At 42.1% G+C, this 144,179-nt stretch overlaps 5 protein-coding genes and 2 pseudogenes across 10 annotated transcripts in view; 2 read left to right on the plus strand and 5 right to left on the minus strand.

The window, feature by feature from the left end:
- LOC106603248 (protocadherin-10) overlaps positions 1 to 12,826 on the minus strand; it is a 16,653-nt gene extending 3,827 nt beyond the window's left edge. Inside the window, exons 1-5 of one of the 5 annotated variants that reach the window (XM_014196625.2) lie at positions 9,969 to 12,826; positions 8,771 to 8,832; positions 8,144 to 8,250; positions 6,758 to 7,949; positions 689 to 725 (exon numbers count right to left, since the gene is read on the minus strand). In XM_014196625.2, coding sequence (XP_014052100.2) covers positions 7,630 to 7,949; positions 8,144 to 8,250; positions 8,771 to 8,832; positions 9,969 to 12,497 — 3,018 coding nt within the window. In that variant the 5' untranslated portion in view covers positions 12,498 to 12,826 and the 3' untranslated portion in view covers positions 689 to 725; positions 6,758 to 7,629. Of the gene's footprint in view, positions 1 to 688; positions 726 to 2,612; positions 5,795 to 6,757; positions 7,950 to 8,143; positions 8,251 to 8,770; positions 8,833 to 9,968 lie in introns of those variants that run through there. The other 4 variants (XM_045717012.1, XM_014196626.2, XM_014196628.2 and 1 more) reach the window with 4 other exon arrangements.
- Positions 12,827 to 24,012: 11,186 nt separating this feature from the next.
- On the plus strand, positions 24,013 to 30,150 carry LOC106603257 (fibroblast growth factor 18). Its single transcript, XM_014196654.2, has 5 exons — positions 24,013 to 24,921; positions 26,325 to 26,364; positions 26,467 to 26,644; positions 28,704 to 28,810; positions 29,134 to 30,150. The coding sequence occupies exons 1-5, from the start codon at positions 24,890 to 24,892 to the stop codon at positions 29,419 to 29,421; spliced, it is 645 nt and encodes a 214-aa protein (XP_014052129.1). The 5' UTR covers positions 24,013 to 24,889; the 3' UTR covers positions 29,422 to 30,150.
- A 1,041-nt stretch (positions 30,151 to 31,191) lies between these two features.
- Positions 31,192 to 42,546, minus strand: LOC106603254 (F-box and WD repeat domain-containing 11-B). 2 transcript variants are annotated; one of them, XM_014196650.2, is made up of 13 exons: positions 42,283 to 42,546; positions 40,419 to 40,481; positions 37,992 to 38,214; positions 36,540 to 36,726; positions 36,239 to 36,329; positions 35,990 to 36,127; positions 35,670 to 35,788; positions 35,299 to 35,548; positions 33,616 to 33,734; positions 33,362 to 33,472; positions 32,965 to 33,043; positions 32,716 to 32,880; positions 31,192 to 32,119 (listed from the first exon to the last, which is right to left on the minus strand). In XM_014196650.2, the coding sequence occupies exons 1-12, from the start codon at positions 42,319 to 42,321 to the stop codon at positions 32,719 to 32,721; spliced, it is 1,581 nt and encodes a 526-aa protein (XP_014052125.1). In that variant the 5' UTR covers positions 42,322 to 42,546; the 3' UTR covers positions 31,192 to 32,119; positions 32,716 to 32,718. The 2 variants fall into 2 exon arrangements, with proteins under 2 accessions (XP_014052125.1, XP_014052126.1); XM_014196651.2 differs by having other exon boundaries at positions 31,192 to 32,122.
- Positions 42,547 to 45,266: 2,720 nt separating this feature from the next.
- On the minus strand, positions 45,267 to 50,188 carry LOC106603260 (eukaryotic peptide chain release factor subunit 1). Its single transcript, XM_014196656.2, has 11 exons — positions 49,926 to 50,188; positions 49,442 to 49,552; positions 48,087 to 48,262; positions 47,807 to 47,946; positions 47,396 to 47,534; positions 47,106 to 47,296; positions 46,852 to 46,981; positions 46,532 to 46,714; positions 46,349 to 46,413; positions 45,978 to 46,125; positions 45,267 to 45,833 (listed from the first exon to the last, which is right to left on the minus strand). The coding sequence occupies exons 2-11, from the start codon at positions 49,525 to 49,527 to the stop codon at positions 45,751 to 45,753; spliced, it is 1,341 nt and encodes a 446-aa protein (XP_014052131.1). The 5' UTR covers positions 49,528 to 49,552; positions 49,926 to 50,188; the 3' UTR covers positions 45,267 to 45,750.
- A 12,128-nt stretch (positions 50,189 to 62,316) lies between these two features.
- Positions 62,317 to 74,619, minus strand: LOC106603261 (short transient receptor potential channel 7). Its single transcript, XM_014196661.2, has 12 exons — positions 73,984 to 74,619; positions 67,664 to 68,426; positions 66,219 to 66,401; positions 65,669 to 65,833; positions 65,322 to 65,538; positions 64,898 to 65,140; positions 64,153 to 64,417; positions 63,799 to 63,994; positions 63,290 to 63,511; positions 63,104 to 63,190; positions 62,899 to 62,974; positions 62,317 to 62,764 (listed from the first exon to the last, which is right to left on the minus strand). Exons 1-12 carry the CDS (start codon positions 74,373 to 74,375, stop codon positions 62,625 to 62,627), a joined length of 2,949 nt encoding a protein of 982 aa, XP_014052136.1. The 5' UTR covers positions 74,376 to 74,619; the 3' UTR covers positions 62,317 to 62,624.
- A 7,480-nt stretch (positions 74,620 to 82,099) lies between these two features.
- On the plus strand, positions 82,100 to 83,617 carry LOC123742468 (olfactory receptor 5AN1-like; annotated as a pseudogene).
- Positions 83,618 to 85,152: 1,535 nt separating this feature from the next.
- On the minus strand, positions 85,153 to 106,742 carry LOC106603234 (olfactory receptor-like protein COR4; annotated as a pseudogene).
- Positions 106,743 to 144,179: the final 37,437 nt, after the last annotated feature.

Consider the following 144,179-nt stretch of genomic DNA (forward strand, 5'->3'; position numbering starts at 1 on the left):
TTAGAGCTTTGCCGTGAGTCTCTGCCAAACAAACCACATATTGTCATTATTATTCTGACCTGGCAGCCACTTTGGGCCTAATCTCATCTGTCAGTGAGTGATTGGTTTCCCGCTTTAGAGAGATTTCCAAATCTAATATTCATAGCTCACAGATGCATCACAATGAAGGTCAATGGGAAGGAGGGTGTGCAGTGAATGTCAGGGGAATGGGACAGATGAAAAGTAGAGAAAGGGAGAGACCAAGGTGCTGTCTAGAACCTTAAAGGGTTCTTAAACTGTCCCCAACTGTCCCCTTTGAAGAACCCGTTTTGGTTCCATGTAGAATCCTCTTGGGTTCCATGTAGAATCCGTTGCGGAAAGGGTTCTACTTGACACCGAAAAGGGTTCTCCTATGGGGACAGCCAAAGAACCCTTTAGGAACACTTTTTTTCTAAGAGTGCAGGAATTCATCGTCCTTTCTCTGCCTCCTCTCTGAGAATCAATGTTTGTCTGCTCTTTGCTGACATTATATAATCCATGCCCCCTTTTAAAAAGGACACTGAACTCTGCCTACACAGATCAACCCCACATCTGGGGTGATAAAAGTGACAATTAGAAAATTGATCCAAAAAAACAGGCCTAGAAACATAATCCTAGTTTGAGATACACCAATCACGGTGCTCCTACATGTTACCAGCAACCAGCATACCTCCAGCTGTAGAATGGGCTTCCTTTCATTTTGAGTACTTTAGAATAGAAAAAAGAAAAGGTTCAATTGTCAGAGTCCAAAACAGACACACATACACACACACTTTTCAAAAACACATGCTCCACTCATCCATCTCGTTAGTTTTCATGTCATGTCAGTACAATGGAGAGGACTCTGCCTTGTCCCTAAATCAAATCTGAAATGAAAATGCAAGTTCAGTTCAATCAGACAAGGGCTGCATCTTATTGGGCCTGCAACCTGAACAAAAAAAATGCACAAAGACAAACACACATCTACACAAATGTCATTAGAATAAACACAATGTCATACAATGTTTATCCTGCACTGACTTTCCCATGAATATTATACTGTACGAAATTTAACTGTGAAAGTGTTCACTTGAGTCCATTCTTCTCCCCCGGGTTAGTTTTATTATTACACAAACCCTAGGCCTGGTTTTCAATTCCCTGACCTCAAAGAGTTGTAGTGTCTGAGACAACAGCACACAGACAATCTTGGAAAGCCATTTTTTTATATATATATATATATATATATATATATTAAAATTGCATGAACTGCAAGCAAAGAATGAAAGGAAGTGACAGTAACATGACTTGGGAATTAGCATGGCTCAATGACTTATGTAAGCAATCGGAGCCAAACCCCAGTAGAGTGAAAGGCAGCAGGGCAAATTAAAAGCAAATAAGTATTTCTGTTAATGTCTACAAAACTGATAAGGTAATTATATGTTTAAGGTAATGACTAAAAGTATTCCACCCTGTTACTGTATAATGGAGTGAAATGTATTTGAATCGTAAGACTAGAATTCTCTAAATGTATGTGCGTAGGACAAGTTTAGACTTGACTATTTAGCAATATAGGCGAGACAGTGTGTGCATAGGAAAAAAGGAACTTGTGACCACTGTGAAACTGACAACAGGAAGGAGGTCTCCCTACCCAGCGAGGGGAGAAAGCATTAGGCTTGCAGTAGATTATGTAACATGTTGCAGGATATGATAAAGAACATATGTGTTGGAGAAGACTTGTAATTAAGCATTGACAGTGTTAAAGAAGAGGAGGGGCATTTATAAGGGGTATGACATATGGTATGACCAAATGTAAGGTATAAAAGCCTATGTGCTTGTATGATTGGGAAAGCTCTCTGAATAAAGAACTAACCTTTTGCAGAATTCTGGGACTTTGTCTAATTCTTCTATTAACCGGGGCCTTACAACCTCTGGAGAATTGGTCAAAGCTATAGTGATTGTTATTATCACCATTGGGATTGAAAGTTCTCGTGACAAAAACACACAGCAATAGACTGCCTGTGTTCAAACACCACAGGACTAGAGCAGAGCATAACACGATCAAACCTGCAGACATCCCATAGATCCTTAGAAATAAAAGGGGTTAATTTAACAAACCAACCTCAAGCATCCTCTAATTGGTAAACCCTGGTCAGAGAAGTAGTTCTAAATAGTACACTACCGCAGTCTCTGTTCATTAACTGGAGTGTGTTAGTAGAAGGCTGAGAGCTGCACTGAGGCGACACAGGGTCTGTAGGCTCCTCCTCTAAGAGGAATGAATAGGACATTGTGAAGTGGGTCAAACAGTCACTCAGTCTGCAGGGTGCGCAGTGCCAGAACATAGAAACATGTAGAGGTAGCTCTGGTCTAGACTAGTTTTTCAAAGAAGGAAATAATATTCTTTGCAAAACGAGGCCCTGTCTGAATATTTTTTGAATGCATCCTTCATTCATGTAATCAGTGAATCCATTATAGGCTCAATGAGAGCAAGGCTACCGCTTTCATTAATCCACCCTTGTCTGATTTGTGATTACATGAAGGAAGGAGGAGTGTGCATTTCATATGAGGAAATGCAAGAGGAAAACTGCTCCAGGCCTCCATCTCAGAGGAGCACATACCTGTAGTGTGGATGCTCTTGAGTCGCTGGTCTCTGTAGGACCTGTGCATCTGGGTATACTGGACACAAAGTAGCCTGCTCCCTTGGGTACTATAGGCTGTCTGACAACCACCTTGCCTTTCCTGGTCTCTGCTAGAAACAGGCTGTACCAGTAGGCATCACTGGAGATGAGGGTGGAATCGGCTATGGTGGAGCTCCTCTGGCTGATGATACTGCTTCTGCTGATCACACTGTTCCTGTTCAGACTGTTCAGATTCATATTTATAGCAGGAGGCATCTTCATGGGCTTCGGTTTCTGACACTTCAGCACAATGATCACCAATATGGTGATCAACAGCAGGAAGGACACTGAACCCAAACCGACGACCAAATAGAGATTTAAGTCTGTGAACAAGTCAAATTCTAAAGGCACCTCGGTCGTTTCTGAGAATGGCGTCACCATGTGTTCTACTGTCGATATCTTGATGGTAATTGTGGCCGAAAGAGCGGGGTCTCCATTGTCTTTGGCGACAACAACCAGCCTCTGATGACGGGGGTCCCTGTAGCTGAACATTCTCGTGGTCCGGATCTCCCCGTTGTACTGATCTAGACTGAACAGAGTAGAGTCACTGGTCTGTAGAAGCTGATATGTGACCCGTGAGTTCTGTAATGAGTCTGTGTCAATGGCGATCACTTTGACAACCAGGAATCCTTTATCAGCGGACCTCGGGATCACCTCTTCAAATACCGAGCCTTGTGCTCGCCAAGGCGACACTATGAGCGGGGTGTTGTCATTCTGGTCCAGAATGATGATGTGAACTGTCACATTGCTGCTGAGTGGAGGTAACCCAGAGTCTCTGGCCTCTATGTGGAAAAGAAACTCCCTCTCCCGTTCAAAGTCAAAGGTCTTTAGAGCATAAAGGTTGCCATTCTCTGGATTAATGGAGAACAGCATGGACATAGACGTGTTGATGATCTCCTTCTCCATGATAAAATACACCAGGTACTGGTTCTCGTGGAGGTCAGGGTCAAAAGCACTGAGTGACATCAACAGTGCCCCGGGGATGTTGTTCTCCACAACATGGATTGTGTAGAATGACTGGGGGAATATTGGTGCGTTATCGTTGACGTCCAGTATTTCCAGGGTGATTGTCTCATTGTCAAATAAGCGAGGTGTTCCTTTGTCTGTGACTATGAAAGTGATGTCATATCTTGGAATTGTCTCACGGTCCAGTGGTTCTGAAATAAGCAGAGCAAAGTAATCCCCCGAAGACTTATCGAGAACGAATGGTAGGGATGCTTGTTGGTTCAAAGTGAGTTCAACTTCACCGTTGTCCCCAGAGTCCCGATCGCTTATACTGATCACTGCTATTAATGTTCCTATGGCAACATCTTCCTTGACCGTGCTTTTAAAAGATGTAATGGTAACCTCAGGATAGTTGTCATTCAGATCGGTAATAAACGCCATTATTTTACAATCTCCGGATAACGAATTCGATCCTTGGTCTCTTGCTTGAATATATATATCGAAACTGTGACTCTCCTCAAAATCAATCACATCCTTCACCTTTATTTCCCCTGTATTTGAATTTAGAGAGAACTTTTCTTGTGTCTTCTCGGATGTATATAACGTGTATGAATATGTCATCTCTGCGTTGGTGCCCTCGTCCAAGTCTGTTGCGTTCAACTTCATTACTAGAGTTCCAATTGGGGAGTTTTCGGTTACATTAATAGCATATATCGGCTGGTTAAAAAAGGGGGCATTGTCATTGATATCCAGAACCCTAAGGATGATACTGGCTGTGGATGAGCGCGCAGGAACCCCGCCATCTGCAGCGGTTAATATTAAATGATGAACCGCCTGTTCCTCCCGGTCTAAATTACTGTTGATAACCAAATCTACATATTTAGAGCCATCGCTTCCGGTCTGTATTTCAATTGTAAAATACTTGCTTTCGCTCAAATAGTAAGTCTTAATAGAATTCGCTCCGACATCTGCATCCACAGCGTTTGTCAAAGAGAATCTCTCTCCTGGAGCGGTAGATTCTGAAATATCCAAGTGCATTGTCTCCCTTCGAAAGACAGGTGCGTTGTCATTTATGTCCATGATTTCAAGCTCAATGTAAAACATACGAATGGGATTTTCAAGTATGACATCCGTTTTAAGAAAACAAGACGTTGTCTTACTCGAGCATATGTATTCCCTGTCTATCTTTTCAAGTATGAACAGCTCTCCCGTTTCTTTGTTAATGTCCAAATATTTCTTAGTGTGGATGATGTCAAGCTTTGCCTTGCGTGTTACCAAAGCGCGAACGTCAAGTCCCAAATCTGTAGCCAGGTTTGCAACAACGGAACCCTCTTGCATTTCCTCGGGAATAGAGTAGCGAGTAATGGGCAAAGCAATTCCCCACATCCCGCTGAATACAAAGAGAACCGTGGCGCACCTTGTCCAGACAGTTTCAATGGATAAAGCCATTATTGCAAACCAAATATGGTAAAATATGACAGTACTTGTAGCAATACGTTGAAGCCGAATACATTTACATCTAAAAGCTATTGTTTATGTGAGAAACAATCGGTAGCCTTCTCTTATGCACCGGGGAATTCATACCAAGCCTCCACGCGGTACAACTGCGGTGCGTTGCCCTCCCAATCGTGATGACGTCTGCTGAGTAGTCGTAAAGGAGCAGCGACATTGTGTGAGCTATGTTGAATTCTTTAGAATGGAACATTAATGCAGGTTTGCAGACGAAAAGTAATCTTTCGAAAGCCCTCTACACGTTCCTACTTGTTAAAAAGCTTCCGGCAAGTTGTGATAATCAGCACCTCAAAGCTATGAATTGGCCTCTCCCTCACTTTATCGTCCTCCTGCGACAGCGACAAGCACGAGAACAGCGACAGGGCCTCTCTGAGCAACACTGATCTCGTGAAATAAAACCAGTGCAAAAGATAAATAGAATAATAGTAATCGTAATGTGATGTCAACGTCACAAGGATAGTCTGCATAAATTCCGAGCCAACCTAAATTCAGCACCAAACCACATGAACAGCGTCACACAGTATCTGGATCTCCAAACAAGATTGGGTGAATGAGCAGCGCTGTAATTGCCAGAAATTGGATAATAAATAAACATGTTTCCATCTACACTTTTTATGTGAGTAAAGTCATACCATATCAACAACAACAAAAAATCACATCTGTGATGGAAACAGGAAGTTTCGGTACTATTGTATAAATGCCAACAGATCATTTGTTTGTTCGACATGGTGGGATCTTTTTGTGTCGGTTAAATTAATTAGGCGAGAAATGGTGGTGGAAACGTTGGTCAACTTGGAGTCACGCGATAAATGTTGCGTGGTCCTCTCACTACGACTCCGGAAAGCATGCAGTTTACTAGGCTATAGATGAAATAAATGATGATCAACTTCACATGGTGGTGAAAGTCCACGGTGATATTGATGTTACTTTCTAATAAATATCGACGGTTTTATTCTGGTGACATGATGATAGATGCTTGACTGCCGTTTGACAAATGATTTATATTCTCGCTCTTATCCATACTGATCTCATCATGTAGACTAGCCTATCCGCACAGCCTACCCGCACTGTATCTGAGAGCTTTTGGCTACAGCGCGTGATAAAACTATCTGTAGAGTTGAAAATTCGATGGAAACACATTGAACTTTAGATTTTTATACTGTAGGCCTACACCAAAATGTCAATGAAAAGGTACATTTTGTGTAGACTACATCATCATGCACAGATTTTTTTCTGCAACAAGTAAATTTGCTGGAAACACCACTGGTTGAAAAATGCGTATATTTTCTTCATGCGGATTATTGAATATTCATGAAAATCTGTCGCTTTTTGGATGTAAACCGAGCTAGTGTCGAAATCAAGCCACATCCTCTGACTGTGTGTGATGGTGAAGTATATTCTTAGGGAACAGCGGCGCAGTGTCCAATATCAAAGCACATTTGATCTACGTGTGGATTCGAAACGCCGAAATATACAAATAAATAAAAAATAATAGTCTTCCTCACATATTGCCATTTCTCTTAATCTGCTTCTTTTGATTTCATGTTGACGGAGCTAGGCTCATATACGGGCCCCACTAAATGGTCTGTAAAACGTGCAAGACGGTATTTCAATTATGCTATACATACCTGTGATAAAACTCCCCTGCAAGTTGTCATAATCAGCAGCACCTCAAAAACAGAACTTGAGATGGCCTCGATCTCACTGTAGAAGTCGCACTGCAAAAGCAACAACAGAGCAACAGACAGACAAGAATTCAACTTTTGACGCAATAATCATAATGTGACGTCAACGTCACAGCGATTGTCTACGTCAAGTCAGCACCACCTTCCACAGACATGGCTCCAACCATAGAAATAGAATCTACATTCTTGAATCTAGATTGTATTTATATGGCCACAACTACATTGTATGTCCCGTAGCCAAACGTGAGCTCTGAGCTCTGCGTGTCCTCCAGTCCACCCGTCCTAACCCACATTGATTAAAATAAATCAGCAGTAAGATCAGATTTTATACATATAAACATGTTTAAGAAGCCAAACGGGTCAAACATGAAGGTATAAAGTACAACAATATAATATACATGCTTGTAAATTACTGCCTAACAGAATGCCGTGCAGAATCTTCACAACGCAACCCTCAAGGCATTTGGAGACTTTGCCATAACTGCTGGGAACAGATATCCTCAGATCATTTTCCCCATTATCCCCACAAGTGGCTATAATTGCCCTCGTATCTGCACAATCTCATCATCATTATCAACTAGGACGGTACATGATATGAATGAAAAGAGATAGAATTATGACACTGCTGTATTGAGAGAAAAGACTATGCTGTAAAGTATTACGTTATGTGTTCGAAGCATGGCTTCAAACATACTAAACTATTTACATGTTCCTTGTGCACAGAGGTTTATACTATATGGGTTGATTATATTAATAGTTAATGAACATCCACGGAAATGTGTATTCAATTGTATGCACAGTCTCTTCTAATATATTCATTTAAAAAGGTCATTGTTTATCAGGTTGTCCTCTCTCTGGTCAAAGCTCGGGTCATAGCTAGAGATGAACCTCTTCTTCTTTCCAAACGTGGAGAATGAGTTGTAGACATCCAGTTCCCCCCGGGGTGCAGGCTTCAGAGTGCAGTACCCAGACGGAGTGCCAGGGATGTAGACGTTGTGCTGGTAGTCAGGTGGTGGCTGTGCAGATGGAGGCTGGGTGGAGCTCGGAGTCCACAAACGGTTTGGAACCCTTCCAACACTTCCAACACTTCCTACCCCTCCAATCCCTTCGACCTGAGAGGACATCTTGTATTCTGCTAACAAAACAAGTCACATAATAAAGTGTTCGTTAGTTAGTGTGATTTCTGCAATAGCAACATGTTATAAAGTGGGGAATAATGTCATGGCGTCAGTTTTATAATTATTTCTCTAGACAGCCGGTCTGTATTTTGTTGTCTTTTAGTATTGGTATAGAATATTTTCTGACACTGTAGGTTCCTGGTCCACGTACCACGCATATGACTACCCCAGGTATAGTACTGTGGTGCCACCGGGCAGGAGAAACCATCAGGGTCCGGCCTGGGTCTACGTGGGAAGGTCCTCTCCATGGAGCTAAAGCTGTAGAAAGAACATAAAAATAAGGAACTAGAATGACTCCTTGTTGTGTGTGTGTGTGTGTGTGTGTGTGTATGTTCATGCCCCTTCCTACCTTCAGGCTATGCTCAAACCCTACACCCGAGCACTCCGTTCTGCCACCTCTGGTCTCTTGGCCCTCCCACCCCTACCGGAGTGCAGCTCCCGCTCAGCCCAGTCCAAGCTCTTCTCTGTCCTGGCACCCCAATGGTGGAACCAGCTTCCCCCTGAAGCTAGGACAGCAGAGTCCCTGTCCATCTTCCGAACACATCTGAAACCCTACCTCTTCAAACAGTATCTTAAATAATCCTCATCACCCCCACCCCCATTCTACTGACAGCTACGTTATAGAAGAAAAATGTACTTTCTATGCCTGTGATATGTGGTTGTCCACCTACCTAGCTATCTTAAGATGAATGCACTAACTGAGCGTCTCTAATTGACTAAAATGTAAAATGTGTGTGTGTGTGTGTGTGTGTGTTTTTCCACCAGCATTTTTGTTGACCTTTTGTGTGCTGAATTTCGTTGATTTTTCGTCAATGTCCAGTCCATCTTCGCTTGCTTGAGCTGCACAATTGAGGACGTGGAGAGGTTAGTAATACAGCTGAAATGATACCCCACATCAATTACATCCAATTGCCACAAATAAAGATGAGTCTGTGAGAAATATTACATGATGTACTATGCAGTGGATAGTTTCAATTGCCACTTGAAATAAATCAATAAGGAATGAATAAATGAACTACCGAATAGGAACATGGGCAGTACCGTTGTATCACGTCTTGCATTAATGTTCGACACTAGACCTACTACAGTCCATTAACGCACCCATGCATGCAAATATCACCCCCTTGTGGCACGATGGAGCATCCCAAGGGAGAAGCAGGTTATGTGAAGTTGCAAGTGAGCCACCATCCCCAGTCATCAGAGTGATCGTACATATGTATATGTATATGCGTTCAGCATGTTTTATTTATTTATTTCATGACTTTTAAGCAGTTATATTCGGATACATTCATGATTTGATATATGACTGTGTGTACTGTATGAGTCCCATCACACTATGGACGTCTTGCTCTATTCTATTCACGTCCAAGGCCTTGCAGCGTCAGTTTATCCTTGAACGGACAAATGGAAATTGTTGGATTGCCGAGGCAATCAGAATAACAATACAATAAGTTGTTTTGCTTATAACACGGAATACTTCACATGACCTCTCCGTTTCTATAAGCCTTTACACTTTTACAGTATCACCTGGGCTACAATTGATTTATGTTACATTATATATTACACTATATTACATATAAACCATGGCGGATAGACTAACCACAGACCGTTTTAAGGATTATTAAACCAGTGACGTTTGCCCCTGACCTTAGCTCACTCGCTCCTAATAGTATAATTATGCCTCAGTCCACTTCAATACATATAGTCTTCATGCATCATTTTAATAGTATGACTTTGGAAGTCATATTTTTTTACTTGAAACGTTAGCGGTACCTTTGATTTCAATGTAATCAGATTTCCTGACTTGTGCGTAATTACTTTCAGTTCATTGACATATTTATCATTTGCAATGTTTCTTAGTTGTTTAACAAGCATGAGTGACAATCATCAAAATTATACAAATAAAATGATAAATTCTAATTATTTGGAGGTCTGATGTGATTACATTTGGAGCAGTACAGGCCTAGCCCATTTACCTCGTTCGGAATAGTTGGTCCGTTGTTCACTATCAGGCTGCGGGAGTCCTGTGCGCTCCAACCCGATTTGGGGTAGTCTGCGCCCTTGGCATTATTCTTCTGTGGAGTCGCATTCATCGGACTGCATGACTTTAGGAACATGAAATCGCTCTTGGATGATTCCGGGGTCAGACACATCTTGTAGCAGTATGGCTGAGAAAGGGGGCCGTTGCCATTTGCCTCAACGCAGTTCGTGGATCCTTTGGTACCTGTGGTTATATGCACGTTCAAGTTGGACTTCTTGAACACATCAGTGGTCGACTCCTCTGATCGGAACCTGCAGCATGCACTCAGAGAGAAGTTATACCTCCGAATGGAATGTCTGTCCCTGTATCCCTTTATCGCTGCCAGGACGATAATAGCCACCAGAAACGTGAACGAGATAACGCCCAGAGACACTATTAAGTACAGCGTGAGGTTCGAGCGGTACTGGGGGCTCAGTGTGAGGTCGCCGAAATCAGGCAGCGATTCTGGCACGTTGTCAACAACTGACAGGATGATGGAAACTGTGGCCGAAAGGGGTGGCTGACCGTTGTCCTTGACCAGAATGACCAGCATTTGCCTTATGGGGTCTTTTTCCACAAATCGGCGAATCGTCCTAATTTCGCCCGTGTACAATGCGACGCTAAACAGGCTCGGGTCGTTTGCCTGGAGCACCTGGTAGAACAGACGCGAGTTTTGACCTGCGTCTGCGTCCGTCGCAGTAATTTTTGCCACAAGATAGCCAGCATCAACTGACCTGGGCACCACTTCCGTCGCCGCGGTGCCGTTTTGGGGTAGAGGTGCTACTATGACTGGTGCATTGTCATTTTGGTCCAAAATAAAGACATTTACGGTAACATTGGTTCTCAGGGGTGGAAACCCGGCATCTTGTGCTTGGACCAAAATCTGAAAGTTTCTTAGCTGCTCATGGTCAAAAGAACGCAATGCGTAAATATTCCCGTTGTCTGAGTTTATGGAGACGTAGGTGGACACGGGCATCCCCTGTATATCACCTTCCAGAATAGAGTAAGAGAGATAGGCATTTTGGTCTGAATCTGGATCCAGGGCAGTAACCGAGCAAATTGAGGCTCCTGGTGCGTTATTCTCTGTCAAATAGACGGTGTATGATGGCTGCTTGAATCGAGGTGTGTTGTCGTTCATGTCTGACACTTGAACTAAAATAGTTTTCCTTGTGAACAAGGGAGGTGCACCCATATCTCTTGCTGTGAGAGTGATGTTGTACTCTGGCACCGTCTCTCTGTCCAAAAAATCACAAGTAACCAAAGTGTAATAGTTCTTAAAAGAGGAGTGGAGCTGGAAGGGGACATGATGTGGAATTTCACAGTCAACATTCCCATTTTCACCTGAGTCTTTGTCCATGACGCTGATGACAGCTATCACAGTCCCCGGTGGTGCGTCCTCTTGGACAGGTGTGGACACTGATGTCAAGATTACCTCCGGGAGGTTGTCGTTCACATCTAAGATATTGACCAGAACTTTACAGTGCACGGCCACTGCCGATGGGCCCTTGTCCTTGGCTTGCACATATATCTCATGCATCCTGGCCTTTTCATAATCTACGACCCCTTTCACTCTGATCTCTCCAGTGCGCGAATCCACACTGAAAAGCTCGCGCACTTTTATGGGAGCATGCCCGCTGAAAGAGTATGTGATATCCGCATTAGGACCCTCATCCAAATCCGATGCGTTTAGTTTTATCACAACGGTGCCCTTCGGTGCGTTTTCCACAAGCCTCACTCTGTAGAAAGACTGGTCGAACACGGGCGCATTGTCATTTGCATCCAGAACTGTTATATTGATCTGCGCTGTCCCGGATCTCTCTGGCGAGCCTCCATCCACAGCCGTCAGCACCATTTGGTGCGTATTCTGCTGCTCTCTGTCCAAGGGGCTCTCCAGGACCAACTCCGCAAACTTACTGCCATCACTACGCGTCTGGATATCCAGGACAAAATGTTCATTCACACTCAGCAGATAAGAGCGGAGCGAGTTGCTGCCAACGTCCAAGTCCTGCGCGCTCTCTAGTGGGAAGCGGGACCCGGGTACCGCCGACTCGGATATATCCAAATTAAACTCACTCCACGGAAAACTGGGTGAGTTATCGTTCACATCTAAAATCTCCACCTCAACCCTGTACAGTTCCAATGGGTTTTCGATTACCACTTGCAAATGGAAAGAGCAAGACAGACTCTGTTCACATAGTTCCTCTCGATCAATTATTTCGTTTACAAATAAAATACCATTTTCTAAATTCACCTCCAAGTATTGCTTTTTTGCGCCTGAAACTATCCTGAACCTGCGCGCAGAGAGTCTCTCGACGTCTAAACCCAAATCCTCGGCTATATTTCCAACAAAAGCGCCATGTTCCAGTTCCTCAGGGATTGAATAACGAATCTGAGCCCAAACTAAATCCAGGACACATACGACGAGAGCTAGGCATGTCACCTGCCATATCCCCCCAAGCCGTCTCTTCGAGCCTCGGAGGTCCATCTGAGCGACGGATTATACTACAAAAATGCGCACTCCATGGGTTTCAGTTAGAAAATCATTACGTTTAAATATATATTATTCTGTAAATAATCATTTTCGAATTTTACTCTTTTACTCTAAATGAAAAAAAAGTGAATATAAAGATATAGGCTAATAGCATCCACAACTTGAAGTGGAGCCTTGGCGTTCGCCCCAGCCGAGTGTCTTTGAATGTGTGTGTGAGTGAGAAAAGAAGAGGAGAGAGGGAGGGGTGCGCGGAGGAGGTTGCTGTCTCTGATTAGCATTGTGATGCTCTGGTGTGTGTGTGTGTGTGTGTCTTTGTGTGCGTGCGTGCGTGTGTCAGTGGCGGTTCTAGACCATTTCAACTGGGGGGGCCAAGCTGGGGCCAGTTGTACTGTTAGAGGGGCCAGTTACATTAGACGTTATTGTTGTCATATCGTTTTCTTCACTGCATTGCAGGCATTAGCTGCCAAAATACCATGTTCATAATCATCATCGTTGCCACTGTCTAATAATGGATGTAAAAAAAAGAACGATAGCAAAAATTTGTTATGTAAAATTATTTCATACTCCACATTTAGGGGGGCCACAAGGGGGTCCAAAATTGTTGTCACAGGGGCACTGCCCCCCCCCCCCCAGTGGCGTGTGTTTATTGGCTCAATCCCAGTATTCCGATAGGGAAAAGCGACATCTGCTCTGATTCCAGTTTGAGCACAACACCATAGGCTAATCTTTCGCACTAATCAAATGCAGCGACCGTGTTATTTAGCCCAATTTCTACGGGACGGGGGGCTAAAATGATAGGCTATCATAGTTTAGTTGAATTAAACTAATTTCTCTCTCTTGAAGGTTACAAAATAGCATTAATGCCTGGTTCATGCGACATATCGCATGCTTTAATATTTCAAAAAGTGTCTTACCCATTTTGGGGTTACAAATGGTTGTTTATTTGATCCTCCGTTTGTCAAATAGATCTACTGCAGTAGTTTCATTCAAAATAACCAATTTCAGAAGAAGAAAGTAATAGGCGAGGCTACAATCAAATCTATAGCCTTACAACGCATAGGCAAATATTTGAATAAAACCTAAACAATTTCTATTTTTAAGAGCAAATAAGTAACATCTCACTAAAATAAACGACCAAAATGTATAGTTTAAATCATAAAATAAACCGTTTTCAGTAGGCTATAGGCTAGGCTATTCCAGCTGTGCGTGTGAGTAGAGGACGTGATGGAGCTCAGTGTCTCCTCACCAGTGAGAGGCCATCCTCTCTCTCATCACTCCATCACACGCCTGCTCTAAAAACTCTCCAATCCCCTTGTTTTAAATAAGATGAAAACACAATCTGTCTACCGGAATGAAGCCACAGCAGATGGCGAGGTTTTCCGTGGGCTCGTGCTCTTTTTAATTAATGGAGTGGGGATTAGAGGGAAGTGTTCCGGGATCATTAGCGAACAGAGGAATTAAAATGTTTTGTGAGAAATAAACCCGGGGCTATCCGTGGGACGCACAGCGGTTTTCTCTGGTGCAGTTGCATTGACCTGTTTTCCACATGCCTTAAGTGCATGTTTAACGTCATTTACCCACAGCGGAAACAGAATTTAACTGCTACGCGGCGGTTGGTATCGTGACAAACACATTTACGGATAAAAAGACAAAGGGATTACCACACGCACGCACGAACACGCACACACCATTATAAAACAAATACTAAAAGTAAAGTAGGGTATCTAGCAATACATCTGGTCTTGGTCTTAATTACAGCAAATCTGTAAAGCTGCAGATGTGGTAAATACAGTAAACGGTATTTTAGATGCGTTTACCATCAGTGTTCGAACTAATCCTTTATTTTCTAAATCCTCCAGTATAACTCCGAGGATGTATGTTAGATTAAGATATAGGCCTACCTACACTAATGGCCCACCAATATCATGAAACGCACCCGATTTCTATGAATCTAATCTTTTTTATTTATAGAATTTTTCAAAAACGCTTCCAACGTTTTGCTGTCTGGTAGCGTGTTACGTGCTAGGAGATGACAAGGGATCATGATAAATGCGTGGAGGTAAAGATCGTCTCGGCGACATCTGGCGTATCAGTCAAAAAGCAGTATACCTTTGATGAAGGCGGTGGCGCTCAGAGGAATTTACAGGAGAAGATGCAAGCGGGGGATATTTCGTTAGGGTGCCTGTGAACGCCAGTAGAGGGAGACATATACTTTAGATTAGCGCCATTAGTCTGAGTCAATGGGAGGCTCTCTCTCTCTCTCTCTCTCTCTCTCTCTCTCTCTCTCTATCTCTCTCTCTCAGGGTGCAGAGATGGAGCATGGTGCCACAGACAGGGAATGTCAGGAATCCCAAAGGAATGTGGGCACTACCCTCACCCTCTCTCTCTCTCTCTCTCTCTCTCTCTCTCACGAACAACACACGTCCAAACATTTATGGGATCAGGCATACAGGTAGGTCTACACCAACTGTCAATCAAATGTATACCTATACAAATGTCTCTTATTGAGACGTGCCTGACATAATGACAGTGGGTAAAGAGAGCGATCGACTGCAGGTCCTTATCTTTTTACATTCATCCTGTGCTGTCATGCCAAGAGACTGTGGCTGATGAGAATAACTCTGAAAAGTGAATAACTTAAAGGAGAGCCCTTGTTTAGGAGAGAGGGAGAGGCAGAGGGGAAGAGAAGGACAGTGGGTGATGGCAACAGGAGTGGGGAAGATAAAGACCAAAGGGAAAGATTATAGGAAGGAGAGAGAGAATGAAAGGAGGGGAAAGAGGGTAGCGGACGATGGGGGCAGCCACAGCACCTGTTACTCAGCTGTGTAAACTGTAGGATTCCCACAGAAAAAGGAAAGATACTGTATGGGTTTAAGCACAAACAAGGAGTGTTTGAAACTAGGCAGATAATACAGAGACGTGTATCGCACCAGATTAATTTGTGTGTGTGACATACTTCTAAAGGACCGGCATATCCTGTACAGACTGGTGTGACTTGCAGCACTACAGTCATTGTGGATGGTAGGCTACATAATGTGCAGTTCCACTGCGTCCCTCAAAGCGGCAGCACTGATGCCTACATCAGACTTTCCTGGCTGTCAGCATTGACTGTTTATTAGCTCATGTTAATACAACGTCCTGGCACTCCAACGCAAGTACAGTGTAATGACAATGTACTCTTTGACACTATTATATTCACATGAACACTGTTCAAGGCCACAGATTATTATCCAAGGACACATTCTCACCTGTCACCTGGTGTCCTCTCCCCTATTGCTATGTGCATGTTTCCTCCTCACTTTCTACCCCCCAGCTGGGAATTGTGAAATGTTGATTGAATAATACCCCCAGAAGCCTATGTTTGTGTGAAAAATGGGAATTGTGAAATATTACTTGAATAACACCCATGGTGCATAGGAGGACAATGCTCTATCTATGTACATGGAAGAAGTCTGTAAGTCCTGTGTTCAAACAAGGGCTACGTGCAATTGCCCATCCAATGTCTGAGTGTGTTTCCAGTCTCAACTCTGTTTTTGTTATTTTTTTTTACCCGAAAAGCTCAACTACCATCCTTCACAACTAGGCTGATATATCAACTGTGTTTACACAGCTATAACATAGTTATTAGGCCTACACATGCTGTAGTTGGACACAACAGTGAATAAATTACCGGATACATTAAAGACGTTGTATTTTCTTTTATATGCCCATATTGTATTCTGTCTATCCTTCTTCTCTCCACTCCTTTAATCTCCTCCATCCTGTCAACCCATCTTCCCTTTTCCTTGTTCTATTTTGAGCTCATTTCTGGTAAGAATATCTGCTGTGAGAACCTAGACATTACCTTTGACACAAATTCAATTCAAGTTTTGTGAATATATCCTGAAAAACTATGGTAAGTGTGTGTGTGTTGGGGACAGGAGGTTACAGAGCCTTCCTGGAGAGAGGGATGAGTGCTTACCCAGGTTGAGGGATCATAAACAATATACTGCTCAGAGCCAATGAAAGAAGAGGGGAGGGAGAGCAAGATGAAATGTGACCTTGGCATGCTGAGTGCGTGTGTGTGTGTTTGGGTGTGTGTTCCTCTAAAGTACTGACTGTTATGTATCTGTGAAATCGATTTAACCTGGTCGACCTTAGATACAGAAAATATACACACAGTCATTCTTACTTTCGTACAGTGTATTTTGTTGCACATTACCTCAGGTGGTTATGTTGAACATCTATGTAGCACTCAGTCATTCTTCTAATACATCATGCTGTGTATATAAGAGGTGAGTGTTATTTACATGTACCAATCACTCACTCATTCAACTTTTTTTCAATATTATATACCGCTAAACCGCTCCAAGTGGGATCATTTTCAATGTTAGGCTTGTTTCTGGGGAAATCTGAAACTTTTTGCATCGACTATACACAACAATTTCTTTCTCATTCATCCCTTTAACGACACAGTATCTCTGTGTGTCAGTCTGTGTTGCTATGTTCATTGCGTGGGTTGGCCTATAAAAGCGTCTCTTCTACCAAAGATCACAGCCCTGGCAGCAAAACATCCCAACACAGTCCAGCAACACAACTCCCAGAGCACAGTACAACACTAGAGGCCAACCCCACAGCAGAAGAGTACGGTACTATTTCCCAGTAGACCAAACCCACACCACCTCCTGAACACACAGGGCAACCTTCTGCAACAACACAGGCCTTCAACACAATCCCAGAGCACGGTGCAGTTTCCACTGCTCCACAGCCCAGCAGCACTGCACTACTTCCTCTACTGGGCGGGTGCCAGCGGCCCTTAGCCAATCACGTTGTGGCTCTAATAAGATATGACTGACAGGAGGCCTCTTTATGCCAAGACCCAACAGGGTCAGGGAATTCAAGCTGGATAGACGTCCCTGTCTGAATGTTAAACACATTTTCCACAAAGCTAAAAGAAACTCTACCATTTATTAGCAATTCATGCATCTTTTCCGTCTCCTTTTCGTTTGAAGTCACTCCAACAGATAAATAGCAAAAAGCAAGTCAAATCTTTCCATTACATTGAGTTGTGAACCTGTAATAGGTTGGTTTAGATCAGTCCGGTTTATTTCTCTTGTCATGGTCATGCAGAGGCAAACGCACGATTCCGCACTTTGATTTCATAACATATCTCCTACCACAGGGGTTTAAATTCTCTCGCAATAACCAATTTATCCTTCATCTACTGCTGCTCCTCTAGTCCAGGAGTGCCAGAGTGTGAGTGAGTGAGTGAGTGAGTGTGTGTGTGCGTGTGTGTGCGTGTGTGATTCAACCAGTTAGACTGATTCAATCAGTCAGAATGAAAAAGTTGGTCAAGCCAATAAATAGATGTATTTAAGCACAAGCAAGGAGTGTTTGAAACTAGGCAGGTAATACAGACGTGTATCGCACCAGATTAATCAGGCAAATTAAGTCCATCTCTTTCAGCCCAATGTCTCCCCTGTCTCCTTATACCTCATTATCTCTATCTCACTTGTTCAGCTCACCCTTTCACTCGCTGCTGCTAATCTATTCCAGAGGAAAGGCTACCATGGAAAACGCATAACAAGTGCACATACTTCTCCTCTTGCCAAGAGCGAAATAACACCAAGAAGGGAAAATGAGAGTGGGGGACAGACAGAAAGGGTGGGAGAGAGAGATATTGTTTATCCTAACTCAAAGTGAGATCTTTTGTTGTGGTGGGACCTGTCTTATATTAGACGTCTGAACTCCCTTCAAAGTCTGGAAAGACAGAGGGTGAGCCAAGACCAACTGCTTGTGCGCATGTCTGAGAGAGAGAGAGAACGAGCGGAGGGGAAGAGGGCACCCTGATATACTGAGCATGCTGATATACACTGAGTGTAGAAAACATTAGGAACACCTTCCTAATATTGAGTTGCACCCCCTTTTGCTCTCAGAACAGCCTCAATTCGTCGGGGCATAGATTCTACAAGGTGTTGAAAGCGTTCCACAGGAATGCTGGCCCATGTTGACTCCAATTCTTCCCACAGTTGTGTCAAGCTGGCTGGATGTCCTTTGGTTGTTGGACCATTCTTGATACACACAGGAAACTGTTGACTGTGAAAAACCCAGCAGCGTTGCAGTTCTTGACACACTCGATCTGGGGTGCCTGGCACCTACTACCATACCCCGTTCAAAGGCACTAAAATATTTTGTTTTGCCCATTCCCCTTCTGAATGGCACATATATACAATCCATGTCTCAATTGTCTCAATATTTTAAAATCCTTCTTTAACCTGTCTCCTCCCCTTAATCTACACTGGTTGAAGTGGATTTAACAGGTGACATCAATAAGGGATCATAGCTTTCACCTGGATTCACCTGGTCAGTGTATGTCATGGAAATGTTTTGTACACTCAGTGTAGATTGATATTGAACATATGCAGCTACTGATATGGACATCTTACAAGACACCTACAGACACAAGCAAAACATAAAACTACTACAAGAAAGATACTACTCAGTCTGACATATATGCATCATGTACATTAGTCTGAGGTAACACAGTGGAAAACAATGGCTTACACTCTGTAACAGAGATGAAGCCTGTTTAAAATGGGTCCAGTTTTCCATTGTTTTTTTTTTCTTCCGTATTTCAACATTTCAGAAATAACAGTGTCTGGGGTGTGGCACCTCTACTGAATAGACAAAGAGACAGACATAGAGAGGGCGAGACAAGAGAAAAAAGTATCATTTGTTTGTCGAGACAAAAGGTTATCCAATCACAGTACAGGTGTCAGGTAAAGCATGACAGCCCAAATGAGAGAAGACAGAAAGTGTGTTGGTGGTGCCAGGCCCAAAACTGTGAATAGGTTCAGCCCGACCCAGGCCCAGCTAGGCCAAGCAGCCTCATATGGAACCTGTTAACGAGACCATGAGTCTCTCACAGCACTCTTACATTGCTGCACTTAGTTCATTGGCACATTTTGGCTAGTGGTGATGGTGACTAGTGGAGATGGAGGCTAGTGGTGATGGAGGCTAGTGGAGATGGAGGCTAGTGGAGATGGAGGCTAGTGGTGATGGAGGCTAGTGGAGATGGAGGCTAGTGGTCATGGAGGCTAGTGGAGATGGAGGCTAGTGGTGATGGTGACTAGTGGAGATGGAGGCTAGTGGAGATGGAGGCTAGTGGTGATGGAGGCTAGTGGTGATGGTGACTAGTGGAGATGGAGGCTAGTGGAGATGTAGGCTAGTGGTGATGGAGGCAAGTGGAGATGGAGGCTAGTGGTGATGGAGGCTAGTGGTGATGGTGGCTAGTGGTGATGGAGGTTGGTGGTGATGGTGGCTAGTGGTGATGGAGGTTGGTGGTGATGGTGGCTAGTGGTGATGGAGGCTAGTGGTGATAGAGGCTAGTGGTGAAGGAGGCTAGTGGTGATCCACAGATGACGCAATCTCAATCGCACTCCACACTGCCCTTTCCCACCTCGACAAAAGGAACACCTATGTGAGAATGCTGTTCATTGACTACAGCTCAGCGTTCAACACCATAGTGCCTACGAAGCTCATCACTAAGCTAAGGACTCAGGGACTAAACACCTCCCTCTACAACTGGATCCTGTACTTCCTGATGGGCCGCCCCCAGGTGGTAAGGCTAGGCAACAACACGTCTGCCACGCTGATCCTCAACACTGGGGCCACTCAGGGGTGTGTACTTAGTCCCCTCCTGTACTCCCTGTTCACCCACGACTGCGTGGCCAAGCACGACTCCAACACCATCATCAAGTTTGCTAACGACACAGCAGTGGTAGGACTGATCACCGACAACAATGAGACAGCCTATAGGAAGGAGGTCAGAGAACTGGCAGTGTGGTGCCAGAACCACAACCTCTCCCTCAATGTGAGCAAGACAAAGGAGCGGATCGTGGACTACAGGAAAAGGCAGGCCGAACAAGTCTCCATTAACATCAATGGGGCTGTAGTGGAGCAGGTGCAGAGTTTCAAGTTCCTTGGTGTCCACATCACCAACGAACTATCATGGTCCAAACACACCAAGACAGTCGTGAAGCGGGAACGACAAAACCTTTTCCCCTCAGGAGACTGAAAAGATTTGGCATTGGTCCCCAGATCCTCAAAAAGTTCTACAGCTGCACCATCGAGAGCATCCTGACTGGTTGCATCACCCCCTGGTATGGAAACTGCTCGGCATCTGACCGTAAGGCGCTACAGAGGGTAGTGCCTACGGCCCAGTACATCACTGGGGCCAAGCTTCCAGCAATCCAGGACCTATATAATAGGCAGTGTCAGAGGAAAGCCCATAAAATTGTCAGAGACTCCAGTCACCCAAGTCATAGACTGTTTTCTCTGCTACCGCACAGCAAGCGGTACCGGAGTGCCAAGTCTAGGACCAAAAGGCTTCTCAACAGCTTCTACCCCCAAACCACAAGACTGCTGAACAATTAATCAAATGGCCACCGGACTATTACATTGACACCCCCCCCCCTATTTGTTTTGTACACTGCTGCTACCTGCTGTTTATTATCTATGCAGTCACTTCACCCCTACCTACATGTACAAATTACCTCTAACCTGTACCCCCGCACACTGACTCGGTTTTGGTACCCCCTGTATATAGCCTCATTATTGTTATGTTATTGTGTTACTTCTTACTATTTTTTACTTTAGTTTAGTTGGTAAATATTTTTCTTAACTCCTCTTGAACTGCACTATTGGTTAAGGGCTTGTAAGTAAGCATTTCACGGTAAGGTCTACACTTGTATTCGGAGCATGTGACAAATACAGTTTGATTTGATGGTGGCTAGCGGTGCTGGTGGCTAGTGGTGATGGAGTCTAGTGGTGATGAAGGCTAGTGGTGGTGGTGGCTAGTGGTGATGAAGGCTAGTGGTGGTGGTGGCTAGTGGTGGTGGTGGCTAGTGGTGATGGAGGCTAGTGATGATGGAGGCTAGTGGTGATGGTGGCTAGTGGTGATGAAGGCTAGTGGTGGTGGTGGCTAGTGGTGGTGGTGGCTAGTGGTGGCTAGTGGTGATGGAGGCTACTGATGATGGAGGCTAGTGGTGATTGAGGCTAGTGGTGATGGAGGCTAGTGGTGGTGGTGGCTAGTGGTGATGGAGGCTAGTGGTGATGGAAGCTAGTGGTGGTGGTGGCTAGTGGTGATGGTGGCTAGTGGTGATGGTGGCTAGTGGTGATGGAGGCTAGTGGTAATGGAGGATGGTGGTGGCTAGTGGTGATGGTGGCTAGTGGTGATGAAGGCTAGTGGTGGTGGTGGTGGCTAGTGGTGATGGAGGCTAGTGATGATGGAGGCTAGTGGTGATGGAGGCTAGTGGTGATGGAGGCTAGTGGTGGTGGTGGCTAGTGGTGATGGAGGCTAGTGGTGATGGAGGCTAGTGGTGGTGGTGGCTAGTGGTGGTGGTGGCTAGTGGTGATGGAGGCTAGTGGTGGTGGTGGCTAGTGGTGATGGAGGCTAGTGGTGGCTAGTAGTGGTGGTGGCTAGTGGTGGCTAGTGGTGATGGAGGCTAGTGATGATGGAGGCTAGTGGTGATGGAGGCTAGTGGTGATGGAGGCTAGTGGTGATGGAGGCTAGTGGTGGCTAGTAGGCTCAATGCCACCAAACCCTGTTAATCATAAAACGATGTGTTTCATCTGGGGGTGTCAGAAGAACATCTGATCCACATGAATCATCCCTACTGCATCCAAACTAACTAGCAAACAAATGCCTGAGGCCTAACATCTCAACAAAGTAAATGTTATCTGACAGCTAGGCCTACCCCAACGAACAGTAATTTGATGCCATATTGTAGCCTAGTTTTTTCAAGGGCAGACTCTAGGCCTATACGGTAGGTAGCCTAGCCCTATGGGGCAAATGCTCATGTCTGACAACTTGAATGTGAGGTACTGCTTACCTAAAGTTCTCTGCATAGGCTGCACTATTGCAGCAGAGCAAGATGGTTTCTCCCATGGACCCAATAATCCTAAGATTCGTACCAAATGAGACCATGGCACTGGGTATTACAAGGATAATTGAAATGACACCTACAGACAATATGCAGTAGGCATAGGCCTATTTTAGTCTGTGTAATTACACTAATGGGACCACTTTGAACATTCTGGATCTGGCAGTGCATGACGCACTCACTCATTTCACACTCAAACGCCCTGGAAAGAATGAAATGTGTAACATCAACTCTACTGACCCTGATTTGACCTCTACCTCAGGTGCCAGCTAAGGTAGTTCATCATCCTTAAAGTGAGAAAAGAAAACAGTGGATATCTGTCTGTGTGTGTGAGAGAGTGAGAGAGTGAGAGAGAGAGAGGAAGGGAGAGAGAGGGAGGGAGAGAGGGGGGTAGTAGGGGTTAGTATGGTTGGCTGACCATATGTCTGCGGTTCTGTGGTGGAGGGGAGTGAGGATCTCCCGGTGTTGTTAAACCCCTAAGAAATGTTCATTTTGGATTCTACTCTTTGCTTACATACCTTATGCACACCCACCCTCCCCCTCATTTCCAACTTTCTCATTCCCTTTCCTTTTCCATTATGTATTTCATAACCTTAACGGAACTTAAAACAAAATAACATGGCAGGACTATAGGCTACTACTATGTGTCCTCCTCTCAAACCATGAGCAGTTCTTCAATGTACCCATCATGTTTGTGTAGTGCAAATGCAATGGTAGCCTACTCACTTGACACACAGACTAGACGTAACATAGTAAACGAAAATCCAGGATGATCAAATTTGTCAGAGTGGATGGGTGGATATACAATGCGAATGTCTAGCAACCCAAAGGTTGCATGTTCAAATCTCATCACAGACAACTTTAGCATTTTAGCTAATTAACAACTTTGTAACTACTTACTACTTTTTTTAAAGCTATTTTGGAACTACTTGGCATGTTAGCTAACCCTTCCCCTAACCTTAACCCTTTAACCTAATCCTTCCCCTAATCCTAACCTTAACCATTTAACCTAACTGCTAACCCTAACCCAGTGGTGGTTCTAGACCATTTCAACTGGGGGGGCCAAGCTGGGGCCAGTTGTACTGTTAGAGGGGCCAGTTACATTACGTTATTGTTGTCATATCGTTTTCTTCACTGCATTGCAGGCATTTGCAGGCAAAAGACCATGTTCATAATCATTAGTGTTCTGCGTTGCCACTGTCTAATAACGGATGTAATCGCAAAAATTAGTTATGTAATTTTTTTTTCATACTCCACATTTAGGGGGGCCACAAGGGGGTCCTAGCTATGGTTAGGGGTTAGGGTTAAGGTTAGGAGTTAGGTGAAAGGGTTAAGGTTAGGGAAAGGGTTAGTCACAAGGGTTAAGGTTAGGGTTAGCTAACATGCTAAGTAGTTGCAAAGTAGCTACAAATGTGTAGGTAATTGCAAAGTGGCTAGCTAAAATTGTAAAGTTGTCTGTGATGAGATTCGAAAACGCAGCCTTTGGGTTACTAGACCTTCGCGTTAAAAACGCTCCTTTTGATTTTGCCTTAAGTAACCTTCTCTTTTATATAACCATACCAAATTTAACATATTATACTATTTCCAGTGTCCCAGATTTACGTTCACTATGTTATGTCTAGTCTATGTGACCAGTCTGGATGTCTAAACCACTTTTCATTTCCTCGGTGTCTGCTAACTCACTGAGTTCTCTTAAAGTCGCATTGCCATTGCTCGATTTACTAGGTATTGCTCTGACTGACGCTTTCTGTAATCTGTTCCCCTTTCTACTCCGCCTTCGCCTCTGTCCTGCCAAATGGTCTCGTCTCCCGCGGGACACACCTATATCATCACTGGGATTACACCGGCCGCGTGCCGCCTCCCCTTCCCCGCCACTACTCCTCTCATGCCCCGATCTCACTCCCCGAATAGACTTTCCGTGATACTAGGAATTGCTGTTTTTCTGAACTACTATACGTGACAAATTAACATAGATTCTCGGACAAAGAAAAGTGATATACAGAAGAAAGGAACGAAGACAATGGGAACTAATGGACAATGGCAATACAAGTTCAACTGAGTTCTGCGTGTAAAATAAGCCTATTTTACAATTTTCTCATAGAAGCATTGTAGGCATAGCTGTAGAAACATACTAAGTAATAAAAAAAAGAGGCAAACCTGCAAAAATCCTATTTTGCCAAACACCTGTCATGATTTCAGAGAATTGAACAAACTGGACATACCCAGCGCGCATTCGCTCGTTTTGGCTACATGATACAATTTTTGCAGAGCAAACCATTCCCCTCCGCCAGCATTCTAACCGATGTGCTCGGCATGCTCTGCTGATGCCCGCAGGAATTATCGCAGGAGTTGTTGCCGTTCCCCAAACCCTTCTCAAACGAACGGATTACAGACAGTACCAGCTAGAGATCCTCGGTAACGGTGCCTGACTTTTGCTGGCCGGGTAGCTGCGCGGGACGAGAGATGAGTTCCCTCCTCTCTACACTAGTCATGTTGTAAGTTAAATGTGCAGTAACCCTTGATGCGCAACCTAAGGTTTTCTGGAGAGAAATGAATGGAGGTATTGTGTGTGTGTGTGTGTGTGTGTGTGTGTGTGTGTGTCAGCGCACATGTTTCTCTTCATGCATGCTCTGACCATCAGTCCAGCGCAGCAGGTGTGGTGTTTCGTACACCGTCATATAGGGTGCATGTTCTCCTTTACCCATTGTAATAATGAAAAACTATTTTCTGAACAGCTAACTGTGAAATAGAAAAGCCATCTGTTTTTCCAATACCAAGTGGTGGTGGAATCTTGTATTTTTTTTTGATCTGTACAATTCCTCTGAGGCTGTTCCACATGGTAGCATATTGCTGTAGCATATTGCTCCTCTGGCCACTCAACCATGTCCCATGACCCAGACACCTCTTTTCACTCTCCCCAGACTGAAAGACCAGAAATTTGTCACTGACAGAATGTCTGCTAATGGGTTATGAATGAATGAGTGGATGTACAGTATGACTGTGCCTTATTAGTGTCTTTGATGGGTGTCTGTGTTTAACAGGATCATGTGATTCGTGAAGGGGATTATCAGCAATTAGCTCTTCCCCAAATTAGGGCATCCATCCACTTTAACCAAACCTAAAGCAATTCTGTCAGACACGTTAACGAATCTTACATTTACAATGACGAATTGACCTGTTTCCCACTTTAAAGTGTCCCTGTCACCCCCATTATGACCTTGTATCTCTCAAACTTACTCTCCACTTGGTCAGATTTTTACAGAGGTTTCATCTGAGGTAACACAGAAGTAGAACAAAAGTAGTCCTCAGAGTAGAATTGGAGCCCAGACATCTGTGTGTGCTTTGGGCCAGCTGTAGGCAGCGTTCCAGGCATCCCTACATCTGGACAGCACAGGGGGTATTGGGTCCCCTAATGAGCACAAGGCCAGGGGGTACGGGAAGATATGAAAGAACACTCCCTACTGCTAACGTGTCTGCTAACGTTTCTCCTGCTCTTCCCCCTCTTTATTTAAGATGGAGTTCAGCCTTATTTGTGTGCCGTAATCCATGTATCTATGCATGTGCTGTGTGTGCTGTATTTATACAGGGAGGGATAAGAGATTGAAGTGCTTAGATAGATGGCTGGATGGATTAGTGAATATTGATATCCTGTTAGCTCATCATAGATATGAGCTGAGCTCAGCAGCTGTCCCTAGAGAGAGACAGCATGGCCACTGTCTGTTGCCGTGATGGTTTTATCTAGAAATGACCATTTTTGGAGGCATAGAGACTGGTTTAAAATTGGTGGTGGAGACAGAAAAGAGGCAGGAGTGTGGCAGACAGACTGCTTTTGTATTATTTTGGGATGCAAACATACCATATGTAATCTCAAAGCAGATCCATTCTCCCCTTCTCTCAGATCTGTCCAGGCTTTACTGGTGGTCTGCAGCCCCCTGCAGGTAAATGTGTGTATACAATTGTATCCATTATGTTTCTAACATGCCATTCTGAATAAAGGCTCTCGTTCTAACCACATGGCTGTCTGTTTTGTGGTGGTATAGGTCTTAGCTGATGACCATGTTAATTTCAGCGTATACGTGGAGAATCAGACACGGGGTCGAGACGCCATGAGTCGCCGGCAGCACAGAGTGTACCAGCTGTACAGCAGGACAAGTGGCAAACACGTGCAGGTGATGGGGAGGAGAATCAGTGCCAAGGGAGACGATGGGGATAAATATGGTAAGATATAGTACTACTACTTCCTACAATATACAGAACACTCCAATACAAAATCAGAATCAACAAGAACCAAGCAATCATTTCCTCTATGTTATCACGCCTACAGTACATGGCCCTCAAAATCATGAAGTAGCAACCGGACAGACGAGCCTATGACACACAGAGAGAAATAGAAAGATGGAGCAGCGGTTTCTGTGTGGTAGACTCAGTCCCGATATCGATAAGGTCATCGATTTCCCATTTACCCCGCTATGTTGCTTTGTTGTAGGGGGATGGAGGGAGACTAATGTTATTGATTTGGTTTGACCTCTGTATTGTGGCTACATCTATGAACTAATTGCATTTAACAATCCCCCCATCCCATCCTATGTGCTCAATTTCTATGCCCTTTCCCACATGACAAAATACTACAGTTTACTATATAATACTACAGTACTTTATGTATAATTCTGTAGTAAGCTGTACTATACTGTAGAATCCTATACTCCACACTGTAGTATCCCTTGATCATGTGTAGTACTTACTATGTAATTTTGTAGTATACTGTAGAATACTATATTTCACACTGTAATATCCCTCAATCACATATAGTACTTACTATATAATGTTGTAGTATACTGTAGAATGCTATACTACACACTGTAGTAGCCCTCGATTATGTAGTGCTTACTATATAATTCTGTAGTATAATGTAAAATACTATACTACACACTGAAGTATCCCTCAATCATGTGTGGGTCATTCCACGAAAAGGGTGCCTTTTCGTGGAAGTAGAAATTATGCACCCATATTGAATTTTGAAAAGCCTGTTATATTAAATAAAGTGCACTTTAATATAGACCAAATAGAGAATCAAGTACATCTTAAATATGAATAAAGGCTTTCTAAAGTGCCAAAATTCAGTATTTTGACACGTCCCTTCGTCAACCCTGTGCCACTTCGAGGACGATTTCAACCGACTTAATCCCCAAAATGTATCCACGTTTCACCATCATTGTAAAGGCCTAGTTATTTTTCTGCTTTGACAAAGTCATTTCTGAAGATTATTATTTATATTCATGATATTAGTGATGCATTTACATCTGTCCCTCATGTTAAGGCCAACCCTGTTATGCAAACAATTTACCCCTTTAAAATAATGGACCATTCCACCAAGTTAAATTATTCACAGCAGGTGACATCATTTGGGTCTTCTGAACAGCATGGTGGAAAAGTAAGGAAGTCTTCTCTCACTTTTTGGTCTATTTATAATTGTTTTATCATCTTTGACTGAGGTGTTCGAGCTTAACACATCAACACTGTAAGCTCAATTCATGTTAGGAAAACTAGAATTTGATTTAACTTTGATTAACTAGGATTTTAATGCCTGAGATGGGAAAAAGTGTTTTTCCGTAAGCTAAACATAAAATATATTTTAAAGTTCATTTCTTAAAAGTTTGCATGTATCCAAAAGGCACCCATTTCGTGGAATGACCCGTGTAATACTAGTATAGAATTGTGTAGTATACTGTAGAATACTATAGTAAATACTGCAGTATTATCCACAAAAAAAACATTGTAGTAAATACTACAGTAATGTCCGCAAAAACACTAGTGTCTGCAAAAATACTACAGTTTTTTTAACTATAGTAATACTACAGTTTTTAATTTGCATATACCCCACCCATTCCCCTCCCCCATATCCCAATTTGTGCCACTCATGAGTGAGACACCTACATGCCAAGTATATACCATATATTGTGTTCCCTACAGGTTATAGAAAAGAGCAGAAGCTTTGAACCATCCATTCATACTCCAGTCTTACCTACAGTGTATTACTATTTTAGTATTTATCTAGCAAGTTTCCTCAAGAAAGCCCCCACTTCTGTGTTAAAGACGATATAACAAGCACACTCTAATGTGCATACTACAGTAAATACTACAGTAGTTCAGTGAATACTACAGTACATAAATATAGTAATACTTATACTTATAATACTTAGTATTTATACCATACTATAGCATTTTTTTCATGTGGGCTCTTACAATCTGTATTTTTGTGCATCTGTCTCTTTCCAAGCCCAGCTTGTTGTGGAGGCTGATACTTTTGGAAGTCAGGTGAGAATCCGTGGTAAAGAGACCAACTTCTACCTGTGCATGAACCGTCGAGGCAAGCTTGTGGGGAAGGTGAGACAAACACGATTCTTATTCTGACTCTCGCTACACGTTCCTGTTAATGTATACATTTAAACAACCTGGAGTTATTCACTTTGCATCTCATATTGACACTACCAGTGCTTGACTTGGGCAGGAGCTCGCTGGAGCGGAGTACCGGCACATCAACATGTCTACTGCTTGAGCTCCTGTTCCTTTTATAGAATATTATCTCAAAAGTATTGCTGAACCTCTGCACCTAAATAGAAACAGTATTGGCAGCCAAAATGAGTACCGGCACCTATTTCAGTCCAAGTCAGACACTGGAAATTATCATATATGTGTGTGTATTCCAGAAGGCTAGTAATCGCAGTGCAGACTGTGTCTTCGTTGAGATGGTGTTGGAGAACCACTACACAGCTCTGATGTCAGCACGCTATACGGGCTGGTACGTGGGCTTCACCAAGAGGGGGCGCCCCAGGAGAGGCCCTCAGACACTGCCCAACCAGCAGGACGTTCACTTCATGAAGCGCCTGCCCCCCGGGGAGCAACCCGACCTGCAGCCCTTCCGCTTCACCACGGTCAGCAAGAGAAGCAAGAAAGTGAGAGGGACCCGACCCACAGCCACTACAGCACCTACATAGTCAATGCCACACAACATACCCAAATGACTCGACAACTGTCCTTCCCTGGGTGAATTGAATGTAAGGAGTTTGCTGGGCTGAACCCAGGTAAAGACCTAACTAAGTGGTGCATAGTAGAGTATGTGCATCAAAAGACTTGGAGCTAAACAATCTGACCACATCAGGGAAGATGTTTTCCTTGCCCTTTTCTTCCCCATTCCAGAGACAGTGTTGTCTCAAAGACTGTCGAATTACAATGTACAGTGCCAACCATTCTAGTTAGGCCACAAAGACAGCTAAACTCAGTGTTTGTTTCCAGAGGCACTAAAGTTGCGCTACCAAAGACAACTGAACCATAGCGTTCAATACCAAATATTCGTGTTTTCAACATCCCAAAGACAACTGGTCAACTGTTCAGTACCAAACACCTGAACCACCAAAGGCGACTGTAACGTGTACCCAAGAGGGACAGTCAAGATTTCTTAATGCATTATTTGTATGTTTGTCTTCATATGACTTAGGAGCTACTGTTCCTGCCTATTCACTCAATACAGAAAGCTGCTGTAACATAGTAAGTACACTATCTTCAGTCTGTCTCATATGGAAATATTTAAGGAGAATTGTTGAAACTATATGCATTTTATTACCATTGTTATTATTACAATTATTTATTTAACTTGATGGGATGATAGCTGTTTTAGACCAATGGCATTGCCAAATAGAATACAAAACATATGGTCCTAAATGTTACTGGTTTGCTATATTGTGTGATACTCATTATCAATATGCTAATCCACAAATGTTTTTCTCTAAAAAGAAATGTAAATACTCCGTGATTGTGGACCATACAGGAAAAGACTCATAACCTAACCGTGACATTGTAGGCACTGGGTCATTGATGTGCCATCTAGTGGTCACTGGAAATGGGAGCATCTGCACAGACCACAGAATATGTGCCAAACCACAGTCCACTGATTTATCCCTTGGAAAACGAGCTGAGCCTAGTGACCTTCTCAATGGAATGCAGCAGCCAATACATAGAATCAAATTCTGATCAGGCTAATACACATCTCCAGTTGAAAACTGAATGGAAAATGAGCTAAAAAAACAAGCATAATCCTACACGAATAGATCTGAATGTGTTAGAGATGTATCTAGTTGTGAGCAGTGCAGCCCTTTCACAACTGGATGAAGGCCTCAACAGCCACACTCATGACCATGTCATTTCCTGCAGCTGGGATGTCTTTCCCAGGCAGGCAGCCTGTACAGCTCAGACATGTGGGCACTGTAGTACTGAGGAGGGTGGGGCAGGAGGTAGTTTCTCACTGCCCAACACCATGAAACATTTTCTTTAGAGAATGTGTGAGGAAGAGAATGGGCTGGACGTGTGTGTGGAGAGGAATGTGGGTTCCAGTGCATTACTGCATTCCTGATCACCCTTTCTGGGTACCAGCATTCCGTCTGCAGACTAACTTTGATCCTCCCCTCGATACACTACACACACACACACACACTCTTTCCAAACACCAATTCAGAGTTAATAATATATCCGAAATTCTCTAGTTTCTTGCCAATTTCCAGAGCCACACTCATTAAACCAAAAAATGTAAAACACACAACACGTCCTGCTTGTCATTTTCAGATCAGGCCTCCCTCTCTATATCAGGATTATATTTAATAGACGAGCAATGGGAGGTTGACTTCAACTGAGTGGTGGTTTGGTCTGTACATGCAGTACCGATGGCATAGATGCATGATACTGAACAAGTACATTACTCATACACACTGGTGTACACTCCTTCACATTCAAGTACTTTATTCTTATTAATGTTTTTTTTTTCCCTTTAAAAAAATCTTTTCAATATACAACACCATTTTAGACAAGACAATTCTGTTTACAACTAATTTCAGCTCAGTAAGGGGTCATTCAGAACCTAGACAGGCAGCAAGAGGGGGACAGAACAGGACAGAGGGAGAGTAAGTGAAAGACGAACGCAGGGTAGGGAACTATGGATGAGAGGGGGTGAATTTGAGAGTGGTTTGGAGAGAGAAAAAAAAAAAATCTTAGTACACTAAAACTAAATTAATTAGGTCAAAAATAAAAAATATAGAAAAACTTAAATAGGTCACTAGCACACTGTTGTCCCATCACTTATCCATGCAGTACAGTCTTCAGGGGAAAAAAACATCAGCTCTCTTCCAATTTTTTTTTTACCAAACAAAATGAGAAAATAACAAGATTGATATGTCCTTGGTGCCCAAATGGGCGGGCCTGAGGCATCTGTCACTCAGTCTGGATGCGAAGAGTTGAGCCCCGGCCCTGCCTCCTTCCTTTCTTCCCCAGGGTATCTTTAACAGGCCGTCTCCAGCCCTCTTTCTCCATTCCTCCAGCCATTCAGTTCAGATTCCTTCATGTCCATGTCTGTTACTCGGTCTTGGGTGACCAGAGTAAGGGGAGTTGGGCCTTAGAGTGTTACCTAGTAGACTCCGCTTGGTGTGTATGTTTGTGTGCGTTTTGGTTGGGGGGGGGTGTAAGGGGCAATGTGTTTGAGCACTGAAGGCCCGATGAGGGTGGGACAACCCCTCCACATGAACACCAGGAGGAGGACAGAGATGATGCAAAGAGGATGATGGAGTGGGAAGTGACCTCTGACCCTGGCACATTGACTTGGCCATTAGGACTGTCCCCGCACACACATCACATTCCACCGGGCCTGCCCTGCTGAGAGAGAGAGAGAGAGAGAGAGAGAGACACTCAGCACACTATGCAAGTAATCCTGTAGGTGTGTCCAATTTAGGTCAGGAGTCCCACCTCCAAGTAAAGAATGAAGTTAGTGGTTTATGAGCTGCAGTGCTTACCACCCCCCAACAAAACATTTTTTTTGGTAGAGTTAATAGAAGAAAAAGGGTGGGAGGCTTAAAGATTGAGACAGCAATGCAGAAAGTAAACAGCAATATCAGGTCAACTGAAGCCCACCCATATGCACAGAGCGCAGAGTCTTGCATCGCAATCACAAACCTACTTCCACTAGTGATCCTGTAGGAAAACGTGTTTGTGTGTGGGTTAGGGAACAAATCAATTGATGGCTGCTAGGGCTGATGAATCAAATATTTGTATGAATCTGGCCTGCAAAATATAGAAAGATGTGTGCTTGCTTACTTATCTTAACTATCGAAAAGCCACACAATTTGAATGAGAGCATCTTTTTCATTAAAAATATCACTTTAGTTTGTTGTATTCATTCCTCGTGTGTGTAAGTTGTGGTGAGTGTATGCAGGCGCATACTCCTGACAGTGTGCGAGAGTCGTGTGTACCTGCTATCTGGAGATGTATGTATACGTGCGAGAGGGCGACCTGCCCTCAGTCTGTCCATTGGTCGACACGTTCAGGAAGTCCCAGATGAGGATAGTGTCGTCATGGGAACTGCTGATGATCTGGAATTCATCAAACTGTAGCCTGAATACACGCCCAGAGTGCTCCTGAAAGACATCATCATATTCATCAGTATCCTCTACAATAACCATCATCTCCACCATCATGCTCTAGATCCAAGCTAAACTCACCACCAGTGTGCGCAGACAGAGGGTGCTGGCAGGGGCGCGAGGATCCAGAGCAGCTTGTAGGTCCCATACTTTGATTTTACTACAAAGGAACAGCACAGGCACGCACACCCTCTTAACATCAAAATGTAAACAAAATAGTATTCAAGTCTTGTCAGTGGATAAGCTGGAGGACCTCATACTCCGGCCTATAAAAGTTTGACTGACAGCCCAACAAATTCACTCTGATTAACAGGCCGAGACCGGGATTGGGGGAAATCAGGAGTCTGAGATCAGCAGTGAGAGAATAACAAGGATTAACAGAGGCCAAGTGCAGGATCAGAGTGAGGGAATAAAGCCATTCGTAGTGAGACATCAGCTCAGGCTAACGCCTGCCACAAAGGGATAAAGCCTCCCTTACCCATCGTAGGCTCCGCTAACGATCCTTTTGTTGTCGAATCGAATACAGCGGACCAACTCTTCATGGCCTTCCAATACCCGCAAACATGCCCCGCACTCAATATCCCACAACCTGAGGAGAGAATCCCTGTTACTTTAGCAACATTTGACAGAACAGTCATGACAAAGCATGTTCATCTCCAGGTTACAGATTCTATAAATATAGACCAGTGAGAAACACCCAGGAGAATATTCCACCCTCAAACACACACTCACCGGATAGTGTTGTCCGAGGAGCCGCTGACCACTAGTCTGTCTCTGTACTGCAGACAGGCGATGCCTCGCTTATGGCCGTTCAGCGTACGTACAAACTCGCACGTGCTGGTGCTCCACACCTGCAGGAGCGTCAAGGCAAAAACACACACCACCCAGAGGTCAACACAAAAAAAGGCAGAGACATTTCTCCTACATAATCCTTCATGTCAACAATAACAGTTTTCACTTTTGAAATCTCATCCTTCCTGTTTTCCTTCATTAGAATGCATCTGTACTAATCACTGTCTGGACCGGATGATGAAGCTGCTGAGAACAGTCTGCAGCCAGAGCTATAATCCAGCTGTACACCTCTCTGTCTTCACACACACACACACATACACACACACACGTGTCAGAGAGCGACACTGTGCAGCTGCATGAAAACATGAATGTAAACACAAAGGTATAACAGTAATACACATTTAGGGGTGTCGAGTAACACTCCCTCTCCCAAATACACATATTGCAGTCTGCCGTCCCTCCCTTATTACTTGGGGAATGTTTTCAGAGAGCTGGGGCGTAGTGTGCGGGAGACGGCTCGGTACGGAATGCCTTGGCCCGTCTCCCAGGGCGATGGGTGGGCTAGCCAGGGTCTCTTTGTTCCTGGAATCCTGGCTGCCCACAAATCCACCGTCTGGAATACGGGGAGGTACTGGGGAGCTGGGGATGAGACTGGGGTTAGGGCTGAGACGAGACAGACAGGCAGGTCCACAGTTTAGCCCCAGGAAGAGACAGACATCAGCTCTGGACTCTGGGTTCAGTCAGTGCTTGCCACAGCAGCCCTCACACTCTGGGCTAACTCAAGCTCTATGCTGCCCTCTACTGGACACATTGCACAACTGAACTCAACCAGAATGAGAGGATTTGGAAGGTTTTGGTAGGGGACACTTGATAGGTGTGGCTGGCTTGTATTTTGCATTTCAAGTATCTTCTGTGAATGAACAATGACAAGCAGTGATGGGGAAGATAACTAGCTTTTGATTAAAACCACTATGGTCATACAGAGCAGGGGGAGAGAACTGAAGCCACTCATTTATCATTCTAACTCACAGGAAGTTAAAAACCACACACACTAGCCAAGAAATCAAAGCCTGGCTGAATAACACTGGTTGTGCATTCAGTACTCTGCTAAAGCAATGTAAAGTCACTCCTTTTGTATGGTTCAGAGTGCTGGAGGATCACGCAGACAGACATGAACCGAGTTGATGCCAAATGGTTGATGTTGCAGATCTTGCAAAGACAACAGGCAGAATAAGATCTCTACAGCAAATAAGGCAACCATTTTTTTTATAATAAAGACTTAAGATCAAGATGCACAGGATCCAATGGGTTGGACACATGCTAAGAATGTCTCAAGAAAGGATCCCTAAAAAGTTGCTCTCTGGAAAATACAAGGAAGGCAGGCCAAAGATAACATGGCGACAGACTGGTGGCTGAGCTGGATCTCTCATGGGACAGGACCCAAGCTACAGCAAAAAGACTGCAGTGGCAGAGATTGTTGCGGGCTTAGATCCCACTAGGGCCGAAGAAGACTACGTTAGTAAGTCTTGTGCCACTGCAAAAGTACTAGAACATATGCTTGTTGAGATGTTGCCATGCTTGAGGCTCTAGTGAGTTGACCTTAGGTCATCGGGGCAAACTTGCCTTGATGGTACGGTCACCGGACGCTGACACGATGTACTTGTCGTCAAAGTCCACCACGTTGACCGCTGCTCTGTGGCCGACCAGCACGCGGCGCAGACTGATGTCTGTGGGCGAGGCCATGTCCCACACGGCGATGGAACGGTCCTTCGAGCACGTCACCATCAGACCGTTACAGAACCGCAAGTGGAGAACCGCCTCGTTGTGGTGGATCAGAGTGTTCAGCACCTCCCCAGTGTTCACATCCCACACCCTGAGACACCGAGAGAGATCAATATCCGTCAAACACAATATACCACATGCAGATGCCTCTTGAATGAAATAAGCTTTGGAGCTTCCTGGAGCATGGGTAAGAGCGCAGAGGAGTTGCTGACCTGACGGTGGAGTCTGAGGACCCGGTGACAATGACCCTCTCATCATACTGCAGACACAACACTGAGCCTGTATGACCCGTCAGGATCTTCAGACACTCCAGAGACTGCTTGTCCCAGATCTACACAGAAACAGAGGGTGAGAAATTCATACAAAATATTATTTATCAAAAAAAATGTACTAGACGTTGCATTGACACATTGTAAGAAGCTTTCTTGTTATACAATATCTATATTTAGAAATCTTGTATTGAAAATACCCAGTAGACATTAGATTACACCCCCCCCCCCCCCTTCAATCAACATCAAACAAGAACACCGACCTTGATGGAGTTGTCTCTGAGGCCGCTGATGATCTTGTCGTCGTCATACTGCAGACAGTAAACCCCCTTACTGTTCTCCGAGCGACACTGGATCCGCTGCAGATTGTGCCGACCACACCTCCAGTTAGCCTCGATCGTCTAAAGAGAGCGGGGGAAGGGGGGGGGGGGTTAGTGAATGGGAAACATAGGAAAGATCAGTGAGAAGAGAGTGAGGTTGAAGGGGACAAGGGGAGCAGCAGAAACACTCACCTCTATGTCCTGGATGATTTTGGGGTACAGGGAGCGGTAGTAGGAGTTTGGTGGGACTTCTGTGGTTCGATTCTTAAACAGGTACTTTTCCCTAGAAGAGAGAACACATTCACTATTTAAACAAAATGCCCAAACATATTCATCTCCACAACACCAATTGTCTTCTCCTAAGGTGAAGTTGCTTGGATACATTCTATTACGTTGATTCTTGAGAACAGATATTGATCCATTCTACTGGTGATCTGAATGAAACTCATTGTGATTCAGGGTGTTCCAGCCAGCGATCCCAGTCCGTACTCACCACTGGTGCCTCTCTGACAGGCCTTTCCAGAGGGGGTCTGTACGGACCATGCGTTCTATGAGTTTCTTCCACAGCATTCCCTCCGAGATGACCCTCTGCCACTCCTTACAGACCAGCTCTGCCGAGCACAGCGAGCGCGAGTCCAGGAAGGACAGGATGTTCTCCGCTATGTGGTCGAGACCCTGAGCTATAACCACAAGGAGTAGAAGTACTCATGTAATTGTGAATGTGTGGATGAACTGAGCCTGGGGTGTATTCATTAGTCAGATACCGCAGCAAACAATTGCAAAATGTTTAGTCTAATGAAAAGGTTTTGCCCACGTAAATGAGTTTTGGACAAATCCAGGTAGGTCCCTACCGGTTTCAATAGCTTCAGTTTGGTTCCTAGTCAATATACACCCCTCTAAAGTGGTTTCTTTTGGAGCATTTAGTGGTGGCGAGGTAGGAGTTATATTGGTTGTGGTATATTCTGTATAAGCGCACTCATTTTAGGGATGTGACAAATGGACAGTTTTGTGTTTAAAACAGACATTTTTGTATCAGTTTACCTTAAAACGATAAGAGAAAATGCCCAAATTCCACTTAAATTCACAATGCAGAATAATGGTCTTATTACATATGGCCGGGCAATGAAGTTATATCTACCGCGGTCATATCGTTGAAAGCGCCTCGGCTACGACATATTTGGTTATCTAAGGGTACACTATGGCTCTTTAAATGCCGACATGAAACCTTCTCTAAAGATAGTTTCGAAGTGCCCCTGAACAGGTATTTCTCTGTAAAGGAATGACGCTTCTGAAGCAGGACTCACGTCCATCACTAGGCGACCATAACTGTCAATCAAATAACCTCGAGCTGTCTGCGCGCAGACCACTGACTCCTAAAAAAAGTACTCTAAAGTTTGTTAAAATACCGTGAGTTACCAAGGCGTTTAGTAGAAAGAAAACATCTTCCGCTAAACTGAGACTGATATAGTTGCCGTTCTTCCGAGAACAAAAACACTCGCATCTTTCATAGCGAGGTAGCAAGGGACGGAGAGAGGGGAGGGGCACAGTATAGGCAGGTCGGCCACTTGGCAGGCAGAGTCAGAACAGAGCACTAGGCCTATCTATCAGGAATCAAAAGCTGTATCTCGCAATGGAATGCTCTATTTTGTCGTTTCTTGGCTTGCAGGGCATATGATCAATGAATAGACAAGGATATTATACACGCAACAGACTGAAGCCTTAACACACAACCGCATCATTAGCAAAGAGAAAGAGCAGGTGAGCCAGCTGCACTGTGATTTAAAATGTCTGAAAAGAATATTAAAATACATAATTTTTCCATTTGGGATTTTTCTTAATATTAAGGATTCCAATTTTGTTTAAACATTTTCGCATTCACCCCCCTAATATAATACATGACGTGGCCATGCTAACAAGTAATATCAAACTGCAGTGTGTACCATACCTGGCAGTGCAGTGATGAAGTCCCTTTGGAGCATTGGTTTGAGGTAGGAGTTGATGTGGCCGTGTTGGTAGTGGCACATGCGTGAAATCAGGTGTTCCACAAACTCCACTTGGTCAGCCTCAGACCACTGGTCAAACAGCTGGACGCACACGTCCTTCTCCTTCTCATAGTTCCCTTCCGATGGCCGCTTCCTTGAGCCCGTCGTCGGACCGTTAGTGATCGTCTAAACACAGAAATGGAACGGTTATAAACCATCAGTCAGTCTACAGTGGTGTGTACTGTAAAATGTATGGACTCGTCAGAGCTTCAGTCGACATGGCTCTCTTGTCAAATGAGGGACGGGCTTTGGGCCTTGATAAAGCTAGTCAGTGTACAGAACTCTACGGGCCGGTATCCCGGACAATCTCTATTGAGCATTCTTTTAAGTCCAGTACTAGAATGAATGTACAGTTGAAGTCAGACGTTTACATACACCGTAGCCAAATACATTTAAACTCAGTTTCACAATTCCTGATATTTAATCCTAGTAGAAATTCCCTGTCTTAGGTCAGTTAGGATCACCACTTTATTTTAAGAACGTGAAATGTCAGAATAATAGTAGAGAGAATTATTTATTTCAGCTTTTATTTCTTACATCACATTCCCAGTGGGTCAGAAGTTTACATACACTAAAGTAGTATTTGGTAGCATTGCCTTTAAATTGTTTAACTTGGGCCAAATGTTTTGGGTAGCCTTCCACAAGCTTCCCACAATAAGTTGGGTGATTTTTGGCCCATTCCTCCTGACAGAGCTGGTGGAACTGAGTCAGGTTTGTCGGCCTCCTTGCTCGCACACGCTTTTTCTGTTCTACCCACAAATTTTCTAATGGGATTGAGGTCAGGGCGTTGTGATTGCCACTCCAATACCTTGACTTTGTTGTCCTTAAGCCATTTTGCCACAACTTTGGAAGTCTGCTTGGGGTCATTGCCCATTTGGAAGACCCATTTGCGACCAAGCTTTAACTTCCTGATGTCTTGAGATGTTGCTTCAATATATCCACAAAATTTTCCTGCCTCATGATGCCATCTATTTTGTGAGGTGCACCAGTCCCTCCTGCAGCAAAGCACCCCCACAACATGATGCTGCCACCCCCGTGCTTCACGGTTGGGATGGTGTTCTTTGGCATGCAATCCTCCCCCTTTTTCCTCTAAATATAATGATGGTCATTATGGCCAAACAGTTCTATTTTTGTTTCATCAGACCAGAGGACATCTCTCCAAAAAGTACAATATTTTCTGTACAGCACTTTGATATATCAGCTGATGTAAGAAGGGCTATATAAATACATTTGATTTGTCCCCATGTGCAGTTGCAAACCGTAGTCTGCCTATATGACGGTATTGGAGCGGTGGCTTCTTCCTTGCTGAGCAGGTTATGTCGATGTAGGACTCGTTGTACTGTGGATATAGATACTCTTGTACCCGTTTCCTCCAGCATCTTCACAAGGTCCTTTGCTGTTGTTCTGGGATTAATTTGCACTTTTCGTACAAAAGTACGTTCATCTCTAGGAGACAGAACAAGTCTCCTTCCTGAGCGGTATGATGGCTGCGTGGTCCCATGGTGTTTATACTTGCGTACTATCGTTTGTACAGATGAACGTGGTACGTTCAGGCGTTTGGAAATTGCTCCCAAGGATGAACCAGACTTGGAGGTCTTAGCTGATTTCTTTTGATTTTCCCATGATGTCAAGCAAAGAGGCACTGAGTTTGAAGGTAGGCTTTGAAATACATCCACAGGTACACCTCCAATTGACTCAAATAATGTCAATTAGCCTGTCAGACCAGGCCATGACATCATTTTCTGGAATTTTCTAAGCTGTTTAAAGACACAGTCAACTTAGTGTATGTAAACATTTGACCCACTGGAATTGTGATACAGTGAATTTATAAGTGAAATAATCTGTCTGTAAACAATTGCTGGAAAAATTACTTGTGTCATGCACAAAGTAGATGTCCTAACCGACTTGCCAAAAATATAGTTTGTTAACAAGAAATTTGTGGAGTGGTTGAAAAATGAGTTTTAAATGACTCCAACCTAAGTGTATGTAAACTTCTGACTTCAACTGTATGTCTGGGAAACTGGCTTTATATATTGAATCTGGTTTTGGTGTGTGTGGATTGCCTCTTCATATTGCCATGACGACGTTGTGCACAGAGAAAGGTTTTTGATGACACTGTAGTCTGGCATTAGTACACACACTGTTCACTGACCACTGGAAACCACAACTAGATTGTCAATATTGATGGCACAAGGCACACTTTAAAGATAATTAAGAAGACATAAAAATGGGAGATACGCTAACGGGTTATAAATGTGTTCTTTGGAGGTGGACTAGGCTAATATGTGTCGGTGACCGGCTGGCCGTGGACCCATGGTCTGTTGCCTCACCTTGAACACTGTGATCTTCTTTGACGAGAGGTCATCTGTCTGGGAGTCCATGAAAGTGGTGTTCTGAGGGGGAGAGGCCATTAGTAAATCAAGAGACATTATTCATTAACATAACACACAGACAGCCCAAACCTTCCGGTCCAAACTGTACAACATCCAATGTACCATGGGGGACCAATTACAATACCAGAATAGCAGGCTTGTCATCATTTCTCATCTGAAGAAACAGTCAGTCAAAGTAAGCTAATTGTTTAAGCATGGGGGACTGGGTTCAACGTTGATGTGCATTAGGTATCAGCAGAGGGTTGTTGGATTTGAAGAGGGAGGGAGGAATCCATGGCTTGTCAACAGCTGCCCCTTATTCAGACCTGCAAAGCCATGTCAATCTGACATGTATTCAGAAGATTGACATGAAATCTGATAAAGAAAATCAGACCTTATAGGGTTGGCTGCGAGAGGCAACACCAGATGGTATGATAATTCCATTTAAAAACAGTCCTGGCTGTGTCTAAATGTTTTCAGCCTTTGTGTCCTCCTAGGAGCATGTGGGTATGTTTGTTTGGGGCAACAGATTATCTACAACTGAACCTAAACGCATGCAGTCATTTTTATTTAGCTGACATTACTCCTGCCTGTATCGACATTAAGTGATCGTGTCATATGCCACAAGCCTAGACTGGCACGCTTTGTCCAATACAGAAGCACAGGACTAGGCTGCTAACGTTACTTTGCAAGATAGCCAGTGACATACTGTGTGATAGCAAATCTTTGCCCATATGTCACTGGCTAAGGTGACAACACAGAAGAGAACACTGTCTGGAACAAAATGCACCCATGTAGGAGCTACGTTAACAAGATAATCGGGTGACAATCTACGGATGGCTAAATCAAAAATAGCGTCACGATAATAGTTAGCCATCATAATTGTATCTAACATTACCGACGATTACGTTAATTTCTGAATAGCTAACCTAACTACCTGGCCTTTTTGCCTGACGAGATTGTCATACTGACTTGTTAGCTAACGTGACCTACTCAGAAAATGTAGACAAAACTCCGGCTGTTAGCTTCGAACATATCAAACATAATTACTTGTTTATTACGCAAGCTAATGTCAGCTAACCACTTCCTTCTACGCATCTTGAAAAGCCACTGATTCACAATGACACAAACGAAACTCTAGTGTTCGGTATTGAACAGGGTGGGGAGTGCCTCTTTTAGCTAACGTTAGTTATAAATATATATATATGTGCGAGGTTGACAATCAGGGTAGTTATGTACCTAGTCGGCTAACAAGAAATCGTTAGCCAATGGTTGGCGCTCAAGAAACAGTACACATTTATCGGAAACCTAACTTTATGTTTAACCTGGAAAGCTTGTGGCTAACTTGGAGTCGGACAAATGGCGCAGCGGCGACGCAGTGAGATCCAATCGCCTAGCTAGTTTTCTTTGCTAGTTAACTGGTTAGCATGTAAGTATTTAACGACGGGGCCACTTCCCGGCCCTTTCTCATACTAGCAGACTCACTCCTCGTCCAGTCGACCTCTACCATTCGGATGACAATCATTCACTTCCCAATCATTTCCAAAATCATTATGGTGTTACCTAGAATAATTACAAACATGAACCACGGGTTAAATGTTAGATCAGACATTGGGCCCTCCCTCTACTCGCTAGGTAGCTAACAGTACTACTAGCTAATGTTAGCTAGGCATATTCTATTTTCTATGTCATCTCGGCTTTCCCGTGTGTTCAAAATCGTTTCGATCGGTTCTACTCGAGTGTTAATAACATATTACGCACTCCGACACACACTGACATCGATATTATGGTGCAGAAAGTAATCATCTAATCCAAAACTCACCATCAGCTCCAACGTTTTGTCCTCCATCTCCGGCTCCATATTGTTGCTCCCCGAAACTCGCTCGCTGCGAAAATGGAAACCCAGCCCTGAGTCCGCGACGGGCCGCAGATGATATGACGTCACAGAACCCAACTGGGAGGGAGGGTTCACTGAAGCATAGACTTACTTGGTTGGTCGAGAAATTATAAAGAAGGAATCGTCATTCTGTGGTTGGCTCTTTTCTGCTGCTAAGGGAAAGAGGCTGTGCTTGTTCCGAGGGTCAACTTCCGCCAGGTGCTGCTCAGACGACCTGATCTACAAATCCCATCCACTTGCAAAAGACTGATTACAACAGTTCATGATGTAAAGATTAGCGATTCTACACCGTGTCTAGAATTGGGAAGATGATCATTAAAATTATATTGAAAGTTATATTATAAATGGTCTTCCCTTTATGCATCCGACTCGCTAATCACTGTTATATTGGCAAGGGCTGGATATAAATATGACACGTAACTTTCCCTTTTAACAGCGAAGAGAATAGTGTACTTTTCACTGGATGTACCAAGACATTCAATACACTAAAATTCCTGTTGAAAAAAATGCAAAGGGTAATATTTACTTTGTGTATACTAAATAAGCCCTGAATCAAACTGCACACGCCTGCAGTCACACGAAAGTCATATGCAGGAGTGTATATATATCCCATAATCTTAATTTTATGAACCTTTTCTAATAGGAAATCCACTGGGCCAACCAAGTCTTGACACCTGATTTGCAAACAATGAGGTCATTTAATACATCTCATACAAAATGGTGACATGAGTAGATCAAATCCAGCAAGTATCATAACATGGGCTTTTGATGTTGAAAAGTCAGCACACATCACATTCATAACTTGATAAAATAGCTCACTGTGCCCCAAAAGGGGCTACATAGAACCATCCCACCATACCATTCTTACGTGCCAGATCCAGACAATAGTCCCCCATAGCTCACATTCAGGCTGACAAAATATATTTTTTTAGACACTGCAGGCCACAAAAGCCCCCAAACCAACATCCAGTGCCTCTGACCAAAATGTTCCGTGACTAAATCCTTTCGGCAGGGAGAAACAAAGCTAGGCAGGGCTGTGTCAAACCTACAGGTAACTGCCAAAATAAAGGGAACACTAACCTAAAGCATCTTAATAGGTCGTCGGGCCACAACATCTTCAATGCGCATTGGCATAGATTCTACATGGGTCTGGAAGTCTACTGGAGGGATGTGACACCATTATTACACGAGAAATGCAATCATTTTGCTTTGTTGGACATGGTGGTGGAAAACGCCATCTCGGGCGCCGCTCCAGAATCTCCCACAAGTGTTCAATTGGGTTGAGATCTGGTGACTGAGACGGCCACGGCCTATGGTTTACATTGTTTTCATGCTCATCGAACCATTTAGTGACCACTCATGCCTTGTGGATGGGGCCATAGCCATCATAATGGGCAACTGGGCCTGCCCAGCATTTTCATACATGACCATAAGCATAAGAATTCTTAGGAGCCACACCTGCGTGGAACCACCTGCTTTCAATATATTTTGTATCCCTCATTTACTTGCGTTTGCTATATTTTGGCAGTTACCTGTATATAATGGTAGGGGAAAGACTGGAGACAGTCAGAGCCATTAATCACATCCAGTACCATCATACTCAAAAATAATAACTATACAGATTTCTATTGATATAGATCAGGATGGGCAACTCCAGTCCTCAGGGGCCTGATTGTTGTCACACATTTCCCCCAACCCCAGCTGAAACACCTGACTGGAAACAACACAACCCCGAACAACTTCTACCCCCAAGCCACGACTGCTAAATAGCTAATTACATAGTCCGGGTAGCTATTGCTTAACTATCTGCATTGACCCTTTTTGCACTAAGTCGGACTCATCACATACACTGCTGTTAATCTATCCTGTTGTCTGGTGACTTTATCCCTACCTATATGTACATATCTACCTCAATTATCTCGTACCCCTGCACAGACTCAGTGCTACTGTAGTACCCTGTGTGTATATAGCCAAGTTATCATTAACCATTGTGTATTTATTCCATGTTATTTTTCTATTATTTGTCTTTAAAAAAAAGAAAATCTGCATTGTTGGGAAGACCAGTAAGTAAGCATTTCACTGTTAGTCTACACCTGTTGTTAACAAAGCATGTGATGCCAATAATCAAGCTCTACAGTTTAGAATGCAATTAGTTTAAAATCAGCTGTTTGCTATGGATGGGGACAAAGTGTGACACCAATCCCCCCCCCCCCCCAATCCCTGACGGCAAACCTTCATGCGTATAGAGTGCTCATACCAGGGGTGCATTCAGTACACTTCAACATTTGCAACATTGCGCAACGGTTTGTATTGAACGACACGTTTCCCCAAAAACACTACACACCGCTTTGGTGGTGGCCTGATCAACATGGGTGTGACCATCTAAAAATCACAGAACTCATACTGCACACCATATGGTAACTGCCCCCTGGGACATCATAATCACGCTCTTCAACTGGTCATTCAGTATTGAACACGACCCAGTAACATGCCTGGAAGAGAAGACATACAAAACTGCCTGGCAACAAGCACACTGACTCTCATTGTCTGAATTGCACAGTGACAAACTGACCAATCAATCACAGTAAACATTGAACACAGATGTCTCTGTGGAACGGGGGGAATGAAAGTATGAATGGTCACAGCACTGAGGGCATGGTTCATTATGCTTAATAGAGTGGTGTGTACACAAGGCAATATAAAAGAAGACGACATACAAACCTAAATCTCAGCTCTGGGAACTCTGTATGAGTCATAAAGGGCAAGGGTCCTCGAAATGAAAAAACATACAAGAAAACAGTACGGGCTCAAAGTACAGCACCTGTGACAGTGAATAAATGACCAGGGGGGAGCTGGGACAAAATAAAGCAGGTGCTGAAATAAAGATTGGATGAGACGGGAGGCAGGGACAGGGTATGGGATAGTAAAGCAGCTCCAATTTAATCATTATTTCCTTGCTCTCTACATAAATTTGATTTAAAAAAGGAAAACAAAATCAGAATCTCAAAACACAGAAGCAGGTACCAGTAAAAATGTTAAAAAATAAAGGGAAATTGAGTTGGAAGAAGAAAGTGGGGAGTGATGACAAAAATAGATTTGTATAACCTATCAGTGTGGCCTAGAGAAGGCCAAGCAGGCAGGCAGGAGTGTGGCCTTGCTGTCAGTCACTTTGAATCAGTCATTAACGCGGAACAAACCAAGACGAGCTCCATCCAACCAGGTGATGAGTCACTGCTTCAAGTCAGGGAAACGTTGATATACGGCATCACGTCCATGTCTTTTATTTGAAGGTCTGGGTCTCCCTCCTGACTACTTGCTTTCCTTCCACCAGTATTTCGGTCAAATCAGGGAAAGCCTTTCAATTGATTAATTTCTTGTTTCAGTCTCAACTACCTAGTAGTCATCCAAATCAAATAACTCATCGTCTTCTCCTTGGTACTCTATGGCCTGGAAATCCACCCTGTACCGCAAGATCCCTGTGGAGGTGAAGTAGAGGAAGAATCATAGTCTTAGGTAACTCTGCAGAGGTGCATTACAGTGACAATATTTGTTTATGTATTCACATGACCCCAGAATAATAGTAAAAGCCTTTAGTTATGAATGTATAATCAAACTCTTACCACCAATTCCACCAAAGCCTTTGACAAACTGGGATCCTTCTTGGCTCTTGTCAGTGACAATCTCCAGACAGGCTCCAAACTTCTTATAGCTATTGGCGAACCATTCAAGTAACGGCATGCTCTCGATCAGCTCATGCTCCTGCCCAGTCTGTTGAAATACACCCACACCCCAAAAAAGTGGATCAGGGAAAACTGTGAGATCCTTTTATGAGAATTCGCCTTATAAAAGTGGTGGATTCAAACACAGGAAGTAGACATTAGGTGAAATTTAAGAGACAAAATGACGTCACATTTTAAAAAAGAGCCTCTAGAACCACAACAGAACTTCCTTCATACACTTGTGTAGGTTATGGAAAGAACTTCTCACTGACCTCTTTGTCTGTGAAGTGAGACTTGTCTTTCTCCTGCTCTGGTGTCAAATACAACGTTTTCTCATCTGGATCAGTGGAAGAAGAGGTTGAACAGAACAGACATGGGGCAAGAAAGAGAGACATGTTAAGACCAGAATCCCTCAACTGAATGCATTTTGTATATGGCGCACATCATTTACATACCTGTACCCTTCTCCACCATAGCAAGTCCCTCTGCTCCGTGGCATCGTAGGATGTATCTCATGGTATCCAGGTTCTCGTAGACAATCAGAATCTCAACAGCACCCATTTCCAGGGCTTTCAGTGTGTCTTCCACCCCAAAGCAGTACTTCCCTGTATCCTGGCTGATCTCATCAAAGTATCGTCCTGGGAGAAGAGGTCCTCTATATTATCAATATGACAACAGGATGGATCATGTCCGTGCCAGAGAGACACTCAAGCACTCATGATAGATATCATAGTAGACATTCACACAAATGAACAAATCAGCTGTATCCAAGTACCTATAAGTTTCTTCTCCTGAATGAATTTAACATTGGAAAGCACTTCTGCGGACAGCTCAATGGCCTGGTTGAACCCATTCTCCCCACCATATGATATGTCAACCAGCTTCAGGATCTTTGCTTGTAGCCTCTGCATGGACATGAGTCAGGAATTCATCAGTCAAACAGATCACATATCAGACATATAATGCTACAATGGCAATGCTGACAATGGCACCAGAAAACCCTGGAATCGTGGGTCTGGAGATACTGACCGGGTCAAACATATCTGACTGGCTGAGCTCCGTCTTGAAGTCAGCTGAACCAGCCAAGACCATGCCTGCTACGTTGACCTTGTCGTTGGAAACAAAAAGCGTGACTGCCGTCTCCGCCACCTTTCGGACGTAGTTGTGTCTCTTCTCCATCCTCAAACGAGCAAAACGCAAGGCAGACTGCCCTCCTCTGCCTGAAAGAGGACCGTTTGTTATACATGGTTGTGTGTGGACAGGCTGGCTGTAATTCTGTTCATGAGTGTATGTTGCACGTGAATGTAGGGGTTTTTAACCATGCTTCTTGGGTAGGTCCACTGTGAACTTGTGCAGCACCTCCCTGGTGTTGCCCTGCAGGGTTCCGAAGAGGGCGCCACTTCCATCAATCACAATGAAACCAAACTTGCTGTCATCTGAGAGCAAGGCTGTAAGAGCCTAAGAGACAGAAAATACATTAGGTAAGATGTCATTTCTCATTTCAATAGAAAGGTGGTCAATATTGACTGTCAGCTGTGCATAACTTCAGGCTACACACAACACCAACTTGTTTCACCAAAACAGGCAACACAGATTTTTTTATATCAGAAGATGCCATTTTGTGCAATCCAAAACTCCTTATTTCCCAGTTAGTCACAATAAGCCAATAGGCCCATAGGAAAGATGGTAAGGTGGGAAAATAATGAACCCGGAGTGTTGAACAACCTTACCTCTGTGTGGAACTTGTTGTCACAGAGATACAGAGAAGTGTTGATGGGTTTAAAAGGCTCAAAGTCAATATTGACTTTTTTCTCTTTGCCCTCGTCAGTCACAATGGTGCCACAGTATACAACCAAGCCATTGGGAGGCACTGCAGGGTAAAAAATAAAATAAGTTAGCTCTCAGAGATCAATTGATTGAAATAAGAAATGCCCGTAACCAAGCCAGGACCACCTCAAATTACTTCATACAGAGAGAGAGGGTTTCACTACTGACATCACACATACACACCTTTATTGTAGAGTTTGAGTCTCTGCTGTACAGAGGTGATGGCTCCGAGCACAGAGAGCCTGTTAACTCTGCTTTTAATATTGGATGCAGTGCCAAACTCATCAGCCAACATCTTGGCCACTCTGGAGATCTGATCCTTTGGAGGGATGATCAAGGAGATCATACTCGTACCATTCCTGAGAGGATTGCATTGAACCCACGTTAAAACACATCCTTTGAGTAGAAAGTAAGTTGCACAGTAACTCAAGCGAAATTATGTCCGCAAGCTATTTATTGAAACAACTTTGTAAAAACAAGAACCATAAATTATGGATCGCTAAACCTGTCCTACAGATCCTGTTTACCTAAGCAAGCCAGGCCTTTTCATACACATATAGTATTAAACCTGACTGCTCTAAGGAAAACTCTTATGACAGGTTGTCAGATGAGGACATTACTACAGTAGTGGTCTTCATATTTCCACATTTTTGTTTTGACCATCATGTTGACAGGTGTGGGCCACAAGATTTGCTGCTGCCCCTAGTCAAGGGGGTGAAGGTCACAGTAGTTTGTTCACAGAGTGAACTCATAAAACAACTTGACCCACTGCACTATATAGACAACCACTTGGGAGAGTGCTCATTGCACAGGACAGGTGTGGAATGTAGATAAGCTAAGTTCCAGATAGTTTGATGTAGGGACAAACAGGTCAATGAAAGGCATAGGAATTACTTGACCTTTTGATCTAAAATCAACTACTCCGGCTGACAGGTCTATTGCCAGCCAGTCAAAACGTGATGTGGCACTGACAGTTTTGGCTTAGTGAAAACTGCCATGAAATTACAATTTAAAGCAGAACTTGTCCAGTGTCACTCAAACAATTTGAATGTAAAGATTACCTAGATATGGTTGGGCATCAGCTGTGTTTACTATACTAAAACAATGTGTAGGTTCAGATTGTCAGATAGCTGATAATACTAGTAGGTTAACTAGCGGTGAATTTCAGATACTAGTACTGTCAGCTAGCTAGCTGTGAATGTAAAGAAGCCCTTGAAGTTACAAAACGAATAACTGCCTAGCAAACGTTAGCTGTGGTAACATTAGCTAGCTACATGACTACTCACACTTTCGAAACATAGATCAATGCCACTAACATGTGACTTAGCTGGTCAGCTAGCCAACTAGCTATGCGTTCAAATAAATATTCAAACTAACACCACTTGCTAGTTAGTAAGCTAGCTAAAACGTACACTAAAATAATTGTTAGCTAGCTCATATATGGGCCTGGTACCAGTTAGTGGCTCAATATGATGAAGAAAGTCACTAACAAAACCATGCATTTGCCATGTCTTCCCACTTGTCATGTCCACACGTACCCCCGAGCAGCTTCCAGACTTTTGATCAACTTCTTTATCTTCCATATCTCCACGTTCCTGTCTGCTGCGTTGGGGTCGTCCGCCATTTTTTCCGCGGTGTCTATTTAGGACCTAGTGTGAGGGTATGTAGTAACGTTAGCAGCAGCATCAAACTATGGACGGCGATATCAAGTTAACAACACAGACGTTTGTTGTACGCCTCAAGAAAAATATAGCAACATTAAATGGATATATTATACTATTTCCCCAACACACCAGCAAGGACGATAATATTTGCCCAGCTGATCTTGTCAGCAACCGGGTCCTAGTAGCTACCGGTCTCGGCTGGGAAATGCCCTGGCTTTTAAATCCTGCCCAGGCCCTAGAGTCCACCCCACTAGCTCAAGTATTGCGGAATGTCAACGTTATTAGAAACATAATTATGCATATGGATCAAACGCCAATTCCTAACAATGATCGCTCAAAAACATGCAATGTTACTTGCCCCAAGTGCCGTTCTGTCTTCACTTTATCTCTCAAATCACACCTATTTAATTTGTCGTCAGCCCTGACGTTGTTGAGCTCGAGCTCCACTCAAGCCGGTTTGTTGCTACGCATGGTGTCGTCACTAGTTACCACAGCCACAAATTCATAATTATGGTAAACCCTAGGTCGAACATATATTGTCATCTTCAATTTAGGCTTAACCACCGCCCATTTCGACAATGTATTGTTTTACAGTCTGATTTTAAACCTAACCTTAACTCTGACCACAGTGCTAACCCTATGCCACATTTTAAATTAAGACCAAAAAAGCGATGTTTTGTTTTCATTACTTTTTACGACATAACTTTGGTAACTACTGACAAGTTGTTTTGGAGGCGGTTGGAAGAATTCCGGTTGAGGATCACTTCCTGGAAACGACATAGATACGGTTCACTCTGACATGTTTCATTGGGCTAAAGAGTGGGTGGGTGGACCTGCGAAAAGATACCTGAAAACGTACCTGTAATCAGAGAGGAAGTCAGTTCAGTGTATTCCAATATCTTTGCTGTAGGCCAGGGTTTCCCAAACTCGGTGCACGTTTTGTTTTTTGTCCTAGTACTACACAGCTGATTCAAATAACAAGATTTGAATCATATTTGAAATGTTGTGGCAAAACCAAGGACCGAGTTTGGGAAACGCTTCTGTAGGCTAATAAACCAGGTTTCCATCCAAGCTTTTTATGCGAGTAAAGTACATATCCGATAAAAAACAAATGTCACGACAGGCCTGATGGTCACAGTTTTCGGTTTCACAACTTCACAGGGTGGTGAAAGCGCAAGGTGATGAGCTTGATGCCCCTTTACAATAAATATAGAGGGTCTTATTATGGTGACATGATCATCGATGACTGCCGGTAGAACATTTTTTATAATCTCGCTCTTTTGTCCATAATAATCTTATCATGTAGGATAGTTTTGGGACACAAACATCGGGTGTCTGTGTAATTTCTAAGACCTATATTTACCAGATATAAAGTGGTAAAATAATAAATAAATGTCTGAATCCAACTTCAGTCCCAACGGTCCATATTCCTGCTGTGTAGACAGTAAGTGCGTGGTCTAATGGCAGCTCGCTGTAACATGCACCGGTCGCGAGCGTTGCAAAAATAAATGTACACACACGTTATTCAATCATTGTACCCACACTGCTCGTGTGTTGGCGGGCGCTAAAATAAAAGTTGATTCTATTTATGAAGCAGAACTCGCTGCAAGTCTTGCCTCTCCCATCTCCTAATTTATTTTTAGAAGCATATACCCACGTGCCATCTTCTCATTGGTTTTTAGAAACATACAGTGGTAAGAAAAAGTATGTGAACCTTTTGGAATTACCTGTATTTCTGCATAAATTAGTCATACAATTTGATCTGATCTTCATCTAAGTCACAACAATAAACAAACAGTCTGCTTAAACTAATAACACACAAACAAGTATAGTGCTCATGTATTTATTGAACACACCGTGTAAACATTCACAGTGTTGGGTGGGAAAAGTATGTGAACCCTTTAATTACGGATAGGCCCCCTTTTTTATCCACTTTCTGCCTGAATGACGTGCCCAAAGTAAACTGCCTGTAGCTCAGGCCCTGAAGCCAGTTTATGCATATAATTGTTACCATTGGAAAGAAAACACGTAGAATTTTGTAGAAATGTCAAAATAGTGTAAGAGTATAACAAAATAGATATGGTAGGAGAAAATCCAAAGAAAACTAACCAGGATTGTTTTTTCTTTGGAGAGACCATCCTCTTAGAAATGCAAGAGAAAGGTCATATTGTATATTGCCATATTGATGCAATTCATATGGCTTCCACAGGGTGTCAGCAGTCTATGTTCAACGTTTCAGGCTTGTAACTTCAAAAACGAATAAGAAACTAGTGTTTTTCTATGTGGACAAAGACCTCAAAATCTGTGTCATTGCGTGTAACGACAAAGTTGCGCACCATATGCATATAATTACTTAGCGAGCTGATAAAATCGGTTTCCTATTGAACATACTTCTTTCAGAAAGAAATATTATAGTTTGATTACATTTTAGGGTGTCTGAGTAGTAAATACAAACGTACTTTGACTTGTTGAAACAAAGTTTGGGGTAGATTTTCAGATTCCTTTCTTTGCAAGTTGAACGAGTGGATTTCTCATATCGATGGCGCCAACTAAACAGACTTTTTGGGATATAAAAAAATGATTTTATCTAACAAAACAACACTACATGTTATAGCTGGGAGCCTTTGGATGACAAATCAGAGGAAGATTTTAAAAAAGTGAATATTTAATCTTTATGTGTGAATGTGTGCCGGTGGATTTTTTTTTATATTGATGTGGGGCGCCGTCCTCAAACAGTCGCATGGCATGCTTTCGCTGTAATAGCTACTGTAAATCGGACAGTGCAGTTAGATTAACAAAAATGTAAGCTTTCAGCCAATATGACACTTTATATGTACCTAAATGTTAAATCCATAATATTTATTCGAATGTATTCGAATTACGCGCCGTCTAGTTTCACCACAAGCAGGACGCCTATTCCTAAGAAGTTTTTAATAACTGGTTGACCCTCCTTTGGCAGCAACTCAACCAAACGTTTTCTGTAGTTGCGGATCAGATCTGCACAACGGTCAGGAGGAATTTTGGACCATTAAGCTTTACAAAACTGTTTCAGTTCAGCAATATTCTTAGGATATCTGGTGTGAACCGCTCTCAAGGTCATGCCACAGCATTTTAAATCGGTTGAGGTCAGGACTGGGCCACTCCAGAAGGCATATTTTCTTCTGTTGTTGATTTACTTCTGTGTTTGGGGTCGTTGTCCTGTTGCATCACCCAACTTCAGTTGAGCTTCAATTGGCGGACATATCCTGCAAAATATCCATTATCCTGCAAAATGTCTTGATAAAACGTCGGAATACATTTTTCCGTCAATGATAGCAAGCTGTCCAGGCCCTGAGGCAGCACACCAGCCCCAAACCACAATGCTCCTCCACCATACTTTATAGTTGGGATGAGGTTTTGATGTTGGTGTGCTGTACTCTTTTTTTTCTCCACATAGTGTTGTGTGTTCCTTCCAAACAACTCAACTTTAGTTTAATCTGTCCACAGAATATTATGCCAGAAGCGCTGTGGAACATCCAGTTGCTCTTTTGGGAACTTTGGATGACAGTGGCTTATTCCGTGGTATCCTTCCATGAACACCATTTTTGTTTAGTGTTTTACGTATCGTAGACTCGTCAGATCGTCAGATGTTAGCATGTTCCAGAGATTTCTGTAAGTCTTTAGCGGACACTCTAGGATTCTTCTTAACCTCATTGAGCATTCTGCACTGTGTTCTTGCAGTCATCTTTGCAGGATGGCCACTCCCAGGGAGAGTAGCAACCGTGCTGAACTTTCTCCATTTATAGACAATTTGTCTTACCATGGACTGACAAACATCAAGGCTTTTAAAGATATTTTTGTAACCCTTTCCAGCTTTATGCAAGTCAACAATTCTTAACCTCAGGTCTTCTGAAATCTCTTTTGTTTGAGGCATGGTTCACATCAGGCAATGCTTCTTATGAATAGCAAACTCAAATTTTGTGACAGTTTTTTATAGGGCAGGGCAGCTCTAACCAACATCTCCAATCTCGTCTCATTGATTGGACTCCAGGTTAGCTGACTCCTGACTCCAATTAGCTTTTGGAAAAGTCATTAGCCTAGGGGTTAACATACTTTTTCCAACCTACACTGTGATTGTTTAAAGGATGTATTCAATATAGACAAGAAAAATACAATAATGTGTGTGTTATTGGTTTAAGCACACTGTGTTTGTCTGTTGTTGTGACTAAGATGAAGATCAGATCAAATTTTATGACAAATTTATGTAGAAATCCAGGTAATTCCAAAGGGTTCACATCCCTTTTCTTGCCACTGTATACCCATGTGGGTGATTGAAAGATTAACTGAGGTTGGTTGTGATAATGCACCTTATTATGAAAGTTAGTTGCCAAATGCATATCAAGTCCAAAGAAGAAGAAAAAAGCCTGGAAGGAGGAGAGATGACTAGAAACGATTCGGTTGACCGTTTTATGTGTGGATACATTTTCGGAGTAGAGGACCTTCTACATTTCAGGTAAAATAACAACTCAAGGTTTATATCCCAGGAAAAATTAGCTAGCAACAGCAAGCTAGCTAGCTAAATTGCCATAAATGTATAATTCTTTTAGACCTGTGTGGCGGATGAATCAGAATTAGTTGGGTAACATAGATAATTAAGATGTTTTATTTGCATAATATGCTTATGTGAGATACTTGTCATTATAATGTATCCCTTTGGACTCTGGTGTTGGCAATGGCACTTTTCCCTTAGCTAGGGCTCAGTCACTCGGGGCCCAGAGAGGGGAGAGGTCAGACTTGTCTTTCACATGCCCCTGGTGCTATGCAGAATATCAGAAAGGGAAGAGGACAGAATGGAACATTATCTTCATATGTGAATGTGTCTTTACCTATTCTTATACCATGTGAAGGGATGGCGTGATTAATGGGGAACCAATTATTTGTCTCCACAATGTCTGTGCGCAAGTCACTCCCCTCAGTGAGCTTGTCCAGGAGTGGGATCAAGAGGGGGTTTACTTGAGATGGGAGTATCTAGAGTTGACAATTGATATATGCCATTGGATGAGTTGGTGTTTTTGTACTATGAAGTACCAGGAACGAGATTAGAACCTCGTCATAGGGACCAAACTGAACGATAATTTATAGCGAATGTTATCTGGCTAAGGGATACTCCTTTCTCAAATATAAAGTCCCTTTGTGAACTGTTCCTAAGATCTGTGGTTCGTCATGTGCGTTGAGAGGGGTGTATCTTGGCTATAAAAGATCTTTGTACTTTTGTGTTGTCACTTTCAATGGTTCATTAGAGATAGCTCATCTTTGAAAGTCAAGTGCTTTTGCAAAGCTGTTATTATTAAAGATGTAGTTTAAGTATAACTCTGACTGGTGTGTGAAGTTTGTTACTCTCCTCATTTGGTAATGGAGAAATTAGCCAACACACCTGTCCCCAAATTAATATAATTGGTTCAGAGTTTGTTTTGATATTTCAACCTGCATGTCGTGATCGGTGTGGGGGGGACAAAATCAATTTAAGCACGATGGCGCACGCACCCGTCTTTTTTGGGCATGGTGTAACTCAACAGGAATATTGATAGCGAGGGACACTTTACATCTGGTAAGTAGAGTTCCTAGCGAGTATACATACTGTATGTCTTTGTTGACAGGAAAACATTTTTTTGGGGGGAAGCCAGCTATATTGTGGTAGGGTTATTTTCTGTGGCCAGTCACCAGAATGATTCACAACTCGGAGTCCAACCAATAAACAGACTCCCGATATTGTGTCCCAAAGCTACATGTAGGCTAGCGGACTAAACTCCACTCCATGGTGAAGGAAGTTTATGATTTAACTTCTCCAACAGAGTGAAGCAGACACCAGACTTGGTGGAATATAGCTCCGACTACAGATTCGACCAAGGTCAACACTTAAAAAAATGTAAACCATGAAATGCTTATGTTGTTTGTCCTCTGTAGTTGCGTGCCTTTCTTTGTTTGCTGAAATCCATACTTTTTCAATAAACGTTTAATCAAATACAACCAAAAACGTTTTACCAGTGGTGTAAAGTACTTAAGTAAAAATACTTTAAAGTACTACTTAAGTAGTTTTGTGGGGTATATGTACTTTACTATTTATATTTTTGATAACTTTTACTTTGCTACATTCCCAAAGAAAATAATACATTTTCCCTGACACCCAAAAGTACTTGTTACATTTTGAATGCTTAGCAGGACAGAAAATGTTCTAATTTACACACTTTTTTCAAGAGAATATCCCTGGTCATCCCAATGCCGCTGATCTGGCGGACACACTAAACACAAATGCTTTGTTTGCTAATTATGTCTGAGTATTGGAGTGTGCCCCTGGCTATCTGTAAATATCTGCTAAGTAGGTGTACAGTACCAATCAAAAGTTTGGACACACCTACTCATTCCAGGGTTTTTCTTTATTTGTACTTTTTTCTACATTGTAGAATAATAGTGAAGACAAACTATGAAATAACACATGGAATCATGTAGTAACCAAAAAAGTGTAAAACAAATCATAATATATTTTATATTTGAGATTCTTCAATGTTGCCACCCTTTGCCTTGATGACAGCTTTGCACACTGTTGGCATTCTCTCAACCAGCTTCATGAGGTGCATTTGGAATGCATTTCAATTAACAGATGTGCCTTGTTAACCTGTTAGGGCTAGGGGGCAGTATTGACACGGCTGGATAAAAAACATACCCGATTTAATCTGGTTACCACTCCTACCCAGTAACTAGAATATGCATATACTTATTACATATGGATAGAAAACACCCTAAATTTTCTAAAACTGTTTGAATGGTGTCTGTGAGTATAACAGAACTCAAATGGCAGGTCAAAACCTGAGAGATTCCTTTACAGGAAGTGGCCTGTCTGACCATTTCTTGAACTTCTTTTCCATCTCTATCATTTACTAAGGATCTCTGCTCTAACGTTACACTTCCCACGTCGTCCATAGGCGCTCAGAGCCCGGGAAAAAACAGAATGTCGTCATTCCAGCCCCAGGCTGAAACACATTATCGCCTTTCTCAAGTGGCCGATCAAGGGACACTGGCCTTATGCGCGTGACCCCGACTGCCCCCGCCTTTGGGATTTTTTCCTCTGTTTGCCGAAAAGGAGATTCCCTGTCGGAATATTATCGCTTTTCTACGAGAAAAATGTCGTAAAAATTGATTTTAAACAGCGGTTGACATGCTTCGAAGTACGTTAATGGAATATTTAGAATTTTATTGTCACGAATTGCGCCATGCGCGACACTTCTTTACTATTTCGGATAGTGTCTGGAACGCATCGAACAAAACGCCGCTATTCGGATATAACGATGGATTATTTTGGACCAAACCAACATTTGTTATTGAAGTAGCAGTCCTGGGTGTGCATTCTGACGAAGACAACAAAAGGTAATCAAACTTTTATAATAGTAAATATGATTATGGTGAGTGCTAAACTTGCCGGGTGTCTAAATAGCGAGCCCGTGATGCCTGGGCTATGTACTTAGAATATTGCAAAATGTGCTTTCACCAAAAAGCTATTTTAAAATCGGACATATCGAGTGCATAGAGGAGGTCTGTATCTATAATTCTTAAAATAATTGTTATGCTTTTTGTGAACGTTTATCGTGAGTAATTTAGTCAAATGTTAGCGAATTCCCCGGAAGTTTGCGGGGGTATGCTAGTTCTGAACGTCACATGCTAATGTAAAAAGCTGGTTTTTGATATAAATATGAACTTGATTGAACAAAACATGCATGTATTGTATAACATAATGTCCTAGGGTTGTCATCTGATGAAGATCATCAAAGGTGAGTGCTGCATTTAGCTGTCTTCTGGGTTTTGGTGACATTATATGCTGGCTTGAAAAATGGGTGTCTGATTATTTCTGGCTTGGTACTCTGCTGACATAATCTAATGTTTTGCTTTCGTTGTAAAGCCTTTTTGAAATCGGACAGTGTGGTTAGATTAACGAGAGTCTTGTCTTTAAATGGCTGTAAAATAGTCATATGTTTGAGAAATTGAAGTAATAGGATTTTTAAGGTTTTGAAAATCGCGCCACAGGCTGGCAGTGGCTGTTACGTAGGTGGGACGCAAGCGTCCCACCTAGCCCATAGAGGTTAATTTGTGGAATTTCTTTCCTTCTTAATGTGTTTGAGCTAATCAGTCTTGTTGTGACAAGGTAGGGGTGGTATACAGAAGATAGCCTTATTTGGCAAAAGACCAAGTCCATATTATGGCAAGAACAGCTCAAATAAGCAAAGAGAAATGACAGTCCATAATTACTTCAAGACATGAAGGTCAGTCAATCCGTAACATTTCAAGAACTACGAAAGTTTATTCAAGTGCAGTTGCAAAAACCATCAAGAGCGATGATGAAACTGGCTCTCATGAGGACCGCCACAGGAAGACCCAGAGTTACCTCTGCTGCAGAGGACAAGTTCATTAGAGTTACCAGCCTAAGAAACTGCAGTCCAAAAAAAGTGCTTCACAGATTTCCAAGTAACAGACACATCTCAACATCAACTGTTCAGAGGAGACTGCGTGAATCAGGCCTTCATGGTCGAATTGCTGCAAAGAAACCACTACCAAAGGACACCAATAGGAAGAAGAGACTTGCTTGGGCCAAGAAACAAGCAATGGACTAGACCGGTGGAAAACGGTCCTTTAGTCTGATGAGTCCAAATGTGACATTTTTGGTTCCAACCGCCGTGTCTTTGTAAGACGCAGAGTAGGTGAACGGATGATCTCCACATGTGTAGTTCCCACCGTGAGGTTCCCACCGTAAAGCATGGAAGAGGAGGTTTGATGGTGTGGGTGTGCTTTGCAGGTGACACTGTCTGTGATTTATTTAGAATTCAAGGCACACTTAAACAGTATGACTACCACAGCATTCTGCAGCGATACGTCATCCATCTGGTTTGCAATTAGTTCCACTATCATTTGTTTTACAACAGGACAATGACCCAACACACCCCCAGGCAGTGTAAGGGCTATTTGACCAAGAAGGAGAGGGATGGAGATCTGCATCAGATGACCTGGCCTTACAATCACCCATCCTCATCCCAATTGAGATGGTTTGGGATGAGTTGGACTGCAGAGTGAAGGAAAGTGCTCAGAATATGTGGGAACTCCTTCAAGACTGTTGGAAAAGCATTCCAGGTGAAACTGGTTGAGAGAATGCCAAAGCTGTCATCAAGGCAAAGTGTGGCTACTTTGAAGGATCTACAATCTAAATATATTTTGGCTTGTTTAACACTTTTTTGGTTACTACATGATTCCATATGAGATATTTCATAGTTTTGATGTCTTCACTATTATTCTACAATGTAGAAAATAGTAAAAAAAACTAAGAAAAACCCTTGAATGAGTAGGTGTCCAAACTATTGACTGGTACTGTACATATCTACCTCAATTTCCTTGTACATCGGTTGGTACCCCATGTATATAGCCAAGCTATCATTGCTCATTGTGTATTTGTTTGTATTGTTATTTTTTATTTTGCATCGTTGGGAAGGGCCCATAAGAAAGCATTTCACTGATATTTTACACCTGTTATTTACGAAGCATGTGAAAATTAAAATTGGTTGGATCTGTAGATTGAATGATTTTTTTTTATTTTTACAATTAGTATTTGGAGCCCTGGGGCTATGTGATCGGAGATTCAATTTGTCGTCTTTGAGAAACTCAAACAAGCAAAAAGTTGGTTGTATTTATTTAGCGTTTATTTAGAAAGTATGGATTTCTGCAAATGACGAAAGGCATGCATCTGCAGAGGACAAAAATGGGTACAAGGTAGGTGTTTAATGATTTATATTTTTGAATTATTGACCTTGGGGTGAATCAATGCAGTCGGAGCTAGATTCCACAAAGCCTGGTCTCTGCTCTGATCTGTTGGTGAAGTACATATATACAGTGCTGTGAAAAAGTATTTGCCCCCTTCCTGATTTCTTATTTTTTTGCACATTCGTCACACTTAAATGTTTCAGATCAAACAAATTTAAATATTACACAAAGGTATCCCAAGTAAACACAAAATGCAGTTAAGTGATGATTATATTTATTAAGGGAAAAAAAGCCATCTGAACCTTCATGGCCCTATGTGAAAAAGTAATTGCCCCCTAAACCTAATAACTGGTTGTGCCACCCTCAGCAGCAACAACTGCAATCAAGCATTTGTGATAACTGGCAATGAGTCTTTCACATCGCTGTGGAGTAATTCTGGCCCGCTCTTCTTTGCAGAATTGTTTTAATTCAGCCACATTGGAGGGTTTTCAAGCATGAACTGCCTTTTTAAGGTCACGTCACAGCATCTCAATCGGATTCAAGTCCAGACTTTGACTAGGCCACTCCAAAACCTTAATTTTGTCTTTTTTAAGCCATTCAGAGGTGGACTTGCTGGTGTGTTTTGGATCATTGTCCTGCTGCAGAACCCAAGTGCACTTCAGCTTGAGGTCATGAACTGATGGCCGGACATTCTCCTTCAGGATTTTTTGGTAGAGAGCAGAATTCATGGTTCCATCAATCACAGCAAGTCATCCAGGTCCTGAAGCAGCCCCAGACCATCACACTACCACCACCATATTTGACTGTTGGTATAATGCTCTTTTTCTGAAATGCTGTGTTACGTTTACGCCAGATGTAACGGGACGCACACCTTCCAAAAAGTTAAACTTTTGTCTCGTCAGTCCACAGAATATTTTCCCAAAAGTCTTGGGGATCATCACGATGTTTTTTGCCAAAAGTGAGACGAGCCTTTGTTGTTTTTGGTCAACAGTGGATTTCGCCTTTGAACTCTGCCATGGATGCCATTTTTGCCCAGTCTCTTTCTTATGGTTGAGTCATGAACACTGACCTTAACTGAGGCAAGTGAGACCTGCAGTTCTTTAGATGTTGTCGTGGGTTCTTTTGTGACCTCTTGGATGAGTCGTCGCTGTGCTCTTGGGGTAATTTTGGTAGGCCGGCCACTCCTGGGAAGGTTCACCACGGTTCCAAATTTTCTCCATTTGTGGATAATGGCTCTCACCATGGTTCGCTGGAGTCCCAAAGCTTTAGAAATAGCTTTGTAACCCTTTCCAGACTGATAATGTCAATTACTTTGTTTCTCATCTGTTCCTGAATTTCTTTGGATTGCAGCATGATGTCTTGCTTTTTGAGATCTTTTGGCCTACTTCACTTTGTCAGACAGGTTCTTTTTAAGTGATTTCTTGATTCAACAGGTCTGGCAGTATTCAGGCCTGGGTGTGGCTAGTGAAATTGAACTCAGCTTTCCAAAAAATGTGATTAACCACAGTAAATTAATGATTTAACAAGGGGGGGCAATTACTTTGTCACATAGGGCCATGAAGGTTTGCATAGCTTTTTTCCCTTAGTAAATAAAACGATCACTTAAACTGCATTTAGTGTTTACTTGGGTTATCTTTGTGTAATATTAACATTTGTTTGATCTGAAACATAAGTGTGACAAATGTGCAAAAAAATAAAAAATCAGGAAGGGGGCAAATACTTATTCACAGCACTGTACACCTGCACTGTAGCGGCAAGATGTTGGCTAGAGTGTACGTTCCAATACCAGAGTGGGCGCACTCGCTATATAACGCTAAGCAATTTTTGTGAGAAAACTATCAGTAGAGTTGAAAATGCGATGCAAACCCATTTAACTTGTATTTTTTTTATTCAGTACATGGAAATGTAATAACACAAGGTATTCTTATGTGCTCTGTCATCACATACAGCTTTTTATAGAATTTGATGGAAACACATCTCTGGTGCATATTGTTTTTATGCAGACTTTACAATAATCGTATGACAATCTGTCACCAATTGGATGTAAACATAGCTATTGAGAGGAATAGTAATGGTCTTTTTTTAAGGTACTAACTCCGTCATGGAGCTTATGGGGAAATTAATGTTTTTTTTGTTGATAAATGCCGTAAATAAGGTCTGTGGTAAATACCGGCTTAGATCTTACACGTTTTGTTCTATGAAATTATCTTCATCAGCTAATGTCACTTTGTGCATTTTTAAGCGTTTATGTAATCAAAGAAAAGCACAAGTCTTCATAATTCATAAAGGTTGTGTTAACTGAACTGACTGATATCTCATAGAATAATATGTAGAAGATCTCCTAAGCCTGTGTTAACCTCAGACCTTATTTCTGGCATTTACCTCAAAACCTTATTCAGTCCCCATTCATTTTCCCCTAAGGAATTGCTGAACAAACTAGATGTAACTTCTTTCAGGTTTTTAGGACTATAAGCTGGCGATCAGGATCTACATGTTGATCCTCACTTGTGTTTTGTCTTATTATACTAATGTATTGTTGAAGCCAGATTTACTAGAGCTGGAGTATGACAAGTTGAATACAGTACTATTGCTCCTTTAATAAAGTTATGTTCAGGATGACATTTCTCTTGGGAGATTGTAGGTAAATGTGTGTATTGTTTGCAATGGTCAGTTTGGGCTGCTGGAAGATATATTAGCTTGCCTTGTTCATCATTCATTTGAATTTCCTATTTCATGTTTATTGATAAAGGACATCATGCCGCTTATTTTATAGCAAGTATCACTTACTCCTGATTCGACGCACACCGATGCGCGAACCTATGACCTCTGTCTTGCTAGCACATGTAGCCGCCCTCCTAAAGCATCTTACCAGTCGGCGCTAAACGAAAAAGCTAGCTATTCGGTGGCGCAAGTGGGGACATTTCAGGCTGAGGAGTGTGCTGCAATAGCATCAATAATACAGGGAGGCCTACTCAATAATAATAATAATTTTATTTAAAAATGTCTAAATATTTCAATACAAACATTTTTTTTTTTACAAATGTAAAATACTCTTGTCTACACACATTCATCAGCATTCCGCCTAGGGTATCCTACTGCTTTACGGGCAGAATGATTTAATGTGAATATATATATTTTTTAATATAGTTGAACACAACTACAGCTAGCCTACACTACACCTCAAAGTGGAGTGCAATCCCAGAATTGAACAGCACACTATGAATCTAAGTTTGAAGCTTTTATACAAAGCTCTTATACAGAGAACACCCCTCAATTCCCATCAGGGTTTCTTGGCATTCTTGCTAAGCTTGTCACCAAGCTGTTGGATCAAGTCAGCGAGTTCCTCTGTGGCCTGAGACTTCTCCTCCAGGAGCTCATAGCGAAGGCTGGAGATGTCCTGCTTGATCTCCTTCAGCTCACCTGCAAGGCATGCACCACAGGTTATTGATCACTCAATCCACTACAACTCCACGTCACAGCCTTGCAGCTGTAAGAATGATGAGTATTCCACAACCGCTTTGTGATCTTACATAATGGATATGAATCATTCTCACCTTCGTTGATTTCGTCATTTTCACTGTCAACCTGAGCCTTTAGCACATATCTCTTAATAAGCCGCTTCATCAGTTTCTTTCAAGAAAATAGAGAGAATCGGAACTTTAGAGACAACAGTTCAGAATGCAGCATGTCTGAATATCGTCTGATCTAATTAATAATTAATTAGCAAATTCATCAAATTGACTGGTATGAAGGAAGTACCTGGTATCGAGTAGGATGTTTGATGGGTTTTCTAATGGTGAAGTCATCCTGCCCAGGTGTCCTGGTTTGAGGTCTGTACTGATTAAGCTGAAATGGAACAGAAACCACACACCCATTAAAATTTCATTAATTAAAAAGGCAGATATAGAACTGGCTACAGCCTCTCCCTAAAAGCCAACTTCTGACCTTAAATCGCAAATTGATCATGGCTGTCTCACGCTGGTTGTCATGGTGACGAGCTTTGGCCTTGCACAGCCTCACCAGACAAGCCCTTGTGCGCAGGGCTAGGTAGTAGAAGGACTTGGGGCTGGGAACCAGGTTAAATGGTGGGGGCAGAGTACGCCCCTCGTCAAAGTAGGATAGCCAGAGTTTGGCACGGGCAAACTTCCACTCCACATCAGCATCCTCCTGTTGAGATTGAGACAGACCATGATATAAATGGAGAGTAGTGATAGGTGAGCACAATTTGGAGCACAATAATACAATTAATCTAATATAGTCTGATAAGTTTATCATAACTGCTCACAACAGTGTACTCACAAAATGGTACATGAATACAACATGAACATAACAGTATAATAACTCACCCATACTGTAAATTGACATAATTCCCCTCTGACCTCAAAGCATTGATTATCGACTATATATCTGTGAATTCCCTAGTGGTGTTTAGGCCTATTGGTTCCTAGTCTCACCTCAATCTCCTGATAGGAGTGATTGATCATTGCAATCAGCATGTTGAGCAGTACGATTACCATGGTTACATTGTAGACGCCAAAGAGAACATAACCAATGTTCTCTATGAACTTATGGTCATACTTCAAGACCACAGAGATAACCTCGGACAAGCCGAAGATGGACCAAAATAGAGTCTTAAAGCTCTCCTCCACCCTGTGAACACACATAATCAAACAAAACACACACGCGTGCAGACGCACACACACACAGACATTAATAAATAACACACAAATGAATACATAGACATACATACATACATACATCTCTACTTAAAGCACTTCATTTACAGGAACAGGCAGGAGGGCACTTACGTGGTGAAGGCGGGGTTGTACTTGGCACCAAGGTAATAGGAATATAGATTGAACATGCCAATCATGAAAGCCAGGAAGACCATTATGAAGATGACCATGAACTTGAAGATGTCCTTGACCGTCCGGCCGAGGGAGATTTGAAGTGGGCCGAAGCTCTCATTGGCAGGCAAGATGTAGGCAATGCGGGAGAAACTGAGCACCACTGCAATGGAGTACAAACCCTCGGAGATCAGCTGAGGGTCAGAGGGTAACCACCTGTTCCTGGCTGAGAGAGAGAGAGGTTGCTGTTAAATGTCACTTTGTGACCTGGGGACTGACTATCAGGTTCTATGACATGTTTGATAAAAAAATTGTTATTCACATGGAATTGCTCATTAGGTGGTACTTTTCATGTGAGACTCTAGAAACATCTGTGCAAACACCTTTTAATCTTGGCGCAATATAAGGTTCTACCTGCAATCTGATCACAGTACTGCGTATGTCAGTCAAAAATAATTGTATGTAAGGTGATATACTTATTTAGGCATGAAAGAGGAAGACATCACAAAACAGTTCTGAGATCTGGGACTTGAAAAATACTAATTTCAAAACATTTTGCAGATAGAACCTCATAGACCCAAGTCGTTGATTTTTCATATCATAGGTTCCGGTCCTCTTTTTACATGACTTTTTTTTTATCACCGCTTTTTCAAAAGAATGGCCAGAGATAAAGCAATGTTATTATCATTCTTTAAGTGTCACTGACCATGGGTGTAGTATGCTACATTTGGTGGCAGTGAGGCGTTGCTCAGGTCTATGTTGGGCATGTTGGGCACATACATGTCCACATACAGCTGGGCCTCAGAGGCCCTCAGGAAGGCCATGAGCCGAGCCGTGAAGGATGCCACAAAGATGGACAGCATGCCAAAGTCTAGCACGTTCCACAGGTGCATGATGTACTCCCTTGGCCCATCAGCCCAGATCTCCTTACACTCCGACCAGATCATCCCTAATAAAGAGAGTGCTTTTCAGTAGGTGCAAAAGCTCTCTGTTTTGAGCATACGAGTGGTATGATTTGAATACTTTAAGATTTTATTCATGGTGAAGAGACAGGAACAAAGACATATGAATAGACTAGATAATAAAGTCTCTCCCACAAAAGCAGTTGTTTGAAAACCAGAATAAATTACCAAGCACCCAATTCATGATGAGCATCTCAGTCCAGGAGAATTGACTGGTTTTGACCCTGAACACCTGATGAGGGTGGTCTGTTATTGTCTCATTGGGAAGGTTCTTGACCCCTTCGAAGCGGTCCGATGCATTGATTACCAGTAGTCCAAGGAAGATCGTGAATGACACAGCATGGGCCACAAACTTCATGAAGGGACTGCGGAGAATCTGACCCAGCTGATATAGACGAAATCAACAACATAAATGGCAACCATCAACCTCATGATATAAACATATCACTATTTTGATAATACAAACGTGTTAATGAGTGATTCTAAGAACACAATAGAAAGGGGATTGTGTGTACCTTACTGCAGGGCATGATCCAGTATGCGATGGCGAGGAAAGGAAGGCCGATCGCCACTCCCAGGACTGTCCAGCATTTGACCCCAACAGACTGCTGCCTAAGGCCAGCTAGGTTCTCATACCACAGGGTCAGAAGCTGCTGCTGGCAGTTAGGATGGGCCACAAACTACAGAGACATTATGAAAGATAACTATGACATACTACAACATTGATAACCATAGGCAAAGGGTGACTGCTTTGTCATACCTTGCATATTATTGTGTTGTAGAATCCATTGTTGGGTGTGAAACAGCTGTAAAACACGTATTTCATTTATATCCCATTCCAGTTTACCTCTTAAATAAACCCTTTATAGGGAATGTGACGATTGGGAGAATGTAATCAAAAGTGTCTTTCTCATTGTGCTCTTGAGATTGATTGCTATTCAAATGTAAGACTATTAAAATCATGCTAGACACAATAACAGAGATGTACAAAGACAAACACCGGAGTTAGGAAACATTTAAAATAGCATGTTTGATTTCAGATTAAGGTTGAGTGGTTCAGCCAACCTTTTTGACCTCGTACTTAATGGCCAGTTTGACCCGGATGAGGCAGGGTCGACTGTGATCACCGGGCAGAGCTTGGTCCACATCCCCATTCAAAATGGCCTCCACCTCCTCCGTGTCTCTGCATAAGTCAAGCACTCCCACCACAAAGTCCTTACACTGCATGGACAGCTTCCTGTAGTCATTCTACACAGAGAGAAGAGAGAGCGAGAGCGAGAAGGATAGGGAGAGAAAGAAAAGGAGAAGAAAAGAGATGTGTGAGAATTATTTAAAACGAGGCAAACCCCAGGGGTCTCACCTTTTGGTGAATTGTTAATGTCAGTCTCTCACTTTTTGCTCTACATGTAAAATATTCCAATAGAAACCCGGAAAACCACAGACCGTTTCTGCACTGACAAATACTGTGTATATTTTCTTATCGCATTCAGGCAGGGTGTGAGTTTGCATGCCAATGTTTGTGTTGGTCACACATGGTTCTTTATAATGTGCATAAACTGTGTGAGCATGCATTTGTATGTCTTTCTGTGGGTGTTCCTCAGACAGAGGAGATACAGTATGTGTCCTTGTGTGTGTGTGTGTGTGTGTGTGTGTGTGTGTGTGTGTGTGTGTGTTTATACCCGTCTATGTTAAACCTCGACCCAAACTCTTTGGAGAGGTCTGTAATCAGTATAAAATAACAGAAAGATTAGACAGAACTGTGGATAATGTTTTTATAAACAGTTCCAGGAGTCAGACTGGATATAAAAATCCTTGATTAGACTTGTTCTCTTTTTTATTTATGTTTTTCCTTTATTTAACTAAGCAAGTCGGTTAAGAACAAATTCTTATTTACAATGACGGCCTACCCCAGCCAAACCCTCCCCTAACCCGGATGACGCTGGGCCAATTGTGTGCTGCCCTGTGGGACTGATTGTCAGAATTTAATTCATCTTTGAGTCGAGGTGCCTTATCTGCATGGGAGAGCAAATTGAATGTAAATACCAGTGAAAAGTTACCTTGCATTGCAAAAAACATGGCCACAAGCGCTACATAAATATGCTTTATATGCTGTATGCATGTTGGTGTATAATATGGGGCACAGTCTGACATACTGTACACTCAGAAATTGCGATAATTTCTAACCAGTCAATGACCGATTTGAGAATGGGACCAATCTTCATTTCCTCACAGCGGGTTCCAATAATATTAGAGTGTGTCATTTGGTGAAGTATGCTGTACATGGACTAACTGACTTGATCTCTTCCCAATTAATCATCTATGTGAGTAATCAAAAGACAAAAATCAGCTCTAGGGCTTTTACAAAAATATCTGCACAAAGCTTTTAAATATTGCAAAATGAGTAAGAGGGGGGGAGAGCATGTGTGAGAGAAAGCAAGCCAATACATTACATAGGTGAAAAGTAAAGCCTTTCCTTCATCCTCAAGCTTGGTCTTTGTGTTTTTCCTCACCTTGAACTCAGTCTCGATGTTGGCGAGGCGAGCCAGCTCGTTGCTGAGCTCCAGAGCGGTGAATACAGGGTCCTCACTAGACAGGGAGAGGTAGGCAGCGCTGGCTAACCCTTTATAGGCATTCATTCTGGAGCGGGAGTGGCTGAACGAGTCACGGCATTGCTTGTCATGACACTCATTACATTTACAAAAGTAATCATGGGGTTTCTCGATGCGTGCTCCCTTCATCAACAGAGTGTGCACTATCTCATATTCCTGGCAGTGTGCAGCCAAGATGACCGGGGTCACGTCATGGGAAAAACGTGTACCGTCTTCATCGTAAGCATAAAAGTCATCATCTCTTAGCTCCTGCTCCAGGGGGCTTAGGGTTAGGCGCAGCCCACCTCCAAATGCAGGGTGGGCCAGGATAGCCTCTACGATGCGCACATAGCCCTTACTGATGGCAAAGAGTAGACCATCACCCACACGCGCCAGCCCCTCCTTCTTCAGCAGCAGCTCTGTCACCTCCAAGTGCTCATTACCCACGGCCAACTGCAGTGCATTCTGGCCCATGTAGTCCACACAGTTGACGTTGAGGGTCTTGGACTCCTCCAGCATCTTACGCACCACTGGGATGTTCCCGTACTCAGCAGCATCTAGGAAGCGCTCCTCCTCTGAAGTGAGACTGGTGCCCCGTTCACTGAACATGTAAGCAGGCCCACGGATAGCCTGCCGACGGCCCTTCTCTCGCACAGTCGTTTTTCTACGGTGCATGGTCTCAACTCTGGATGGAGAAAGATGGTGACAAAAAACACTATTTAGACTACAAGGAAGTTCACATGAACTGAAGAGAAGAGTAAGCTGAAGAAAACATCATTCAGTGCAGATGTTTATTTACACTTTTCCAAGTGATAGTCAGGAGTGCTTTAATACTTTTTGTTAACTACAATGGCATGATTATGTAATTTCAGCATGTATAATACACAACATTCTTGGTCTACCGAGATTGTTTTACTAAGCCATTGGATGACAGGTGTTCGTCTCTATGGAGATAGGTGTGATCTGCATCTGTTGAATTCTGATGGCTTTGATTGACAGCCAGAGGTTTGCTGTGTGTGGGCCTACATTACTAGCTAAGCAAGATATATACTGAAGTTACTGATGGTGACTTCTGTTTCAATCCAGTCATATAGGGTTTGTATGCCCAGTTAAATAAATGCAGGCTCAAGATGTTCTTCAACTAGCCTACACTCAGAAATCTGTAGAATCGGTTTCAGTCAAATGACAGCTACTGCAGCTACTTGGTATATGAAGCAGAAGGATGGGCCTGGGGAAATGTTACCACTCTAAAATTCATATAGGGGGCTATGGATGCAACGTCCATGAGCTCAACAGGATACAGCACTTTTACACATGTGGTTATATTATGTTTGTTTACAAATACTCAAAATGGGAGTGCTAGACATAATAGGAATATCATATCATAGCAGGCCTACCCATAAATAACGTAGTATCTCATAAATAATGTCGTAAGACAGGTGTAGGAAGACAGTTGTACTAAACTTAAGACGGATTTATAAATGATTATTCAGGAATCTATGGCTATACCATGGTCAACCCACACAGACAGTGTGGTGAAGAAGGTACAACAGCACCTCTTCAACCTCAGGAGGCTGAAGAAATTAGGTTTAGCCCCTAAGACCCTGACAAACGTTTACAGATGCACCAATGAGAGCATCCTGTTGGGCTGTATCACCGCCTGGTACGGCAACTGCACCGACCGCAACCGCAGGGCTATCCAGAGGGTGGTGAGGTCTGCCCAATGCATCACCGGGGCATACTGCCTGCCCTGCAGGACATCTACAGCACCCGGTGTTACAGGAAGGCCAAGAATATCATCTAGGACCTCAGCCACCCGAGCCACGGCCTGTTCACCCCGCTACCATCCAGAAGACGAGGTCAGTACAGGTGAATCAAAGCTGGGACTGAGAGACTGAAAAACAACTTCTATCTAGGCCATCAGACTGTTAAATAGCCAGCCAGCCTCCGCCCAGTACCCTGCCCTGAAATTTAGTCACTGTCATTAGCCGGCTACCACCCAGTTACTCTACCATACAGCTCAGAGGCCGCTGTCCTATGTACAGTACATAGAGATAGAACACCGGTCACTATAATGATGTTTCCATATTGTTTTACCCACCTCATATGTATATTCTGTATTCCAGTCAAGGACTATCCTATTTAACTATTGCTGTACATATACTATTCTTCAGATATACTGCACATTCTATCCATATAGTCTATACAGTGAGGGAAAAAAGTATTTGATCCCCTGCTGATTTCGTACATTTGCCCACTGACAAAGAAATGATCAGTCTATAATTTTAATGGTAGGTTTATTTGAACAGTGAGAGACAGAATAACAACAAAAAATCCAGAAAAACGCATGTCAAAAATGTTATAAATTGATTTGCATTTTAATGAGGGAAATAAGTATTTGACACCCTCTCAATCAGAAAGATTTCTGGCTGCCAGGTGTCTTTTATACAGGTAACGAGCTGAGATTAGGAGCACACTCTTAAAGGGAGTGCTCCTAATCTCGTCTTTTATACAGGTAACAAGCTACCTGTCCACAGAAGCAATCAATCAGATTCCAAACTCTCCACCATGGGCAAGACCAAAGAGCTCTCCAAGGATGTCAGGGACAAGATTGTAGACCTACACAAGGCTGGAATGGGCTACAAGACCATCGCCAAGCAGCTTGGTGCGAAGGTGGCAACAGTTGGTGCGATTATTCGCAAATGGAAGAAACACAAAAGAACTGTCAATCTCCCTCTGCCTTGGGCTCCACGCAAGATCTCACCTCGTGGAGTTGCAATGATCATGAGAACGGTGAGGAATCAGCCCAGAACTACACTGGAGGATCTTGTCAATGATCTCAAGGCAGCTGGGACCATAGTCACCAAGAAAATAATTGTTAACACACTACGCCATGAAGGACTGAAATCCTGCAGCGCCAGCAAGGTCCCCCTGCTCAAGAAAGCACATATACATGCCCGTCTGAAGTTTGCCAATGAACATCTGAATGATTCAGAGGACAACTGGGTGAAAGTGTTGTGGTCAAATGAGACCAAAATGGAGCTCTTTGGCATCAACTCAACTCGCCGTGTTTGGAGGAGGAGGAATGCTGCCTATGACCCCAAGAACCCCATCCCCACCGTCAAACATGGAGGTGGAAACATTATGCTTTGGGTGTGTTTTTCTGCTAAGGGGACAGAACAACTTCACCGCATCAAAGGGATGATGGATGGGGCCATGTACCGTCAAATCTTGGGTGAGAACCTCCTTCCCTCAGCCAGGTCATTGAAAATGGGTCGTGGATGGGTATTCCAGCATGACAATGACCCAAAACACACGGCCAAGGCAACAAAGGAGTGGCTCAAGAAGAAGCACATTAAGGTCCTGGAGTGGCCTAACCAGTCTCTGCCCTGGATTACCGACCTCTGCCTGCCCTTAACCTGATGTTTGTCTGCCCCCTGCATTGTAAATAAACTTCTATGATTCAAACTATCTGCATCTGGGTATTATCCTGAGTTCTGATAGTTACACAGTAGGTAGTGTAAAGCAGAGCACAGAGAATTTTCAACCAACCTTTACTTGGTCATACTTCCTCAATTCCCGACTTGGAAGACAACCATCTTCTAAACTTCAATGTCTAGTTGCAAGGGGTTAATTTGAATTTAGAAAATGCTCTGTAATTAAATAAATGTTTTGCTCCATGAAGTAATAAAATAATGTGTACAAATCTTCTCATTGATCGAGACGAGTGTCATCATGTAATTCGGCACTTTGCGGTGGACACCCACCTTTCTCAATCAATGAGAGAAGATTTGAAATAGACAAGATGGCGGCTCTATGCCCATCAATGCCCTTGTCCAGACAATGCCCTTGTCAATTTCAAACTCTCAAAAACTGTTTAAAATTCCAAAAACGGGTGATAGTGAATAATGTAGTTTCTTGGAATAGCCCTGTCTGACTTGAAAAATATGTCTCAATACACCATTTAAGGTGTTTTACGGAGTTTACATAAATCCAGTTATTAAGTTGCATTTGAAGAAAAACTTAAAATAATTAGGAGGTTGTTGCTTTAGATGATCTGATACTTTGGTCTATGAAAATATATATTTTAAATGTTGTCAATATTAAGAAAAATGTGTACTAAAAAAGTTTAGATTTTCCCCATCTTTCAAGAATCCCTGACACCGGGTAAGTTGTACCAAGAGACAACTTTTTTTGGACAAGCTATGTTTTCAATACTGTTATGTTTCCATTCATTCTGATTATTTCCAGGGATACACAACATCATGAAATATATGTAGATATGTTTGTTAGAAATAATATTATACTTCCCTTGATGCTGTGGTGTAGTGGAGGGTATACGCAGGTATACCCACTTATTGTTTCAGTGGGCATACTAATTTCTTAATAATCCCCACTGATGCGTATCAAAGTAGTGTAGTGGAGGTATACGCCATATCAATTAATAAGGCTGATGGAACAGATCAGACTATTTAGCTTAAAATGTTGATAAACTACTATTTCATCACATTTTAGGAGCAGCAATGGAGGCAGGGCTATGTACGAATGTTCCAAAATCCAATTTGCAGGAAAAACGTTATAAAATGCACACTGCACATGCAAGCGGTTTCAAGGACAGAGATTGAAATATCTGTTACAAATTTTGAAAGAGGGAAGATCTAAAGATGCAACCACTATCATGGGTTGCTAATATGACTATGAAATGACAATGAAAGAAAGTTGAAAGAAAACCAATAGAACAGGAGAAGGTATAAGAAGTCTTTATGTGAATGTATGAGGAAGACTTTATAAAATATTGCCGACACGTTTCTATGGTGGGATTTTGGCTATAGGCAACTTTGAAGCAAGATAAGACATGCCTCATAATATGAAGTAAAACTTCCAGGTTTCAAACAATTAAGGAACAGGAAAAATATAGCCATGCTAATGATACTCTATGCCTACCAGGCAGAATGATATCATGATTATTTACGTCAATCCATTTGCCATCTGTTTTGCAAACTCCATCTCCTGTGCTACAGAAACACTGCTAACTGACAACAGTGCTAGGTGCCTGTGCACTTGAATTAAAGATTAACTACACTGAAAAATCTAAATGTCTTAGATTTTTTCCAGACATCAAGAGTAATCTTCTGAGGAAGCACTGAGGAAGCATTGTGCATTGTGGTTTAAGCATTGTTATGGACAAATGTTGTTTTAAAAAGTGTGACATTAAAATTTCTTTGGGATCAGTGTACCGTCCACGGGACAGTTGAGCTAACGTATTAGCATGAGGTTGTAAGTAACAAGAGAATTTCCCAGGACATAGACATATCTGATATTGGCAGAAAATTTAAATTCTTGTTAATCTAACTGCACTGTACAATTTACAGTAGCTATTACAGTGAAATAACACTGTGCACAATTTTGAACAGCTATTAATAAACAAATTAGGCACATTTGGGCAGTCTTTATACAAAAGTTTGAACAGAAATGCAATGGTTCATTGCATCAGTCTAAAACGTTGCACATACTGCTGCCATCTCGTTGCCAAAGTCTAGATTCCCCCTGGGCTTGAATAATACACTATGGCCTTTCTCTTACATTTTTTTGTATTATCTTTTACCAGATCTAGTGTGTTATATTCTCCTACATTCCTTTCACATTTCCACAAACTTCAAAGTGTTTCCTTTCAAATGGTATCAAGAAAATGCATATCCTTGCTTCAGGTCCTGAGCTACAGGCAGTTAGATTTGGGTATGTCATTTTAGGCGAAAATTGAAAAAAGGGGCGGATCCTTAAGAGATTTGAGCAAAAACCTGAATAATAAAGAAAAATTAGAAACCTTTGAATTTCTGACTCAGGTGAGGGCCTTATTTATCATTCAGTAGTAGACCTACAATTATCCTACTGAACAGTACAGCTTGGGTTGGCCTACTATTATCCTATTTGCACAGTACAGCTTGGGTTGGCCTGACTATGAACGACCAATATGGGAATTATCATTTTAGGTAATTCAGAGAGCATGTCACTGTTTGTCATATCATTTTTCACACAGGGCTCATTTCCTTCGCTGAGCGGGCCGTTTGGGGCATTTTCGGCAAAATGTGAGTATACCCACTTCACCAGGCACCACTACCTTGATGTAGTGATGTTGAATGTAAAAACCGGCTCAACATTACCCACTCTCGGTAATATGATAACACTTCCTAATATTATTATGATGGTTTTTTACGGTATCGCCCAACAAGTGTCGCACTTACGTTTTCTGAGGTGAGTTGCTGTGATCGTACTCAGAATGATCCCACTGGCTGTTGAAATCGTGCAGCCCGACATCTGAATTCCAAGGGATTTCTTTTACTTGAGACTGATATGCACCGTTGTGGTCCTCATATGTAGTCATCGAGACGATTTGTTGTTCGTGATGGTCGGCGTCACTGTACACCGTGTTATCATACCACTCTCCTCTCGGATTCTGTCGTCGTCTGTACAAAGCATCCGGCAGAGTCATACATCGGGTTAAAATTGGGGGATTAAAAAACTGGGTGTCATCGACGACAGTGGATGGTAATGGATGAGGATCAACCTCCCACTGCTCAGATGCGCTCTCATGACAGTCTCTATTAGGTGGGGAGGAATGCGCTGCTGCCCTCATCACGAGTGTATGGCTCCAGGTGTCTTTTACCTCTCGTCACAGTTCTAGTGGTTCTGAGTAGAAAGATTGACCAAATAGTTACCCATAAAACACTCTTGAGCAGTCGCAATAAAATGACAGAGAAAATCTCTCTCTCTCTCTCTGCAATTGATATACGCCTAAATATGGAGTAGGCTGTAATCCAATTCAATTGGGACCTTTTTGTCTGTCAACCAGTGGTAGCCTAATCAAAACGGGTTTTCATTTTTCTTCAACTCTTCTCTGAAAGGCTTGACATAATCTCAACTCCTGTGTGATCTGTAGTGGAGTAGGTACCCATATATAACATGTCAGGTGCACTAATTGCCATCTGTGAACTGCCAAATCTTCTCTGATGAATTAGGGCTGTCTATTAAATCCCAACATCCTGTTGTGGGGCTTTGATCCACTTCAAAGGCGCAAACAGGGCTGTTCTGTAGTGCAGCAGGTTGCACATTATGCTAATCTAATGTGACTGCACACCATCCAAGCTAAAACAATTTTGTCTTTGCCAGAAAACATAAAATCAAATCAAATCAAAGTTTATTTGTCACGTGCGCCGAATACAACTGGTGTAGGTAGACCTTACAGTGAAATGCTTGCTTACAGGCTCTAACCAATTGTGCGAGAAAAAAAAAGGTATGTGTGTGTGTGTGTGTAGGTAAGTAAAGAAATAAAACAACTGTAAAAAGACATTTGAAAATAAGAGTAGCAAGGCTATATACAGACACTGGTTAGTCAGACATATTGAGGTAGTATGTACATGTGGGTATGGTTAAAGTGACTATGCATATATGATGAACAGAGAGTAGCAGTAGCGTAAAAAAGAGGGGTTGGCGGGTGGTGGGACACAATGCAGATAGCCCGGTTAGCCAATGTGCGGGAGCACTGGTTGGTCGGGACAATTGCAGTAGTATGTTAAAGTTAAAGTGACTATACATATAACATAAACAGAGAGTAGCGGGGGGGGGGGGGAGGGCACACAATAGAAATAGTCCAGGTAACCATTTGGTTACCTGTTCAGGAGTCTTATGGCTTTGGGGTAAAAGCTGTTGAGAAGCCTTTTTGTCCTAGACTTGGCACTCCGGTACCGCTTGCCATGCGGTAGTAGAGAACAGTCTATGACTGGGGTGTCTGGGGTCTTTGACGTGCTGGGCCATACGCACTACCCTCTGAAGTGCCTTGCGGTCAGAGGCTGAGCAATTGCCATACCAGGCAGTGATGCAACCGGTCAGGATACTCTCGATGTTGCAGCTGTAGAACCTTTTGAGGATCTCAGGACCCATGCCAAATCTTTTTAGTTTCCTGAGGGGGAATAGGCTTTATCGTGCCCTCTTCACGACTGTCTTGGTGTGTTTGGACCATTCTAATTTATTGTTGATGTGGACACCAAGGAATTTGAAGCACTCAACCTGCTCCACTACAGCCCCGTTGATGAGAATGGGGACGTGCTCGGAGCTCCTTTTCCTGTAGTCCATAATCATCTCCTTAGTCTTGGTTACGTTGAGGGATAGGTTGTTATTCTGGCACCACCCCACCAGGTCTCTGACCTCCTCCCTATAGGCTGTCTCGTCATTGTCGGTGATCACTGTTGTGTCGTCAGCAAACTTAATGATGGTGTTGGAGTCGTGCCTGGCCATGCAGTCGTGGGTGAACAGGGAGTACAGGAGGGGACTGAGCACGCACTCCTGGGGAGCACCATTGTTGAGGATCAGCGTGGCAGATGTGTTGCTACCTACCCTCACCACCTGGGGGCGGCCCGTCAGGAAGTCCAGGATCCGGTTGCAGAGGGAGGTGTTTAGTCCCAGGTTCCTTAGCTTAGTGATGAGCTTTGAGGGTACTATGGTGTTGAACGCTGAGCTGTAGTCAATGAATAGCATTCTCACATAGGTGTTCCTTTTGTCCAGGTGGGAAAGGGCAGTGTGGAGTGCAATAGAGATTGCATCATCTGTGGATCTGTTTGGGCGGTATGCAAATTGGAGTGGGTCTAGGGTTTCTAGGATAATGGTGTTGATGTGAGTCGTTACCAGCCTTTCAAAGCACTTCATGGCTACGGATGTGAGTGCTACGGGTCTGTAGTCATTTAGGCAGGTTGCCTTTGTGTTCTTGGGCACAGGGACTATGGTGGTCTGCTTGAAGCATGTTGGTATGACAGACTCAATCAGGGACATGTTGAAAATATCAGTGAAGACACCTGCCAGTTGGTCAGCACATGCCTGGAGCACACGTCCTGGTAATCCATCTAGCCCCGCAGCCTTGTGAATGTTGACCTGTTTAAAGGTCTTACTCACGTCGGCTACGGAGAGCCTGATCACACAGTCGTCCGGAACAGCTGATGCTCTCATGCATGCCTCAGTGTTGCTTGCCTCGAAGCGAGCATAGAAGTGATTTAGCTCGTCTGGTAGGCTCGTGTCACTGGGCAGCTCGCGGCTGTGCTTCCCTTTGTAGTCTGTAATAGTTTGCAAGCCCTGCCACATCCGACGAGCGTCGGAGCCGGTGTAGTATGATTCAATTTTATTTGGCCCTCAGCATCCTCCTTTCTGCATTGAGGATTGAGAGATATTTCGTTGCTGAAGGTTTTATTTCAAGGATTTTTTATGTGAATGATGTGTGGTTGGGCCCTGATTTTGTGAGAATTCATAACAAATCATAATGTGTATGCAATCTTGCTTGCACCCATTCATCTAATTATTTTCACTGGATTAGATTAGAATACAATTTTTTTTGCCTATATGGGTTGCATATGCAGCTGTAATAAATAAAAAGCATTTAAGATGACAAAGAAAATATGAAAAGTACAGAATGTGCTGGGAAAAACTGGTCAACAGCAGAGTTCAGGTTATTATGGGTTCCCTCTGGTTTAGCCTAATCAATGGCCTTCCATGACCAATTAGATGTCAGGATTAATGCCTTTGATTACTGGAGGAACACCTCTGTCACAGACAGTGCTGTTCCAGGAAATCAAGTTCCACAAAATTAGAGTGAAAATGATATGTTTTAATGAGACAAAGAGTATCATAACATAAATGAAGACTACTTAACATACTGTACATTAGATCTCTGGGTCATGTGAAAATGTATAATGTGTAGTGGTGGTATAGGTAGGGTTGTAAAGGGAACCAGTAAATTGCCAGAATTTTGGTAACTTTCAAGGATTTTATGTAATTTATCACAAGACATCAAATCAAATTGTATTAGTCACATGCTCCACATTCAACAGGGTTAGACCTTACAGTGAAATGCTTACTTACAAGCCATTAACAACAATGCAGTTCATGAAAGAGTTAAGAAAATATTTACAAAATAAACAAAAGTAAATATAGTAAAATAAAAACAACAATAACGAGGCTATATACACGGGGTACCGGTACCGAGTCAATGTGCTGGGGTACAGGTTAGTCAAGTTATTTTGTACATATAGGTAGGGTGGCCCCACAAAAAGCCCAGTATTCCAGCTTCACAAGGACCAATAATCCCATCACTGTTCATAATGCTGTTTCTGCCTGTCTGAGTGAGAGAAACAGGGCTCACACACACACACGCACACACACACACAGGGTTTAGAAATGAAAAAGTTCAAATCCATTTATCATTTTGATATTGGTTAAGCTGTCCCAAAATAATCACCACAGGATTAGCATCATGTTACTGTGGAGGTGATGCGACATTACAGATGCAGCCGAGTCATTTAATCGGAGTTACATTTTAGTCATTAGAAAACACTCTTATCCAGAGCGACTTACAGTTAGTGCATCCATCTTAAGATAGCTTGGTGAGACAACCACATATCAGTCATAGTAAGTACATTTTTCCTCAACAAAGAAGTTATCTGCAGTCAGTCTTACAGTTTTTTACAATCTCTTGCACACTAAAAGTGATACTTGAGGCACACTCAGTGAAACAATTAACTCATGTACCGAATCTTCAGACCAAGTCTGCAAAACTGCAAGCATATTATCTGCTTTACACACTTTTTGCAAAAACACAGGTCCCTACATTAGACACATCATTCCAAACTAACAGGTCTTGTGTTTGGTTTGGAAAACACTGGCATTCCAAATGCCACACTCATTTACCGATTACCTACAACCAATGCTGACGTGTGAAAACATTTATACTGTAGCTACTTTCTTCACTTAGAAATCAGAGCTTGAGCACTATAAATAGGCTTCAGGTTGGCTTTCTTGGTTTGGACAACAATGGAGGCCAATTTTGGAGAGAGGGTTAGAGGAAGAGGAGTGCGAGTAAGAGGGGGACGAGGAGGAGGACATGTTGTGTGTGTATTTTGGGGTTTTGTGTGTAGAGTCTAGAGAAAAGGAGCCACAGTTTCAGAAATCATGTGTAAGTAATTGCCAAAAACTGTAATAGGAAAATACCATTCACCTGTGAATTATTATTATACCTTTATTTCAACAAGGAACACAGACTGAGACCAAAGTCTCTTTTACAGCTGGGCCCTGCGTATACATGTTTACACATATAGTTTAGGTACAATGATTAAAAAAACTAAGCAAGACAAACAAAACGATCACAGATAACACACAAAAATAAATAATAATAAAACATTTAAAAAATATAAAAAATACAGCAACAGATTTCATTTACACATAGGTTATTCTACTAACAGCACAGGAACTTGCATTACCCGAAACAGTTAGAAGCAATACAAAAATAAAAATGCTCCAATAAATATTTAAAATGAGCAAGGGGGACAAGAGTCTGAAGTTTAAGTTTAGTCTACAGGCTATTCCATAGGCAAGGAGCGTAACAGGAAAAGGCAGCCATACCCAACTCTGTGGAAATCGCATGGGCCTCAAGTGTAATCCATGCTTGAGACCTGGTTTTAGGAATTCTAATTCTAATATTGATGAGTAATGATAAATAAGAAGGTAGCTTATTCAGTAGTGCTTTATAGACAAACACGAGAGCATGTTGTTCTCGTCTCACGGACAGCGAAGTCCAACCCACATTTTGATATAAAACACAGTGGTGAGTTCTGTAGCTAGCACCTGTAATAAACCTAAGTGCGCAATGATAAGTAGCATCCAACGATTTAAGTGTTGATGCCGTAGCATGCATGTAAATAATATCCCCATAATCTATAACAGACATAAAAGTAGCTTGCACAATTTGTCTTCAATTTGTAGAGCACAAGCATGTCCTGTTTCTATAGAGGAAGCCTAGCTTGATTTTTAGTCATTTACAAAGTTCATCAATATGCCTTTTAAAAGAAAGTTTATCATCCTACCATATCCCTAAGTATTTCTATGCAGAGACCTGATTAATTCGAGAACCATCTAAGCTCGTAAGTGCAAGTGTATTTTCAACCAACTTTTTGTACCTATTAAAAATCATTAAATGTTTTCTTTCCATTTAAAACAAGTTTCAGCTGTATAAAAGACCCTTGTAATATCTTAAAATCTGTCTCCAATAGTGATAATGCTTGGTCAGCCATTGAAGCAATAGAGTACATGACAGTGTCATCAGCATATAAATGAATTTGACACTTTATTATCTCATCACCGATATTGTTTATGTAGAGAGTGAACAGTAATGGACCAAGTATAGAACCTTGTGGGACCCCTTTAACCAACTCCAATGGCTCTGACTGGATGCCGTCGACTCTAACAGCCTGACTTCTATCCTTTAGATAGTCATGAAACCAACGACAGGCATCCAGTCCCAGTCCTATTGATGACAGCTTACCCAAAAGTATCGCATGGTCTACAGTGTCAAAAGCTTAAAGGCCGAATGCAGGCATTTTTATTTCAATATCAAATAATTTCTGTCTAACAAATAAGTACCTTACTGTAATATTTTTCCATAAAAATTGTCAAAAATAAACAAAAATAACTTTTCAGCAAAAAACTATTTCTCAATAAATAATTTTTCTAGGACTGTCTGGGAGTGGTCTGAGTGGGGAGGGGGATGAATATGTAATCTGAACGGTAATCTGTTATTGGCAAAAAGGTTTGGAACTGTTTGTTATTGGTCTATACATATACAGTGGGGGAAAAAAGTATTTGATCCCCTGCTGATTTTGTACGTTTGCCCACTGACAAAGAAATGTGTAACGGTTGTCGTCGGGAATGGAGGACCAAAACGCAGCAGGAATGTGGTGGATGCTCATCTTGTATTTATTTTCAACCAAGAGAACACCAAAATAACAAACAAAGAACTCACGAACAACAAAAGTCTTGTCAGGCTCACACACACAAAACAAGAAACAATCTCCCACCATACAAAACAAACATCCCTCTGCCACATCCTGACCAAAATACTAAACAACTACTCCCTCTGCTGGTCAGAGGGAGTAGTGAGATCTTGCATGGAGCCCCAGGCCGAGGGATATTGACAGTTCTTTTGTGTTTCTTCCATTTGCGAATAATCGCACCAAATGTTGTCACCTTCTCACCAAGCTGCTTGGCGATGGTCTTGTAGCCCATTCCAGCCTTGTGTAGGTCTACAATCTCGTACCTGACATCCTTGGAGAGCTATTTGGTCTTGGCCATGGTGGAGAGTTTGGAATCTGATTGATTGATTGCTTCTGTGGACAGGTGTCTTTTATACAGGTAACAAGCTGAGTGTGCTCCTAATCTCAGCTCGTTACCTGTATAAAAGACACCTGGGAGCCAGAAATCTTTCTGATTGAGAGGGGGTCAAATACTTATTTCCCTCATTAAAATGCAAATCAATTTATAACATTTTTGACATGCGTTTTTCTGGATTGTTTTGTTGTTATTCTGTCTCTCACTGTTCATTTAAACCTACCATTAAAATTATAGACTGATCATTTCTTTGTAAGTGGGCAAACGTACAAAATCAGCAGGGGATCAAATACTTTTTCCCCCCACTGTATATTTACAAAATAATATATTTGGGGGATTATAAATTAGGCAGACAATTACACTGATGGAAGTTACAATCTATCTGCAATATTAAAGCTGACCTTTAATAATGTTACTTTCAGGACAACTGGGAACTCGGAAAAAAACAAGGTAAAATCATGATGTCAGTGATCTCCAGGTGGCAAAGTCAGAGGGCTAGAAAGATGCCAGTTTCCAACTTGGAATTCCAAGTTGGATAACTCTTCAAAACAATGATTCCCAGTCTGAGCTAATTTTCCCCGAGTTCCCAGTTGTCTTGAATACACTGAAGACGGAAGTTGGAGTTCCAAGTTCCCAGTTGTATGGATCGAGGCATTATACTGCCTCGATCCATACAAAACTCCACCCATGCAAAACCTCCCGATTAAAAGGTCCTGTGTAGGTTGTATTTTCAACTAGCAACTATCAGGAAATAACACTGATCAAATTTCTTCACACTTTTACAGTCTGCGTTTTATCAGCTGTTGTACAATATGAAACAAAACACAGGAAAACAGAACTTTGACTGCATTGGGCCTGTAACTAAACATAATTGAGAACCACTTGCTATGAATTATTATACATGTTTGTGTTATATCACATTGAATATATCATAGATTTCCCCACTGACACCACCAAGGTTGAGAATCTGAAATAATAAGAGTTATATTTTTTGCTTCTATAGGCAACACTTTTCATAGAAATTTTAGTACACCATGTTATTGTAGATACTTTCGCAACAAGAATATAACTGTACTAAGCCATGTTTGTTAAGAATGAGCTTCTTCTATCTGTAGGCTACAAGGTCTCAATGTGTCTCTCTGTCTGCACCAGGTTTGTCTAAGATCCTATCAGGCCCACTGGCCCAGAGGTATGAACAGCACCCAGTACAGCCCTGTTGCCTTCTTCATCATCCAGGGCCTGGTTAGTCTGGGGGAGAAGAAGATGGTCCTGTTTATCATCTTCCTGCTGGCCTACACCATCATCCTCGGAGGAAACATCATGATCATCTACCTGGTACTGTACATTGTACACGCACAGCCAGAACCAGATCACAATAACATTAGATAGAGATTATGTTATAAGAGAGACCATGAGTTGTAGTTAGTGTAAGTAATCAAAAGCTTTCGTTCAGGTCCTCTCACTTAGAATTTGCTCTAAGGGCCCGTAGACTACACTATACTCCTCAGGAGTCAGGAGTCTTGAACTCTTGAGATTTATGGCTTGGGCCCAGAGTTTCCCCTGGTCAAGACATGTTGTCAGGAAAAACTCTCCGCTGGGCATATCTATGACATCACTGTCTAACCGCTTTCTTTATCTCGTCCTAAAGGTCCGGACCGACCCGAAGCTGGGCTCCCCCATGTACTTCTTCCTCCACAACCTGTCCATCGTGGACATGATTTACACAACGGTCACCATCCCCAACATGTTGTCAGGCTTCCTGACTGAGATCAAGACTGTGCCCGTCCCCGGCTGCTCCTCCAGATGTACTGTTTCATCCACATGTCTGTTACCGGCCGCGCCCTGCTGACCGCTATGGCCTACGACCGCTATGTGGCAATCTGTAATCTTCTCTGCTATGCCGCTGTGATGACCCGCCCCGTCTGCCTGCTACTCATCATTGGGGCGTGGACCTTCGGCGCCATCTGCACCTTCCCAAACACTAGCAGGGCATTGCAGCGTTCATGCTGTGGACCCAACGTGGTGCGCCACTGCTGGTGCGACCCGTCCTCAGTGTTGCTGCTGGTGTGTGGGGACACTCAGGTGGACAGCATCGTGTCACTGTCTTCTGCCCTCGTAGCACTGCTCACCACGGGTGTGCTCATCCTCACTTCCTACATCCTCATCGGTGTGAAGATAGCTAAAATGGGCGCTGCACAGCGACTGAAGGCGTTTAGCACCTGTGCCGCCCACCTGACGGTTGTGTCCATTTCTTACAGCTCTCTCTCTCAGAGATTACAAAATAATGCCAATTCACTGTTTCCAATTATTGTTTGTAAGGCAGAATAGCTCAATGTTTCATTATCATGCACTTATAAACGAAACCGAACAATATTTGTGTTTGCCATTTGGTTCATGGTGTAGGTTGCACAACTGTATAAATCTGATTTAATAGTTTTAAGTTTATTGATAAGAACCACAAAATGAAATAACTATACAGTCCTGTTCAATCGCATTGTACAAACTACCAGATGCAGTACTAAATGGTATGTGATTATACTTGTTTTTAATCAATACCAAAGAAACAACAGTAATTGTTAGGTGATTATTGTGTAAGTACCGTAATTTCCGGACTATAAGCCGCAACTTTTTTCCCAGGCTTTGAACGTCGCGGCTTAAACAATGACGCGGCTAATATATGGATTTTTCCCGCATTCACATCACCAAAAAAAAAACACATTCTGTGACGTGCTCAGTTTTTTGGCGGCATGAAGCTTTCATTAGACCAATGAAATTGCCGAACGGGTTAAGGTCAAACAACTATTTTTGTTTACTGTTTAGATTAAATCGAGCGCTCTCAAACTTCATCATTCTGATTACGGTAGTCATTTTGTCACCCTGATTCCTTGGGGCACAACAAAGTATTTGCAGCCACTCGACATCAGTGTAAATCGTGCATTTAAGGTGGCGCTCCGTGTTCAGCGGGAGGCTTGGATGACAAGCGGGGAGAAATCCTTCACTAAAACGGGCCGCATGCGAAGAGCAACTTATGGTCAAGTCTGTCAGTGGGTCCAGACAGCGTGGAGCATTGTCAAAAAATCCACTATCATCAACGGGTTTCAAAAGGCTGGACTGCTGCGTGTTGAAGAGGGCACAGCGGGGGATTTGCCTCCGGATGAAAGTGACGAGAGCGACAATGAAAACGATCCAATATCGGATGAAGCAATTCTGAGGCTATTCAACTCCGACACCGCAGGAGATGGTTTCAGTGCACATTGTCGCTCTCGTCACTTTCATCCGGAGGCAAATCCCCCGCTGAGCCCTTCTCCTGTGCACTGAAACCATCTCCTGCGGTGTCGGAGTTGAATAGCCTCAGAATTGCTTCATCCGATATTGGATCGTTGGTAGGCTACTGTTTACTGCTAATTTTGTATTTTTTGTTACAAGCCGTGTTTCGTTAAAGCCTATTTATTTTTGTTACAAGCCGTGCTTCGTTAAAGCCTATTTATTTTTGTTACAAGCCGCGTTTCGTTAAAGCCTATTTATTTTTGTTACAAGCCGTGTTTCGTTAAAGCCTGTGTAAAGTTAATTTGTTTCAATGTACCGGTAGGCACCTGCGGCTAATAGACATGTGCGGCTTATTTACGTTCAAAATAATACTTTTTAAAAAAATCTGTGGGTGCGGCTTATATTCAGGTGAGCTTAATAGTCCGGAAATTACGGTACAATCTCGCAATATTATTTCTAAATATCAGGGAAATAACACACTGTCAAATAAAGTGTACCAACAGATTTGGGTTTTGTGCCTCTGCCTTCTCTGTAGGCGTCACAAATTAAAATAAAACTTTGCACAACAAAATATTCTATGATGGTTTGCATGTGGAAATTAAATCTATAAATGATTCATGGAACACCCCCCCAAAACTTTTCACCACCTAAAATAAATGTCAGTTTGAAAACATACAGTAGTGTTCTTCCTAGTTATGTATTTTACAGTAGATTTGCAGGATTTAGGATTTTTTTCCATCAGTACTAACCCAAACCGGGGCAGCTGTATGTTTTAATTGTTACAACATGCTTTGAATATGCTTACCGTCAATGAAATAATGGCTCTCAACTAATGTTAGGGTCCAATTCAACAGAACCCTTACAGATCCCTCAGGTGGTGGTTGAGAAGAAACTCCACCCTTGTTTTATGAACGCCACACACATACACTGCAGTTCTCATTATATTATAGATTATTTATTTTACCATCAGATTTAACACAAAATCCTGCGGCTACCTTGGCTCTGTGAACACTAAATATCCTCTGTTTAATCTCTTTAGTCTGTAAACCATATATTATGTGGTTGACACAGGTAGGGACCACACTACCCAGCACACTATTCAGTTTGCGCAGGTCTGCATAGGCTAGGAAGCGATGGAGGATGGTAATGGTAAACCCACATCCCAGCACAATATGGTAGACCAGTAAGCGTGTGCAACAGGTTGTCAGGGCCTTGCTGTTTCTTCTACTCAGACAAACAATGGCAATCTTCAGATAGGTGAGACTGATGCTGCCTATCGATGAGACAAACAGCATAACAGTAAATGTTAAGACATAGGTTATTTATAAACACACTCTCGCAGGAGGGCTTGAATAAGGAGGCGCTGTCGCAGTACGTGTTAAATATGTTAGACCTACAGCGTGATATGCGGATGGTGATGCCTAGCAGAATCCCCACTAAGACTATGGCCACCCCCCAGGCAGACACAGACAACCTGATTACCATTTTTATGATGGTAGTGTACGGCAGGGGTTTGCAGATGGCCACATACATGTCAAAGGCCATGATCATGAGAACGGTGTGTGATGTCGTAGCGTAAACATGAGCACAGAAAGCCTGAATGACACACTATGTAAGTGATTTATCGCTCAGAAGCTGCGGTCAAAATGTCCCCTAACAGACGAGGTATCATCGCTCTAGCCCCGACTATGTTATTAAGAGACACGTTTCAGAAAAGGATGTACATGAGATGATGCAGGCTCCTCTCCATGGAGATCAGTACTATGAGGCCGATGTTGGCAACGAGGTGAAGAGGTAGATAATAAGGAAGAGGATTAGGTCAGGGTAGGAGGTCTGTTGAGTGACCTTTAAGAGATTAAGATAAATCTATGAACAAGGCGGCACAGTACTTTCTATTATGTAGGGCATTAGTAATATAATTTACAACACGTACAGTGGCCGTAATAGTACTGTGTTTAGGTCTAAAGCCAGATTGATTACTAGAAAGAATATTGTTAACAGTTAAAAAAGATTGTAGTTGCCTATTCATCAGTGAATCTAGAATTTTTGCCAAACAGGAGAGCTTAGAGATGGGCCGATAATTATCCAATTCACTACCATCACCTCCCTTGAGGAGTGGTAAAACAAAAGCTGTTTTCCAAGATTTAGGAATCTTTCCTACGACAAATGTTTGATTAAAAATATGCGTCACTACACCAGCAATAATAGGTGCCGCACACTTGAGTAAATATGGATCCAGATTGTCAGCGCCTAACGATTTCTTTGAATCTATATGTCATATGCGTCGTAATGATCGGACCAAACTGCAGCGGGGATGTGAATCATCTTCTTGATTTATTAAAGAAATGAACACTGAACAAAAGAATGACGAAAAACAGTCCTGTAAGGTACATAGACTATACATGGAACAACCACCCACAAACACAAGAGAAAATAAACCCACTTAAATATGGCCTCCAATTAGAAGCAACGACAACCAGCTGCTTCTAATTGGAGGTCGTTCCCAAAACTAACATAGAAATAGAAAAACTAGAAAACCCACATAGAAACAGAAAACATAGAACATAAACCAAAAACCCGAAACACACAAAACACCCCCTGCCACGCCCTGACCAAACTACAATAACAAATAACCCCTTTTACTGGTCAGGACGTGACAGTACCCCCCCCCCCCCCAAAGGTGCAGACCCCGGATGCACCTGAAACAAAAAACTAACAAAACAATAACCCCGAAATAAAGGGAGGGAAGGGAGGGTGGCCACCATCACCGATGGTTCCTGTGCTACACCCCCCCCCCCTTCCCAAACCTCCCCCCACGGAGGTGGCTCTGGCTCCAGGCTTAATCCCCACTCTAACCTGTCCACCCCTGCTGAAGGCTCAGGGCTGTAGCCCACCGCTGAAGGCTCTGGGCTGAGGGGCCGACTCTGGCTGCGCCGGACTGGCGGGCCGACTCTGGCTGCGCCGGACTGGCGGGCCGACTCTGGCTGCGCCGGACTGGCGGGCCGACTCTGGCTGCGCCGGACTGGGAACTGTCACCGGAAGCTCTAGACGGGGACTGCGCACTGAAGGCCTGATGCGTGGGACTGGCTTTGGAGGTGCCAGACTAGTGACACGCACCACAGGGCTAGTGCGAGGAGCAGGAACAGGACGTACTGGACTGGGCAGGTGCACTAAAGGCCTGGTGCGTTGTGCTGGCTTTGGAGGTGCCAGACTAGGGACGTGCACCACAGAGCTAGTGCGAGGAGCAGGAACTGGATACACGGGGCCTTGACTACGCACTGGAGGTCTGGAGCGCACATCCTGCACAACCTGTCCTGGCTGGATTTTTTTCTGTAGCCCGGCACGGGCGGAGTACTGGCACAGGGCGAACTGGGCTGTGCTGAGGCAAGATGGCTGCCGTGCGTAGAGCAGGCGCAGGGTAGCCTGGGCCCAGGAGACGCACTGGTGGCCAGATGTATTGCGCAGGCATACTTCTCCCTGGCTGGATGCCCACTCTAGCACGGCACCTGCGGGGGGCTGGTATCGCTCTCTTCCTCTTTTAATCATAACACAAGTCTATTTCAAGAAATAAAAGTCTCCATGTCAATGCATGATATTTCCAAATAGTTGTCATTGATTACATTTTGTCACCAAAACCAATGTCTACTTGGTGTGACACGATACTGTGATTAAAAAACGGGTATGCATTCGGGCACCATTGCACAGGGGATGGTCCTCTTGCAATGAGGAAGTACAAAAGACATTGCTGGAGCACATGGTCTAAACATAAAAGGAGTCTGTTTTTTAGTCCTTTGTTGCGACACCATATGTGACATTAAAAATGAAAATCGTGAACATAAAGTACAATTGAAGTATAACAAGCAATAAAAACATGTTGTGATGAAATAAAATGAAAGGACTGTGCTCCTGCGCCTCGCTGTGCGCCCAAGTTAAATGTAATGTTGTTGGGGATAACTGGTTAAGCCTCGTAGTAGCATATGCTTGTCTCAAAGATTAAGCCATGCACAACTGAGAGCATCCTGTCGGGCTGTATCACTGCCTGGTACGGCAACTGCACCACCCACAACCGCAGGGCTCTCCAGAGGGTGGTGCGGTCTGCCCAACGCGTCACCGGGCGGCAAACTACCTGCCATCTAGGACACCTACAGCACCCCATGTCACAGGAAGGTCAAAAAGATCATCAAGGACAACAACCACCCGAGCCACTGCCTGTTCACCCAGCTATCATCCAGAAGGCGAGGTCAGTACAGGTGCATCAAAGCTGAGACTGAAAAACAGCTTCTATCTCAAGGCAATCAGACTGTTAAATAGCCATCACTTGCACAGAAAGGCTGCTGCCTATATACACAGACTTGAAATCATTGGACACTTTAATAAATGGAACACTAGACACTTTAATAATGTTTACATATCTTGCATTACTGATATGTATATACTGTATTCTATACTATTCTACTGTATTTTAGTCTTTGTCGCTCTGACATTGCGCGTCCATATATTTATATATGCTTAATTCCATTCCTTAGATTTGTGTTTATTGGGTATATGTTGTGAAATTGTTAGATATTACTTGTTAGATATTGCTGCACTGTCTGTACTAGAAGCACAGGCATTTCGCTACACCCGCAATAACATCTGCTAAACATGTGTTTGTGACCACTAAAATATGTTTTGAAGTCAAAGTACACATTACCCGTACAGTGAAACTGCGAATGGCTCATCAGTTATGGTTCCTTGATCGCTCCAATGTTACTTGGATAACTGTGGCAATTCTAGAGTTAATACATGCCAATGAGTTAACCTTTGGGTATCTGTGCATTTATCAGGCCCAAAACCCATGTGGTGTAGATATTTCCCCCGGACACTTGTTTTGACTCTAGATAACCTCGAGCCGTCCCACGCCCTTCTTGGCGGTGATGTCTCATTCGAATGTATGTCCTATCTACTTTTGATGGTGCTTTCTGTGCCTAACACTGGTAATGGGGATTCAGGGTTTGATCCCGGAATGGGAGCCTAGGAAACAGCTACCATTCCCAAGGATTAAGGCAGCAGGCACGCAAATTACCCACTGCTGACTTGTGGAGGTATCCTAAAAAGAACAAAACAGGACTCTCTGTTGGCCCTGTAATTGGAATGAGTACATTTTAAATAATGTTACGAGGATCCATTGCTATATATAACAAAAAAATTAAGGAGCAACAATAAAATAACAGTAACTAGGCTATATACAGGGGGTTGCAGTACAGAGTCAATGTGCGGGGGCACCGGTTATCTGAGGTAATTGGGATAATATGTCAATGTAGGTAATGGAAAGTGACTATGCATGAATAACAAACAGAGAGTAGCAGCAGCGTAAAAATGGGGGGTGGGGAGGATGCAAATAGTCTGGGTAGCCATTTGATTAACTGTTTAGGAGTCTCATGGCTTGGGGGTAGAAGCTGTTAAGAAGCCTTTTTGATCTAGACGTGGTGCACCGGTACCGCTTGGCGTGCGGTAGCAGAGAGAACAGTCGATGACTAGGGTGGCTGGAGTCCTTAGCAATTTTTAGGGCCTTCCTCTGACATCGCCTGGTATAGAGGTCCTGGATGGCAGGAAACTTGGCCACAGTGATGTACTGGGCCGTATGCATTACCCTCTGTAGTGCCTTGCGGTCAGATGCCGTGCAGTTGCCATACCAGGCGGTGATGCAACCAGTAAGGATGCTCTTGATGGTTCAGTTGTAGAACTTTGAGGATCTGAGGACCCATGCCAAATCTTTTCAGTCTCCTGTGGGGAAAAGGCATTGTTATGCTCTCTTCACGATTGTCTTGGTGTGTTTGGACCATGTTAGTTTGTTGTTGGCGTGGACACCAAGGAACTTGAAGCTCTCAATCTGCTCCACTACAGCCCCATCGATTAGAATATATATTGTCTTTCTAAGGTTCTGTGGAAAAACATAAAATTTCAAGACTGATAAGACCAGAGACAGATGAGCTGGGAGAATTGTTGACCGGGATCATTGATAGCCAGCAATGCCTGGAAGGTTTCTGAAGACAACCAGCTACATTTGAGTGATGCATTTTGATTTGGGGTCACCAAAACGGAAAGAGAAACGCAACACTTATTTGTCGATCACTCATATTGATATCACGTTGAAATCCATAGAATGGGAGAGTCGGACACGTCCTGTTCAAACTGACCTTACTAAAAAAAAACATGGAATCTGGGAATAATATGTATATCACTGGTTAGAGGAAAACTTGTAGAAGACAGCAAGCTGCGTTTGGATTGTTGCATTTTGTTTCAAGTTGGTCGGCAACGCAGAAAGGTAAATGCAACACTATTTTGTTAATCACTCATATCTCAATAGAGCAGGGCCAAACGTGTATGCACTGTTTAAACTAACGATTCCTAGGCCACAGGGAATCTGAGAACAATTTGTATATCACTGTTAAGAAGAGAATTTGTTGAAGACAGCCATCAGTCATGGTTTGCAGCTAACAAGAATTATGTGGTGACCAAAGATGATCAGAGGGATTTTCAGGCTGAACTGATGGGGAATCCATTTCGACGACAGCTGAGAAGTAATGCGATACCACAGATAAAAAAATATATATATCCTTCACAAAACGGAAGATTCTCCATTAGAGGTAACCTAACGTTTGCTAGCTTGCTAGCCTAGCTGGGTAAGTTAGCTAGTTAAGGTTACAGTGCTGTATTGAACTAGCCATCAGCTAAATCATGTAGCTATCTTTTGGCATCCCATGTGGGTCAGTTGGTAGAGCATGGCGCTTGCAACGCCAGGGTTGTGGGTTTGATACCCACGAGGAAAAAGTACTCAAATGTATCCACTCACTACTGTAAGTTGCTCTGGATAAGAGCGTCTGCTAAATTACACATTTAAATGTACACACGGCTAATAAATTTAGCTTATGCCATGGTAGTCACTGCTAGACTGGTAGCTACCTTCAGCAGAGTAAACGTTTGTTTGTTCGTTCTATCTTTAACTGATGTTAGCTAACGTAAGCTTGCTAATTTTACTCTTATATGGTATCTCAATTTGGTTGCCATCTATTCCACTCTTGTCTGGAAATCACTCTCTTACTAAAAATGGAATTGTCGATATGGTTAACTCTGTTTGTGTGTTGGTAGCAATGATGAATGTGTATAAATCACCTATGGTTGGTTCTCAGCCAGTCTCAGCTGGCTAGCAATCTTGCTGCCAATTTACTGATGCTAGATCAGTTCTGAAAAAGATATGTGATTAAGACCAATTAGTGGAAAAAATATCAGAATTGGGCTGACTGTGTAAACTCAGCCAGTGTGGCTCAGCATAAGACCATGCAGAACACACAGGAGGCTGCTGAGGGGAGGACGGCTCATAATATTGTATTTGTAAAAACATATATTTTTTAAATTTAGCCTCTCTTTAACAAGGCAAGTCAGTTAAGAACAAATTCTTATTTACAATGACAGCCTACTCCGGCGACACTGGGCCAATTGTGCACCGCCCTATGGGACTCCCAATCACGCCCGGATGTGATACAGCCTGGATTCGAACCAAGTACTATAGTGACGCCTATTTCAGTGAGATGCAGTGCCTTAGACCGCGCCACCACTCAGGAGAATGAACTGAGTTAATGGAATGGCATCAAACACATGTAAACCACGTGTTTTATGTATTTGATACCATTCCATTTATTCCGATCCAGCCATTACTACCAGCCCGTCCTCCCCAATTATGGTGCCACCAACCTCCTGTGGTAGAACAGAGGTCTCCAACCCTGTTCCTGGAGTTACCCTCCTGTAGGTTTTGCTCCAACCCCAGTTGTAACTAACCTGGTTCAGTTTATCAACCAGCTAATTATTTGAATCAGGTGTGCTAGAATAGGGTGAAAACCTAGTGGATGGTAGCTCTCCAGGAACAGGGTTGGAGAACCCTGATTTAGGACCACCATAAAATAAATATCAATCTTTGAAATTTGTCTGCCCTTATAGATTCACAGAATATATTTCAGTTGTTCTGGGCTCTGTAGCATCAAACAGATGATAGACATTCACATAACCAAAGAATGTTTGTTTATTTGTCAAATTCTAAAATACAGGGGAGTGTACACTATTTAATGCTAACTCAAGAGAACTGGGTATTCAACAAGAATGCTATATAGAAAAATAGCATGAACAGTGTAGTTCAGTGTGTCTCAGGTGTAGAGACACACAAGTGCAGAGAACTTTATCTACAGATTGTTACACCAGATGATGTGATTTACCCAAAGATTTCTGCCGACATCTTGTATATTTTCTAAATCCAAGTCTTCTCTCATTGATCAAGACAGGTCGGTGTCCACCCCAAAGTGCTGCATGTCACGATGACAGAGACCTGTCTCGATCAATGAGTGAGAAGACTTGAAATGGGTATGTTGGCGGCACACATATTGTTGGATTACCTTATGAGGAAAAAACATTTTAATTAAGGAGCATTTTCTATATTCAAACTGACCCATTAAAACTGGACATGGACATTTCATGAGAATCCCGTTTCCTCGAATCAAGGACAAAGACAGCATCGCTAAGGTTGGTCGAAAATTCTCTGTGCCAAACAGTACCTATCTTGTAACTCCCGGATGGATACCAAACATCTTTGTTACACCAGATATGTGATTTAACCAATCTGTAGCTAAGTGAACTGGTGATCAGCAGATGGGAGAGGTGGTCATGATGAAATTGCCAATCCAAAGAAACATACAGTAATATCAGGGTGTCACGTCCTGACCATAGTAAGTGGTTATTTTCTATGGTAGAGTAGGTCAGGGCGTGACAGGGGGTGTTTGTCTATGTTTTGTATTTCTATGTTGGTTTTGTTTGGTATGATCTCCAATTAGAGGCAGCGGGTCGTCTTCTCTAATTGGAGGTCATATTTAAGTTGATGTTTGTCCCACCTGTTTTTGTGGGTGATTATTTTTGATTAGTGTTTTTTTGTCCTTTGCGTCACGGTTTGTTATTTTGTAGATTTCAGTTTTTTGATGTATTGCATAGTTTTCACGGATTAAATAAATATGTGGAACGAAACACACGCTGCACTTTGGTCCGATCCTTTCTACAGCCGTGACACAGGGAATACTTGTAAAGCTGTGGGAGGCATGTTGTCATGATCAAACTGATGTTCAGCTGCTCCTGAGGCATCTGCTTGAAATCCAGCATAATGTTTTTACATACAGTTGAAGTTTACATACACCTTAGCCAAATACATTTAAACTCAGTTTCACAATTCCTGACATAATCCAGGTAAAAATTCCCTGTCTTAGGTCAGTTAGGATCACCATTAAGAATGTGAAATGTCAGAATAATAGTAGAGAGAATGATTTGTTAGAGCTTTTATTTCTTTCATCACATTCCCAGTGCGTCAGAAGTTTACATACACTCAATTAGTATTTGGTAGCATTGCCTTTAAATTGTTTAACTTGGGTCAAACATTTCAGGTAGCCTTCCACAAGCTCCCCACAATAGGTTGGGTGAATTATGGCCTATTCCTCCTGACAGAGCTGGTGTAACTGAGTCAGGTTTGTGGGCCTCCTTGCTAGCACACGCTTTTTCAGTTCTGCCCACACATTTTCTATGGGATTGAGGTCAGGGCGTTGTGATGGCCACGCCAATACCTTGACTTTGTTGTCCTTAAGCCATTTTGCAAGTATTCTTGGCGTCATTGTCCATTTGGAAGACCCATTTGCAACCAAGCTTCAACTTCCTGACTGATGTCTTGAGATGTTGCTTCAATATATCCACATAATTTTCCTCCCTCATGAAGCCATCTATTTTGTGAAGTGCACCAGTCCCTCCTGCAGCAAAGCACCCCCACAACATGATGCTGCCACCTCTGTGCGTTTGGAAATTGCTCCCAAGGATGAACCAGACTTGTGGAGGTCTACAATTTATTTTCTGAGGTCTTGGCTGATTTCTTTAGATTTTCCCAAGATGTCAAGCAAAGAGGCAGTGAGTTTGAAGGTAGGCCTTGAAATACATCCACAGGTACACCTCCAGTTGACTCAAATTATGTCAATTAGCCTATCAGAAGCTTCTAAAGCCATGACATCATTTTCTGGAATTTTCTAAGCTGTTTAAAGGCACAGTCAACTTTGTATATGTAAACTTTTGACCCACTGGAATTGTGATACAGTGAATTATAAGTGAAATAATCTGTCTGGAAACGACTTGTGTCATGCACAAAGTAGATGTCCTAACCAACTTGCCAAAACTTTAGCTTGTTAACAACAAATGTGTGGAGTGGTTGAATCACAAGTTAATGACTCCAACCCAAGTGTATGAACACTTCCGACTTCAGCTGTATGTGTAGGTAGTTCATTTTATTTTTTCAATATGTCACACTGTTTATTGATTTGGACACTTCAAAACAGTGTTTTGACATTGGGCTATTTATTAAAAGTTATTGTCAACAGGAAGCAGTGGCAGCATCATTTTAAACTTATGTTTTAGGAATATAAATGGAACTTTCAACTTTCATTTCCTTTAGGAATTTGATTAGGTATAAACTGATAAACTCCAAAAACATGTGATTGATTTATTTCGATGATCTACCAGAAATCATGAAAACTGTGTTGACTTGCCTTTAATAAGGCACATACAGTATGTTTAGCAATAACACGATAAACATTTCTCATCTGCTATAACAGTGACTACAACTTAGCTAGCTAGTCAGCTGACATGCAAATTGTGGCAAACAGTAGATCCTTAGCTCGCTAGCTAGCATAAAAACGAGTGCAAAAAAATGCTGCACATTGATGAAAATATTGACACCTTCATGAGGAAACAAATAGCTTGTGCTAGCTGTGACATCATCCATCACTCTTAGAGGGACACATTTTCTTCAAGGTGACTAAAACAGAAATTAATATAGAACTGTTTACAATCAATGAAAATGTTGTAATTAATCTTATTTTGTACTGGAACTAGTGACTTAGGAAGAGGAAGAGGAAATGCAACACCCTGCTACAACTCAACTCCCCGTGGAGTGAAAGGGGTATGGGACTGTAGGTGGAGTGAAAGGGGTATGGGACTGTAGGTGCAAGTAAGGATGACAAAGGCAGAGAATTTACCGTTTACAAGGAATTTATTCCTTCACATGGTAAATTTAGGGAAAAGGGGCTGAAAGGAACCGAAGAAAGTAAATGTCAAAGCCCCCTCTAACTTAACTACCTACCCAGCACCACCTGGCGCACTAACCAAAATACAGGGGATGCTCCGCCCAGGTCTTACCTAGTGTAAGGTCTTACCTAGTCACTAAACACAGTTTGTAAATTAAGTCTGAGTGTTGGAGTGTGACCCTGGCTATCCATAAATAAAATAAAAACAAGAACATTGTGCAGTCTGGTTTGCCTAATATAAAGGATTTTATTTTATTATATTTTAATACTTAAGTATATTTTAGCAACTACATTTACTTTTTCATACTTAAGTATATTTAAAACCAAATGCTTTTAGACTTTTACTCAGGTAGTGTTTTACTGGGTGACTTTCACTTGAGTCATTTTCTATTAAGGCATCTTTACTTTTACTCAAGTATAAGAATGCAGTACTTTAGGTTTTACATGAAAATATCTTGAATCATGCATTCCTGCTTGGATGCATTAGATGAAACAACTTTTTTTATTGAATACCTCAGTCTGTTAATCATGCTTCTTAATAAAGCACCATAAAATACTTTAGAAGATGATTGTAAAAGTTAGTGGCACCAGTGACACCAGGAGAAAATGTTAGTCTGGAGCCCTGTAACAATAATGAACACTTAGGGTAGGTGTTGATTCAGGGGAACACGTATGACTGGCACTAATTTGCAATATAGCCTAAGTCGTTAGCTTGACGTTTATAACGTATAAGGCTTAAGCAGACAGTTAGACAGAGAACAAGAAAAAGCACAGAGTGACAGCAGAGAAGATGCAGAGATGCAAACAAAATGGCTATAGCAGAGGAACAGTTAAAGTAGTGAGTTGTATTTCCAGTGTTTTACATATTGTATTTGCTTTAAACATGAGCTGGTTTTAAAAAAAAAGGAAAAAAAGAGGACCATGTCTCGCCAGTCACTGGTCCTGAAATGGTTGAGAAACGCTGTACTGTACTGCCAATGTTGTGTCAGCTCTACTGCCTGTGCCTAATTAAGGTGTGTAAGGTCAGGGTGGGGATGGGATTGATTTACCAAGTATTAACTTGCCGTTTATAACGTATAGACAAGTATTAACTTGGTAAATCAGTATATGAAGTGAATGTGATGTTAAACAGAACAACTTGGAGTAATCCATCATGATGAGTTGTGTTAAAGTATCTCCTTTTACCTGCTGTAATTCTGGAAAATCTGCTACCTCAGGTAAAGTGAAAATGATCAGCAGGCTCTTCTTCTGAATGCACTACTGCAATGTTATCAGTGTAACAATACAGATCATGTAGTAGAGAGTCATCCATGATACTTTGTTTGTTCGGTTTTAAAAATGCATTTGAATATATCATGAAGTTAATCTGCAATTATTGACAGACAGTAGTGGTGACCTTATTTTGCATACAGTTCTTTCAGGCATTGTGACGGGAGTACGGCGACATATTGAGGCGTTTGGTTCTGAGCTCCGAGGCCTCTTAAAGAGTGCAGTGGAGACCACTCCAGGAGCCATGGGTCCAGAACAACAGGCCAAACTACTGGTTGTGGTCAGCAAACCTCTGTTGCTTTCTGTGTTATGGGAGGCAGATGAGTGTATGTAAAACTTTGGATGCGTTCGGCAAGGCCAAACGTTGTGGAAAGTAGATGGGGAAATATAGTATGTCGAACAAACACATCCTCTGACTTACAAAATAAGGAATCACACCAGTTCTATTTTTATCTGCAACATTCCACAGTATTTCCCTACTGAACTTAGCCCTCATCCCCCTTCTGAATGTGACCTTGACTGACAAAAAGCCAATGTTATGATGCAATTGATTTGAACGTCTTCTGTGCCCCAGGCTCCTGTAGCTACAGATTGTACACCAGGTAATGTGATATAACCACACTGTTGGATTACTTCATAGAGCAAAACAAATATATTTTTAAATAAAGGAGCATTTTCTAAATTCAAATTAATCACCTGCAACTGGACACAGATATTGTTTGATACATGTTTGGGCGAATAAAGAACAAAGATAGTATCGTCAAGGTTGGTTAAAAAAATTCTGTGTTCAGCCAAACGATACCTTTCCTGTAACCAAAAACCTTTGATTATATCTGTAGCTAGTTTCCAACTTCCAGATGAGAAGCGAGTATTGAATCAAATCAAATGTATTTATATAGCCCTTCTTACATCAGCTGATATCTCAAAGTGCTGTACAGAAACCCAGCCTAAAACCCCAAACAGCAAGCAATGCAGGTGTAGAAGCACAGTGGCTAGGAAAAACTCCCTAGAAAGGCCAAAACCTAGGAAGAAACCTAGAGAGGAACCAGGCTATGAGGGGTGGCCAGTCCTCTTCTGGCTGTGCCGGGTGGAGATTATAACAGAACATGGCCAAGATGTTCAAATGTTCATAAATGACCAGCATGGTCAAATAATAATAATCACAGTAGTTGTCGAGGGTGCAACAAGTCAGCACCTCAAGAGTAAATGTCAGTTGGCTTTTCATAGCCAATCATTGAGAGTATCTCTACCGCTCCTGCTGTCTCTAGAGAGTTGAAAACAGCAGGTCTGGGACAGGTAGCACGTCCGGTGAACAGGTCAGGGTTCCATAGCCGCAGGGTTCCATATTGATGACCCTGTGGATGCTGCGCTCTGTGGCTCTAAGCCCTGCAGACAACTGGAAGAGTACCAGGTAGCCTACAGCTCCTCACTGCTTATCATAGGCCTGGAAAAGGGAAAGGTTGACATTTGTCATGAATCTTGCTCTGGAGGCATAACTGAGTGATTTCCTCTGTGGGCCAGCTGTAAAGCAAAAAAATGGCTATATCGTAAAAATGTATGAAAACATAAATGTGCGTAATTTAAGGTTAGGCATTAGGGTTAGAAGTCTGGTTAAGGTTTTAAATCTGATTTTATGGCAGTGACAGCTAGTAACCACTCTGCAGTTCTGTCTCCAGGGAAAGATTCAAGACAATAAATGCCAACCAGCAAGAAATGGGGCAATGTTTCTGTAGAACAAAATCTCACCTCACTAAAACCACACTGACATGATGTTCTCTGTTCTTAGAGATAAATGGGAATTATATGGACATTGAGCATATTTGCATTCGCTTCACTATTACTTTCTTGATGCCTAGTTTCTTTTTTGATCCTCAGTTAAGAGTGTTGGGCCAGTAACTGAAAGGTTGCTGGTTCAAAACCCTTAGCCGACTAGGTGACAAATCTTTCAATGTGCCCTTGAGCAAGGCACTTAACACTAATTGCTCTGGATAAGAGCATATGGAAAATGTAAAATGAAAGCAGTCTTGATGTTCCTCTGATGAGGCTGTACTCTGTTTGCTGCTCTCTACTGGACATTCTCTGAACTCCTCATAGAAAAAATATTTTATACTCCCTCCCAGTCCATCTCAATGCCATATATTGTTATGATGAAATAGAAGTTTTTCACAAATAGAGAAATTATATTTAGGTCTTGCCTGATTATCATTTTACTTAACCCAGATAGGGGATGATATGCTTGGGTTTATTCTCAAACAAAACTCTTTCAAATGATCATAGTACATTACCATACTTTTCATCCATTTTGGTGGCTTCAATTTTATAACTATAACATTGAGATTCTTACAAAGGTATCTGCTTTTCATAGACAAGGGATCTTAGCGTGGTCATTAAGGACATTTTGTACAGAAACAAATTTTAGTTTTTAACAACTGGTTTGATAATCATATCCTACTGGTAAGTCAACTTATTAAATGCAGAAGGGTTGTTACTCAATGTTATTATTAAAATTGTTTTAATCACTTTACAATCTCTGTTACACCTAGAAAGTTCACCATAGTCTGATGCTATTTCATCTGAAACTCTCATGCGGTTTATAGATGTAACCAGACCTCACCTTCTTGAGAGGTCAGAGGTCTCAGAATGATCCATAAGTATTACCCTGTGAATCATTACCTGAAGAAACAAAAAAAAGACTAACATTAAGTGTACCTTTTGTGATGAGCATCCAGAAACAGTTTTGCTGTAATGAACACGATGGGAGACAGAGAGCTGGTTTCAAGCACAGGGTGCAGCATGTGTTTATTGCAAAGGACCACAGGAGGAGGCAGGTAGCTGGGTCCAGGCAGAAGGATGGTCATACACAGGGGGTCCAAAAGGGCAACAGTAAAGGCAGGGAAAACATAGTCCAGGAGATCAGGCAATAGGTATATATCAGGAAATCAAATAGGCTAAAGTACAGGCAGGGAAAGTACAGGCAGGGAATAGGCAAAAGGCGTGATTAGTGAGGCAGGCAAAAACTTACACGGGAGGAGTAAATCACGGGAAAAAAACAGAGCTCCGAAAGACGTGTCACAAAACAAACAATACTTCAGTGATGGGGTGCAAAGAACTGAACTAAATAGTGTGTGATAATGACATACAGGTGTGTGAAAAGGTGATTGGCATTCAGGTGATGGGGATCTGGAGAGTGAGCTGCAGTCAGGGGATCTAGGTGTTTGAGAGGGAGTTGGAAGCAGACGTTACAGTACCCCCCCCCCCCCCCCCATTCATTCATGAAGGACTGTAGGAGCGTTGGTGAGACTGTATGGCACCACCAGGTTATTCATAGTGACCCCTAGTGGTGATGAACACTGTCTTCCACTCATCCCCACTTCGGATACGGACCAGGTTGTAAGCACTGCGTAGGTCCAGTTTGGAGTAGATGGTAGCCTGTCCAACTTATTCTAGTGTGGCCAGAATCAGAGGAAGAGTGAAGTGATTCTTGATGGTAAGGTCATTGAGGGGTCGGTAATCTATGCAGGGATGGAGACTACCATCCTTTTTATTTTACAAAAAAGAAACTGGATACAGCTGGAGATATGGATGGACGTATGAATTCCATGTTGAGAGCATCTTCTATAAATGTGTCCATAGCCTCATTCTCTGGGATGGACAAGGGGTAGATCCGACCCTTGGCGGTGCCCCAGGAGGAGGTCGATCGCGCAGTCCAACAATACCTCACAGTGATTGGGTGCAAAGAACTGAACTAAATAGTGTGTGATAATGACATGCAGGTGTGTGAACAGGTGATTAGAATTCAGGTGATTTCGATCTGGAGAGGGAGCTGCGTTCAGGGGATCTAGGTATTTGAGAGTGTGAGCTGGAAAGTGGCCTGGAAAGTGAGCTGCATTCAGGGGACCTACGTGTTTGAGGGTGTGAGTTGGAAGCAGACGTTACATTTGCATTTATTTATTTTGTCTACATGTAAAGAGATCATGGCAAGATATTTGTGCATTTATACTTTATAATATTCTTTATTTTCTTTCATTTCTTATGGAAGAATGTACTGCTCTGTTTAAAGAAACTCATTTTTACCTCAAATGTAATTGTGGTAATGGAAAAATGTCATATTCATAAATGTAAATTGACTAATAAAAAACTCTCTAACTTGTTTTTTGTAAGGAGTTAAGATCATTCTACATTCTTTGAATTAGAAAGCTGTAAAAACAGTCCATACGTGTGGATTATTAAGGCCTTTGTATAAACTGTAGTTTGTTGTACCCCCTAGAATAGCATATAGAATATATGTTATTCCTGTTTGTTTGTAGACTTCCTGTATGTATACTGGTGTTTTGAGCAATAATAAAAAATGTAAAAATATTACCATACTTGATTTAGAGCCCGGCTTGTGGAGGAAAAAAGATAATGGCGGGAAATCAGGCGAGTGTAATTTTGAGTGGTAAGAAGCCTGTTTTTGCATTCAGTAAAGTTTCACTATACAGATTAAATTGATCCAATCTAAGTTTGTGGTTGCCAATATATCTGTAATAGTTACATTTGCAGAGCACTCTAAATGTCTTAAATGATATAAACCAAATGTGGTTTTGTCCTCATTAACTACATTCAATGTTTGTACCAATGACTGTAGCTAGGTTGGTACTAGCTAGTAGTTGGTTAGCTAGTTCCTATAGTATTAGAAAAACCTCTGTGCCAGTTTCATGGATTATTTGTCAACATTTTGTGCTATATCCAGGCAACTGATTTCAGGCACTTAGTATAATTAAAAACAAAAAACGACATTTTAAGTGAGAAGTAGGCATTGGTCTAAAGCCGAGAAAGAAATGAGTCCAGTGTGTGTGCATAGAGTCAGTGCAAAAAAAACCAGGTCAATGCAGTATATGCAGTGGCGACCCATCATTCAGGGCAGGTGGGGCAGATATATATATATGGTGAACAAAAATATAAACTCAAGATGTAAAGTCCCATGTTTCATGAGCTGAAATAAAAGATCAGAAATGTTCCAATACTCAAAAAGGCTCCACATTCGGCTTTTTCACCTGCGGGATCATCTGAGACTAGCCACCTGGACAGCTGTATGAAACGGAGGAGTATTTCTGTCTGTAATAAAGCCCCTTTGTGGGGAAAATCTTATTCTGATTGGTTGGGCCTGGCTCCCCAGTGGGTTAGCCTATGCCCTCCCAGGCCCACCCATGGCTGCACCCCTGCCCAGTCATGTGAAATCCATAGATTAGGGCCTAATTTATTTATTTCAATTGGTTAAATTCCTTATATGAACTGTAAATTGATAGAAGTTGCATTTATATTTTAATAGCAGGACACTGTAAAGTCTATTATCCCCCTGAAGAGGACTAGTTTGAATACAAAGTAACCTGCCTACACAAACCTTCCCCCCCCCCACCACATGATGCTGCCACCCTCGTGCTTCACGGTTGGGATGGTGTTCTTCGGCTTGCAAGCCTCCCCCTTTTTCCTCCAAACATAACGATGGTCATTATGGCCAAACAGTTCTATTTTTGTTTCATCAGACCAGAGGACATTTCTCCAAAAAGTACGATCTTTGTCCCCATATGTAGTTGCAAACCATAGTCTGGCTTTTTATGGCGGTTTTGGAGCAGTGGCTTCTTCCTTTCTGAGTGGCCTTTCAGGTTGTCGATATAAGACTCGTTTTACTTTGGATATAGATACTTTTGTACCTGTTTCCTCCAGCATCTTCACAAAGTCCTTTGCTGTTGTTCTGGGATTGATTTTTTTCACCAAAGTACATTCATCTCTAGGAGACAGAACGCATCTCCTTCCTGAGCGGTATTTACATTTACATTTAAGTCATTTAGCAGACGCTCTTATCCAGAGCGACTTACAAATTGGTGCATTCACCTTATAATATCCAGTGGAAGAACCACTTTACAATAGTGCATCTAAATCTTTTAAAGGGGGGGGGGGGGGGTAGAAGGATTACTTTATCCTATCCCAGGTATTCCTTAAAGAGGTGGGGTTTCAGGTGTCTCCGGAAGGTGGTGATTGACTCCGCTGTCCTGGCGTCGTGAGGGAGCTTGTTCCACCATTGGGGTGCCAGAGCAGCGAACAGTTTTTACGGTATGACAGCTGCGTGGTCCCACGGTCTTTATACTTGCGTACTATTGTTTGTACAGATGAACGTGGCACCTTCAGGCATTTGGAAATTGCTATCAAGGATGAACCAGACTTGTGGAGGTCTACAATTCTTTTTTCTGAGGTCTTGGCTGATTTCTTTTGATTTTCCCATGATGTCAATCAAATAGGCACTGAGTTTGAAGGTAGGCTTTGAAATGCATCCACAGGTACACCTCCAATTAACTCAAATGATGTCAATTCGCCTATCAGAAGCTTCTAAAGCCATGACATAATTTACGGGAATTTTCCAACCTGTTTAAAGGCACAGTCAACTTAGTGTATGTAAACTTCTGACCCACTGGAATTGTGATACAGTGAATTCTAAGTTAAATAATCTGTAACAATTGTCTGTAAACAATTGTTGGAAAAATGACTTGTGTCATGCACAAAGTAGATGTCCTAACCGACTTGCCAAAACTATAGTTTGTTAACAAGAAATTTGTGGAGTGGTTGAAAAGAGTTTTAATGACTCCAACCTAAGTGTACGTAAACTTCTGACTTCAACTGTATGTGTTGTGTACCTCCAATCATGTTGATTAGCAAATTTTAATCGACATTGGTGTCATATTGGCTTGAATACGATGGTGGGGAGATTTGAATTTAACATTGCGCTTCAACCAATGCATTCTATAGTTGTGCCAAACAGCACGACTATAACCGTGTCAATGCAAATCTATATGTCCTACTCAGAAATGTAACTAAACACAAGCAATGTTTGATCAAACAATATTTATTTATTTGACATTCCAAAAAGTTTCAGCTGTTCTCCTCATACAAATACACTCAGTTCTGACATGGCGAAGAGCAGGAAGCCACTGAACGAGTTATGGTTATGAGTATCATCATAGACTTCATAGATGTTGCTAACCATGCGTAAGTAGACTGTGGCCCCTTTCTCCAGCTGTAGTGTGACCCCACTGGAGAAATGGTCATGGTCTGTGGCCCTCTCTTGGTCAAAAACATACATGATCAGATCTTTATTCTTAAAAAGAGCTGCTCCCCTGCCATATTTACTGTCATACCTGGCAACAGTGAATCTGTAGTAGGCTCCTCTCACTGGTGCAGTGAATTTACCTGTATCAGAGGAGACATAACCACCATCCTTAATCCAACAATGTGGGTTACTGTACTATATGTTCATGTGCTGTAACTGAAAGTTCAGTGTTTCTGAAGCTCATATGTGTGGAGGCTCAAGATCAGGTTTGCGAAGCTACTGGTCATTTGCCAAAGTTACTGGAATATTCAGTAATTTTGGTAATTAACAGAAAATCTATGGCAATCTATCGTCTCTTTGGTAATTTATACTTGAATAACTGTTACATTGTTTTATCATACACCAGTAATAATTGTTTTGGTATCTGTGTTCATATTGTCCTTGAGTTTCTAGTTGATATACCATATTGTTCAAGAGAAAATAGCCTAATTCATGAAAAAAATATCTAAATCAACAATGGTGTTATTTTCTATTACTTCTGCAATTCGTCCAACTATTGACTTTTTTCACAACAGCCACCAGTTTGACGCCAAAATCAACAGCTTGTAAGTAAATCGCCCGTGTCTGTAGATTAATCTGTTTTTCTCTTTTTTTGTCAGGTTAAAGTTCTTTTGTGAGGTAGTCAGATCTTTCCATGATGGAGTATGTTGTTCCTCTATAGCGTAAAGCTGTTGGTACTTGTCGATTTCCGTCTGGATCTCCTTAGTATCCAGGTTGGCTCTTTACTGCAACCAGTTGTTTTACGAAAACGTAACAATGAGTCTTTCCCACGATGACGACAGGTGTCTGTAGTACAGCCAGCTAGCACTCACGGAATCCACGCAAAAAAATGGAACACAAACTTGCAGTCCCAGCCGTAAAGGCTAACCGCGTAGTGGAATCTTTAGCAACAAAACTTTAGTTCTGATTAAAATGTAATTATATATTTTTAATATAAACAACAAACCGAGTGTAGACAGTACAATGTTCTGTTGCGCGCTCTGATTGAGTACTTCAATTGTCAGCTTCACCATCTTCATCTTCTGTTCCTCCAGTTGAGTCTCGGTGGCATTTGACCTCATGGTCAGGGCCTCCAGATAATCTGATTGAGCTTTAGAAAGCAGCCACAGTGAGTAGAAACAGAAATTGGATAGCTTTGAGGCAGTTTAATAAATGTGGCCCCATGATATTTGTAACGGCTGCCGTAGAGAGGGGACCAAAGCGCAACGTGTTGAGTGCTCATTATGGTATTTATTAACTCAAAAACACTAAAGACAAAATAACAAACGGAAACGATCAGATCACAGTTCTGTCAGGTACAGAGACTAAACAGAAAATAACTACCCACACAAACCAGGTGGAAAAAGGCTGCCTAAGTATGGCTTCCAATCAGAGACAACGATAGACAGCTGCCTCTGATTGGAAACCATACCCGGCCAAAACATAGAAATACCAACATAGAATGCCCACCCCCTATCACACCCTGACCTACCTAAACAGAGAAAAAACAGCTCTCTTAGGTCAGAGTGTGACAATATTATAATTTTTTCAGACCACAACATCCTCACCTTTAATCAACCTCTATGTACAATTTAATGAATGTTGGTTATTATGAACAACATACCTTCACTGTCTCTCTTCAGCTCCTCCACCTCAGCTTTCAGCTCAGTCAAATCCACCCCCTGTTCTCCCACCTGGGTCTCAGTGCTGTTGGACCTAGCATTAAGTGACTCCAGTACCACTCTATGAGCTGAAATCACTGTCAAAAATGGTGTGCTCTTTATACAGGTAACGATGATATAATCTCCCCATCAGTTCATGTCTTTAAACATAGTTGATTACCTCTGTTCTCCTTCTTCACCTCCTCCACCGCAGTCTCACTGACCTTCAGTCTGCCCTGCAAGTGCCTCAGTTCAGCCAAGTTGGCTAAAAATATAATTATTGATTCAGTTTGGGAGGTAACCTTGTACTCTTTGCTGCAATGTATTCTTCTCTATTCTCTTACATTACTTTCAGTCACCTTCCTCATTTCATTCACCTGTCTCCCATTGGCTGTTACCTTTGCTTCCAAGGTTGAAATTGTACGACAAAACAATTGCATTTCAAAATATTCAGCCTTCCCTGTGGCTCAGTTGGTAGAGCATGGTGTTTGCAACGCCAGCATGATGTATGCAACGGCAGGGTTGTGGGTTTGATTCCCACGGGGGGCCAGTACAATTTTTTTCTATTTTTATAAATAAATGCATGAAATGAAATGTATGCATTCACTACTGTAAATCGCTCTGGATTAGAGCGTCTGCTAAATGACTAAAATGTAAAATATTCCCTTCTTATTTTTTTACTTATTTTTGGTACCCTGAACTAAATGATACAATTCAGTCAATTTATGAATGGAATGGTGTTTCTCTAAAATACACTGGACATGAACATGGTAGATCAAACAACAGATGATGATGGATAATGATGATGATAGCCACAATTACAACAGTGATAAAGATAATAATAAAAATAATGCCTGAGTTGTCATTCCTGAGGTCCTCAATGTACTTCTTCTCAGTTTGCAGTTGCATCTGTGCAATGCTCAGTTTCATTTCTAACTTAACCATACTGTTGGTGTGCTCCTGTAGCACTCTCCCGCCTGTCTCAAACTTGGCCTTCATTGCCCAGCTCAGAGTGGGTGACGCTCAGCCTCACTGCCTGCTCTACCATCATGCTCTTCTGACTGCACCTAACTCTTCCTAGCTCTCAGTCTAGCCTCCATGTCCGTCACTTGTGACCTAGCGGTTGTCAACTCCATTTTGTGCTCCATCGACACGGCCCCTAGTTTCTTCACTACTGCTCTCATCTCTCTCAGCTCAGTCCAGATGTCAGCTTGGTTGGTTGTCTGTTTCTCAGCAGTGGCACCAGCTTCATTTATTTTAGTCTCATCTTCATTGACCTTTATCTGTCCCTGTGCTCCACATAGAGAGATCACCAACACCAGCCACACGACAACAGCCCTCATCTCGAGGTCTACTACAGAGCAATTAGCTTGGAATGGCTAGTAATACCTTTCACCCTCTTCATGCTCCAGTTAAACATGTATTGTATTTTTTTCTCTCAAGGGTAAAACTGAAGACATCTGACCATGAGAATGTTACTAGAAAAGGCCAGCTGAGTTCAGGTGTGCATGTCTGTGAGAAATATGAAGCTGCTATCTGCTCTGGCTCTGAATTGGCTCTGAATGTGTTCTTCATATCACATTGTCCCCGTGGGGAAGTCGCAGGTGCACAATTCCCACACGGGAAAAATACAAACCACTGTTATTCAAAGGATAACTATAAGTGAATAACCAAGGTAATTACCTTGTACAAAGTAGAACAGACAATTAGACTGTACTTACCACTGTGGTATTTGTCCAGTGAAACAAAAAAAGAGAGCAAAAACGCTTTACAGATACCTAAATGAACTTACGGTAACCCCATAGAAATTAATTATATTTCTATTGGTAAGGCAATGTAAAGTATTGCTAGGTATTCAACTGGTAGTTACACTGGTATAAGGTCTATGCAGTTTGTTGTCCTTTTTAGTGGTAAATGCAGGTGTCTCTGTCCTTGTAATAAAAATCTGCATCACAACCTCACTCGAGAAGTAGGCTGTATAGCCATCACACCACTAGAGGTCAGTATCTGCCTTGTCTTTCAGCAATACATCTGGGAGGTCTTGCATTGGTAGATTAGTGCAAAATAAACTCATTGTTTTGGATTAACTTTTTCAAATTGCAGTAAGCAAAGACAGAAAAACAGCATCTACAAACCTTCAACAGATAGTAGTGGTGAAAGTATCAGTTTTTAAAATCTTTAATAAAACATAACAATTCACAAGTAACTGCCATATTTGCCAGATGCTTCTCAAAAATCTAAGCCAGCAGACAATGGAACAATATTTCACACGAGATGAACTGATTTACATATTATTGGGAGAAATCGTGGATTTGACAAGATATCCAACCGCATTCCAACTTCCTCATTCTGAGTGCACAGAAATAGCCCCCTCTCAGTGTTCTTAGGAGGATGAATGAAATATAGGCTACTGTCGTTTGGTAGAGGCTCAGAATTGAAACTGTGATTTATCTTGGAGTGACATATGGTGGGTTGTCTATGGGCGCTGGTGACACTCATAAGAGATTATGATTAAGGCTCCTCTTACCAGCCTCTTTTCAGATAACGCTCTCGGAGAATGCTAAGAATGTCGTTTGTAGGATTTCAAGTTTTAAATACCAAATATCAGAGACAGTTGGGAACAACTCATAAATCACTGTTAGAGCTTAAATGTCAGACTCCGAGAGAGATTGAAGGAGAGAGCGAGAGAGGGAGAGAGAGAATGGGGTGTTCGCTGTTATTATTACCTCATAACTGAACCCAATGAAATGTACAGAATGTGGAGAGGAGAAACACCTTTTCCTCATACCTTAACTTTATCTACATCTGTTTCTCAGTCTGTGTAAAGCCAGTAGCTATCTTCTAGTCATAGTGGTATTCTTTCTCTCTCTCTTCTCTCTCTATTTCACTCTCTCTCTTACACACACACACACACACACACACATGCAAACAGGCATAGCGCAAACACATTTATCTATACACCATGGACGATAGATTCAACCTGTATACAGCCTGAATGATGGGTATCAGTAAAAACCAAGCTGATAATAGGCTCACCTAGACCATTGACCTAGAGGGGCAAATCAGATGAGTTGGGATGGGGGGTTGGAGGGGGGAACGTTGAATCAATCCAAAGCACTTATCATGATTGGGCTCTATTACAGAGATGACCGTGTGAAAGCCAGTTACATGGCTAGCTCAATTCCACTCACTTTGCCACTCATCTCCCTTGCTCTTATTCAGGGTATTTGCTCCTTTTTCAGAGAGAGAAAGAGATCTCTGTGAAATCAATGCATCTATGCCCATTGTGGCCCTGATACAGGCATTGTACATTCCCACAAACACTCAGAATAGTGTAGACAGGCACACACTCACACCCTGGTTCTGATGGCTCAGTTGGTTGGAGCGTGGTGCTTGCAACATCAGAGGTCAGCGGGTTTGATGCTTGCTGGATGTTGCCTTCGATGCTATCATAGTTCACATTAACATGCTCCCAGACCAACCAGACACTGTTCTGACATATCTCACTGAGTCAAAAGTGCTATTACTTTTCTGTCTAGCAACTCTCATAAAAACCCTCGGCAGGACGGTGTGCAATTAATAATTCAAGCTTAGATATTACTAATGCACCAGTAATTTGTTTTAACTATCCCATTCCTCAATAAGAATGACTACAATGAGGAGTACATTATTACGGCAAATGAATAGTTTAATATTAAACCAGCAATAAAGGAACTCATCTAGCCACCTTCTAGAGAAACAGAGGAGCAGGATGAACTCTTAGCTCCTTCATCAACACTCATTTTACAGAGGTAATAGTGAAAGTTGGAAAGTTGACCTTGGTTTGGAATTTCATGAAAAGAACTTAAAAAACATGACAATGGCTAAGAAAGTTGAGGTTAGAAGTTTGTTACCAAGTCGCTCTCCAACCTCATGTTCTTTAAAGCCATGTCTAGAATTATTTCACTGTTAATGCGAATTCATTTTCTTTAAGTAAAACCCAGTAGTTCTGGAACCTATACTCCTTGTAGATATTAGATAGAACTTCGCAGCCCAGCCTGCCTTGCGGGAAAACAACACTTGGTTACTCCATTGGCTCACAGAAAAAAAATTAACATTTTTCAAATGCAATTTTTTTGTCTGCTTATTTTAGTCATTTACAAAACTACATTTAAGAAAAGTATAACATGTCTAAAGATTACTTTTCAACATTGCCTTCTCCTGAGCGTTCTCGCTACTTTAGAAAAACATAATATTGTAGGGCTTCCCTCATGCCCCTTTAGATGACAGTGCTATCCACGTGAGAGAGTGAGTGCTAGCTAGCTATCGACCAGATCATTAAGCTATCCATTACCAACAACACAAACAAACTCTACTAGTGAGTCGTAGTTACAAGCACTGAGTGGAGTTACTAACGGACTATACTAAACAAAGTAAATGTATTGCCTGTGATTAAATGTTTTCCAAACACATCGCACTGGGAACAGACATCAGTTCAACATCTAGTTTTGATTTACATTTGGTTGAGTTGTCAACTAACGTGAATTCAACATGAAATGTCACCTTGTCATTGGATTTATATGGAAGCCCTGAAGACCAAGGCACATTTTTTTTTAAATTAGAATCTTAGTAAGTCTTTCAAACGACATAATTCTATCTCATTTGAACGACTTAGTATCTCGTTCGAAGGACTTAGTAATGAGATACTAAGTCATTCAAACGAGATACTAAGCCATTTGAACAACTTATTATCTGTTTTGAATGACTTAATTGTTATTTTGTCTAATGAGGCTGAATTTGTTATGTAGCTTATCAGACCGTGTAATGATTACTGCAGCCATTCATTCACTGATTCCATCCATTGATATGATTATTCATTGACAGTACTTTGATAGGCTAAAGCAGGGCTGATTTTGAATGCCACTGCTCAGTCACAGGCTCTGGGCATGCATGCTCTGCCAACCTGGACTCAGGGGTAGATGTAACATAACAGAAATCCGGGACACTCCAAGTAGTATGATATGTTACTTTTCGTATGGTGTGTATTAATTTGTAGATCGCCATCATCCATTTCGTATGATACACGACATTACAAAAGTATGTGGACAACTGCTCGTCGAACATCTCATTCCCAAATCATGGTCATTAAAATAGAGTTGGTCCCCTCTTTGCTGCTATAACAGCCTCCACTCTTCTGAGAAAGCTTTCCACTAGATGTTGGAACATTGCTGCAGGGACTTCCTTCCATTCAGCCACGAGCATTAGTGAGGTCGGACATTGATGTGGTGCGATTAGGCCTGGCTCGCAGTCAGAGTTTCAATTCATCCAAAGGTGTTCGATGGGGTTGAGGTCAGGGCTGTGTGCAGGCCAGTCAAGTTCATTCAAACCGATCTCCCAAAAAAGATTCTGTATTGACCTCGCTTTGTGCCTGGGGGCATTGTCATGCTGAAACAGGAAAGGGCCTTCTCCAAACTGTTGCCACAAAGTTGGAAGCACAGAATTGTCTAGAATATCCTCGTATGCTGTAGCGTTAAGATTTCCCTTCACTGGAACTAAGTGGCCTAGCCCGAACCAAGTGGCCTAGCCCGAACCATGAGAAACAGACCATTATTCCTCCTCCACCAACTTTACAGTTGGCACTATGCATTCGGGCAGGTAGCGTTCTCCAGGCATCCGCCAAACCCAGAATTGTCCGTCGGGCTGCCAGATGGTTAAGCGTGATTCATCACTCCAGAGAACGCGTTTCCACTGCTCCAGAATCTCTGTAGTTTGCAAGCCCTGCCACACCCGACAAGTGTCAGAGCCAGTGTAGTAGGATTCGATCTTAGTTCTGTATTGACCCTTTGCCTGTTTGATGGTTAGTCGGAGGGTGTTCGGGATTTCTTATAATTGTGCGGATTAGTGTCCCGCTGCTTGAAAGAGGCAGCTCTAGCCTAGTTGTCTGTCAGAGCATGGGAGATACCTATTCCTACTGGTAAGTGCGGTCTAAGCGATTTATTTTAGATTGAAAACTGGCAGTGCAGGCTGTACGTTGGCTGTATGTTCTAATGGAGGTCTGCTAGACCGAAAGCTTAACAAATAAACTGAAAGTGGCATCAATTGTACACGAGGACAAGTATCTTTCTTTGAATTGTACAGGGTGTACCAAATCAGATTTTATCAAATTGCTGAGAATTAACAAAGCAAATGTTAATTTGCTTCTGGCTGCTGTGGGTGGGGTAAGCTAAATAATTACAAACAAATATGCCTAATTAAAAGAACAGTGATAAAGGAAACAAAAAATTCTAGGCAGAGCATGCCCAGAGCTTTCGGCTGAGCAGTACCAGATATTTTTTTAAATCTTCTCAATTGATGCTCTGTTCCTAGCTCCACACTCGCCCATTGACATGCTCTGGCATTCAAAATCAGCCCTGCTTTAGGCTATCAAAGAACTGTCAATCATATCAATGGATGGCATCGGTGAATGAATGGCTGCAGCAATCATTACACGGTCTGACAAGCTACATAACAAATTAGGCCTAATTAAACAATTCAATCGTAAAAGTTGTGTTAAAAAAATACTAAATTCCCTTACGTTGAGGACTTTTTGTAAATCCAAGCAGTTTTCCATGCTGATTCAATGTCATCACATATAAATTAATACATTTTTGTGTGGAAATGACATGGAAACAATGATGATTAAAACCTCTTAGTGACCCCTTAACAGACGGATCCCGTTAGCGGGATCGATTTGACAACAGCCAGTGAAATAGCAGAGCGCCAAATTCAAAACAGCAAAAATCTCATAATTAAGATTTCTCACACATACAAGTATTATACACCATTTTAATGATAAGATTCTCCTTAATCTAACCACATTGTCCGATTTCAAAAAGGCTTTACGGTGAAAGCAAAACATTAGATTATGTTAGGACACCACCTAAACAAGAAAAAGCCACGCAGCCATTTTCCTAGCAAGTAGAGACGTCACAAAAACCAGAAATACAGCTAAAATTAAGCACTAACCTTTGATGATCTTCATCAGATGGCACTCATAGGACTTCATGTTACACAATACATGTATGTTTTGCTCGATAAAGTTCATATTTACATCCAAAAACCCCATTTTACATTGGCGCGTAATGCTCAGAAATGTTTTCCCTCCAAACCCTTCGGTGAATGAGCACAATGAGCACACATATTACAGAAATACTCATCATAAACTTTGATCAATATACAAGTGTTATGCACAGAATTATAAATACACTTCTCCTAAATGCAACCGCTTTGTCAGATTTCAAAAAAGGTTCACGGCGAAAGCACAATTTGCAATAATCTGAGTACAGCCCAGAAGACACCAACAACAAGCAAACAGAATCCCGCCATCTTGGAGTCAATAAAACTAAGAAATGACATTATAGATATTCACTCACCTTTGATTATCTTCATCAGAATGCACTCCCAGGAATCCCAGCTCCACAATAAATGTTCGATAAAGTTTATCTTTATGTCCAAATACATCCATTTTGTTCACGCGTTAGGTTCACTATCCAAATCCACAACGCGCGTGCTTACTTAGTCCAGATGAAAAGTCAAAAAAGTTATACTACAGTTTGTAGAAACATGTCAAACGATGTATAAAATCAATCTTTAGGTTGTTTTTAACATATATCTTCAATAAAAATTCCAACCGGACCTATCCGTTCTCTTTAGGTATGAATATGAACTCAGCTCGCTCCCAAGTCTCTGCGCGTGACTGAACCCATGCCTTATAATGGGACACCTACTTCCTTGGGCTGTTATTCCCTTCAAATTCACCATAGAATCCTCAAACAAGGTTCTAAAGACTGTTGACATTTAGTGGAAACCTTAGGAAGTGCAACATGACGACTTTAACACTACAAATTGAATAGACAATGGTTTGAAAAACTACAACCCTCAGATTTCCCACTTCCTGGTTGGATTTTTCTCAGGTTTTTGCCTGCCATATGAGTTATTTTATACTCACAGACATCATTCAAACAGTTCTAGAAACTGCCCAGTTTTTCAGAGTGTTTTCTATCCAAATCTACGAGTAATATGCATATCCTACCTCCTGGGCCCGAGTAGCAGGCAGTTTAATTTGGGTACGTTTTTCATCCGGCCGTGAAAATTAAACCAGTTTTTGCCCAGTGGGATAGCTATGTGTACTTGGACACCGGGTCCCCACATTTTCCCACTCTCCAATGCCAAATAGCCTGAAGCCACAGAGCTCTCCTAACAGGCTCTATTTTCTTACATGGGAACATTGCAAACTGTAGGTTGTGATGGGCGTGGTCCAGGGGAATTCCTTCTTATGATGTGAATATCGACTGGGAGTGTAGGAACTCATATCATTCCCCATCCAACCTACAGCAAGCTATCTTTTTATAATGTTTTATATTTCTACCATATTTCTACCACTGGTGAATCATCACCCATGTTTATTAATAAGAAACATTTTCAAGGTTTTACACAATAGAATCCATGTATTTGACAAGATAATTGTGACATTTTTAAATAGCTTTTAGACCTTTAAAAATAATAAAACATTTTATGGCTATGTTGTTGCAATCTATTCATTCGTATTTTTGCATGGTGAAAACCACACTTCAAATTTGACTGGGGGTGTTTGTTGACTTTGTGGCTGACTTTATAACTGTGGGAGTGGGTAGATCCAATCGTCTGCAACGACACTGCTCCTGCTTTCATGAGTCTGGACCGTCATTATGTTTGAGGGTTCGAGGCTATCCTTTTTAGTCAGAACATATTTCTATGTCTTTAAAAGCTGCTTTGTGCCAGTCTGGTGTATTTTTAAAGGCTACATCTTTCTCCTTGATTCTTCCTTGTATTGCTCTTTCAATCAGGCTTTCTTTCTCACTCCTCTTTCCTACTCAGTAGGTGGCTTTAAACAGGACCATCATACTCATTATGCCATGCAATTTAATTGAACATTGATTTACCAAATGAGGGGGTTTATAAATAAGATCCTATGAAGCTATTCAAGGGCTGGGGAATTTCTAGGCATTACACTGGACACCTATAGAGGGAATTTTCAGATCTGCCAGTGGGAAACTGGGCTCTTAGAGAGGGGATTATGTGATAGCGTTTATACGGCTACACTATACAGTACTTATGCAGTACTTATACACAGCAGTCTGTGGGGGTTGGTTTGACGATATAGGATCAGCCTTATGGAGCACCCAGGATCAGGTAATGATTGCCCACGTGAGACAACCAATGGATGAGTTGCCAAGTGAAATGTGGGTAGCAGGAAACCTTTGGCCCGTGTCCAAATACCCATACTTGTGTCCTAAATAGTGGGCCGTTTGAGTATGTGAAAAAAAAAAGTTAAATAGTAAGCAAAGTTTCGAAAATCGAGTATACTTTAAGTGCTGGGATGTCATACTATTTTCGGCTTTGCCAACAGTTGATCAGTTATATACGAGGATGAGCTACTGAAACAACCCAATCGCGCATGATGCATTATCAGTATGCGAAAATATAGTATGTGAATTACAAATAATCTAGTAGGTTTAAATGCCAAGATGATATACTCATTTCGGCTCATCATGTAGTAGAATTAGATGCACACTTTTCCACAATGCATTGGAAGAGTTTAGGTCCTAGTTCTCTTCAACTAGCCAAACAACAAAACTATGCTACTTAATTAATTGGGAAGATGCCATATAGCGAGGCTTCTGCAGTGGTGTTTAAATGTAGGCAAAAAGTTTTTTGTTCTCCTTAAAACGATCATGAGTATTGCATTGTAGGCTTCATCTTTGAAAAATAAGTCATTTTCAGAGCTTTTAAATTAAATATTAAACCATCTTTTGATTTCTGAATGTGTCGGCACCGGGGACTCGGAATGTGGCTGCGTTATTGATGTCATGTTAATCAGGCCTTTTGATTTGAACATGTGGATTGTTTCAGATTTGTAGGCTAGGCTACCTATTTAATTTATGGATCAAGCCTTAGCAGTCATTCTGATATAGTTCTAAATGATCAGTGCTTTGGTTTATTATGTTGGTTGGTTCTGAATTGCACCTGACTGTCCATGTTGTTCTGTGCAATAGCCTTTTGATTTGAACATTTGAAAAGTTTTGATGTGTGTACTAGGTTATCTGATTTAATGTACAATCGAAGTCGGAAGTTTACATACACCTTAGCCAAATACATTTAAACTCAGTTTTTCACAATTTCTGACATTTAATCCTAGTAAAAATTCCCTGTCTTGGGTCAGTTAGGATCACCACTTTATTTTAAGAATGTGAAATGTCAGAATAATAGTAGAGAGAATGATTTATTTCAGCTTTTATTTCTTTCATCACATTCCCAGTTGATCAGAAGTTTACATACACTCAATTAGTATTTGGTAGCATTGCCTTTAAATTTTTTCATTTGGGTCAAACGTTATGGGTAGCCTTCCACAAGCTTCCCACAATAAGTTGGGTGAATTTTAGCCCATTCCTCCTGACAGAGCTGGTGTAACTGAGTCAGGTTTGTAGGCTTCCTTGCTCGCACACGATTTTTCAGTTCTGCTCAAACATTTTCTATAGGATTGAGGTCAGGGCTTTGTGATGGCCACTCCAATACCTTGACTTTGTTGTCCTTAAGCCATTTTGCCACAACTTTGAAAGTATGCTTGGGGTCATTGTCCATTTGGAAGACCCATTTGCGACCAAGCTTTAACTTCCTGATTGATGTTTTGAGATGTTGCTTCAATATATCCACATAATTTTCCATCCTCATGATGCCATCTATTTTGTGAAGTGCACCAGTCCCTCCTGGAGAAAAGCACCCCCACAATATGATGCTGCCACCCCTGTGCTTCACGGTTGGGATGGTGTTCTTCGGCTTGCAAGCCTCCCCCTTTTTCCTCCAAATAAAACGATGGTCATTATGGCCAAACATTTCTATTTTTGTCAGACCAGAGGACATTTCTCCAAAAAGTACAATCTTTGTCCCCATGTGCAGTTGCAAACCATAGTCTGGCTTTTTTATGGCGGTTTTGGAGGAGTGGCTTCTTTCTTGCTGAGCGGTCTTTCAGGTTATGTTGATATAGGACTCGTTTTACTGTGGATATAGATACTTTTATACCTGTTTCCTCCAGCATCTTCACAAGGTCCTTTGCTGTTGTTCTGGGATTGATTTGCACTTTTTGCACCAAAGTATGTTCATCTCTAGGAGACAGAACGTATCTCCTTCCTGAGCGGTATGATGGCTGCATCGTCCCATGGTGTTTATACTTGCATACTATTGTTTGTACAGATGAACGTGGTATCTTCAGGCGTTTGGAAATTTCTCCCAAGGATGAACCAGACGTGTGGCGGTCTACAATTTTTCTTCTGAGGTCTTGGCTGATTTCTTTTGATGTTCCCATAATGTCAAGCAAAGAGGCACTGAGTTTGAAGGTAGGCCTCGAAATACATCCACAGGTACACCTCCAATTGACTCAAATGATGTCAATTAGCCTATCAGAAGCTTCTAAATCCATGACATCATTTTCTGGAATGTTCCAAGCTGTTAAAAGGCACAGTCAACTTAGTGTATGTAAACTTCTGACCCACTGGAATTGTGATACAGTGAATTATAAGTCAAATAATCTGTCTGTAAACAATTGTTGGAAAAATTACTTGTGTCATGCACAAAGTAGATGTCCTAACCGACTTGCCGAAACTATAGTTTGTTAACAAGAAATTTGTGGAGTGGTTGAAAAACAAGTTTTAATGACTCCAACCTAAGTGTATGTAAACTTCCGACTTCAACTGTATATACAGTACCAGTCAAAAGTTTGGACACACCTACTCATTCAAGGATTTTCCTTTATTTTGACTCCTTTTACATTGTATAATAATAGTGAAGACATCACAACACATCAAAACAACGCATAGGGAATCATGTAGTAAGCAAAAAAGTTAAACAAATCAAAATATATTTTATATTTGAGAATCTTCAAAGTAGCCACCCTTTGCTTTGATGACAGCTTGATGACAACCAGCTTCATGAGGTAGTCACCTGGAATGTGTTTCAATTAACAGGTGTGCCTTCTTCGAAGTTTATTTGTGGAATTGTTTTCCTTCTTAATTTATGCATTTGAGCCAATCAGATGTGTTGTGACAAGGTAGGGGTGGTACACAGAAGATAGCCTTGATTGGTAAAAGACCAAGTCCATATTATGGCAAGAACAGCTCAAATAAGCAAAGAGAAACGACAGTCCATCATTTCTTTAAGGCAGAACATTTCAAGAACTTTTAAAGTTTATTCAAGTGCAGTTGCAAAAACCATCAAGTGCTATGACAAAACTGGCTCTCATGAGGACCGCCACAGGAAAGGAAGAACCAGAGTTACATCTGCTGCAGAGGATAAGTTCATTAGAGTTACCAGCCTCAGAAATTGCAGCCCAAATAAATGCTTCACATAGTTCAAGTAACAGACACATCTTAACATCAACTGTTTAGAGGAGACTACATGAATCAGGCTTTCATGGTCGATTGCTGCAAAGAAACCAATTCTAAAAGACACCAATAAGAAGAAGAGACTTGCTTGGGCCAAGAAACACGAGCAATGGACATTCAACTGGTGGAAATCTGTCCTTTGGTGTGATGAGTCCAAATTTGAGATTTTTGGTTCCAACCACCATGTCTTTGTGAGACACAGAGTAGGTAAACGGATAATCTCCGCATGTGTGGTTCCCACCGTGAAGCATAGAGGAGGAGGTGTGATGGTGTTGGGGTGCTTTGCTGGTGACACTGTCAGTGATTTATTTAGAATTCAAGGCACACTTAACCAGCATGGCTACCACAACATTCTGCAGCGGTACGCCATCCCATTTGGCTTGCGCTTAGTGGAACTATCATTTGTTTTTCAACAGGACAATGACCCAACACACCTCCATGTGTGAACCGTTTCAGGAAACTAGCCGTTTGTCGCCGGTCACTACTTCACAGGAGAGCCGTTTAAACTTTTTTTTTATCAAAATGCGTTTTTTTTTACAGAAATGCCTTCTCGAGCATATGAATTTTCATGTGCCTTAATAATAAACTTATATGCGATGTGTAAATACGAAAAAAAGGTAACATTTTGAGCCTAGTTTGTTTAGCCACAGAAAAAGAAAGAAACCTTCCCGCAAGCCATGATTGGCTGACATAATGAGTGGGCTGGACATGCCGAGAGATGAGTTTGCATTGGTCTGCCATAAATCCCGCTTCTGTCTATTTGAGCTGGTCAGTATGTGTCCTGTCTAACCCGGCTTTTTAAAAAATGTATCGCGTAGTAAACTGCACAAGTGTTGCTCTCCACTTTCTGGAGGACCGAGTTTTGAAATCAGTGTAATTCAAGTATGATAGCTAAAGAGATGGAGAAAACACCTGTCTCCGGATTACATTTTCAAACTTAGGGCAACCATGGCGTCCGTGACAGGGGATGCATCCATATATGATGTACACAGGTAAGATTGTCTAGCAAGCTACATTTTCAGATATTACATGTTTCTAATTTTGACAGAAAGTGGTTCCCTTTCAAGTTAAAGTGTACTGTTAGCTAGCTGATGTTGGCTGGCTGTCTCGCTAGCTAACGTTACATGTATGATCTTATTATTTGTATCTCAGTCATTTGCTTGGCTAGTTATAGCCTAATGTTAGCTAGCTAGTATTGAACCTGGTTTGTTAGCTACCTGCAGGGTAGTAACGTCATGAATTTGGATTATGGTTCATTGTTTAACTAGCTAGCTAGCCTTAACAAAAGTCTCCACTATGCATGTAACCATTTCGGGTGCATTCGTAAATTAAGTCTGGGCATCTACTCCAATTTCAGAGCATTCTCGTCTGAGTGTGCCAGAGCGCAGAATAACTGATGAATTTAGGAACGCTCAACACCCGTTGAATATGGCAATGCTATTAAATTGTTGGCAGCAGCACAGTTACAGTCACCAACGCTCTGGATAACATGAAAACAGCCTAACCAGCTCTGCTAGTGCGAGTAAAATGGTCAGAGTTTGGGTGGGGGCTAAAGCTTAAGAGGGTGTCAACAATGCTTATTAATGGGTGTAGATAAAAAAGAGCTCTCCAGTAGGTAGCAAAACATTCCAAGGTCATTTTCTCAAAAGGGAGGTTACAAGTTTATCAACTTTCAAAGCATAATTACTTTCCCATTGTTCCTCAAATGTAGTGTATGATATCCCATTTTGTAGCTCTGTCTCTGCTTTTATCCACTGTAAAAAAAACATAATAAAAATGTTGCTACATAAGACAGAATCAAGGCGGTCGGTCACATACAGTATGTGTTATTTCATAGTTTTGATGTCTTCACTATTATTCTACAATGTAGAAAATAGTACAAATAAAGAAAAACCCCTGAATGAGTAGGTGTATCCAAACTTTTGACTGGTACTGTATGTTACAGCACTTTGGTTTTACTAACAAATATGTTGAAATAGAACCAAAATTCTGTTTCTTCCTTCCTTTTTAAATAGGATAGGTGGACTATATGGGCTCCAGTATAGGTCCAATTAGTTATTCTGCCTATAACCATCCTGCGTAGGCTTATTACTCCATTCCTATTCTATTCTGAGTTTACAGAAATGAATCAAATTGGATGTGAGCTATTATCTGTTTGGTTAATGCGATGCATGTCTGTTGAATTTGGAAAAATCCATCATCACTGAACCCCGCCCCACCTACTCAGCCAGTAAGGAGCTGCTACTGCCTTGCGGCCGTGGGATGCTACATTTTCTAAAACAGTATGTGCTAAATAGTATGCAACGATGAGTACATATTAGGCAGTTTAAGAATGTAGTATGTTAGTATGGGTATTCAGACACGGACAATGAGTGGTGAGAGGAGGGGTGGAGGACTGTTGAGCCCCATGAGGCAAGGAACATCAGAAAAGTTGAGAGAGGTTGACTGACTTGTCATGGCCCAGTTTAAGGTGGTGTGTGAGCGGGTGATCAGGAAATTAATGGGGGTGGTCAGGAGGGAGACATTGTGAGGATTGAGTTAGATGGTTTTAGACCAATTGATGAGGGTGGTGACTGAATAAATGAGGCTGGTGACTGAAGTAATGGATATTGAGGCCATGAGAATGTTGAATTCATGCTAAATTTGATAACATACTGATGCTTAGCTTCCTGGAACCGTAATGACATTTTACCTCAGGTTGTCAATAGAGGGCACTATGGCATTATGCTCCAACAGTTTTCATTCAGAATAGTTCTAAAAGGTAAACTGTGACTCTTTCTGAGCACAATACTAGCTGTCAGAGGAATCATAATGTCAAGCACAGGAGGCTGAGTTGAGGACGGCTCACAATAACGTCTGGAATGGTGTAAATGGAGTGGTATCAAACACATGGAAAACATCTGTTTGATGGGTTTGATACCATTTCATTGATCCCGTTCCAGCCATTACCAAGAGCTTGACCTACCCAATTTAGGTACCACCAGCCGCCTTTGGTGTCAATCTGTTCATTTAGGTGGAATGGCAACTATATTGTTCATGTCTTTATATGAAGAATACCTTAGATAACTTTTGGATTACTGTCAATAGGGATTCAGCTCGTGAAATACCAGTGATGCTATTATGCCATTTCATAGAATATATGTTTATAACCCTGACATAGACATTACTTAGCATTTATTTGTCTAACTGTATTTTAGTATTGAGATAATGAATATCTTAAATGAAGTGTGTGATACAATCTGTTAATTCTGGCCACACCATTACCACCTCTAAGAGACAGCAGCTCCATAATCATGACAAATGTGTCATCCCAGAAAATAAATTGTCGAGTTAAAATACAAGTGCAAATTAAATTTCTTAAGTAACAACTGAATCACAAAGTTTCTGAAATGACTTTGCACAGTAACTTACCAGTTATTTGGCATAAAATACATTTAGATGTTTTCAGGAAGCCTTGTGGGAGCCTGGTGGCATTTTATGTCTCCCACTTTTGAAGGATTCGACAATGAACCGACAATTGATGCAGTGCTAGTTATCTCAACAGTTCAAGACCAGGTTCTTCCGTAATAAATAAGTCTTACTCACTTTGTGTGGAAGCACTCCAACAGGAGTTCACTACACGCTGCTATTGATTTATAAGCTAATTAAATGGCAACCGGAGACCCTGAGTCAGTCCAAAAAATGTAATTATATAAGGTTTCCAATCACATGCATACACCTATATACACATAAATACTAATATGCAGAAATATATGAAACCCTTCTCATTCCTCTAGTTGAATGCACACGCACACATTCCCAGAATGTCCCGCACACTAGGTTTGAGAGAGCAGAAACAAATAAACACATTAGCCATTATTAGGTAACTATGATGTAGTTAACATTTTACAATGTAATGATCTGTATCAATATCAGAAAGTTGTAGCAAACTGTAAAATGAAGCATAAACACAAACTCTTGAATTCCCTTCAAATTGTTGAATTGTACATTTTAAAGAAATCGACAAAGCACTTTTGTATGAAATAGCCCTTTGTAGAATGACACCGGAGAGGATGGCTGATGTTTTACATGCTCCTAACCAACTGTTTTTTTTTGCGTTGTTTGTAGTTTGTTTTTAATTATTTTGCACATAATGTTGCTGCTACCGTCTCTTATGACCGAAAATGACTTCTGGACATCAGAACAGCAATTACTCACCATGAACTGGTAGAAGCTTTTTCCTTTAACAAGTCTGACGAGTCCGACGTGAGGGATATACGGCTTTCCCGGGAACAGGCCCAAATCCCCGTCATTTGCGTAAAGAGAAGACGGAGAAAAAGGGGCAGAGGTTGACCTGCCTTTTGAGAATTCATAGGTGAGTGAATAAACCCCCACTGCCCTCCATTCTATTGGCAAACATGCAATCATTGGAAAATAAAATCGATGACTGAAGAGCAAGATTAAACTACCAACGGGACATTAAAAACTGTAATATCTTATGTTTCACCGAGTCGTGGCTGAACGACGACATGAACAACATAAGCTGGCGGGTTTTACACTGTATCGGCAGGTTAGAACAGCGGCCTCTGTTAAGACAAGGGGTGGCAGTCTATGTATATTTGTAAACAAAAGCTGGTGCACAATATCTAAAGAAGTCTCAAGGTTTTGCTCGCCTGAGGTAGAGTATCTCATGATAAGATGTAGACCATACCATCTACCTAGAGTTTTCATCTGTATTTTTTGTATCTGTCTACATACCAACACACACCGATGCTGGCACTAAGACCGCACTCAATGAGCTGTATACTGCCATAAGCAAACAGGAAAATGCTCATCTAGAGGCGGCGCTCCTAGTGGCCTGGGAATTTAATGTAGGGAAACTTAAATCCGTTTGACCAAATTTCCATCCGCATGTTAAATGTGCAACCGGAGGGAAAAAAAACTCTAGACCATCTTTACTCCACACACAGAGATACGTACAAAGCTCTCCCTCGCCCTCTATTTGGCAAATCTGACCATAATTCTATCCTCCTGATTCCTGCTTACAAGCAAAAATTAAAGCAGGAAGCACCAGTGACTTGGTCAATAAAAAAGTGGTCAGATGAAGCAGGTGCTAAGCTGCAGGACTGCTTTGCTAGCACAGACTGGAATATGTTCCGGGATTCTTCCGATGGCATTGAGGAGTACACCACATCAGTCAGTGGCTTCATCAATAAGTGCATTGATGATGTTTTCCCCACAGTGACTGTACGTACATACCCCAACCAGAAGCCATGAATTACAGGCAACATCCGCAATGAGCTAAAGGGTAGAGCTGCCGCTTTCAAGGAGTGGGACTCTAACCAGGAAGCTTATAAGAAATCTTGCTATGCCCTCCGACGAACCATCAAACAGGCAAAGCGTCAATACAGGACTAAGATAGAATCTTACTACACCGGCTCCGACGCTCGTCGGATGCGGTTGGGCTTGCAAACTATTACAGACTACAAAGGGAAGCACAGCCGAGAGCTGCCCAGTGACACAAGCCTACTAAATGAGCAAAATAACTTCTATGCTCGCTTCGAGGCAAGTAACACTGAAACATGCATGAGAGCATCAGCGGTTCTGGACGACTGTGTGATCACACTCTCCGCAGTTGATGTGAGTAAGACCTTTAACAGGTCAACATTCACAAGGCCGCAGGGCCAGATGGATTACCAGGACGTGTACTGCGAGAATGCGCTGACCAACTGGCAAGTGTCTTCACTGACATGTTCAACCTCTCCCTCTTTGGGTCTGTAATACCAATATGTTTCAAGCAGACCCCCATAGTCCCTTTTCCCAAGAAAAATAAGGTAACCTGCCTAAATGACTACCGACCCGTAGCACTCACTCTGTAGCCATGAAGTGCTTTGAAAGGCTGTTCATGGCTCACATCAACACCATCATCCCAGAAACCCTAGAACCCCTCCAATTTGCCTACCGCACCAACAGATCCACAGATTATGCAATCTCTCTTGCACTCCACACTGCCATTCCCACCTGGACAAAAGGAGCACCTATGTGAGAATGCTATTCATTGACTACAGCTCAGCGTTCAACAACATAGTTCCTTCGAAGCTCATCACTAAGCTAAGGACCCTGGGACTAAACACCTCCCTCTGCAACTGGATCCTGGACATTCTGACGGGCCACCTCCAGGTGGTAAGGGTAGGTAACAACACATCCGCCACGTTGATCCTCAACACGGGGGCCCCTCACGGTGTTGTGCTAAGTCTCCTCCTGTACTCCCTGTTCACTCATGACTGTACGGCCAGGTATGACTCCAACACCATCATTAAGTTTGCCGATGACACATCAGTGGTGGGGCTGATCACTGACAAAGATGAGACAGCCTATAGGGAGGAGGTCAGAGACCTGGTCGTGTGGTGCAAGGACAACAGCCTCTCCCTCAACGAGATCAAGACAAAGGAGATGATTGTGAACTACAGGAAAAGGAGGACCGAGCACGCCCCCATTCTCATCGACGGGGCTGCAGTGGAGCAGGATGCGAACTTCAAGTTCCTTGGTGTCCACATCACCAACAAACTAACATGGTCAAACAAACCAAGACAGTCGTGAAGAGGTCATGACAAAACTTGTTCCCCCTCAGGAGACTGAAAAGATTTGGCATGGGTCCTCAGATCCTCAAAAGGTTCTGCACCTTCGTGAGCATCCAGACTGGTTGCATCACTGCCTGGTATGGCGACAGCTCAGCCTCCGACCGCAAGGCACTACAGATGGTAGTGCGTACGGCCCAGTACATCACTGGGGCCAAGCTTCCAGCCATCCAGGACCTCTGTACCAGACGGTGTCAGAGGAAGGCCCTGAAAATTGTCAAAGACTCGAGCCACCCTAGTCATAGACTTTCTCTCTGCTACCGCACGGCAAGCAGTACTGGAGCGCCAAGTCTAGGTCCAAAAGGCTTCTAAACAGCTTCTACCCCCAAGCAATGAGACTCCTGAACATCTAATCAAATGACTACCCAGACTATTTGCATTGCCCCCCCCTCTTTTACACTGCTGCTACTCTCTGTTATTATCTATGCATAGTCACTTTAATAACTCTACCTAGATGTTCATATTACCTCGTCTAACCAGTGCCCCCGCACATCGACTCTAGACCGGTATCCCCTGTATATAGCCTCGCTATTGTTATTTTACTGCTGCTCTTTAATTATTTGTTACTTTTATTTCTTATTCTTATTTTTTCCTGTAGGTATTTTTTTTGTTAAATAGCATTGTTGGTTAGGGCTTGCAAGTAAGCATTTCACTGTAAGGTCTCCTACACCTGTTGTATTCAACGCATGTGACAAATACAATTTCATTTGATTATACACACATTGCAAAAGACAATCAGACATTTGTCATGTAGAAAATCCATCCTCCTTTTCTATAGTGCAAAGGTAGATTGTGTGCTGAAATGCCAAACTCATGTCCTCTCTCTGAACAAAGGCATAATCAAACAGCTTTGTTTGTGGTTCACAGAATACTACTGTACAATGTTTTCCCTCCTCTCTGCCTCATGCACATGTGTCCATGTGCGCCCCCCCTCAACACACACAGACACACACACACAGCATGACTACACCTCCACACCCCTCCCGCAACAGCTCATCTCAGAGGTTGTATTTTCTGGTTGTCTCGTTATGACCGACCTTGTGTGTGTGAGGCTCTCATTAAGGCTGTTTTGTTGGTACAGATTGGAACTGTTGTATCAGCTACGGTGGCGCCAGAGGCACACACAGACCCCCAGCAGCGAGACAGAACCTGGTTAGTGGATCCCTACCGCCTGTCTGCTGATGACATGTCTCAGTAACACAAGATCAGTTCATCCCTATGGCGTATTGCCTCTCGGCTCCCTTCCCTAGCAGCCCTGTTTCTATGTCTGATGACATCGCCACGTAACCCAACACACTGCCTTGTTTTTTGTTTTTTCGAAACCCAGTCTCATGATGTGATGCAATACATTGCAATTTAGAGTTATTCTCTTAAAAATAGAATAATCAAAAGAAGACTACTAAAATGCTATGTCAAGACTGTGTACTGTTTAATAGTAGATTCCAACGGCTTCTGTCTCAAGTCAGCTTTTAATGAATTGAACCCATAGGATATTTTTTTATTTCCCAGTCCACTTTCCCCTGAGCCAACACTTGTGCTGGTATGGTTGGTACTCATGTTTTGGGGACCACATTTCTCAGTAAATAGGCCTACCTGTTGACCAAAACAACTGTAACCTTAACTTCAAATTTCCTGAATACATGTCTTATCGACAAGCACTTGCAGTTGGATTGCTCTCAGTCTGAGGCAGAACACCACAAGTACATCCTCTAAACATTTGTAAAATTCTTCAAGTGGAGGAATTCAAAACCCCCGCCAAGCTTACATACAGCACTTTGTTAGATCGTGTTTTGGTATTTAGCTCCTGTACGATAAATCAGCTGCTGTGTATCATATCCAATACTCTAAAGGATTTTGCAATAGTGATGTGGTGATTTTAATCTCTGGTGCTGACAACCACAATCTGCTGTATTAATGTATTACATCTGATGATTTACAACCACCAATCACAATGACAACCACAATCTGCTGTATTAATATATTACATCTGATGATATACAACCACCAATCACCATGACAACCACAATCTGCTGTATTAATCTATTACATCTGATGATTTAAAACCACCAATCACCATGACAACCACAATCTGCTGTATTAATCTATTACATCTGATGATTTACAACCATCATCACCATGACAACCACAATCTGCTGTATTAATCTATTACATCTGATGATTTACAACCACCATCACCATGACAACCACAATCTGCTGTATTAATCTATTACATCTGATGATTTACAACCACCAATCACCATGACAACCACAATCTGCTGTATTAATCTATTACATCTGATGATTTACAACCACCAATCACCATGACAACCACAATCTGCTGTATTAATCTATTACATCTGATGATTTACAACCACCATCACCATGACAACCACAATTTGCTGTATTAATCTATTACATCTGATGATTTACAACCACCAATCACCATGACAACCACAATCTGCTGTATTAATCTATTACATCTGATGATTTACAACCACCAATCACCATGACAACCACAATCTGCTGTATTAATCTATTACATCGGATGATTTACAACCACCAATCACCATGACAACCACAATCTGCTGTATTAATCTATTACATCTGATGATTTACAACCACCAATCACCATGACAACCACAATCTGCTGTATTAATCTATTACATCTGATGATTTACAACCACCAATCACCATGACAACCACAATCTGCTGTATTAATCTATTACATCTGATGATTTACAACCACCAATCACCATGACAACCACAATCTGCTGTATTAATCAATTACATCTGATGATTTACAACCACCATCACCATGACAACCACCATCTGCTGTATTAATCTATTACATCTGATGATTTACAACCACCAATCACCATGACAACCACACTCTGCTGTATTAATCTATTACATCTGATGATTTACAACCACCATCACCATGACAACCACAATCTGCTGTATTAATCTATTACATCTGATGATTTACAACCACCAATCACCATGACAGCCACACTCTGCTGTATTAACCTATTATATCCGAGGAGGTACAACCACCATCACCATGATGTAATCTAGGTATGGCAGGCAATCCCTGTTACTCCCTGTTGCCCTATGACGTAACACTGATGTGACATGTAAGTAGACTGGCCTAACCTCACTGTTCCTTTATTTCCCACTGGGTGTGACTGGGTGACAACCTTCTCCATAGTCATGATGACCATACCGTTATCCACCTGTAAAGGCTCAGACTGATATGAACGCTCTTTTTTTATGAAATGGTACATCCTCAGTTGTGTACAGTTGGCTCACTGCTGTTACCGTAAGCTATGTCTGTTGCTCCGTTTGTTAACATCGAGTATGCTTCAGCAGGAAATTGATTACTCTGCTGGCCTGAGGTCTTCAGCTATTGTTTTGGGAGAGGGGATAGGGTGTCCCGAGATCGTTGAGGGTTCTCCCCATTTGAACCACTTACCCTCCATTTGACCAATGAGCTCAAAGCAGTGTTCTTGTACTAAAGAATTTATGTGACTGTGTTATTGGATAAAAGTCTAAGAAAGTTAACCAGCGAGGTTGGTTGGAATTGTCTTCGGTTGAAATATCACTTATTGCGCTGATAATGATCGCATTGTTCACAAATATGTGGTATCCAAAGTGAAATATACTGGTATTACATTTTGGCGAGGGCGTCTGCCAATAAGTAATAAAAAAATACATATTTATTGTTCTCTATGGTTGGAAGGGTGTAGTGACTAGCTTGAACAGTTTATTCCTTAAGCTATTCATTCAGTGGAATCAGAGAGGGGAGGGAATCATTTCAGACATTCAGAGGGGCGAGTGTTCTCTTGAATTACCTATTAACCTTTGGGATTTGGCCGTGCAGATGAATCGTGGTGTCAGTTTTGTATGCATGCTGCCATAGAATCATTAGCTACAACAGTCCCCCGAGCGAGCGCAGGCGTGGAGACTAATCAGTAACTGTAATGGACGTTTATGGAGCGTAATGGACACACTTCATAACTGTCACTCTCTCGGGATAGGGTGAGGGGACCCGAGCCTGGGAAACTGAGTACACAGTATTGTCTGAATGTGGTGAGAGCTTGGCTGATGTATTTGTAAGCATATCAGTTTGTGTGCATGTATTGTGTGTGTGTGTGTGTGTGTGTGTGTGTGTGTGTGTGTGTGTGTGTGTGTGTGTGTGTGTGTGTGTGTGTGTGTGTGTGTGTGTGTGCATACTCAATGCTAAAAAAAAGTATAGTCCCAATAATACAAAACAAATACAAAGGCTCAGGACTTTTCAACATTATATTACCACATAATTTGTAGAAAAGTACAAATGTCTGCCTATTCTTCTACCAACTGAAGCTAAGTGAGTTGTTCGTAATTAGTGGAACTTTGTAAGCACTGTTCCCAGACGGCTGTATGTAAGAGCACCTGTGTTAGATGTGTCATCTTTATTAGCTGGAGCATGGTAAGCCTAGCTCTCCATGCACTAATCCCCAGCTAAAGAAACAGCTTTCAAGGATTTAACATCAAAAGTAAACCCTTGCGTGCCGGCGGGGGAGCTTTCACCAGAGTCGGCCTCAACTATCTCCCAAGTATTCCAGAGGCTCAGGGATAAAGTGGAAGTTAAACTTAACTTACTCTGTGTTCTTCCATAAGTCTTTGACCTTGTTCTCAGGTCCCATAATAATCCCCTCTCAGATGTGTCTGAATCCGTGCGGGTTTGGGGAGAATCCGTGGGGTAATTCCAAAGGGGTGGCGAATGGATGTTTCTCCAGGGCCAATGGGCTGCTCTTCCCCCCCAGACATGTAGGGCTTAATCCTACCTACGATCTGCAGGTCAGGTCACTCACAGCTAAAATGATGGATTTATGTACATACAAGGAATCAAAGTATTTAAACCAACATTTTTCTGAGTATGATCATCTCCCCAATTCCTTCACGGTCCTCTTTTAAATCTCATTGTGTCCCGTACCACCAGCTTTCAATAATTTCCGTAGCCTCCCATGGTTAGGCTAAGTGTTTAAAACCAGTAAGAGGAATATGATATTTTAACATACGGCTCTCTAGATTATATGAACATGAGGCCACAAAACATATCACTATTTGAGGTATTATATATACACACATCTCTCTCTAGTTAGTTGATAAATGTATTCAGTAAATGGTACATCCTTACACAAAACTGTACATTCCCTTCCCTCCGCTCAAAAATTGGACTTTTTTTGTTTCTCCCCTTTCACACAATGACAGTCAGTATGCGATAGATAGTTGAATTAATTTTAACTTATCAAAGCTCCACAAAAAGCAGTCATCGGTAATATCCTGTCAGCTTCTTCACTTTGTAGCTAAAAACATTTGGGAACAGTGGACAAACAGTAGCTTGCTGTGGCCAAAAGGTGTGCCCTGAAGTACAATGGATTGCACACCTACCTGAGGTTAACACTTGTGTGGTGTTCATGTTTTTGTTATTCACCCAATATCTGATGGACCACCAACATTATTGCGTTTTTAAAACAATACAGCCATAACAATTTGTAAAAATACTTAGTACTTAGATGTTGATTCATATCAATTACAAGCATTATAGACAGCATACATGGTTAATATTTTCCATTTACCTCTGCTTGATCACATTTATCAATTAAAGCGATATTCATTTTTAGTATTGAAAAATATGATTTTTGAAAACAAAAATCTATTATACGCAAGACATGAAGGGAATAAATCATGTTTATCTTGAACAAATATAAAGTTAATTAGGTTTTCATCACTATTGAAGGAAACATTTTACATACATTATTTTATGGAAATGATAAATGAGCCCTATTGAACACATATTTAGGCTGGTCTACACACCACATGAGGTGTGTGTGTTGCAAATGTATTTATTGCACTTGATGCATGTGTACTGTGTCTTCCTGTCCTTCTTGGGTCCACACACATCACAGCACTTCTTCTTGTTGCTACCGGCAGCAATCTAGAATCATAAAAACACTTAGTTCAGGAATTTTACTAACATCTCAATCACTTACTCACATATATAGTTACAGCAGGCCAAATTAGGAGAGTCAGACACACATGCAACAACATCACTCACACTTCCGGTATTGGAGTTGTTGGTTCTGTGGGTCGGGCGGATGGGGCACCAGCATCCTCCTCCTGAATCCTCCTCACGGTGGCTGCAGAAGCTGGGGTCCTTGGGATATGATGCCTCCTCTGGATTTGAGGTCTTACCAATGCCTTGCCCAGCTCCTCGAGAATGAGCCGTCTCCTCTGGAGCTTCCCTCTGTTCCAATCTGGGTTCAACGCCATCCAGATGACAGATATCCAAGTAATTGAACAATATCACAAGCACAAGGTCCTTCTTTTGCAGCTGTGGCCAGTCACTAGCTTATCTTGTCCACCCCTCCTATTGTGGCATTGTGATTTATGTTTTGTGATGTTCCTGGCCGCAGATTCTCCCATCAATATACAGCGTACTCATGAGTACCACATTTTTGCCTTTCTTTGGCATGTAGGACACTAGGGACATGTCATTCGTGAACACAAACTTAGAGGAATTGATAGGCCTGTTCCATGTATTTAACAGCTGAGGTGGGAGCTCTGGCTTGTTTTCATACTTTTCCTACCATCGTCAGTTTCCTCTTGAGGAGCTCCTGTCCCAACTGGTGTGAAGTAAAAAGTTATTGCATGTGATGTTGTGGACACGGAGTCCCTGTGTCACATCCAGGACAACCCGCATCCATTGGTTCTTCTCAGGGGCTCCTCCATCTGGCTTCCCTGTAAACACTTGCAAGTTCCACTCATATGATGAAGCAGCAACACAGGCAGCCTAGATCTTGATTCCATTATTTATGGGTTTCGACGGTATGTATCGCCTGAAGGGGCAGTGGCCCCTAAAGGGCATAAACTGCTCATCAACAGTAACATTGGGCCCAGCGTTGTAAAACAGGGGAAGGTGGTCCACCAACTTGTCCCACACTGACCTGATTGCAGCTAGCTTGTCTCTCTGCCGCCGAGCTGGTCTGGTGTCTCGGTTATCGAAGCGGATTATCCTGGAAATTTTCCAGAGACATTGTTACATGGAAAAGTTTTCTGACAGTTTGTGCAGATTCTGTGGATTCCCCATTGGATCTGGAAACACCAGCAAGGATAAGAAACCCAAAGCATGCATGTAAATGAGTTTGGTCCATCTCCTTCAGTCTCTCTCCAAAAACACGCCTCCCTCCAAATTAGTGCAGTCCATAATGATTTTCTGGATGGTGCCTGGTATGAACAGTTCAAAAGAAGACTTTATGTCCTGCACATGAGTAACCCCAGGACCAGTAATCCCCGGACCATCCCGCATTGGCCCTGGTTGTATCCTTATCACATTGGCAGCCATGCGGGGTGGCTCATTCCTTGGGCATTTCACAGTTTTTTGACATCCATATTACTGCTGATGAGCTTGTTGCTGACAGGCTGGTCCTGGGGCTGGCTGCTGACAGGCTGGTCCTGGGGCTGGCTGAGGGTCAATCTGATCCTCTTCTTCCAAGTCACTGTCAGATTCCGAATTGACAAAGACATAATCCTCATATTTGGAAAAATCTTCACACTAGCTTCTCTCTCAGCAAACATTGTTTTTTCCAATGCTATTTATTTGTTGTGTCCCTCCCCCAATTTGCACCTGGCTGGGGTAGAATGTGGGAAAATACCGTTTTTTTTTTTTACAATGTTTCTAAATAATGTATCAAAATAATGTATTGTAATAACATTTTGCAGGTTCCCGCAAGACATTGTGTAGTTTCACACACTACAAAGGGTGAAGAGTGCGGGAAAAGCGGGAGACAGGCAGACAGGCAAGGAGACAGACAGGTTCTTGGTGCTATGTTGAAACAACAGGCCCAGGGAGGAGGAAGGCACAAGGCAAAACTTTGTGTTTCATTTTTACTTGTTTTCACCAACACATACACACTTTTCCACACTTTTACTACCCTCGGGTCCAGTGGACCCAAACACCACATATGCAATATAAATGTGTAGGGGGGTGTGTGCACTCAATGAAAATGTGTTATTTTACATGTTCTTTACAGGAAATGAGCCAAGGCCAATGAGTCTCAGGTTGAAAAAATATATTTCATTTTAATAATTTTTCTTTTAGTAAACATTGAAAATGAGTCCCACAGACCCGAACACCACAAAAGGGATAACACTCGTCATCGTCAATAAAAATGTCTATTACATGTAGCCTATTATGTGTTGTGTTTTGGGTTGCATGTTGTCACAGAACAGATCCTTTGTGCTGCTGCTCTGCCATTGCATGCATCTTCTCTTTTCACAACATATTAAAAGATTATGACATGAGGAGACAGGTGGGAAATAGTAATTGGAGTGAAATATTAGGAGACGTGTCCCTTTGATTACGAACTATATTACAAACTTTTTTAAACTTAATTAATTTATAATTTAAGGCCAGGCACCACACCCTAATATACATTTTCTTTCTCTAGATTGCAGGAAATTGCATTTAAAGTTGTTAAAAAAACACAAAAAGTCCAAAGTGCATACCTGGGCCTTCCCCACCCGTTATACTCAGCAGCACCACCTTGTTAAAAACTCCTGGGGAGATCCCTGAAATGTAAACCACAAAATCTCAACACAGATTGGGTACCAACATTAAATTAGAGATGGGAAAACAATTTGAGACACAATTATATTGTTATTCCCATTTTTCTGGATATCACCCCACTCAAGGTCTCGATCTACTTAAAAGCCCTTGATAGACTGTGGCCGCCCTGCTGGAACTCCACATTTAATCAACTATATATGTAACTCCAAAATAAACTTTCAATTCACTACAAATGCTTTATCTATCCCTGTGGCATTGATATGCAAATGTCCTGTCACGACCTCCGCCGAAGTCGGCTCCTCTCCTTGTTCTGGCGGCGTTCGGCGGTCGGCGTCACCGGCTTTCTAGCCATCGCCGCTCCATTTTTCATGTATCCATTTGTTTTTTCTTGTTCCCTGCACACCTGGTTTTCATTCCCCAATCAATCTACATGTATTTATTCCTCTGTTCCCCATCATGTCTTTGTGAAATATTGTTTGTGTTACATGTTTATTGTTGACCCGCCAGACTGGTTTGTTTTATCCGTGGTATTTCACGAAGATGCTTATTGTTAAGGATAATTCTTGTGACTGTTTTGCACTTTTCCCTCAATAAAGTGTGCGCCTGTTCACAAATCTCTGCTTTCCTGCACCTGACTTCGCAACCAGTTCGCACACACCTGACATGTACACGGAGTGGTTAACATTCTTGCCCATGTACTTGCCCATATTCTTGTGTCATTCATTATGTGACCTGTGCACCTAATAGGTGCATAACAGCATAATACCCAGGAATGTTGAACCCCAGCGAATAATGTAGCCTACATATTATGCTAACATTTTTTGCATCAACATTCATGTTCCGTGTTCATTAACCTTTTTTCTTTACCACTACATTCCAGATAATAACATGCAATACATGTTTTATGGTTTATATCATCCTCAGTTCTTCCGAATAACATTTGAACAGCGGTCCTGCAAAGTGGATTTCTATTTGAGAGATATCCACCTGAAAATACTTACTGTATGTTGAGATAATTGATGCCCCTAGGGAACTGATCCCAGACCAATTTCACCCTCATTCTTCAGAAGTTTGTAACACCTATGGCAACCAAATAATTGTCTGTCTGTCTTTATTTTTTAAATGTGTGTACTGTAGTGTACCTGCTAACACCTCAATGATACCGGCAGCATCACTGCATCAATGCTTCATAACATTTTACGCAATTACACAACTATACTGAATGCATATACTTGCCACAGGTGTTGCAGTCAGTCGAAATGTCGTTAGATTTTTTTGTTGTTGTTGCTGTATCCTCAAAACTCCGTGTTTTTGACACAAATATAAACCAGCGCAAAAAAAATCCATATTATTTCACTTCAGCAGGACATTAAGAAACTTTAAGAAACAAAGAAAATGCATTTCAAAAGAACAGAATATCATATTTTTTTGTTGAATTAGGCCATGTTACTGTGTTTAGTAGGCTATATGGTTACGTGCCATATCACGTAGCCAACTGGGGAGTTTTTTAGGATAAAAATATATGTAGTGGAGCTAAGCACAGTAAAAATCCTAGAGGAAACCTGGTTCAGTCTGCTTTCCACCAGACACTGGGGGATGAATTCACCTTTCAGCAGAACAATGCCCTAAAGCACAAGGCCAAAGCTACACTGGAGTTGCTTACCAAGAAGACAATAAATGCTCCTGAGTGGCAGAGTTCCAGTTTTGACTTAACCCTTGTGTTGTCTTAAGGGTAAAAAATTACCCACCGCTATTTTAACAACAGAGAAAACCCCATAAATTATATTTTTTCAACTTGAAATTTGATTACTTTTCCTAGAGTGACCTCAACATTACAAAAAGTGAAACATCGCCTTTGTTCATATTTCAATGAAAGTTGTACACCACCAGGGTACAAAGATTATCTGAGGGTCATTTTTGACCAGGCTGTTATAAAATAATTTACACACCACAAAGGCACACACACACAGACACACACACACACACACACACACACACACACACACACACACACACACACACACACACACACACACACACACACACACTTGATTGTGCATGTGCAGCATCTCCCCTCCACAACCCCACACGACTCAAGTTCACAGATTTAAAAACAATTTCTGACAAAATAAACAAAATGTCAGACATAATAAACATTTCTTGAAAGCATTGTGTACTAATGGGGAATGCAGTCAGAGGCTATAAAGGTGCTGCAGATGACAGTCCCCCCAGTTCTCTCTTTGCTGAAGCCATGAGTGCACGTTTCAGTGCCCAACAGGTTGTAGATTAGATTTTTTTCAGATGTCCAGGAGGAACAAGAGAACAATGATTTAGAAGAGGAGGAGGTATTTGAAGAAGAAGATGGGGAACAATACAACCCAGAGCATGATGCATCATCTTCAGATGAAGAAGAAATCCCCCAAGCTGAAAGAGACATTTTTTGTCAAAGAACAGCAAAATAACATGGTCCTTGTCACCATATGACAACCAGGGCAGGATAGCAGCACAAAATGTCATAAGGATGATCCCAGGGCCCACAAGACATGCAGTTGCCTATGCCCAGGACATCGCCTCAACATTATACATGTACATCACACCAGCCAATGAAAAAATCATCCTGGAGATGACAAATTTGGAGGGTTTCCGTAAATATGGAGACAACTGGAAAAGGATGGATGAGATTGACCTGCGTGCCTACATAGGGCTGCTAATCTTAGCGGGTGTGTATAGGTCCCGAGGCGACCATCTCTGGGATGCAGAGAGTGGAAGGGTGATTTTCCATGCCACGATGCCATTGAAAGTCTTTCACACTTTCTCAAGAATGCTACGCTTTGATAACCGTGAGTCAAGACCTGCAAGACGTGTGAGAGACAAACTGGCAGCCATAAGAGAGGTCTGGGAGAAGTGGGTAGAGCGTCTGTCATACCTATAACCCTGGGCCTGAATGTGATTGTTTTCTGTGACACTGATACTAATTACTGATAGTAATCTCTTTTGTCAAAAGGTCGCTGTCCTTTCCGGCAGTATATGCCCAGCAAGCCAGCAAAGTATGGCATCAAGCTATGGGTGGCCTGTGACGCACAATCCAGCTACGCTTGGAAGATGCAAGTCTACACAGGGAAGCCGAGCAGTGGAGGCCTGGAGAAGAGCCAGGGGATGCAGGTTGTGCTTGATGTGACAGATGGACTGAGGGGGCACAATGTAATGTGTGACAATTTCTACACCTCTTATGAACTCAGCCAGCAGCTCCTGAAGAGGAAGATCACCATGGTTGGCACAGTTAGAAAGAACAAGCCTGAGCTCCTCCCTGCACTTGTAAGAAAAGAGGCCTTCTCATTAAAGTTTGCCTTCACCCTCACCACCACTCTAGTTTCTTACCTCCCAAAGAGGAACAAGAATGTGGTCCTCCTGAGCACACTGCACAAAACGGCTGAGATCAGTGATCGTGAGGATAGGAAGACAGCCATCATCCTGGACTTCAATCACAGCAAAGGAGGTGTGGACAACCTGGGCAAGGTGATTGGAACTTACAGCTGCAGGAGGATGACTGCCCGCTGGCCCCTGGTCATCTTCCATAACATTGATGTGTCCTCATACAATGCCTTTGAGATATGGAACAAGATCAACCCTACCTGGATGCCTGATAAGTGCAACAAGAGGAGGGTGTTCCTGGAGCAGCTGGAAAAGGCACTTGTAACCCCACACATTCAAAGAAGGGAGCGCCTCCACTGCACAGCAGCCTCTGCAGTTCTTGTGAAAGCTGTTCAGGGGACTGAATCTTGTCCTGATCCACCTGAGGCTGCAGCTGGGGCAGGCAAGAGGAGGAGATGCCAATTCTGCCCCCCAAAGAAGGACTTTAAAACAAATACTATGTGCTGCACATGTGAGAAATACATCTGCAAAGTCCATGCACACACACTTGCATACTGTCCTACATGTGCTAATTAGAGATGATTGATTTATGTTCTTCATGTTTTTGTTTTGTATCTTTTATCTTATTTTATTCATATTTATTGTTGTAGTGTATACACCTTATGGGTGGGGGCAATGGTTAAAAAATGGGAGAAGACTAGTATTTTGTAGTTTAATTCCTCATTGTACAGAATATACAAATATATCACTATGTTGTCAAAAAATGTCAAGACTGTCATTGTTTCCCTTCAGTAAAATGCATTCAAAACTACTTTCTGCACATTACTGCTACTTTCTTAGGCTATACAAGTGCTAACTCTTGCTAAACATTTTTTTACACCTATGCAGTACCTTCAGCAATAATAATAGTAATAAACCTCTACTTTAGTAAAGAAAACAATTATAACAGGTGTGTTGTAATAACAACGAGTGGTGTCCACTGATTAAATCTTTCTGCATTGTGAAGAGGGAAAACACAGATATTCACAAGGTTTGTGATGAATGACAGGTTATTTATTGATGTAAAATAGATGTTGGGTTTAAAATTCAATTAAGCTGCTTCATTTCAGGGGTTTAGTGAAGGCGGGTAATTTTTTACCCTTAGGACAAGGGGAGCATACAGGATGTTAAAACTACGCAAGGGTTAAATCTGCTTAAAAATCTATTACAAGACCTGAAAGTGGTTGTCTAGCAATGATCAACAACCAATTTGACAGAGCTTGAAGAAATTTGAAAAGAATACTAGGCAAATGTTGCACAATCCATGTGTGAAAAGCTCTTAGAGACTTACCCAGAAAGACTCACAGATGTAAACCAAAGGTGATTCTAACATGTATTGACTCATAAATGTTTTACAAATATTATACTTTTTTTTCCACTTTGACGTTACAATATTTTGTGTAAACCATTAACAAAAAATTATAAATCCATTTTAATCCCACTTTAACACAACAAAATGTGGAAAAGGTCAATAGTTTGAATACTTTCTGAAGGCACGTAAAGGAAGATAGTTCCAGTGCTTGCTTTGTTATCCAACTGATTGTGTCCTTTCTGCATCTTGTGACCGTCATTCACTGCTGCTTGCAACTACTGTATATTTATAGGTGATAGTATATGCTGTCACAATACATTTGTAGATGTTATCGAAGAAATAACATTTATGCTATTCGGCAAATCAGTCAAACCTTTTAAATTAAAAATGTTACTGGATATGTGTGCAACAGCAGTTCAACATTCACCTTATGCTACTATTTCTCTCAACTCTACTCATACAATTAGATGCATAAATTGGATATATGCCAGACAAATGCAGCGTTCCATTGGAAATGAATGTACTTCTGGTGTACCAAAACACAAGGACGCTGTTGATGTGACTAACGCGTAAGAGTTCATTAAGTGAAGTGGAAATTCTCACTAGTATGTACTGTACAATATAGACGTTCTGCATTCCACAGTCACCCACAGGTTGCGTGGGCAGATGGATAATAGAGGTTAGCTGAGCTCAGACAAAACTTGCTAATGTGATCTCCCACGCTCTCAAAACGCATGTAACACACACGCACGCACGCACGCACACACGCACACACACACACACACACACACACACACACACACACACACACACACACACACACACACACACACACACACACACACACACACACACACACACACACACACACACACACACTGTAGGCTTCTTGCAGGTTAGCAGAGTTGGTCTCTCAACACAACAGGATCTACATGGTTGGCTTACATGCTTTTTATTACTCTGTTATCCTCCATGTTGGAGGTCAAGAGGTGCTGTGGAGTTCAAGCGCACTGAGGCTAAAGTGTTTTCTCCTATAAAGACCCTCACTGAGTGTGCTCTATGGAACAAAGCGCAGTAATCCATATTAGATGCTCTGCTGGTGCTCTCTCCTGTTGCGTGCGTGAGTCGTTGGGCTTTGCAGAGCTTGATCTGGACTAAGCACCATGCTGGGTGATTGACAGGCATATTGCTGTTGTCCTCTCTCTCCTGTGTTGTTGTTGTCCAGAGGCTCAGCAGGAGCTGTTATTTACAGCCATGGTCTTTGGGTTCCTGGGGGATGGAAGTGCGATGGGAGTGGGCGGTGGCTCCGGGCTGGAGCGAATACCTATAATTTCTCTAGAAAGTACAATCAGAGCCCATGTTTTCTCAAACGAGGGTCTTCTGCACTCCACAATAGGGGTCTGTGGGTGCAAGAGGGCAACCAATGAATATTAACTAACAACCAGTGTTCCCACACTGGAATCAATGGTCAATGTGCACCATTACAGTAGTTTTTATCAATCTACCATTTCCTCTGATGTTGATAGAGCATGGCACTTGCAACCCCAGGATAGTGGGTTCGATTCCAGGGACCACCCATACGTAAAATGTATGCATGCATGTCTGTAAATCACTTTGGCTGAACGCATCTGCTAAATGGCATATTATTGTTACTTTTATTATGGTTATTTCACTTCAATGCTTATCCACCTCCAGTGTTGCTCATCCAGTACACGTTATCCTATCATTTAAATTGTATATTGTAGGCATATTTAGATTAGAGTACCACGAGGACACCTAACCTACAGGGGGTTTTCAGTGTGAAGGAAGCACATATTTGATGCTGATGGCCGAAGAGTGGATTTTTGCCCACAGATGAGGATGAAGAGATGATGAGAAATGAAACCTTTTTCATAGTCTTTCTAACTATACTCATTGATGCATGGAAAAGTGAAGCAGTTAGAAAAGTGAAGCAGTTCTGTATTCCAATAACAACACACAATGTAGATTGATGTCTTTGCCATTGTAGATGTATTTGCGTATCAATGAATAATCTCAATCACAACTTACAGTATTGTACTTTCTTTCGCAACTGATTGCGATGCAATGCCCTGACTATCATATACCATGAAGAAGCACCTTACTTATAAGAAACCTGTCGTTAAATATAGATGGTGTCAAAGAAACCAGATTAGGGGAAACCAATCCCCTTGTTCAAAGCGGGTTCTTTTCGCCTCCAACTGGCAAAATAAAATAGATGTATGATTGTGATTTAAATTGTGTCTATTGGCATGACAATATGGATGTGCGCCTGCTTCTACTAAAGGTTTTTCGATTGGCATACTGTAGCGTTGTTCTCCTGTTTCTGTGGGGTTGCCATGGAAACCAGTGTAATAATCACAGTGGCGCTGTTACAAGGTTCCCCACCACAGGGAACGTGAGGGGGTGGGGGTGAGGCTAGGACGAGGGGGAGAGGGGGATATAGTGTTTATATGTCGTTTATAGACACGCTCGCACACACACACACAATGAAAACATGAAATTCCGTGAAGTGAGCCCGCAGATTACTAGTCTGACTGCAGAGCTATTTCAAAACACCTGGATTTGTACTGAACAGACTAGTGAATCTTATGGCTTCGGGTGGAATGATATTTAAACCCGACACTTCTCCTGGATCTTCTTGCTTGGTTGGTCATGGTCAGAGAATGAAGACGCAACATTTCCCATTTAACTTGTGTTGCCTAGTTGATTTATGGAATCGGTTTTTAAAATGTTATTATGGGTCCAATTCAACAACAGAACACACAACACAATCATCACTGAGTAAATAATTCTGGAGGTTACAGTGTCCTGTCCATCACCCAAAAGTATGTATCCAGAGTTATTTTTGTCCGGGGAAAACTTTTAAGATGAGAAATTGAGTCACCTTAGTGTGTCACGTATCCAGTGCGCCCAGCGGGGCTTTGGGGACAGTGCGTGTGGTAAACACCTAACCACCATCGCAGAGGATTCAATTTGAGGCGACGTTGCAGATTGGCCACACGCGACTCAGAGCAGATGGTGGAGAGCAGAATAGACTCTGAGAAAGCAAGATTAGCCCTGCCAGCCCGAGAGCAGAGGAGAGTATCTGAGTCGCACAGATAGGGGAGTTTCAGGCACCTCTCCTCGTCCAATCAGATAAGGCTGGCCTGCAGAGCGGTGATTTATTGAGTGCGTGGAGGGGCCTGACAGCCACGGCTCTCATCAGACGGACTGAGACGTAATTAGCCGGAGCATGGTGGTGATGCAGCTGTTTGCATGGGGAGGAGAAAGCTATACCGAGAGTACAGGGGCCCACACAGCTTTCTCAGAGAACAGCGAGCTGCTCCCACGACCTCAGAGGGTATTTAGTAAATAGCTTTACTGAGTCCAGAAAAAGGCAGACTACACATTCGCTTCACTGAAGATAATTAAAAATGTGATTGCTTTGGAAAACACCTCACTCTCTCTCGCTTCACTCACTCTCCTTCTTTTTGCCTCTCTCTCTCACTCTCTCTCTCTCTCTCTCTCTCTCTCTCTCTCTCTCTCTCTCTCTCTCTCTTCTCTCTCTCTCTCTCTCTCTCTTCGCTGTTTTCCATCCCAGTTCTTGCTGATTTGAGGAGCTGAGTTGTCACTGAGTTGATCCCTTCTTCACTGGACAGCTGGTAGAGAGGGACAGGACAGCAGTGCAGTTGCCTGTAGATTTGGTTTGGCCAGGCAGAGCAGTAGAACTGGCTCCATTAGTTGTTTTCCCAGTTGAATGTAATGAATCTTCAACAAGGTGCTGAAAAGGGAAAGGCCTGTGTGTACATCTTCTCTGCATGGCTGTCTCTGTTTATTAGCACGCACCACTTGGGGTGGTGTTGCTGTGTGGCTGCATGGCCACTGAGAGCTTTGATGTGAAGATTAATGGCTGACTGTGTGCAGGATGTTGAGGGATATCGATCCCAGTTAGGTGAGATACACAGTATCCATAGGAGAAGACTTGCCTGCAGTGAAGTGGCACATTAATCTGAGAGGTCAGAGACTACATTCATCACTTGAACTGACCCCCTGTCTCTGTTTGGGAGCCATTTTCATTTTTTTTCTAGTCACTTGAAGTGTCCAGGATTACCTCTAAAGTACCTTTGGTTTGAGCTTTGAGGCTTCATCTTATTGGCATTGTCTCTATCCCTTTCTCATTACTTGGTAACAGTAAAATATCATGGCCCCTTCAGCTTAAAAGTGAGTATGTGGCCTTTACAGCGACATAACAACGCTTGAGATGAGAGGATGATGGTGTATAGGGATATGAATCTCTCATTTCATCGATCATATTAACACAATAATATCTGAACACAATAAGAAATGAGTATCTGTACGAGAGAGAAATGGAGACATGCCCATGTCTATACTCAGTGGGTGTCTCTTATTATGCAGCAATAAGGGCCAGCATTAGATGCCTTGGCCATGCTGAGGAGGATGAGAGCAGCTCCTAATGAACATTTGGGGATTAATAATGACTAGGTTATTAGTCCGCTGCTGTATTATTCATGCCTCTCTCATTAACAGCCAGTCTTGTACAATGAATATCACATCTCAGTCCAGTCATAGCCTAAGTTTAAACATTCTGACTAGAGAAGGAGAAACAGAGGGAGGACAGCCCTATCTGTCAGCCTGACACACAATCCACTTTTCATAAAACTCTCTGTTGCGGGTGTGATGCTATTTGGATAGAGAAAGAAGACAGGGGGGGAAAAAAATCTGTTTATGTAATCAAGAAAAGTGTCCTGGGGGCATTAAAACCACAAGGTAGACGTCCATGTTATGGCTCTTCTCAATGTGCCAACTGTAATATGGGATAGGATTGACATGCTGATGATTCTGACAGTGTGGTCCGATACTAATTCAATGCTTCAATTTCCATCCTTTAGGGAGCACTAATGCAAGCTTAGTCTGCAACACTGGCCTTCTCTCTGGGCACACACATCTCAACACCATCATAGAAATTCACCAATTATTCTGGAAAACTAATTGCCCAAATGCCAGATTGGCTTATTTAGCCATTAGCCTCATAAATGCATGGACCAAAATTCTGATTCACACTTACAGTGCCTCCAGAAATTATTCACACCCCTTAACTTTTTGCACATTTTGTTGTGTTACAAAGTGGAATTAAAATATATATATATATATATATATATATATATATATATATATATATATATGTATTTTTTTTTGTCAACGATCTACACAAAATACTCTAATGTCGAAGTGGAAAAAAACATTTGGGTAAAAAAATATGAAAAATAACACAATAATATACTGTATCTTGATTATTTAAGTGTTCAACCCCTTGAGTCAATACAAGTTAGAATCACATTTGGCAGCTATTATAGATGTGTCTTTATGGGTAAGTCTCTAAGAGCTTTGCACACCTGGATTGTACAATATTTGCCCCTTATCCTTTCAAAATTCTTCATGCTCGGTCAAATTGGTTGTTGATCATTGCTAGACAACCATTTTTAGGTCTTGCCATAGATTTTCAAGCAGATTTAAATCAAAACTGTAAACTCAGACGCTCAGGAACATTCACGGTCTTCTTGGTAAGCAATTCCAATGTAGATTTGGCCTTGTGTTTCTGTTATTGTCCTGCTGAAAGGTGAATTTATCTCCCGGTATCTGTTTCTTTTTTATCCTGAAAAACTCCCCAGTTCTTAACGATTACAAACATAACCAATACCCATAACATGATCCAGCCACCACTATGCTTGAAAATATGAAAAGCGGTACTCAATAATGTGTTATATTGGATTTGACCCAAACATCAAGACATAAACTTAATTTCTTTGCTAAATGTTTTGCAGTTTTCTCCTATCACAGCCATTCAACCCGGTAACTGCTTTAAATTCACCATTGTCTCATGGTGAAATCCCTGAGCGATTTCCTTCCTCTTCAGCAACCAAGGAAGCCTGTATCTTTGTAGTGACTGGTTGTATTGATACACCATCCAAAGTGTCATTAATATGTTCACCATACTCAAACGTATATTCAATGTGTGCTTTTTTATTTTTATCCATCTGCCTATAGGTGCCCTTCTTTGTGAGAGTTTGGAAAACCTCCCTGGTCTTTGTGGTTGAATCTGTGTTTGAAATTCACTGCTCGATTGAGGGACCTAATAGATAATTGTATGTGTTTGGTACAGAGATGATGTAGTAATTCAAAAATCATGTTTACACCATTATTGCACTTGTTAAGCACATGTTTAGTCTTGGACTTGTTTAGGCTTGCCATAACAAAGGGATTGAATACTTATTGACTGAAAACATTTCAGCTTTTTATTTAATTAATTAGTACATTTAAAAAAAAAACATTCCACTTTGACATTATGGAGTATTGTGTGTAGGCCAGTGACCAAA

Source organism: Salmo salar, chromosome ssa04 (genome assembly GCF_905237065.1).
Source record: "Salmo salar chromosome ssa04, Ssal_v3.1, whole genome shotgun sequence".
NCBI lineage: Eukaryota > Metazoa > Chordata > Actinopteri > Salmoniformes > Salmonidae > Salmo > Salmo salar.

Coding starts and splice junctions, on each gene's coding strand:
- LOC106603257 (XM_014196654.2), top strand. CDS start 24,890: ATGAGTTCCCTCCTCTCTACACTAGTCATGTT. Junction 26,365..26,466: donor TGGTCTGCAGCCCCCTGCAG/GTAAATGTGTGT, acceptor GTGGTGGTATAG/GTCTTAGCTGATGACCATGT. Junction 26,645..28,703: donor AGACGATGGGGATAAATATG/GTAAGATATAGT, acceptor TCTCTTTCCAAG/CCCAGCTTGTTGTGGAGGCT.
- LOC106603254 (XM_014196650.2), bottom strand. CDS start 42,321: ATGGAGCCGGAGATGGAGGACAAAACGTTGGAGCTGATG. Junction 36,727..37,991: donor CTTCATCACTGCACTGCCAG/GTATGGTACACA, acceptor TTGTGGTTATAG/CTCAGGGTCTCGACCACATA. Junction 33,735..35,298: donor CCGGTGACCGTACCATCAAG/GCAAGTTTGCCC, acceptor ACGCTCCTGCAG/GTGTGGAGCACCAGCACGTG.
- LOC106603260 (XM_014196656.2), bottom strand. CDS start 49,527: ATGGCGGACGACCCCAACGCAGCAGACAGGAACGTGGAGATATGGAAG. Junction 47,535..47,806: donor ACAACAAGTTCCACACAGAG/GTAAGGTTGTTC, acceptor TCTGTCTCTTAG/GCTCTTACAGCCTTGCTCTC. Junction 45,834..45,977: donor AGGCTTTGGTGGAATTGGTG/GTAAGAGTTTGA, acceptor TCACCTCCACAG/GGATCTTGCGGTACAGGGTG.
- LOC106603261 (XM_014196661.2), bottom strand. CDS start 74,375: ATGAGGGCAGCAGCGCATTCCTCCCCACCTAATAGAGACTGTCATGAG. Junction 66,402..67,663: donor ACATCGAGACTGAGTTCAAG/GTGAGGAAAAAC, acceptor CTCTCTGTGTAG/AATGACTACAGGAAGCTGTC. Junction 63,191..63,289: donor TGATCAATTTGCGATTTAAG/GTCAGAAGTTGG, acceptor GTTCCATTTCAG/CTTAATCAGTACAGACCTCA.